Here is a 144179-nt window from a genome sequence, read left to right as displayed (position 1 = left end):
ATACCCAAATGCCGAGAGAGGAGGCTGTTTTAAGCTGGGAGCGGCTAGCTATGTCTTCTTTTCTCTTGCAGTCTGGCGGATGACATCCAACTTTCAACACCACAAACTTCAGTGTGAGGCCGCTGGATACGTTAGGCCTTCTGTGGCCAATCTTTGAACGATTAAAGGCGTTTCTGCTCTCTCAGGCTGTGTGAATGGGCAGGGGGCTTGGTTTCTGACACCCACGCATATAGCATCAACTTAAGATTTCTGGTTCGCCTTTCTGACCTATGCGCAATGGTCACAACAAAGACGCGCACCGGGAAGAACTTTTTCTCATATGCGAATTAATCTGTATTCATTGTTTAGGAGTGGGGTCAGGTGGTTTTCTTTGTGTAAATGTTATGTTTGTAATACTTAATGATATATTGTGTAATTGACCGGGTCTAAAGCTTAAACTTGATTAAGAATATCGTCCAAGTGGATTTACTGGTAAGGCTAACTAAACGAAACAAAAAACCCGAAGATTATGTATTACTGCGAAACGCCCTGTAACCCTCCTTGCTCTAATAGTACTCATTCAGATGGTCTTATATCAAAAGTGAAACTTTCAGCTTTTTGACCACAAAGTTAATTTTTAAGGACCATCTGTGCATAGGGTGGATAATGTTTAACTTTTTTTGAATGAAAACACTGACTGAGGAAGAGACAGGGTCTTTGGGTCAACCAAGGCCCATGCCCCCAGGGTCCCCAAAACTGCCAACTTCACAAATCTGACAAATGAGCAGAGAAAATAAAATTACACCCTGTTAGAAGAGAAACTGTTGCAGTTGGATATGATTTTAACTTTAAGAGTAAAAGATAAGTAAAATCAGTCGATCTTTTTGTGGTCTCGCCGTTTAAATACGCGCTTAAGTAAAGCTACATAACTCCACACACCATTGCAGCATTGGTGAAATCACAGACTGTTATAATTATGACAGCAATAAACTATTCAGACTGTAGAAAAAATATATATATATATATATATATATATATATAAATAAAAGCTTTATGACCTAGTTGACAGTTGCACTGTACTTTAAATTGCTCTCTCTAACTGGTCCTCTCTCTGTACTGTCAGTGATTTATGATAAAATCAATTAAATTATATCCACTTAGACTTTTGTGGTTTTATTCAGACCTGTACGCTAGTTCACGGAAACCGCTGGTCACAATTCCTGTTTTGGGCAAACGACCACCACCAAGACAACAAAACCAAAAGTACTACTTAGAGAAGAGATTTTTCAAAATGTGTCAAAGCGCGCAGATTGACTCAGAGGGCTGTTTTCTGAGCTTGTAGTACCTTTTGGCGCATATGTCTGCAAGTGACAATGTAGTTTTTACTTGTTTGATGTCAAACATTTGTGTCAGAACCTTTAAGTGATTTATAGTTTTGTGATTTATAGTTAGGTTTGTTGACATTTAATTATATTATTTCTTTGTCCCTATAATATAATAGCCATTTTCCCCGTCTTCTTTCATAAAAAGAACAAATAATATAATATATAATAGACGAAAGAGTTACATTTTACGCGAGATATTTTTTTAAATGGTACATTTTTGTAGTCTCCTAAATCAATTAATTATAATCACATTAATATATATATATATATATATATATTACTTGTATTAAAATTTATGAAAGTCACTACATGGTTTGGCGATGGTAAATTGTGCACAAGTTATTCGAGCTAAGCTATTTTATTTGCTTATATATTTATTTATTTATTTATTTACTAATTTTCTTTACTTAAAAAGTCCACATTTAAACGACCAAGGAGCTGGGAACACAGAGGAGACATTATGTTTCAATATAGCCGTCTACCTTGAGGCCACATTTGAATTATTAGCCGCTCCTCTATTACCTTTGACAGCTTGCGCCTACTGTAGGTTTTAGGGACACCAGTCGTTTTACAAGCAGTAAAATTGAAAAATAATAACAAGATAAAATGGCCATAAGGCCATTTTGGGATACCTGTGGCGCGTTCAGTGGAGAGCAAAGCAAAGGTCGAAATTAGAAGCTGTTAGTAGAATAAGCAGTCCTCTGTTTAGGTCATAAATCTGTCGTCTTTTTACACTTTCAGGCCTCTGCGCGAATCTCCACACTTTCCCAATCAGTGAGCATTTGAGAAATTAGGCTAACTGGCGAGGAAACTTATGAGGTATAACGTCGATTTTTAAAAAAAAAAAATGTTTTAAAAAATACAGAACTACAGGCTAATAAAAGAAAAGCAGTGAGGTATGTGGGGAATGAGCCAACTTGTAGCCCTCATCGGTTACCAATTTGAAGGCAAGTGTCTCCGGTTGTTTGAAAACAAAGAAAAAAGTTTTCGAAGTCGGGCACACCCAGGGATGACTCTAGGTCACACAACGGATAATTAATGACTTGTCGGCAGAAGAGCTCGGGACACAAGGAAGAGTCCAGGCATGCGGCATCATTCGAAGCTTGCAAATCTTACCTGACATCCAGCATTCCTCCCGATCTCTCCGCCGAAGATGGGTCTTTGATTTTGGAATATTTACGCAAAACGACGGAACCGATTGACTGCCATGCACGGATTGTTTTATAGGTCTATATTGCTCGAGGTAACGTTTTATAGATTCCTTATCGATTTAAACGTTTGCATAAAACAAAATGAGGCTACTTTGTGGTTCAAAGCGTTCACAGGCGCGCTGGCAACTGCTAATGCGCGCGCACTCCACTTAGGCGTCCACAACCCCAATACTCCGGGAGCTCGTTTTTCCTTCAGCCGAACCCCAGGCTCTGAGTCTTGGCGTGTGACTGCTCTGGAGCACCACTCACCAGCAGGCGAAAGATTCCACCTCTAGCCTCAAGCTGTCTGCTCGCCTCTCGCTGCTTGCGCGGAGCAGGGTGGATTGACACGGTGAACTAGTGAACCAGTGGACTGACAGGACACACAGGGTGGAGAAGCCAACGGGGTTCGTTTGTCCAATAGGGGACTGCACGGCTACGGGGCCAACACATGGGCCATATGGTTACTGCAACCTGCAGGCTTCGGCAAGGGCGAACACGGTCAACCTCATTCCGATAATTGTTCCCTTCCCTGTCGACATCCAACACGTTTCTTGTCTCCTTTTTCATTTTAAGGGAATGATGCCAAATTCCAATAAATAGCAAAAGCGCGATGCTTGCGCTTTCTCTTGAGTTTACAAAAATAAACTCGCGCAGTCTTCAGTCGGTTTTGTATTGCTAGCTTTGCCCTAATGCATGTTGCCTGCATTCACTAGCCTTACACTGCAAACCTCCAAGTCACTGCACTTGGCGTTCGTTCTTCGAGGCTTTTGTGTGCTAGGTTGTACACTACCCACGCAGAGATAGCAGAAAACAACAGGCGCGTGCGCTCACACACACCAAGCAGACATAGACGGAAGTTCAATTATAACTCTTTAAAAGTGTGATGATAGTATCCATGCTATTCTTAGCCTCTGCATAAAAAGGCAGACGCTGGCTCGAACATTTCCGGCTGAATTCTCTTATCGCGCTCCCCCATGCTCCTCAAATGGATGAAAATCCAGCATGTAGCCTCTGGATAGCGTTTCTCTGCTCATTTTTCATGTGCTTTCAATCGTTGCTCTGTGCAGACCGTTATGAATTAGAGAGAGGTTTGATATTGATTTATTTCCAAATGGGTAATTATTCGTGCATTAGGAGACAGGGGAAACACCTGGAAAACTCACCTAAGCTAACATAAAATAAATTGTAGCTACATACAACTGCTACTGCTGGCCTAATAAAATGACGAATCCAATGAGAGACAAAGGGGCTACAAGATTCCGTATGGGACCTAAAATATGATTGCATTAAGCCACCATGCTTAGTGATAGATGTTTTGCTATGATTGTTTAGTGATAGAGAAAACAAAATCGTTGAACATCCAACTATGATCGTTTAGTGGTACAAATAGACGACATTTATTTGATGTATGTTTATTTACTGCATATATCTAACATTCCACAGAAAACGGTGTGCATTATCTAAGTTAGCCATTCCGAAATCTATTGATTATTATTATTATTATTATTATTATTTTGAGTTGTCTTGCGTTTGCGTTTATGTCCGTTCTGTCAAGTGTGGGAATGTTTGCTTTAAATTAGTCAAAATGATAGAAGGTTTGAAGATTAAATTGCCAAACGGCAGCTTAGTTTATACATCGCTCCATCTTGTTAGTGTACATTTGGATGCAATAAGAGGACAATATGGCCGACATCCAATCCAAAGCCTAAGGAGACTTGCTAGTGATGAACTCGGAATACTGTCTGATAAAAAAAAAAAAAAAAAAGGCCAACAAGTCATATATACAGGCCTATCCATTACATAGAATTATCTAAACGCAAAATGAATTGATGTACAATTATCTGAGTTTGCTTTCTTTATGGGCATTTAAATAGTTTTACTCCACGATTTTAATGCTGATACTTACATTACTCGTAAGACTGGCATACTAAGATTTAAAAAGTAACAATTATAAATGTAATATTTTAATTTTTTAATGAATATAAGGTTTATATTAACTTTTGTGATAAACCTAATTGTATAACTACACATTAACAACTTTTTTTATTTTTCTGCATAGATATAGGGACTCTTAATGTCTATCCAAACTGACTGGCATTTTGAATCATTTATTCAACCTCGGCTGTCACTAAACACGTGAAATCAGATATGAGATCCGCCTGGCGAGTCCCTGCACGAAAAAATGTCCCATCTTTTCGCCCCCTGCGCATCCTCCAAAATGAGCTCGGATATTGTTTTTGACACAGCGCCCGGCAACAAGGAGCGCTGCTGGAATTATACATTTTGAACGTGCTCGCCATGCCGGTGTGCCCATTAATATTTGATAGGAGCCAAGAAGTTATTCTAATTTTGCTACACAAAGGTTTGTATTACCCAGGTGGAGAGGAGGTGAATAAAACAATGGCAATGCTATAAAGCAAAAGGTTGTTGTTGTTGTTGTTTCTATTATTATTACTATTATTATTATTATGATGATGATTATTATTATTATTAATATTCCTGCTGCTCATTTATTGCTGTTAACAGTAAGAATAACAGTTCTAGTTGTATTTTGACCTTAAACCCATAGATTACAATAAATGCATGTCTTTATGTTTGTGTGAATAAAATAATAAAGATCGATTAACCTCTTTGTTTGTGGTCGTCGTCTTCAGCGGCGCATGTGCATTGCACAATTATTGCCATCTCTACGAAATAACATTAACACGTCATAAACAAGATTTACTACAGGTAAAGCCGCTCACTTGACAAGCCTCCTCCTCGTTCAAGATAAGGGGGGGAATCCAGTTCAAATAGCGTGCCAGCCAATGAGGCACATTTCTGTGCTATTCTTTCAGTTTTCACAGTATTGAAAACACTTGTAAGAAAAAAAAGGGTTGTAACAACGAAAAGGCTATCAAAGCCTTCTGTACTCAGGCAAATCAGAAAAGCCTACTCTTAAATCAGGCAATATTAAGTCTGTCCCACAAAAAAAAAAAAAAAAAAAAGGAATTTCAGGGGGGGAAAAAAAGATCTTCTTTGTGTCTGAAAGGCTAGTCCGTGACCCTCTTTTAGCTTAAAGGCAATTCAAGCTCTGTCAGTGTTCTAGTTAAGAATAAACTAAAGCAGTAGCTACCCCTTTCTGCTCAGTAAGTGCTCCAATTAGGTTTTTACACCATGAAGAAAAACAGCTGCAGTCCAGGTATGAGACCCCTGGCTATGAGTTTCCTGGCGGGCGCGGACACTTTTATGAGATTTACAAGGCGACGAGGCGTTCCCGTTTTGCCAAATTTAAACAAATCTTCCCTTAATTGGTAATTGCATATTCAGTAACTCAAGACCTGCAGCTACTTAGCCTTCATATTAGTCGCTGATCCATTGTCGTAAATTGTTCGCGATAATCAACTTGGGGGGTTTAAAGATGAAGGGAGAGGGCAAAAGCGAAGGGTTCGCGGGCCGTTTTCGAAACAGAAAGTCGGCGAGCCTAAACGGTAATCCGGGGAATCTCTTCCTCGTTCCCGCATATCGTCGCTCGCCCATCATTTTCAAAGAGAAATGATTTATCGCGCAGACGGCCATAAACAACACAACTCCCTCACAAATACACAATGGCAGCCCCGCTGCCGCTGACACACATATCACTATAAATCAAGCGAAGTAGCTGGCTGAAAAGACGGTACAGAGTGAGAGAGAGAGAGGCACATGCAAAGGAAGGGAGAAAGATGGTTTATATGGGACGGTGAAGAAAAGAAGAGTAACACGCTGCTTTTCAAAATATATATATAGGCTGTATGATATGAATGGAGCACGGTGTAATGCTATGACATGTCGCATCACTCCTGTTGGCAGCTGAATTCAAACGATGGAATGGGTTTGTGAGACATACATGCATGATGACAAGGGATGGCGAGGATGAGTATTTCTGGACGATATTTACCACAACACCACAAAACAGCAAATAAATGCAAGGAGTCGGGTAAGCCTGGAACGGTGGCGGCGGTCGAAGTGGCGTTCCCCGTTTCCTCGTATACTCACAAGCTTCACACGGTGAGACGCTCCCCCGTCCAAATTTGTTTTATTGCAGCCTCTGTGAGGGTCTCTGCCTGTGCTTTTTTTCGCTCCGCTATAGGGCTTGTTTTTAAAAGGACAGTTGAATTTCACGTCAGACACTAGGAGACCATGTCTGCGATATTCCTGACGAATACATATCTATTCTGCAACCACTGCATTAATTATTTAATGAATCACGTGACCAGGAGGGGGATGGGGGCACCACGGCTTGCACGCTCTCGGGATTACTATGACCCAACACTCCACAGCTACACTACATGCTGTTCTGTCCTTTTTATTCGTAAAATGAAATTCTTCATACTATTCAGGACAAAGGTAAAGAAAAAAGTTTGTTACGGCACGAGCGTAGGCTATATGTGGTAAATGGTAACCTATATGGTATGCATAGATAATTATGGGTTCATTTGCGTGCAAGTTTTCTGTCTTTTATACGCCTAAGTATTTTTATTACAGACACTTTTTTATTAAAATGTTTTTTTAACTTACATTAGTTGCGTATTTAGTCATGTTCCTATGAAATAGCCAACAGTTGTAATCAGCGTTTCATATTTCATTTAGTTTTTTTGTACTTTGCGATCATTTCAAGCCAAAATATTGTCCTTAATGTTGTATTGATGTCTTGTTTGATTTCTTTGTGACACTACTTTGAATATACATTAAATAATGATAAATAAAAAAGAGACTCTCTCTCTCTGTGTGAAGAAATTCTTACGATAACAAGCACTCTGATGAATGGCTGTTGGCATTACAACTGATATCACATACCCAATTTTCATCACTGATTCTTTGCCAGCTTATTTAACACTACAACCACGCGTTTATGACATTTTATCGAAATTAAGTCAGTTTAACGGTTTGAACATTTCCAATGCAGAGAGCACCTTTGTAACAAGTTGGTAGATTTGTAGATGTTTGATTTAGCCCAGATTTATCCACATTTGAGTTATCAAGCTGTTTTTTTAATTATTATTTTTAAATTATTATTATTATTATTATTAATATTTTCTGGAGTTGTGGAGGCTGTGCAAAGACAGGTAACATGCGACATATAAAGGGGAGAAAATCTCTTTTGGAGACCCTGCCGCGAGCCCTAAGCAACAATGGTAGGATGCCCTTCTGCGCAGCACTGAGGAAAAACGGAAACAATAGACCTGGGGCTGAGTCAAAAGAAACGGAGCAGTACAGAGACTTTGAAGGTCAAACAATAGGCTGACTTGCTGTTGTGCTTCGAAGAAGTCTAGCAAAGAATCTGCACCGTCTTTTCTATAGCTAATTTCAGTCAAAACAGCTCGAAGGAAGGAATAAGACGCGCGATTAAAGTGTAACCAGCTTCGCAGCAGTTTTTATCAAATGCAATTAGACTATTTGCAAAAGAATGTAAATGCAATAAAGATAAGCTTTATGTGCAATTGAACCTCTGCAATTTTCTTCGCAATAGTGCAATTCAGTCCATGCATTTTCTCATTTGCAAGATAGCTGTAGCGGTGTAAATACATATGATGTATTTGTATTTGAACTATATGTGAATTATATCAATGTTAACATTAGGCAACACAGTCTCTCAAGATTAAAGCGTGTATGTATGTGACTCTCCGTTGACTGCTTTGTAAGAATAAAATGTAATTGTGTGATTCCCAAATGGATAACGATTTCACATGTGCTTTTAAAATATGTGACTTTAAGAATTAATCACGATGTATTTTTCAGGTTTATTAAAAATGTTATTATAAGGTCTGTATTTCGGTTTTTGTAATAATTAAAAAATGAAAAACTGGAAATGCATGCAGGCTAGTAATGCTCAGAACAGAAATAAAAAGTACCCAATAATAAAATCAAAATACAATGCGATTGTTTTGTTCATGCATGTCTTTAAATTATTTTAGGACAATGGGAATAGAGTTAAAATCCGTATTTCAAATAGTGACCAAATCACCTGCAAAGTTAAAACGAAATAACAAACATCTAGAAACTGAATCTTTAAAATAAACGTCATATAAAAATGGGATAGGAATTATATTAAAATTCGAGACCTGTCTATTAATTCTGTATCGCCAGCTTTTTACAATGCAAGTAATAAATTAATTTGATATTTTTTTAATATCTGTAATTTACTAAACGTGCATCAGCAAGATCAACAGTACTGATAATAAAACAACATTATTGTTATTATTATTATTATTATTATTAGAAAAGAGAGAGCTCAGATTATAAAGAAAAAATCAGTCAGATTTTACAGGCGCTTAAGTAAACAGAACGTTTGGCTAAAGGCTAGGTTTATACAGAGCGGCGGAGATTGATTTACGGCACTGAGCATACCCTCTTTTATTGGGGACTGTAAATCTGTCAAAAGCGGCAGAACGCGTAGTGCCTTTAAAAAATATATATATTCTTTGATAGGGAGACTCGCAGGACAGCTGCTTGTTGAGGTATACCTCCGTTTTCCATGTGTCAGGTTCGTTTGTTATAAAACTGCAATCAGAGAAAGGACTTAGATTAACCCAAATATTGTTTCAAATGTAGCGTCTTAAATTATTATTATTATTATTATTATTAGCAATAACAATTATTTTAATTCAAAATAATGTATTAGAAATTTTCAAGAGCTATCAGCGAACCTAATCATTGTGAATATAATATGCAGTAGGAATAACTGCAGCCTGCGCGAACTGTTAGTTGCACATTAAATGAGAAGTCACGTTTTCAGAAGCCAAGAGTAACAAATAAAGCACCTGAATATTCCTCTTTAGTGAGCTCACTCATTACTCTTCGCTATCTCAGGAAATAATGGAATCTGTATCGCAGCAACCATTCAGTTAGTTAAATATTAATATCGAATGAAGAGGAGCCCGGTTGGAGAGATACGGAGCGTTAAAGAAATAAATGCACGCCTAATCTGCTTTTTTTTTTTTTTTCTTTTTTTTAAAACAAGAGATTAAACATATTTACTAAATAGTTGTAGTAGACCATGTGTAGATGGAGATCGCGGTAATAGTACAGTAATATTGATGAAATAGTAAATTAGTTATGCAGCAGAAAGGGAGGGGTTGCGTTTTGCTGGCAATGTTAACAATGGTGATTTGCCTTACTTAATATGTGTCTCTTTAAAACACACACACACAAACACACACACACACACACACGCACGCACACACACACAGGCTCTCAGCCCAGCCCCACAATGCTGGCGTGCGCGGGCCATATATCTCTGTGACTATGCGGTGCTGACCTCCGCTCCGTGGCTTTTCACAATAATAATTCAGCAATGCGCGAGGGCTATTTGTTTCGCAATTAGCGGCGTGAGCTAAAACAGGCACCACACCATCACATCAGCGTTACAAGGCCAAGCGGCGAGCTTTCCAACAAACCTTGAAGGAGGGAGTGGAGACCAGAACAAGGAGAGCAAGAAGGAGGGGGCTTACATGATACAATGCGAGGCGTTGTCACACAAAATAGCCGTCATATTTCTGAAGCGGAAGGCCCTCTTGGCCTCCCTCACAGTGTTAGAGCTACTGAAATACATAGAAAGGAAATCGTAAAGTAATCTCGCGGTGTGCATTCTGCAGGTCTTGACACGCATGATGACTATTCGGGCCTTTCACAAGCTGCTCAAACCAAAAGACGGGAGAGATGTTTAAGGATGGGTCTTTGCAAGGCCACGGCTGCTGTTGTTTTAAGGGCCCCGATAGTTTACTAGACTGTCTGAGAGAAGAGATAGCACGGTGCCCTCGGGTTACAGTGCCCCGGCCGCGCTGTTATGACAAACTCGCCCTAGGGCTTTGTTGACCATGTAACACGTTGCGCTGTCCTGTCCGCGTCGGGTCAAGGGTTTCAGAAGGGTCAGTCTGAGCCTTCGCAACAGACCTAATCGGTCAGAAAAACGTGTCCTCCAGTTGAACCCATTGCTGCCATTCTGCCTGCCTGCTGCAAGAATCGATTTTTTTCTGTCATCCCTCAACTTCCCTCAATAGCAGTTTCTATATTTTTGTCTTTTTTGCCACGCTTCATGCTACACAGGTCCGCAGAGGGAGACGAAAGCCGTAAACCAGAACCACTGGCCTTTTCTCCAATACGCACAAAAGATTGATTTGCAGGGGTTAAATGGCGGTGAGCCCGTTTCAGAGCACTGGTGCTCATCTAAGCACACAACATGCAATTGAAGCAATTTGCTACAAGTCGTTTGTTTTAGGCAAATAGTTGCTCTCGAGACATTCTCTTCGGTGCTTTTCATTCCGGTCTGACCAACAGAGCATCGAATAATTTATTCTCGAAACCGGCCACTTTGCACCTGTGTGCCACCCAAGCTCTCTGATGGAATAAAAAGGCGTTTTAGGGTGGGGAAAGACATACACACGCGCACACCAACAACGTGATATGCAAAAGAAATAAAGTGTCATTAACAACAGTCATCAGGGCAGCATGTCATCGCAGCTAAGAGACTTGGGTGTCTTACATATTGCATGTGCATGTGGCACATTGCAACTCATGCATATTCACAGTGTTGATATAAGACACACATGCGCGTTCACGCGCACACGAAGGGACAAACAGACGCTCGCGTGCTCGTTTTTTTTTTTTTTGCACTCCATACTACTTCAGCACCAACACCCACAAATATACCATGTAACAGTGCTACAGATGCGATACTCCAAGACGAAAATGAAAACATGCTACCACTTTAGTTGTGATGGCACACACCTAGAAGTTATCACAAACACACGACAACCGGTTCCCAAAAGCTACCCTTACTGTCAAAGCAGCCATAAAAGCCATCCGTGGCGCAACACGACAAATGTGTCTCTGCTACCCAACTGCGAGAAGGCCATAAAGCAATAAAACTCAAAACACTAAAAGTGCTGCAAATAAAACAAAAGTACTGTACCTTGAACGCTGCCATCTCTCGTCCTGCGAAGATTCTCACTCGCGCTAACATTTTCAAGAGATTCTTCATGGGACATCCCTCGCCAAAAAAGTTTTCTTGTGGCATGACTTGGTGAATAGAAGATGGTAGAGAAGGGAGGGGGGATGTCTTCAAGTGCCCTTCAAGATTTCACTCCCCTCCTAGCAGAAGGTCCGAGCAGTTGTGCTGCCGAATGACAATAGGAGAGAAGACTTGTTTAAAGAGAAGCGGTGATTAATGATTTTTCTGTATAATTCTCACATTTTTCTTTAGGGTTCTGTCTGCACATAATGGTGGTGAACTTTTGAGGCCCTCAAAAGAAATCTGTTCACTCCTATTCAAATCAGTGTGGCTTTTTCTTTCTTTTTTTTTTTTTTTTAAGAAAATAAAATATGTGTGACAACAATAGGATTCCAAGGTCTATACAGATGCCACACGCAAATGCATCTATTTAAGTTCTCGAGGAGCCTACCTTTTGAGAGACATGTTAAAAATGCATTTAAGTTGGATGTAAGATTTGGATCTGTTTGGGTCTCAACCACAAAATTTGTGTATGTAGAGGTACTGAATATATATAAGTATATATAATCCTGTATGTATATATATATATATATATATATATATATATATATATATAGTATTATTAGTATTATTAATCTGTTAAAAACTCTTCAATATTTATGTCACTGCAATCAGTATTAGCCTAGATAATAAAAACTAAATATTATCAACTATATTATCAAAAAATAAATATGTTCACAACTGTGTAGATTTAACTATTTCAACTTTCAACTATGGTGCTCATGTGATTTTACTGCCTCACATTTTTTGCTTTTTAAAGTGTTTGACGTTATGTCCAGACAGCATTTCATAAATAAAAGGGAGAAAACAGACAAATGGCTTTAGCGGGCTGTGTGGCGAAAAGGCCTCTCTGATATCAACAAGCAAGTAATAGAAAATCTTCTTGGTGCCACGGAATGCTAGAAGACCAATTTAAGGCCATACTTTTGTGTAAAGTTCAACGCCAGCAAACGGAATGTTATTTTCTCCGGCTCTATATTTTCAATACCTGCTCTGAGAAAAGAAAATGAAAATTAATACAAGGGCTGCGCCTTCCAAAAGAAGCCATTTGTCTTCTTGATTATCTATTTGGTTGTCAGGGTTTGAGCTATGGCACCGACCCGCTCCTTTGTAATATAAAAAACACACAGCTTGCGCTGGCAAACAGTCGCGAAACTGTTGTGCAAGAATTACACTCATTAAAGCATTAAAAGCCCACGAGCCGAGAAACTATTTAACTTCTGCTTTTTTTCTAACATGGATCCATATTTTTAGGCGCATTCACGGCATCGTTGAGCAGAGGGTTTGTGCACCGTTAAATTAAGGAGAGACGAGACAGAAAGGAAGGGTTTTGTGATTTAGAATAAGATTACAAGGCGTAATGTACCAGGATTACTCGCAATGCAGCGATATAAATCACTAGAGAGATATGCAGTGATCTTCAAGACAGGCGAGTGCTACAAGACTAACGAAAATGCGCAGTGGCAAGCCAAATTCAATTAAATTGTGTTTTTAGCAAAACAGAGGACGATGGTATCCACCTATACAAGAAATATGTATTTAAAATAAGCATATCTAGCTTTAAAATCCACAAGAAGACATGACACATGAAGAAAGAATATACTTTTCCGCCATTTATTAAATTTCTAGAGCTATTTACATGTAACAAAGGTAAACAGTGAAAGGTACAAGCAGAAAGAAGACAAAATACAAACATGTAAGAGGAGAAATTTACAATTCATCAGCGAGAAAACTGATCTTTGGAATGTAAAAATAATAATAATAATAATAATATAATAATAATAAAATAAAATGAAAAAAAATTGAGAAAGAAAGAAAGATAGAAAGAAAGAAAGAAATGTGGTATGTGCACATGTCTATGTACCATAAAACAAAACGAGGGTGGTAGTGACATAATAAAGAATAAACGAAAATATAGTGTATTTACTCATGCAATATACGCACCTTTCTCTATACACCCTGGCCACATTTAACTTAAATTTCATTTCAACTTACAAATGCTGAGATTAGCTATTGCAGATATTTGCCATTAAGTCCAAAGAACTTAAACTTATCACTTCATAAAACTAAAAAGAAAAAAAAAAATGAAAAAAAATGAAAATACAATTGAGGTAATTCAAATAGTACTTAGCAGTGCTCTCATTAAAATGCTTTGCGTTGTACCGGTTTTGGTTATGCATATCTAGCCGTCCAGCTTCATTGAACTTTTATATTATATTTAATATGAATAACAACTAATTAGTAATTTGCTGTTCTTAAACTGAAATGCGCTAAACAGGCGAGTGAAACAAGTCCCTGTATTTTTAATGAGCGACAAATGGACCACACGCACAATAAACCCTCAGTCCCATTGGCGTTACATTCGAAATGCAAATAGCAAATGCAAAATAACCTAATTGCTACAAAATACAAAACTTCATATCAGTTGAAAAACACTCGGCTAGGTATTTTTAAGCCAGGGGAATAAAGGGAGTTAGAAAAGGCTTCTTGACAAAACAGAGCGACTCATTTATTAAGCACAACGCTAGACGTCGAGGTAATGGGCAGGCCTACGGTTCATCCTTTGTACCACAGAGTAAACATGACAAATGGGGCCGAGTTTGGCGTGATTAAAGATGAAACACGGATCCATCTTCACCAAATCTGAAAACTATCTGCCGCCTTCTGTGCTTATGGAAGGGGCGAGTGAGCAGGAGAGGCGTGCGGGATAAAAATGGGAACCAGACTGGGAAGGCAACCCATCTATAGTAGCATTTGAGTTCGAGTCTTCACCCATTTTTAGTGTTAAAAAGATGAACATTTTCTTTGCTCCTTTCCCCCACATCTTCCTCGTATTTTATCCCTGTAATTAGAGTGCAGGGGAGAGCTGGGAGACACAACGCGGGTAAAATCCACGTTCTACACTCCAGAAAATTAGATTTTATAATTGTACGTGTTTTGGGCAACAGTGGAGGGCTATAGACTTGGCGGAGGTCCGCTTGCTCGGTTCTGATTGCTTCCCAGTGTCGGGCCGCTACTTGAATTAGTGTTGGCAGAGCTGCTGCGTATTTTGGTGTTGGGAAGCTTATGGTCCTTCTTCCACTTCATGCGCCGGTTCTGAAACCAAATCTTAATCTGTCGTTCGGATAGACATAGTGTATGGGCAATCTCCACCCTCCGTCTGCGAGTCAGATAGCGGTTGTAATGGAACTCTTTCTCCAATTCCAAGACTTGCTGCCGCGTGTAGGCTGTGCGTGAGCGCTTGGGTTCACCCCCTGAATAGTTCGGGCTCACTGTTGGGATACAGAGAGCGACACGTTACAAAAAAGTATAACACAATCACACGCACAGCCACACACACACACACGCACGCACACACACACACACACACACACACACACTAACACGTACGTAGATATGTACACTCCAGTTCATGAACAATCAGATGCACAAACACTATAATAATAGCATAATGTAATAAATGTATTTAAACATGAAAATATGTATCTGTCTATCTCGTATTTGCAAGTATACAATGTGACTGTTTAAAGGTTTGGTTATGCAAAAATGGCAAACAAAGCAAAAAAAAGTGGCCATTGTCTATTTAAGATAAGCAATTGCACAGTGTCGGGACAGTGACACTAATTTCCAGACTTTATTGCTCAGAATAGGTCAGTAATGGCAGCACAAGATAAAACAATAGGGATATTATGTTTTTGCATAAGAATTCATTTAAAAAAATACATATTCAGCAATTCACTACGAGGGAACAGCATAATCTATATATGGCTATGGGCGACTAATGTTAAGCCGTGATTTTGCAAACACGGAGTTGCCCCCTTTTCAGCGCACACCATGGCAGCTCAATGAATACAAGCGCTAATTATCGCGGAATAATAGTTTATAAAAGAGTCCGACTGTTTGTATTGCCATTAATGTTTTATTATCGTCCTCATAACTATTAATTTTTTAGCTCCCATAAAACTTTTTTTATTATTTTTATTAACGATAGTTAAGTGACAGTGTAAAGTACACATTGATCCGTCCAGTCACTTAAAATCAAATTACTAAAACATAAAACTTAACTTATGGATTACATGAGAACTCATAAACCTCTTCTCGGGAAAAAATTAGAACGAGAAAGTTGCATAGACCCCGAAAGAGCTTAAAGAAGGAGTGTAATAAAAATTTATGGAGGGTGTAATTATATTGCCCTGCAAACAGACGATCGTAAATCTCGACCAAGGGCAACTTCATAAGGGGAGCAATAGATTTAACGCCGGACATTAGGCTTTCGAAAGTGGCTGAGCTGTCTGCGCACAGAAACACCAGTAAGAGAAGTTTAGCTGCACTTACCGATGTTTACGTGGACTTTTTTCATCCAGGGGTATACCACGGGATCTTTTCTTGAAGTGACCGTTGAAGTGTTTTGGCTAGTGGGAGTCTGACCGCAGGCAGGCGGAGGGCTCGGAGTTACCGAGTCGCAGTGATGGCTTGGTTCAGGGAGAGGGCTCGAGAGTGCGGTTGTGGGTAGAACGTGACCTCGCGGAGAGATGACCGCGGCAGGCTGCCCCGGACCCTGGCACGATGTGTAGGGTGGGTCGGCGCAGCCCGACCGCTGGTGGTAGATCGGCTCATGCTGGAACGAGGGGTCTTGCCTCTGGGCGCTGTAGTAGTCCGGAGAGTGACTGGGTAGGTAGTCGCTCTGGGAATATTCCTCGCAGGGTGGAAACTTGGGGTCCACATAGTTGGAGTTGATCAAATAGGAACTCATGGCCATTAATTTCTTTGAATTGCACACAAAATATACTAAAATTTATATGTATCCCTTTACTCGTTTTCCTGTTTCGTAGAACCCTCCTACTTTCTGTCAAGTGAACAAAGTTAAGGGTCCATGTGACATCGTCAGCCAATGGCGTGGATCTTCGCGATTCCCGGATAAGGAAATGGGATTAGTCAGTTTAGACCGCGCTCATCAACTCGCATTTTGGAATAGTCCAAAATTCCATACTTTCTCATACGTTGCTATGCGCTTGATGAGATAGTGAGTAAATCAAAACAATAACAAGCGAAAGCAGACACGGCGAAAAGGCATGCTGGATTCTAGCAGCCCCACAGAAAGTCACGCCCCCAGTCCCTCTCAGTTCATCTGCACATTGAGAACATGACTACACCTCTATAAAGAGCTGTTTCAGATTTGGCGAACAGAAATCCTGCTTAATTTTGGCCAGTGTTCATGAAAAGCGGTACCAGGGGAAAGTGATGCAAGAAGCTCGCCTTGGCCAAGCTCTTAAATGCACTCGCTAATAACGGTGAGAGAATGGTCGTGGCGTGAGCAGCGTGTCAGAGATGAATCTGGGCTTGTTTAAGATCGATAGAAAATTCATCAACTAATTCAGGTTACAAAGCCTCCTAAATCACAAAGGAGACCTTCTGCATTTAAACGGAGTCTGCAGTCATTCCACTCCAAACAGCGCGTTTATCCTGTATGCCAAATCTACACACACTGAATAGTAATGTGTGTGCTCAATTCACTATTAACACCAGCAGCAAATATTTCTCGCTGTTTACTGATAATAATGTTTAAAAATCACCGCATTCAGATAATCATCAATCAGTGCAAAACTGTAGCTACAAATTATTTATCTTTCAAAGTCTCACAAAATATGTGTGACATCATAAGCGCCCTTCAGTTCTACACCACAATTTACAGGGGAAAAAATTTAGTTGTTAAGGGGAAAATAAATCTTTCGTTCTTGCTACAATATTCCACTACCAAACAGTCATTAAAATCAAACCGAAAGTTATTGTGTCATCTTCTTTGCCCGTTGACGTTGAAATGTAGCCTATACATCAACTACATACTCCCCTAGATACGAATTTGTGACTGTGCGTCTGTTTACACAAATCCGGATCTACAGGGTATATATAGATGACAGGTATCTTCTTGACAGGTAATGAGAGAGCCTGCTCACCTTGACAGTGCCTTCCCAGTGTCAAGTGTTGCACCTGGAACAGTCTGCCTCCAAGGATATCAGCAATCTGTCTCGCCACTTAATGGATCGGTGCTTCCTTTATAAACTTTGCTAATGGTTTGTGGTAAACACTGGAGATTTTCTTGTACATTTCTCCCCTACATAGAAACTAAACACACAACCTCAGAGAGGAAAATGGAATTTTCCTACCCTCGAACTAAAACTCTTTGTCTCTTCAATATATATTGAACGGTCGAAGCACACACCTTTGTCGTCTTGGTGTGCTAATTTTCTGTCAAAACGTTTAAAATCCGAAAGGAAAAAAATAGATTGTCGTTGGAAATGATAAAACATACAATTACAGGCCAAGTCTTATACAACTATACAACATCTATTCACGCCACACATGAATTTTAAAATAATTAATTAGGATCTAACATACAAAGCGCGTATAGGCCAGCAAGTAAATGCGACCGCGACAGATCTCAACAAAGGTCAAAGCAAGCTGAAGCAGCACTGGAATAAAACATGTGGGTTTTATGGCATGTCAGCTCTGTTTGTTGCCGGTAAACACCAGTCAAACGGCGAATAAATAGCGAGGTGAGAGGGTATAAAACAATAAAATATGCACATAGGACAATACCAGTAGTTCTCTAACCCCCTGACACCGAGCAAACATTTTTATGACTCCTTAAACAAGCGTTTCTCTCACCAAACACTCGGTCACTCATTTCATGAAAAACGTTCTGAAATAAAGAACTTCTAATTCATTCTAAGGAGTTTCTCTTTGTTTTGGGGATGCACCGATATTTCAAGGCTGATTTTTAGATGTACAGAAAAGGTAAGATTTCCTTATTTAATTCTACAGTAGAAGTAGGAAAATGGGGAAAGTAGAAAAAAAACGAAAACGCATTCATTTTTCGATACTGCAGTTTACTTGCTATTTAAAATAATCGACCGTATCCGATTTATTACAGCAGCAAGCAGTATGTTACGTCAGTAAATCTACACAAAAAATGAGGGATAAACATATAATTGTTTGTAACTACATATTGCTCCGTTTCCCACATTTCATACCTTAACGAAAATAAAGTTCTGCTAGAAACAAGTTACTAGAGTTACTAGTTATCCAGTAAAAAAAAAAAAAAGTCACTAGATAAACATCGTAAAATTAATATTGTGTCCAACGAAACTGTCGTTGCGTGCCGAAATATTTCAAATGAAGAAGCACCATTTCACAATACATCGTAATATTCGCTATCATTTTCCATCAAGCACTAAAACAATGCCAAACAGCTAACAATTTAAATGAATATTTTCGATTTTTACATGATATGTGCATTTAAAATAATGATTCAGTAAATGTCAAAATATTGTAATGATATTGGAATAATATGTATATATATATATATATATATATATATATATATATATATATATTGTGTGTATATATATATATATATATATATATATATATATATATATATATATATATATATATATTGTTTGCAAATTTAAATCTGGAGGGTTTCTGGAGAGCCTTTGTTCTTCTGCGGCACAGGCAAAAAATTACTAAGGATTATAAATTGACTCCAGAGTATACACGACTGAAATGTATGAATACTTGTATCAATATAATATCGAATAGTATCGAAATATTCTCAAACGAAGGGGAAAAAAATCATTCACTGAGCAGTTTGAATGTGTATAAAAAAATAAAAAATTGTATCATATCAAAGAAATCTGTAGCACCCCTAGCGTTTGGCAGTCAAAGCTCTGGCAATTTTTCAAATGGGCCTCTGCCATTTTCAGTCCTTTTTTCAACTTGCCTGACTCTTTTCTTCTCTCTCAATTCATTTTGATTTCTGCTCGGTAATAATCTTGCCGACCTTCTCGCACTGAAGCACGTTAGCATCCATGTCCGAGTTGAAAATATGAAAACGGCTTATAATTTAATGTTTAGATGGCTCAGCTTTTACTTCGCATGTAACCTATACATCTTATTTCACATTTTATCGATGCAAATGTAACAGCAAAGGAGAAAGTTCAGCCTTGGTGTCCACTCTAACCCTTTCACCCCCTGAAGTCCCCGACCTCGCCTTCACCCCCGTGAGCCATCTCCTTCTAAAAGCCATGGGGACCTCGAGCCATCTGCCTCATTATGGGGTTAATGTGTACACCGACAGGCATTCAAAGCCGCGGCTCAGAGACTATAGCCAAGGTAAATATTCACCATATAAAACCCACACACGCAACAGTGCAACTCCGTGGGGCTTGAATTCAAAGTCATAACTCCGTTATGATAGGAGGGGGGACCCATACTCTCGCCACAGTGTGCGCGAGCACGTGGTCCGCCCAAGCAAACACCTGCAGAAGAGAGCGCGGCGATATGCAAATGAAGCTCCTTTTTCTTTACTTACTTTTTTGACTCTGAGCGTTGCACCTCTCATTTCGGTAGTCTCTCGCCCATATCTTCTCTCCTTTGCCGTACGCGGTCTTTGAAAAGGATTGTCGCCGCTCCATAGCCCTTCTTTTCGTTTCAACCGTTCCTGCGAGTCCCTCCGTCTGAACCACCCCCCCTCACTCCTTTCTCCAAAGCCACAGGTTTAGCCCGTGACCTCGCCGTGATACCTTTGTGTGCTCAACTCCCTCTCATTTCCGTGGGTCCCCTCGAGCTCCTCTTTAACATCAAGCGACGATAACAGAGAGGCGGACATTAAAATATCCAAGAAAATCTTCAACCGACTCAAGAGCTCAGAAAAAGCAGTAATACGAAAAAAAAAGTAGGCTACCGAGCCACCAACTTCGACAGCAGGAGTCATCGCGCCGTATTTTTCGTTTTGACGCTTTATCTTGCTGGCGACAACAAGGGGCTTTCCCCACACAAAGCAGCCTGCTCTGTCCTAAAACAACTAAAAATAAAATGCATGTTAGCCTCGAGCCGCTGTGGGCTCTACAATACCACTGGGCGATATAAGGCATTTTGTTGTGGACTCTCAAGTTTTCATATTAATCTCGCACTTTGGCAGTCTTTGTTAAACAGCGAGGCGTGTCACGAGTCCCAGTACATTTTAATATTTGTTAGACGCGCTGACCTCCGGTTCACCCCTTCTCTGGGTCTCTCCCACTCTAAAGTTCTATAGTAATGCATGCATAGTTTGCTCGCTCATATTGAATTGTGCCCAGGTCATTACTTTGAAGAAAAATGGCTCGAGAAAAGGGGTCATTCAAAAAGGCTTTATAACCCACAAATCAGTTCAACCATAGAGCCATTCTTTATTTCCCTAGTTGTATTCAGAACACTAAAGGAGATATTCAGCGTGTATCTAAAACTCCAAACTATAAAAACAACTGTTTATTACACACACCGCTAAATATTCATTTAGAATAGAGAACTACATCTATGCAATTTACAAGATGTTAAAAGTTCGTTAATTCGTTAACTAAAAATAACCTAATATAATTTTTTTTTTTTTTTTTTTTTGTGTGTGAAAAATTAAAACACGTTGTGTGTTAATATGCTCAAAGGGTAACGACAAATGCCTCCTTGATTAAACGATCCACATATTTAAAAATAAATTATGTAGGCTAAATAATTTATGTATATATTTCTTTAGAATTATATTTAAATATATTTCTAAAGCGCTAGATGTTGCAAAGCGAAATATGTTAAGGGGCTATAACAATATATATTTAAAAAAAAAAACATATATATATATATATATATATATATATATATATATAATGAGGGTACAATACTGCCCAGCAACGGCACTTGCTAGGATGGAATGGAAATTAATTCAGTGAACTCTAGCTGAACTCCAAATGGTACGAGTTTTCTAATATAATTATTCACCACTTACGTACGTTGTTTCTGAGAATACCAAGTCGTTCAGCCTCACAATCATCCTGTCTCACCGCCATTAGACCACCGCCATAGTTCGTGCCAAAAAATTTATATTCATGACCAAATTATCAATTGCCCAGTTTCTCGGCGCTTTTTCAACACTAACATATTCCGAACGCGCCTTTAAAATCAATATTTAATTTCCCAAATAAAAATGAAAACCAAACTAGATCTAATCCCAATGTCTCAATCTTTTCGCCTTGTAAAAAGTGAAGATTATATATATATATATATATATGTGTGTGTGTGTGTGTGTGTGTGTGTGTGTGTGTGTGTGTGTGTGTGTGTGTGTGTGTGTGTGTGTGTGTGTGAAAACTATTGTTTAAGAATATTATTTATTTAGTTTCTTTTTTCTTTTTGTTGTTGTTTATGTTATTCATGCGATTGGTGGAATATGATATGATATGATATGATACGATATGATGGTTCTACATTTGAGTTTCCTAAGAAAGGGAAATGTGCTTCTTAAACAAATTTCCTTTGTTTATTCACAACTTGTCTACATTTTAAACATCTAAACAAAATACCGCAGGTGGTCTTCCGTTTCGAACGAGGAGAATGTGATCAACAAACAAGAATGCGGAATAGAATATCAAAATAAAAGGAATGGCGTCGCAGAAATAATTTGATTCCTTTCGATATCAGAAAAATAAAATATTTTATTTGCGTGGCGTTGAACACGCTTTCAGCGCATTCATAATCACAAGCTCAGTCACGAGCACTAATCTTGTTATTTTATTACAAAATGTATAGATATATGTTTCTTATCTCTCATGTTCACGTGAATATTATGACATAAAGTAAATGCTCGTCAGAAACCCTATATGCAAGCTTTACATGTAGAGTTAAAATGGTTATTTTAGACAAGGAAATTCACATTTGGACTTAAAATATTACGAAAGTAATAAATGAGAATAAACAATTAAATAATGCATTTTTAATAATGTATTTTTTAACAAAACGTCAAACACAGCAACACTGTTGTATTTTTGGCATTAATGATTTTTTCGAGTGTCAGGTTTCTAACGTACACGAATAAATCTAATGATCTGTTATATTTGCCCTTGACTGGATTTATTAGTCTAATAAACAAGCTGTCTTCTTACAAAATACATAAATGCAATTTAATCAAATTAATATATAAATAAGCTACATTTTATAAAAGGTTCGCAGTGCAACATCAGGCCTCTTCGTTGATGCCCTAACCTCAAGAATCAATTGTCTTTTTTTCTCCTCAACACCCATTCGCGGGAACGTGCTTTGTTACAAAGTCAGTCTTCTCAGCTCTGCTCTTTCTATCATTTTTCTAATCTTTTCAAAAGAGACAGTCTGAAACCCCTCACTCCCCCTCTTTCTCCTTCTACCACTTTGCCATTGACATCCAGCGATTGGTCAAGCGCAGTGAGTCGACAGCCAACGACCGAGTCACACACTACGTAAACTTTTGACCCCTGAACTTTTTGACCCCGCCAAATCTCGCGCCACTTCTAACGAGACTACGTTCACCTTCTCTCCTCCTTTAGATTAAACGTAGACAGAGAGAGAAGGGAGAACGAGCCAATCTTGTGCCTAAACCATAGCTTTATGCGTCCTGATTTACGACAAAAGCATTGAACTAGGCTGCTCACGGTGTAAGTTTCTACTGGCAAAATGCTGAAAAGTGTTAGTCAGCACATTTCAGATCACGATAAAAAAAAAAAAAAAAAAAAAAACTCGAAATGTGTCGGATGGAATTTAGGATCGTATTCTATGTTGATAATTAAAATCACGTATTTCTAAATGTTTCAAAAGCTTTAGTCCATAGAACAGGGAGACAAGTAGAAACCAGAAGCCTCAGACATCATGATCTTGGTCTAAAGCGGGCTCTGCTGGCGACGGAGGAGAGTTGCATCTGAGAAAAATCTAAATCGAGCATAAAGTCAGGAGGAGAAAATATATGATATGCATTGTATTTATTTAAAAAAAACTGTTATAGGATAACTTACAAATAAGACACGTAAATATACCTATATTTGCTCTAGCTGATCATTTAAATAAAATGGAAAATAAAAATAAAATCTACAGTCTAATTTGATTTATTTGCCATAAATATTTTTTTACATTTGATTAAAAAAATTACCATCATAACTTTAGTTATGTTTTAAAGATTAATTCTAATTATTTCCCAATTAAATTTTCTATTTAGGCTAATTAAAATATTGAGATTACAAATAACTGTACTAATAATAATACATTTGTTGTTCGTTATGTAATTTCATGTTTAATTTATTATAGCCTAATTATGATTTATGCATATGTAAAACATTTGAACAAAATAAATAGGGTCTTTTTAGCCTTAGCCTATAACGAGACGGTTTAAGAATTGTTCATGTAAATGAATACTTTATTATACATAATATATAATTCATAATTGAACAGCCTAAATATTTGCAGAATTTGTAGTATCTAATCAGGGGGGTTGGATTATCGAATTCGGACTATTTTTAATAGGCTACGTCTAAAAACGGGTTATACGAATAATCAATCTGTGGCTTAGTGGTTAGCCCGGATATGGCGAGCGGGCGACGCGAGTTCAAATTCTGCTTGTATCATCTGCCAGTCCTGTTCACCCTTACTCTTCCTCTTCTCTGAATTTCCTTAAGTGTCAAGAAGGCCAGCAAAACATGCAGAAAACACCACAATAATTTTTTTTGGGGGGGGGAGGCTTTAAATTTAAGAATTAAAACAAATGTTAAAAAATAAAAAGAAACAATTGTATAAAACTGTATAAAAAATTGTTAGGACAGACATCGCTTAATTTTGTTTCATGGACTAGTTGTATTGTTTTGCGCTTGCGCCTTCGCAGCAGTCCCCGTCTGCTGACCCCTGGATGATCCCGTCTCTATGCATTATGGATGAGATATGCTCGCAGATTGCCCCTTATCAATATGCAAAACGCATTAGTCTTAAAATTGCTATTTAAACGTTCGAAATTGCTGCGTCTACATGGTAGAGGCTTCATGGAAATCATAGAAATTGATTTTTTGTACCAGATGCTCAATGGACAGAGAATGCTGGATACTTTATATTGAAATGTCGTGTTAAATAATTTCTCTGAACCTCGTTACATCAATAAAAAGTACAGTAATACCAAATAGTCGTTCTTGTCTTTGGGCTAACTTTCACAGACCACATTCAGACTGTAGTCTTTGATCCCCTGAGTTTGTGTCAAAACGTATCACACACACCCTGCAAATATTTCTCTGACGCACAAACACACCTAGAATTAACGCCCAGTCGCCTTAGTGACTCACAGCACATATAAACACTCAAGGGAAATTGCTATTCCTCATTTTGCATTGTTTTGTATTTGCATTGTATGCTATAAGTATGGACTCTATGATCGTGGTTGACCTCGATTGTGGTTGTGTGGACGCCTGTCTTTTTAAGTGACTTTCTAGAGGAATGCGCGCTTTTTTTTTTGTACGGAGGCCAGAGCCCTCCCCACTCATATCATTAAAAAGGAAGCTGATGAAAAATGAAACGGTAGCCCTCGACTCATGCTCGCGACCACAATTTCGCCTTCCTGTTTACGGCCTGAAACTTCCTAACTCTGTTGCTCGGACATACCCACACACGCATACACACACACACACACACAAACTCTCCTTTACTCTCTCTTGTGCGCGCTCTCTCTCCCTCCTTCTCCTTCTTTCTCACATACAGAAATGCCAAATGGAGGGCTATAAAATCTGTAACACTCATTGAAAGTAGGCTGTAAAACACCCTGAAAGCTTAACATTTATTATTTTGGAGGTGATGTTGATGTTAAATGCAGAGGAGCAGCAAAGAACCAAACAAGTATTTGATAAGAAAAATAAGCATAAGGTGTTTGATTTTCGATTAATTTACAACGTGTTTTCTAATAAAGGTTAAGGTCTGTCAAGCCGGTCCCGAAAATCAATGTCCAACATATTGTGTTACTTGTTATACATAGGCTACATCCTTTTTTAAGTAGCTTACCGTTTGTAATGAATACGCAATTTAGATTGTAGTTTAAATATCTAAATATCACTTGCATTAATATCCACTGAATAATTAAATAGATTATTAAATATTATTAAATGATATTAGGAAACTGTTTTACTTAAAATTAGTGTTGACTACAGCGTTTTGCATTATTATACTTTGAGCCTAGTCAAGTTACACGCTCTAACTGTAGCGACGGTAAAGTTTGGTGGGATTTACAGGACATAACAATTAATAGCAGAAGTAAAGTCTTAGTTTCTCTGTTACTACAGGTAAGAAAACAGGTCAAATAAAAAATATAAAGAGGTCATTCGCGCTGCCTTGTGTGTAATATAATGATATGCTCAAACTGTATACTTGAGTTGAACTCGAACTGACCTCAGGCGGCAAAAATGCTCTGACAGAACAATCAAAAATATTTATTTAGAAAGTATAATTATACTGTAGGAGTTTCTATATTATCATAACTATTTGTCTGTGATAAGTATATAGTTATATCATAGTCTAACCAAATACTTTGCTCCAGTAGCCCATTTAAAAAAGTACAACTTTGTGTTCCTTACGCGCTTCCTCCCTTGAAAACACAGGGGCGGGGAAGGAACAAAGCTTTGCTTGTAGAACCTTAGGGAGGCATATTGTCATATTGTTGTCTGCGTGTGTGTATGTGTGTGTGTGTGTGTGTGTGTGTGTGTGAAAAGAGAGAGAGATCCAGGGAGATGATTTTCACCTATTTCATAAAAATTATTCGCCATAATGTGCAACTAACAACTATAAAAAAAATTTTTAAATTGTCAAGACCTTTCGAGAAAATAAATAAATAAATAAACAGCACAACAGGGGAAAATATAAATAAAACTTGAATCTATTATTTTTACTCACACACACACAGACACACACACACACACACACACACACACACAGAGATAGGATAAATATATATATATATATATATATATATATATATATACACACACACACGTTTAATATACACGATTAAAATGGACCGAATAAAAAGTTTTTCACTATAGAGAAAAACTTGAGGAAAATTTTAAAAATTGGATAACCAAAGTTCATACGCTAATTCATGTACTGGTGCACATGAACCCTTGTGATAACGCGTTAGCATATGACACAACTAATATCTAAGGACCTCTTCTTGCACTCACAGAAACAAAATGATTGACACTTCTACTTGAGACATACCCCTCCTTTCCTTCCCACATCTTCCTAGATCAAATCACCGGCCAATGCAGCCTTAAATTGAACTTACTTTGACTCTGCACGGTCCACTATCCATATTTCCGCCTCCAAGTGAGTAGAACCGGAGAGACATTGCATCGACTAGACACTGGCACTGTAGTGGCCTACTGGTACGCTCTTCCTCTCACAACTGACCCTTTAGAATCCCCTCGAAGCAGTTAAACCGTCACTTGCATTCTAGAATGTGAAATATATAGTACATTGTCAACTCCCCAAAACCATAAAACTAACTTTATGGACCCCACGTGACTTTTGAGAGCCAGTAAGGGGTATCTGTCTGTGGCCTGGGCGATTTTTACGATCTAACTTCAAGATAAAACGCTCATCCGTTTGACATGTAAATGTCATAGCTACTTTTTGTATAGTTTGGGCAAAGGAAAAGCAAAATTACAAAAGGCAAGTGGCCGTTGGTACACTGCGGGGACCTCCACTCGGCTCTCAAAACTTAGAGGTAGAGAAGAGTTTGGCGCGCATGGTAAGTTTAAAGGTTCAGTGCTTGTTTACTAGGACTCAGAAATACAGGGGTATGCATAGTAGAGCGTTTGTAAATTATATAACCATTCTGGAAAATGTGTGTTGTTTAGAATTAGCGGGACTATAGAAAGGTCTTAACTTGTATACGCGCCAGGTTTTGTTGAATATTTCTCCTAATGTCTGTTTTCGCTTAATGGTAAGGGCATTTTAGCTTTTTGCTATTAGTGTCCAAGTTGAGTGCGAACTGTCAGTATACAGATCACGGATCTGCACTGTGGCGTAGCAAAACATTTCTCAGTAATTTAAAGGGACGTGCAGTATTTTGATTTTGAGAGAATATTATGAGTTTGTAATCGATAACTGTCAACCATTGACAAGAACTGGTTGTCTCGATTGTGTGTAAATTGAAGAACTGTCAAGAAAAGTATTAGATTTGAATATGAGGAACTTTATTTTTTACTCCAAGTTAAACTACAAACAAATACAAAAAGCTTTTTGGCAAAATGCTAACAGGCAGTTCGACATGACATTGCTTTTTAATATTTTTTTTTTTTCTTTTTCTTTTTTCGTTTTCCACACGTTTGCCGTTCGTTCTGCCTACTACAAATAGCCAACTGATCACAATAAAAATGTTCAATATGTACATCCTTTTTGGAACATAAACATGATCCAGTAATATACAATTACATATTTGGAATACAACTATACACACATATGAACGGGTACAAGAATCTAGTGAGGACTATTTACACATTTCCTTTTTTTTCTCTCGAAAATAATAGAAGAGTTTGAACACATAACAAATTGAATGTGATTATTTAGTCAATGATTAAACAGAGGACCATGAAATATACAGAGGCTTCTGCTAAATTTACTGCAGTCACCACTAAACTAGAGCTTCACTTCATACAAGGGCAGATGCGTTTCTAAGCTGTAAACTCAAAAGGTATACACGTGTATAGGTAAATAAGTTATAACATTTAAGAGCTCACATGCTAACTCTCAAGAAAGCATTAACATAGCACTTGACACATAAACAATATTCATAACAAGAACATCAGACGGTATATTGATAGCTTCTTCCCCCTTCAGTTTTATTTTCTTGCCAAAATTATAGTCACCATAGTATTAAAAGAACAACATATGAACACTAATTTTCGTTTCATTATAGCAGTACCACAGTAGAATTTTAAAATGCCTAAAACATCCATAACATGCCGAAAGGTGCCGCGATGTACAGTACTCTGTAAGTAATGTTTTGAGACCTATTTTTCATCTCGTTTTCCTCGTGATTTTCTTTTGCACACCACGTAGTAGGACTTGGGATACAGCTATGGCTGGAAAGCGCTACCTGCGGTAGCCAGACTCATGCTCTTCAGTTTATTGTCCTTTTTCCATTTCATCCGCCGGTTTTGGAACCATATCTTAATTTGACGCTCTGAGAGGCACAGAGCGTGGGCTATCTCTATCCTCCTCCTTCGGGTGAGGTATCTATTGAAATGGAACTCTTTTTCCAGCTCTAGCGTCTGATAGCGGGTATATGCTGTTCGGGCCCTTTTGCCGTCTGGTCCAGTCATATCTGAATAATGTGGACAAAACGCAAAGGGGAATAAAGATTAGCGAGAATTGACCTGCACATCATTTCAACAACAGTTTCCAACAACTTTTTTTTTGCTATAGATACACATGAGTGACACGGTTTACAACTGAATGCGTACAGGGAAATCACCAAATGGTACACTGCACAGCGCCTCATGTAGGCTCATGGCGTTTGTTTTTGTTTCGTTTTACTTCTTAAAACCTCAATATTCTGAAGCTGTAATACAGCACCAAACATTCGAAATTATTATTATATGTATTCAGTTTTTTTCCGCCGCTTGTTTATCCATCCATCCCACTGTTCTCGCCTTTTATCCCGTGTTCTTTCTCTCGGTTTTATTACCGGTTCTCCAACACTGAACTAATCACATTCCCACACACCATAAAGCTGAACTTTTCACAGAAACAACAACTTGTAAACCTTCCTGCCCTCTCTTCCACCCCGCTCCCATTCTCTCTTCTACAGTTTGCGAGGCTCCGCACTTGATAGATTTATGGCACTTTCACAGAAATCTAAAATAAAGGCTGTTACTGACGACACACGTGAATTAAAATCAGAACTGAGCACAATACGCATTCGCTAGCAAACAAAGAGACGTAAACATAATACGTGTGTACCATGGCTAATATGTAGTTTCCTCATCCAGGGGAATATTTGGGGAGCTTGGCCATCGGACGTCGCCGAGGTAGTGGAGGTTGCCGTGGTCTCTTGCTTCTGTTGTGTCCGGGGTGCAGAGTTGTTCGCTCTGTGCGACGCCTCCTCGGTCTCAGAAGAAACGCTGGCCTCGTCGATTTCTGTGAAATGTGTGTTGTTGGTTAGATTATTACCCGCAGTGGTGTTGCTTTGATCGGAAGGGGGCGAAGAGCCTTTGGGTCCAAGGCTTTCGCTGTTGGAACAAGGCAGCGGCTCCGGAGACGCGAGCGAGCAGCTTGACGGCTGCCGGAATCGCGTCTCCGGGGCTGGAGACTGGAAGACCCGGGAGTTGTCCCCAACCGCCCCAAAGTGGCCAGTGCTGGTTGAACGATTGACGCTTAGGTCCATTCCATTGTAGTTGTAGCCGTAAGAGCCTGAATGCATGGTGCCGGAGTCCCTGTACGAGGCGTTCATAGCGCTGCTGCTAGTTCCATAATTTAGTAACTGATAGTCAGGGCCATTTGGGTAGCGCCCTGAGAACGAGTTTACAAAGTAAGAGCTCATTTAGGTTGTTTTAGAGGGCTTGATTTGTAGATCTTGGTCGTTATAACGCTGTGCTTCACGATTTATGATGTATTAATGAATTATAGCAATGCACTGTACTTCGTTTTTGCTATGTATGCGGCCAAATATGGGGGTGGGGGTGCGTTTGAGAATCACGTGCTTTTGTTGACCAGTCGTAAATTCTCACTGATGACTTCAAGAGGTAATTCATGCTCTATGGTTACAAATGATGACGAGACTGGGAGTCGTTAGACTCGAGTCAACGTGTTCCTCCCTTTGCAGGGATTTGCTGCATGTAAGGGGACAGCGTCACCTACTGGGAATAAAATGTATTGCACGCTGGAAATATATTTTTCAGAGTTTAACGCTAGTTATATCTCTTTTAAATGGGAATAAAACTGATCTTCTTTGTAGTTTGTTTGTGATATTAATAACGTTTAGTGTATTTATCGAGCCTTAGCGCATACAGACATTGCACAGAAACTGTAGGCTAATGCGTAGGCTACTTGATATGCAGACATCAATATACAGTTAAGTGTCACATCATTCCGGATAAAAATAAAAAATAAAAAATAAAACAATTACATTTTAACATGTTAAGAATATATTATGATACAGTTCTTCAAATTATAACGGTTGTAATATTGTGAAACCCCACGGCTGCTTTAGTAGCCTAATTTAAAATTGTACCTTATGTCAAGTTAGAATAATGATAATAAAAAATTAAGCACTGGTGATAACCTTGACTGCATGAAATATGTATACTATATTAATTCCAGTTTAAAGAGGGGAAATTCAAACAAATTATATTTCGCTAATTTCCAACATATTAATTCGTTAGTCTTGCCGCAGATGTGTTTTTTCAAACTCAAGAAGCGATGTGACTTTTTACTAAACGCGTTCCAAAGATGAGCTCCTCACACAGCAAATTCTATGGAATGAATATAAGGAATGCAAGATAGTGATTTATGTTCCAAGATGATATATGGTTTGTTGACAAAACGCCAATTGCTGGTTCATGTATGTGCATGATGTATATCTGTACTGAACTTCCATTCACTTTTGATTACGTTAAAGACGGAAAAGCACCGCTGAAATACTTCAGATCAACATTTACACAACATTTTAGCAATATTTTTGATGCTCGGAAAAGTGCAGAATTTAACAAGTAACATAGGCTATTTACAATATTCTAGGCTGCGAAGAAGCGTGAAGTCCATCCATTGTGCTCTGTGAACACACATTCATGCACAGATGCATGCATACTCTGCTTTTCAAACATAAATATAATTTAATGTGACGTTGCGTGTCTGTAGAAAACATGCCTTATTACTTTTTTTTTTTCTATTATGTAAATTATGTCTGATATTGGGGTTACATTTTTTTAAAGAGGCAATTAGAAACCTCCACCTGAAGAATTTGGTTTATTGTCGCTTAGCCCTCCAGGCTGTATAGTCTCTCAGGGTGAGTGACCAGCGCCGACAGGTCAGCTTTCTCTTTTGGTTATCTATTAAAACCTGCTGAACCTTCTCACCTCTCACTTTGTAGGAAGTATTTTGGAACCAAGTGGGCAACGTTCGGCCTCTTAGTAGTACAAAAAGCGAAACCAAATCCCTAACTCAAACTTTTGGGGCTTTGTACCTGTCTAATGAAATCAGGAAAACACGTGATCAGTATTTGTACTAAAATATCATATGCACTCTAATAAATGTATCATATATTTACATATTATCCCGAAGGTACTGAAACTTCATACTAGTTACGCAGAAGAGTGCATGGTTATCGCGTTGCCCTGCAGGCTAAAGATGCGGTAAATGCTGTATTTCTCATTACATCACCTATGGATCAACCGTGAATTTGTTTAAACTAGTTTTCTTGACAAAAATAAAAAATAATACAGGGAAAGCATACAGGTGTTGTACCGCAAAAAGGATTCGTCATTTCATATGATCGGCCGTCATCATATAGGTGCATACAGCATGCCTGACAAGGGGAAAGATTTGTTTGTTTTATTGAATAAATTGAACAAACAAAAAAGTAAAGTAGCCTACGTGCTATATATATGTGTGTGTGTGTGTGTGTGTGTGTGTGTATATATTTCATATATATATATATATATATATATATACTGATGTGTAGTAAGTTTTTCTAGAATCTCTAACTGCTTTTCACCCAGTCTCACTAAAAATTAGCTCATAGTGTCTAAACGTTTACCTTACAAAAATGAAAGATAGAAAAATGTTTTCCGTACAATGGGAATTTATTTTTATTTTTACACAGCTTAAATATAAACACGCATATGACACAAATTTCAAATAGCTTCGTTCAACATGGACATTTCAGTTATAAGAGCAAACCTAAAGTCAGAGTAGAGCGCACAAAACCACATGTTTAAAACGTCATGTACAAAAAAGGAAAAGAAATCACAAAAGAAATTACAATTATGAGTTAACAGGAATGCTACAGTTGCTAACATGATGGAAAGTCTTCATTTGTGTTATTACAGAGTGGTGTCTGGTGCCCTCTATGCAATAGTTTTCTTTTTGGGGGGATTTTATCGTTTAAAATTTCATTCTGTCCTCTTCTCCTCCTCCTCTTCGCCACTGGTTTGTGAACAGTTGATCAATTTGTTCTCTTTTTTCCATTTCATTCGCCGGTTTTGGAACCAAATCTTTATCTGACGTTCTGTCAGGCACAGTGCGTGCGCAATCTCGATGCGGCGTCTTCGGGTCAGATACCTGTTAAAGTGGAACTCTTTCTCCAATTCTAACGTCTGGTAGCGAGTGTACGTCTGACGACCCCTTCGGCCAGCGTTACCGAAAGTCCCTGTCCATGAGATAAAAGAGAAGAGTCAAACATTAACACCGAGAGCGTGTTTATTACAATGATAAATGCGTCCGGAGAAAACAACTCGAGGGGTGACATAATGACAAGAAACACTCAAGGCAGTGTGAAATTTATGCACGTACAATACAGTCCACAATATCACACATTTATGCTATTTTGTATTTTTAGCATATTTAAACATATTTGTTATGGCGATTTTTAGTTATTTTTGTCCTCTTTTAAACCCATGTGCAGACATATAGAGAGGTCAAAAACAGTTTTATTGCGATGAATGGAAAAATAGAGAGGAAATGTGATTCTCCTTATTTTCGTGACAGATATAAACAAAAGATACCGGTCTATTTATATGCTTCATATCAAACGTTATATCTGAACATAGACTGAGTGCGTCGAGTAATAGTTTGAGCACTTGTCAAAGTTGTGTTTGTGACTGAAACATGTACAAAGATGTCCATACTGCTGATGTATTTTTTTTTTTTTTTTAAACATTAAACCACTGTTAAGGGACAGAGCTAGTATGAGCAGCGACTAAAATCAAGTTATGGAAAATGCACAGAGCTTCTATTGTACATTCTCTCTGTTTCACGAACTATTGCATAGTCTAATCATAGGCTATATTTCGTGCTTTTTATATTGCCATGTACTCGCCATTGTTCGTATCCCAAGAAGGAACAAACAGTAACAGATGTGTCAAAACAACAATAGTCATTTTGCAATAAGACATACGGTAATGCAACCGCTTTTCTGTTTATAATTAGACAAGCTTCTCCAGTGGTTTAAATGATATGAGCCTTGCGGTGAACATATTTCTAAATGTCCTCCCTCAAAAGCAAGTACAGTACATATGAGAGATTTCACAGAACTTTACAGGAGTGGCTTTGCTTTCAATATGACACTATGGTGGAGACGAGCGTATTTGCACTGTATGGGCTTCCGGCATTGTACAGTGAAGCTGTAAGTCACGTATAGCACGCTCTAGCTCCGTCTTTATTAGCGATGAGAAAAATGAAGGGTGAAAAAGACAACATGAACTCACCGTTACACGAGTTCATCCGTTGCATCCAAGGATAAACCGGCGCTGACGGCTTCTGTTCGTCGGCCTCAGGGTAGATGCTTTTCCCCGTCGACCCCGTGCAGTCTTGCTTGCGATGATCCTGACTGAGAACGAATGAGTGTTCCTCTATGCTGGCGAGGGCGCAGGCAGGGTCCTTTTCCCTGTAGAAGCTTGCTGTCGCATAATCGCAGGGACCGGCGGCGGTTGCCCTGCCGTAAGCACCGTTCGCTTGCTGGTAAAAAGAGGATGGGTACGCCTTCTCTTGGACACTGGAACCTCCATAAGCAGCACCGGGATAGTGTCGTAAAGGGTCTGTGTATCCGGAGGAATATAACGGTATCTGTCCCAAGAACGACTCCTGTCCTCCGGGCAGAGTCACTGGGAAAGTTGAGTTTACAAAATAGGAACTCATTGGGAGGGTACGGCTCTTTTGCTTGGTTTATGATTTGTTGTGTTTTATAGTCCAAGTGGTTTAGCTATTAGTAGTTTATCGGAGATTGGGTTTTAGTTGGGGGGGTGGGGGGGTGTTCTGGGTGGCTATGTGCCAGTGCGGGACAGAGGGAAACCGTACCATCTGACCAGCCACTGACCAATAGCGAGCGGACGTGCCTGCAAAATAGCACCCTTGAGGGGGGCTGTGATTGCACGCGCCGGGGGACCCCGGAGCAGAGAGCTAGATTTTTTTTTTTTTTTTTTTAATCCCTTCTCCCTTTCCGTACCTTCCAATGAGATTGCACAATACGAATCACATAGGAATTTTAAAACGCTAAATTGAATACATCGACACTTTGTGCCCCCACATACAGTCGTCTTTGGTCCTATCATACCATTGGAGAATAGAGTGTCAACATACAAGCCCTGGAGTAGCAGATTTTCCAAACACACATTATTCCGTACAACATTTCATAATATTTCATCCTTCCTTGTTTATATTTCAGATAGGTAATTTACTAGGCCTTATCGCACAAGTAGGTCACAATAGATAAAATGACATATTGATGATCGCGGCTTCATCGCTTTTTTCATCACTGTAATTTCATAGTGATTTATATATGGTAAACGACGTGTTAAAGAAAACCAAAGCCTATATATAAACAGTGCAAAGTAAATGGGCCTGAGCAAAACTATTCAACAAAATCCAATAGGTAACAGATATGTTGGTGTGTATACAAAACCGGTTTTTCAAATAGGCTATTTAGTGATCATCTAAATTATTAAATATTAATTTTGACATAATGACAGTACAAATATGTACTATATGTGTGGACATTTGAGTGTGTGTGTGTATATATATATATATATATATATATATATATATATATTGTGTGTGTGTGTGTGGGGAAATCTATGGAAAGAGTTTTGTTAAATTTATTTTTTATGAGTATAAAACAGACTCGGACTTTTTTTTGACAGCATTTTCCACAAGATGTTTCCTCCTTTGTTTAAATTAATGGTTTGAGAATGCCAGCAAATAATTCAACAGTGTTTTAGCTTTTGTCGGTGTTGCGCAGCACTGGTCGAGCGTGTGTGTTTTTCATTAACCAAAAGTACAGTTATGGTGGCCGGGTATCCTGTCGCTATACGACCAATAAACCATTTGCGGCACAACAAGTGGATATTTTTAAAGGTGGCGCACGGGGGGTTGCGTGCATTTACTTTCATTTCGGTTTCCTTTGACTAGGATGCTGCGTTTCCTTTCGCATTGCATAGTTTTCTGCTAACGGAAAGCATCTATTGTGTTTCCATTTGTAGAAATGAGCAAAGGGGAGAAGGGCCCGGTCAACGTTTGTTAATTATTAATGAGCAATAACTACCATTACACGTTCTATAAATTCTTAACCAAGACAGTATGTGATAGCACAGTATTTAAACGTAACTCAAAACAAAATACAAGTGTGATACATCTTTCTCCAAAAAGCTCATGTTTTATTATTAACTTCATTATTCTTTCTCTGTCTTTACAGGTATTTTCTTCCTCGTCGAAGTACCACAGAATCCAGCGAGACAATTGGATTGCAATGGACTAATAGATAGTCAACTTTGCTGAATACATCCGCGCAAGGCACTTATTTGGTGATAAGGAGTAAAAGTGAACAATTTTACACCCAGTTTGGATAAGGAGTTACGTGTTTTGATATTAAGTTTTTTGTCAAGTGTTCTATAACGTTCAGTAAATTTCCCCGAGTGTGGAGCATATGTGAGTACGTCAAATGTGCATTAATGAACATTATTAATAGCTACACGTGTCTAACTTTTCTAGACTATTTATATAGGCTAATGCATATGAAAAACATTTATTTTCAACATTTTATTTTCATTGACTGATTTTTTTTTTTTAATAGTGATTTAAAAAAAATAATACATGAATTTAAAACTGTAAAAAGCAGTTTCATATTAATAAAATATATAAAAAGCTCATAAGTTCACTGTTTTGAATGCTGGTGTCAGACATTTGTTATAAATACTAATCCTTGAAACTGAACAGTTAAAGTGTCATGCAGGATTTGCACCAAATGCCTTGTCTTTTTCGAATAAAATGCATTTTAACATAAATTAAGGTTATTTTAGGCTTCCTTTAAATTTACGGTAAGACTGTGGTTGCCGCTTTTATATCATATATGTTGCCTTTACACGCTTTCATTTCAGTTGAGTATACATTATTTTCGCGCTTCGTATTTATGGTACGTCAATTATGCTCACGGTTTCACTGTTTATCTTCTCCCCTAAATACCGGAAGGTCAGTGAGTAATATATTTTATCTATATATACTGTTTGTACATTTTAGGATACTATATACAGCAATCCGGTGAATCAAGTTTCATTTACAAATGCGCATGCATTTTAATGTCAAAAAGTCAGGGGAGGGGGATCCGCAAACTCTTGTCTTAAAGTGTACCCCAATGTTAATTTATGAAAGCTCTTCTCCCACACGCTAAAGTCAGAGTAAAATACAATAAGTACATGACGTTAAGACTTACAAGCGCGTCTAAATGATAAAATCCGAGAACTGCATGTTAGACAAAATACAAAATAAATGGAGGTGTCCATGTCTTTATAAATTAGTAAATCATTGAAAAGTCCGTTTTTATGTATTTCTATATCCATATCAAATTTCACTAACATCATTGAACCTAATGGATAAAAGCCTTATTGATTTTCAGAAGCTCTGTCAGCCACTCATTACACGGGATTTCTGAGTTTGTGGATGGTTATAAAGACTACGGCTCTCTGTTTTCAACAAAAATAATGATAATTATATTTGTTAGGTCGATCAAAGAATACAACTTTTTAATTTCACTTTAAGCTACTTTGAAAAGGTCGTTTATATTTATGTTAACAATGATTTAAAATCCGCCCTGCAATTATCCATGTTGTGAAATAGCATAAATCACTGAAGTCATAAATGCGGGAGCTTTGCAAATAAAAGGAGAGCGCCTGTACTTTTTACATTATGGAAACTTGTGTCTTGCGACTGGAATTGCTTACAAATTATAGTACTTAAGGTGCAAAACGGCAGAGCGGTCAAATATACACAAAAACCAAGAGACAAACCATATCACACATTCGCTCTTTACGACATTAAACAGGAGTCGTACAATCTCCAAGCAGTCCCTCCTCCCTCTCACTTTTCCCTTTTCTCTCTCTCTCTCTCTCTCTCTCTCTCTCTCTTTCCGGTTACTATGCCCACTACCAGTCCAAATAAACACTTATTGCTTGGAGTATGTACTTCCTTAAGAGAGAACGCCAAAGAAATAAAAAAGGTCAGCATGACTTTAAAAACTGGCGAAGGATGTAGGTTTTGGCTAGGGTGCACACAGGTCGGTTCGCACCCAGGCCTCGACGCACTTCATTCCCTTTACAGTGAAATAACCTAGTAGTCAGATCCTGATATTCTGGATGCATTACAAGAAGCAAGAGAGCAGAGTAGAAGGAATATAAGCCCTTCAGGCCTCTGGTTTTTGTGTGTGTGTGTGTGTATGCCACAAATCTTCCCCAAACGCAGACACTTCAAAGAGCAGCAAGAGCAGCTAGGAGAATTTACAGCCCCTACATTCTTTTACGTTTCACTGCCACCGGGCCGAGAACCCCTCCCTGTCTTTCCTGTTATCTGCGGCTGCAACGTGTGTGCTTTACTGCATACAACATTTAAGAGGTTTTATTAATATTTAAAAGCTAAAGCACACATCTGTTGGTGAGTGGTGAATGCTGGTGTGACTTGATAAAAGAGGAAGAAAAGATACTGCGCGCACACAGTCGCACAAACACTCACACAGCAATAAAACGTGCTTTAGAAGAACACTAAAACACATTCTCACACTGCCATAAAACGTCATGCGCTGGCGTGCGCGCGCACACACACAATACAGCAAACAAATGCGCACTGTTATAAATCCTCTCTCTCTCTTACGCGTTCTCTCTCTCTCAAACACACACACACACACACACACACAGACAGACACACACATACCCTGTGCAATAAACACACCCTCTACTCCAAGTCTGTGTTGGCGAAATGCAAGAATGAACACTAGATGGCGCCAGATAGCGGGGAAATGGCTCATGTGCTTTGGATTTGTGTCAGCATCTCTCAACAAGAAGAATTTGACCAGATTCATGCACCTAGGAAGATGAAATTAGAAAATACCGACCAGGTTAATGCACATATAAGTTTCCGATAAAACAAAATACTTAATATTTAATTATTCACAGTCTATTGGATAGATATTGTGTAAAACTGGCAGTCTCGTGTAAGATACAGAGATGATAGTTCTCAAACGTGATATATTCCAAATATTTTATTAATTACATACAAGTTACCTAAAGAAAATCTGTGAGGCATAAGATAGATAGATAGATAGATAGATGGATAGATGGATAGATGGATAGATAGATAGATAGATAGATAGATAGATAGATAGATAGATAGATAGATAGACATTACACATTCCCCACATTATCCTTGCTCCATACAGTGTTATAGAAAATAAGCATGTGAACAAGTGGACCAAGCAGAGCCGCGAGGACTCATTACCTTCTTCTAACAGCAGCCGGTAGAATAACCTGGAAGATTAGTTCATCTGATCTGGAAGTGAAAGACGTCTATGCAAAACACTAGGAGACCTTTGGGTATTTGGGGTATTTTGAACATAACCCTAACGATTCAAGTGAGGCCTTCAAGTATTGTTATCTTTTTTTGTTTATTTATTTTGTTTATTTTATTATTATTTTTTATTATTAGTCTGTGATTTAGGGCGGTAAGCATTACATTTTATCGCATGTATATAACTATAATATTTCGAGCATTTCACTGAATAATTGACCCAGGGACATAAGGCTAAAATCCCATTGGCAAGACAGCAGCTTCTTCAAACCTCGCCCTCTCGCCGCAGCCATGACTGCGCTCCATATCATAAATACAGTAATGCAGTGGAAAAATCCAAAATCAGCACATCTGAATCTCTGTAAATGCATACCATGCATTAGGTCTGAACACCTCAACGCTGACCAGAAGAAAAGGCAAGGAAAGGCACCAAAACGCTTATGTCTGCTCCACCCAAAATGGAAATGAATAATTGGATTTAGATAAGGTGTTTACTAATAAGTTGCGCGTGTACAGCTTAGAAGTAGAGTACGTCCGTCCAGTGCGCATGATTAGGCTTGGTCGAGCTCTTACCTCAGAGAAACGATGCGGTTGCGAGACAATGACAGACTTACCTTTGTTGATAATTCGTCACCCAGCACCAGGACAGAGAGGCGCAAACCTCTCGCCGTAGCTCGCGCTCGGTAAGTCCTGTTGCTCTTCTTGGTCCCGCCATTAGAGCGAAGCAATGAAAATGACAGCGGCACCATAGCTTCCATCCGTTTCACTCGCTTTAGTCAACGGGAGTCAGACCCCCGTATGAAAAATTAGATGAGACCCTACTGCGTGTCCAGATCTCAATAAGACTCCATCGGAGTGGTTATCCCAATCACAGGCGGCCACATTAGCATAGCAGAGCGGAGAGGAGGCTGTTCTCTCCCTGTTCATTCTGAGAACATCAGCCTGAACAATGCTCTCCGACTGTGTGCATTTTCAGTGTTGGTCAAAATATACTATAAAATTAGAGCAAGAACCTTTAAGGAGCACAGTGAAGCTACATTAAGTGCTGCGGCCAAAAGAATGCTGCAATATAACCACTTGGGAAATCATAAAAAGTTCATGTTCACGGTTACTCGTCCACATGACCATCCTCGGCCAATCCCAGGACCCAGGCACTCATAAAGTTCTATCACAAAGTTGTAAATTTTCATAAAACAACAAGGAATTTATTGCATTTCTTCATGACTGTTTTAACAGCAGTAGCTCTGCCGTCGCCATCTTTTTCCCTATACAATCGCAAGGAAAATCTCGTATTTTCGTACTTGTTTCCACACACTGATGTACTAGCTGAAAAGCGTATTAGACAAACGGGTAAGATAAAAGGTTGGAGAGCGGTTGGTGTTTTTGAAGCCGAAATATAACATCAGTGCGGTTTGATTTTTTCCCTTCATAATTTAAGACAATTTAGCACGAACTAGCCTTAATATTAAGTTAAGTCATCCAGAACAATGTAGCGAATCAAGTGAAATCAGAGATACTACAGTGATGTTATTGGTTTACGGTGCTATAAACTGGTTAGTGACTAAGTCAGTTTTTTTTTTTTTTTTTTTTGGTCTAGCACAAGAGACAATGTTTGCTCTTTATTTTTAAAATGTTCGAGATGAGGATTAGCTACGTTAAAAGCAGATCCATAATATTGCAATAAGAACAAAACAAAAGAATTAGCCAATTAAAAAATAATTAAAATTAATATTTTTGATATTGATTAATATTGGACAAATAAAACAATCTCGATTCAAACAGAAAGGCATATGAGTGAAAAATTAGTTATAATTAAAAATAAAAAATAAAAACAACGAAAGATGTAGGACCAAAAATATTGGTCATGTTATGGCAGTATAGTGCAATGCTCAACCCTGACAGTTCCATCGAGAAATGCACTGCACTAAACTATGGATGCACGAAAAATTCGCAGTGCGACAAAATGCACATTTTTAAAAAGCACAATAAAGCGAATAGCATTGAAGACTTTGGAGATTTGCTTTACACAAAATAAACACATTAAATAAAAATACGGGTCACTTATAATATTACAGTTTTGTCTAAATCAGAAAAATTATTGTCACCAAAAGCTTAACTGCTGCTACAAGATCTAAAACGAGAAAAGACCGACGGTTTTCCCATTCTGCAGATTTTTTTGTCCCTTTTATGGCGTTTCCGGCTTTTTTATTGATGCACTAAACACATTAGTTTACAACCCTATAATATAAACGCCTTCTTTTGGTCTCACACGATACAGAACCTGTCACTTCACTACAAGCACTCGGCGTGACCTAAGGGAGAAAAAACTAAGTCACAATAAACGAAAACTGTTGTATTAATTGACAAAAAAAACGACAATGTCACTAAAATATTATAGAATACAACTAACAGTGCTCTGGTGCTTTGTACTTTGTGAAATAATTTCAATTCCACTGATCACTACTAAATCTACCGAATTAAAATAACTGTACATTTTTAGTTAGTTTATAAAAATTCAAATGTTTAAAATGTTTATTATTATTGTTGATATTTTAATTGTATTCTTTTGTCCACAACAAAACAATTGTAATTCCCAAATAATGGAAAAGTATTAATTTAAGCTTTTTTCCAGTATATTACTAACATTTTAGTAATATACCCATGTAACTGTTAATTTAAAAAAGAACTTGTTTCGAAGATGTTTTAACCTGATAGCGAATAGAGATGAACAAATGTAGACAATATAAACGTAACAGTAGACTTCCAGGCGAGGTTGCTTCCGTTTTTATTACTTTTCTATTTGTTATTATTATTACTATTATTGTTGTTGTAGTTTAAAACACTAAGCAGAGGCGGATTTTCGAGTGGCTTAGGGCAACATTTTAAAAAGGTATGGGTCTTTAAAAAATATTAACATGCATGCTTGTGGTATTATCACATCCAGGGGTCTTTTCTCAGCATTATTGTGATTTTAATTCGATTCGAAACGAAAAGCAATCAAAGAACACAGAAAAGAAAATTCCCCGAGAGGCAAAAATTCAAACATCTTGTGGTCAACTGTACAGTTCGTTTATTTTAACACTTGCGCAAAATATAACAGAGAAAAATGCTTAAGCAGACAGAAATGTACACATAGATACAGAACAGGGACATATCAAAATATGAAATCATTAAAAATAGCTTGCTCCCTTCTGTGTTTGAGCCCACAGTGACTAGGCCGAACGTTACAGTCACAGATATATGAAATATATGATCCAGTATTATTAACACTAATATTAATCATAGGCTATATGTATAATTTAGGCTACATATACAGTAGGAGTAGACCTATTAAACGTATATAACTATATTAAAATGCGTTTTAAAATTACTTGTATTACTATAGTATAGTCTAACACATTAACACCTCTAACACAAGTTACATAGGTAGACGACAGTGACATTTTACCTACAGTATTGTAAGTAGCACGTCTTTTTTTTTTTCCAACTCAGTGTATCCCGAAATAAAGCGGGTTGAATCGATAGTATAGTCTATAGTATAGTCTATTTTTATATTTTGCACTAGCGTGGCTACTCATCATCTTCCTCTTCCTCGTCGCCCCCGATTTGGTCAGCAGCAGGAGAGCAGTGGCCCATTGATTTGTTCTCTTTCTTCCATTTCATCCTTCTATTTTGAAACCAGATTTTTATCTGGCGTTCGGTCAAGCACAGGGCGTGTGCAATCTCAATACGCCGCCGTCGTGAAAGGTAACGATTGAAGTGAAACTCTTTCTCCAACTCTAATGTTTGAAAGCGGGAATATGTCTGACGGCCTCTTTTCCGGTCCGCACCTGTGGAAATGTGAAAGGAGGATCAGAAAGCAACAAATATGAATATATGTATACCAACAACATTAGCAAAGAACAACATGAAGTGTTCAAATCTTTATCGGTATAATAAATAATAATTTAAATTAAAAAAAAAAAAAAAAACAGTTCAGCCAGTGTGAATCCGCATTGGTGTGAATGAAAACGAAAAACTTATAATTCAATTAAAAATCATTTAAATATGATATATACTTTACACTTCAATGAGTGAATGCAAAAAAAAAAAAAAAAGAGAGATTAGACTTATTTTAGTATTTTCAGCAATATTGCACACTGGGGAAAAGAGAGTCATCAAAACTCATGCTTCCGCTTGTGTATTATTGTCGTACCATAAACAAATCGGCCTGTGATTATACAAACACATTTTCACAAATTGGGATTTGTGACTATAAATATTTAGAAGCGACTTTTTAACTTTTTGCAGAGTGCCTGGGCGAAAAACCATTACATAGTTATTAAATCCTGAAACTTAAAAAAAAAAAAAAAAAAAATGCTGAGATCAAACTCAAACGTTTTAATTACTTCTAAATAATTTTTTGTATTTTTATTGCTTACATTTAGGTCACAAACTATAGTAAAAATAAAGCAAAATGAAACACACACGTGTGTAATTTAAGCATGCGTTTGACCACTATTTAAACATTACGTTTTAACTCAATATTAAGGTTAAAGACACACAACAGTAGCTATTCAAAGGTCAAATGTATCTTAAATATAAAAGTGGACTGTAATTCAAAAGCAAAATGAAAGTACACAAATACCCCCTCTGAAAGAAAATTCACTGGCTCGCACACTCCCGTGACTCTAATGGAGCCCTGGCGTTCAGACTTCCTTCTAAACATGACCAAAGTCAACAACAGGATCTAGTTCCCTTGCACAGCTCTGAAGTGTTCGTCTATCCATCTAGATAAAGAAGCCATCTACGTAAAGTATCCATCGTTTAGATGCACGTTTAAAGAGAAGAAATCTATCTAGACTTTCACAACCTTGCCCATGCACGGTCAGTGACTTTCTGCTGTCCCTGCGTTTCCGTTTCCAGCAGACTGTGGACAAATGGGGACTGCTTTGAGTCCGTGTGCTTTTTGAACTTTTTTTTATTGCACTCTTCAGTCGTTTGTGTCTTACTTCCGTCTTGTCGGCAACACCGTGTCACTTCTTGTTGATACTAGTCTAGCACAAACTGTGCAAATGCATAGAGAATTTGAGTGAAAAGCAGAAGCGAAGAGAGAAATCGAGAGAAAGAAATACAAGTTCAGTACTGAAATCCACAAAAATGATACAGCTGTTTCGTTCTTTAAGAGGTATAAATTAAGTGCATAAATGATGTGTCCTCGCAGAACGAATGCTTTTACACGAGTTAAAACAAGGAAGAGCATTGTACTCGGTCCTGTGCAGGGTCTCTGACGTACACAGGCTCCTGAATGATAGACATGGAAATAGAATTTCATCTGGTCAGTGTGTGAATGTGTCTGTCTGTGAATAGTGAAAGAGAAATAAAGCAAGGGACAGAGACCATCTATGTGAAATATCAAAGCACGAAATCAACTGAAAAGGCAGCTGGCCCTATAGTAATAAAGGCACAAAACCCAGTGGTTGGAGGTACAAGGCCCAGTATATGTTTCTGATATGTATAGGAGCAAAAGAAATACTTTTATGTGTTTATCCTATATACTTGAGAATGCATATACTCCGACTTCCTTCTATGCATCGGTCTACACCAGTTCTGGCGTATCATAAGACCAAATATGTGGCCTTTACAGCGGACATGGCAGGACATCAGTGGACTAATCTGATCTTTCTTAAAACAATAAAATAAATAAATAAATAAAATGCTTAAAATACAGTTCCGCTATTTGAAAGAAGCTTAATTGTGTTTGCAAACGAAATTCGGTCGATTGGCTGCGGATATTATTAAAGTTAAAATGATTTAAAATGTCGTATCTCTCTGTACAACGACGGTAAGATAGGCTAACTATGGCCCATGCATTATTTTTAAATAGCATTTCACACAAAACTACGACGCAGAACGAAAATGTATACACCAAAGGCGCGCAAGGACTATCTGCCAGTAAATGTCATCAACTTTGCTAATGAGGTATCTGTTCCAAAACTATTTATGTTGTTGTATTTTTACATTGTGAGCTAACAAGAGAAGAAGCGCCCCAGGTTGACAGTTGACTGATAGGAACGTCGGTGCTCGTGGGGAGTGTCTTGAGGGGCCGCAGAAAATCATTAAAAGAGAACTTGTCGACCTCCTTTTCAAATATGTCAGCCGGGACGTATGGTGACTATGTGAGAAAAGTGCTATTCCTACGAAAAGTTGACGATTTGTTAAAAACCACTGTTGAGAGAATAATTAGTCGCGGAACTGGCTCGTATGTCTTGAGTCGTATGTTTGGTGAAATTTCCAACACATGCGTGCGTGCACGCACGCAGGCACTTACATGTACAGCATACACATATATAAAACACACACACGCGCGTCCACGCACAGACACGGTTAAATTTCTGACAATAAAACAAAGGTCCACGCAGCTGTAACATACCCTAGAAATACAAGGCCCCGCCCTCTATATCGAAAACATGAGAATTTTTAACACCAGTGATTGCCAACATCCTAACTTAAAGACGGATTCACGAGTACACACAGCAACATATGCAATCATGACACACAATCTCAGCAGAATCTTGAGTATTTGCTAAAGCTACATAATTCATCCAAACCTCTCATATGTCGTCCCCTCCCTTTTCCACAAACACGAACTACTACGTACTAGGGTGTCTTGAATTATGGCGACTAATTAGTCATAATAAAGATCTGAGGAAAAGAACACTTTTTGAAATGATTCGGTCGCTCCCCTCAACCTGCCTCCCTCCCCCTCAGTCATACAGAAGCACACCCCTGTCCTTAAGAAACATTCAGTTTTCACAGACCTGTGCTCCTCATCCACGGATAGATTCGGAGGTTGTTTTCGTTGTTTTGATGGTAGCCCCTCTGCTCCTCTTTACCACTGCTTTGCGCTTTACAGAGATCGCCAGCGCTCACCATGGGAAGACTCGGATGGTCAAACAGAGAGCTGTGCATGTTCAACGAAACAGCTCCCAGCTCATACGCAGAGGGGTACATGCCTTGAGTCTGGCTGGAAAGGCTAGCACCGTTAGTGTACATGCTCGACAGGGAGACAGAAGATGTAGAGGAGACCGGTGCACCGGTGGAAGCCGAGCCGTAGCCGCTGGCCCGCTGCGAGCTGCAAGAAAAGGCGCAAGAAGTTTGCTCGGGAAACACGCCTGTAGAGAAGGCTGAACTCGCCACTTGGTATTTGGAAAACAACGCGTTCGCATAATACAATGAACTCATAATTTGAGAAGTGATTTATATGCCAAGAAGTTTTACTGTCGGTTTTACGAGGTCCAATGATATATTACAGAATTACAGTCTAGATTTACACCAAAAATCACCCCTTTTTCCTCTGGGGCCACGTGATGGGCAGCACGTGATGAAATATCCTCCAATGGGTGTGCGTCTTCCCAGAGCCCCGTCTGATGTTGAGAAGGGCTTCGCAGCTGACCATCCACATAAATTTGTTAAATTATTCACTTACAGCCAACGGTACCTACAGTCAACACAAACGCACAGGAGAACACACAAATCGATAGGCTATTGAGAAGGGTTGTGTAATCACCTAAATCCGTGCCAAGCAATAAATAATTGTGGGTTGTACAAACTTATAAATGAGTTCAGGTTGTACAGATTTAGGAACGTGCCTCCTGTTTGGGAGGCCACCACACAAATAACAAGAAACCTATTTATTTCTGTATTGATTTTCAACACTATTTCCTCTTGTCACCGGTCCTGCGCATACCCCAATCACATCACTGCATTTTTGCAATGTCTGTACAGTTTGCCTGTGTAAAGAGCATGATGACTCGGGCCCTTACTGGTTTCTGCTTCAAAGCATCCCTATAGCTTGAACAGTCACCGCCAACTAGCCATTTCCATGGTGACGGACTGGTTCAGTGCACCCCAAACAGTTTCCCTGTACATAGCAAACATGTTCGCGCGAGAGCTCTGAATCTTGTCGTGGAACTTGCTCTCTCTGAATGTTTGAGAAGCCCTCATACTCTTACGACAGTAATTCACCTGACTCGATGTGCTCCCATAACTCAAAATACCCACATTTAACAAAGACCAACAAGATGAAATTTCGTTTTAAGAGATTTTTGTAGATGTAGATTCACGATAATACATAGTCTGTTTCTGTTTAGTGGGGTATTATATCGTGTTGTGTTACAGTGTTGGTCTGACAAAGTAGTTATGGGGGTTTTCAGTTGTGGTTTCACATGCCGCCTCTCTTTTAATTCACGTATCTAACTATAAATCAAACGTCAGGCCACACTGCATGACTTTTCTGTGAGATTTACAAATTTGTAAACATTAATTTTATTGTACTATTCAATGTTTGCGCTTAAATGGATTCTTTGAAATTAAGGCCTATGTTTTAACATCAACAACATCTTGTCTGGTAACCTAAAAGTTTTGGATTTGAAGCGGACCTTGGAACCGCACATTAACTAGAAATGATGTCGAGGATACATGATGCCAGGGATTGTCGCTTGTAAACTTTATTGTGTCCACTTTCTGCCGGATTCCTCCAGTTTTAGACACTAGAATACAGTCAAGAATGACAACAAAACATATAGTCCATATCTACTTCAGTAAAGGTGAATGACAACAATTGGATTCATAGTAAACATGGGTCACATGACATAATTTTCAAAATTATTTTTTATTATGTTTATTCATTTTTATAATCCACTGTGCGCATGCTTACCCCATGAAAGGAAGACAACAAAAAATACCATCGATTTAAGAAGAACCAAAGACGTGTAAAAAGAGATTCTACGGCATAAATAGGCAGTTTCATGTTGTTGGAAGTCATTAATTTCTACTTCATCATCATAACATATAAGTGAGAACAGTTAAAAGTGCACCATTTAACTTAAAAACTATACAGCTGCCAAGGTAATTGTTAATGACAATATCCTAACAATAGAAACTTAAGTTTCACGATAATTATTTCACAAAGAAAGGAGACTAGCTTTAACACTATCATACTCTCTGAACAACAGTTAAAAAGTAGAAATGCCTCTTGTCCTTCGTCTTCCTGAAGTTCTGTGGTCAAAACATTAAGTGTATAGTCATTCGTATAGTCCCAGTCATTTTTTCTGTTCCTTCCTCGAGTGAAAGATGTAACCACTCGACTTGATTAAAATGTCTCTGTGAGACAAACTTCCCATGCAAACACCATTATTCTCTTCGTCATTGTCCTGTTTTATTTTCCCTATTTATTCTTTGCCGTTTTGATTGACTGACACACGTACACACACAAACACACACTCTCTCTCTCTCACACACACACACACACACACACACACTCGCATCCGCTTTACATTTGTTTTGCCTTGTCGCAGTCTTCGCCGGCTGGCTGTGTCCCGGATGCCTGTTCTTTCTCCCGTTTCTCTTTTTCGATCTGCTCTTGTTCAGACTTGCTGCTTGGAAACTTGTCCTTGTTGTTTTCTTTTTTCCACTTCATGCGACGGTTTTGAAACCAGATTTTGACTTGTCGTTCTGTCAGTCCCAAAGCGTGTGATACCTCAATCCGTCGCTTGCGTGTTAGGTAGGGATTGAAGAGAAACTCTTTCTCGAGTTCCAGCGTCTGATAGCGGCTGTAGGTCTGGCGGCCTCGCCTCCGTCCGGCAGCTACTGGCAATAAAGAAGTTTACAGATGTTAGACAGAGCTTACAATACGCGCCAAATCGAAATTTTACAATCGAGTTCAAACATATTCTTGAACCAACATTCCACAAAGGCAACTTCCACACGAAACGAACATCTACAGTACATAATCGCGATACATTATTAGTTTATGGAAAGGCTTTTAGTGTACCATGGAGACTCCCCACAGCCTAACACAGTAATTAATGTAAAAGCTCCGCCATTACAAATATAAGTACCACAACACTAATACACAGTAATGAGCAACACTAACCCCGCAGTAGAGTCGTCAAAAAGCAGTCTATACTATTTCACATGTTCAAAGGATTAGGCACAGCCATAAATGACATAATCATTGTGAAACGACCACTGTGTAGTGAAATAAACTCAGGTCTCACTGTAAGTCGTTAAAAGCTGCAGTAAAACTTTGACCTGGGTGAGAAGTGAGAGATCAGCTGTGGGGCAAAGTCTCACACATGGGAACAGCAAGAAGAGAAGGGGCTTTTCTCTCGCCCTCTTCCTCCACTCTCCTGTCTTTCTATGGCAGGGTCATTAAACTGTAAAGTGATTCACAAGTTTTGAACACCATAAAACAATAAAAACGGCTATTGTCCCCCCTCCTCTCTTGCACACAGGAAATGCAATTCTAAACCTAAATTGCACTGAGATTTTTTTCGTGTGGCAAACCCAGGTTTATGTCACTTCCACGAACACACACAACGCGAGTTGGCCGGCTTTTCTGTATACCAAGGCTCACCTTGAGGTCGCATCCACGGGAACAGCTGTGTGGGCGACGGACTCTGCTCTGTGTTGTCCGTCTCGTCGCCGATGCCCCCCGCGGCGAGCTTGCAGTCGCTATACTGAACCAAGTCGGCGTCTTGAGCACTGAAAAGCGTTTGCCTCTGGAGAGCATCATAACCGTAGAAGTTACCCGGCTCGCCGTGACAAGTTACTGCACAGGGACTCTGCTGGTAAGGAGCTGCGGAGAGCGTGGATGCGCCGTGGTGGTAAAACTCCTGAATCTGAGGGGCATGCTGGAAAGTGGCCCCGGTGCCTGGACCGTACACGACGGTGGGTCTCGTCCCTAGGTCCTGAGCAAATCCGCACTCGTAATAGTTTGGCCGCAGAGTGTCTCCACTTTTGTATTTAGTGAAGAGAGAGTTGACGAAATATGAGCTCATCTTTTGATGTTGTTGTTGGTGCTGATTTTGTTCAAGAGTTTGCGTTTGAATGTCTTTATATCAGCGCAGTAGCTTCAGAGAGTTGTCAGTTTCACAGTTACTGAGGTAACAAACAATGCAGCAGCCAAGCCTTGATTTCCAAAAACTGAACGGTTTGCGTTTGTATACCTTTGTTAAAACAACTTAGCTAAAGCTTCCATAGGCATGTTCCCACTGTAGAGTTCCAGCATCACAATTCCGGTGAAGGGTGCCAGTTCCCAACCAGTTTTTCTATGATTTACTCGGCTGCAAATGAGAAGTTTCATATTTTGCTGTGTGTTTTCACGATCATTTGCATCTTCTATCGAATCCTCGTTCCATTGGCTTCTCGCATCCCTACACGGACACCGCTCTGCGCGATTCTGATATGAAGGGAGTGAGAGAATGAAAAAGAGAGAAAAAGAGAAAGCGAGGGAGAGAGAGCTGAGAGGGAGAGAGCGCGAGGGAGCAGGAGAGGGAAGGGGGGCCAAGGGAGAGAGAGGAGGGGAGAATATGCACATTAATATGTTCAAGCGGGTAAGTTAATGAGAAATCTGCCGCTTTGCATCAGATCAAGTGCATAGCCTCTGTCCCTCCCCCCACTCAACTTCTCCACTCCAAACCCGTTTGAAAGATTGATTTTTTGCATGTTCATCACAGACAACCTAAAGTGATGCATATTTAGCCGTTAATTTCCAAATCTCTAACGAGGTCGAGTCTCCTTTTTTTAAATGTCAGGGTCGAGACGGCCAATTTTAAAAGGTACACGATTTAACTGGCATCAGTTTAAATGCATCCTATAACCCTTATAAGAACGCTTAAACTTACAAAATCATCCTCTGCAGCGACCAAGGCGCGCGCATCGAAAATAAGCGAGGTGGTCATATTTAATATTCTGATAATTGTGTTTATATAAATATATTTACAGAGATATGAGGATGTTGGAATGGACCTGCACGTCAGGTGTAATGGCAAATGTGGTTGTAAATGGTTTAACAAACTATAAAATGCAATAAACGCCCCTACTGTTTGTTGTTGACGTAGAGCATCAAAAAGCTGTTAGGTTTTTATGAGGTTCTACGACCGGTGCTGTAAATGCTTCACTCCGGATTTTATCCATGCAGAAATAGTAAGTCCTTTAATTGTCATTTTCGTTTTGTTTTCCATACAGTCTGCCACTGTGTTTAGCATGAGTAAATCTGATTAACATTACCTAGAAAATCCGAGGGGTGAAAAGTACCGTGCCTGAAATTTTCTAATGGTAAAAAAGCAAAAATCAGTAAACAAATTAATTAAAATGAATGAGTAAACAAACAATATAGGGTATTTTACGTGCTTGTAGCCGTTTAAAACTGTTTCTGGATTAGTTTTGATTTGGGAGAAAAATGTATTCAATTCTAATTACAAAATGATTATAGAATTATATAACTTTTCATATTTTCTACAAATGTAAGATTTTGTCATTTGCTATGTGTAACAACCAATATTTGTATTTGTCATTTGTAAGCATACACTGAATAAAAATGCTCACCTAAAGCACAAAAAGGTTCTCTATTTTTTAAATCTACATGACACATATGCTGTTGGTGCTTGTCATTTTACAACTTCATTTGCGTCTGTAAATTACTGCTGTGTCTCTCCCAAAATCATCACCTCAATGTGACGAATCCTTTTGAAGCTTTATGTTGACTAGCTATATGAATAGTCATACGGAATATTTTACACTTCAACACGTGAGTTATGTTCAATGTTAATGTTTCTATATTACGAGTTAGTCTTAAGCGGTAGTCACACACATCTTGTTCTACACTTAAACGTTTATCTCTTAACAAGGACAAGGAGTTCACCAAGCGTGAATCTCTCCTTTTGACCAGTAAAGCTTATGATTCGGCTTTAGTCAAACCTAGAATTTCGCATGCTAAATATAATTCACAAGCATGACCGACATTCTATTGTAAATGTTTTCTGTAATTTTGCATTTATAAATATGTCGGTATATAGTGAATCTAATAATGAAATGAATGGTGTCAGAGAATGTCATGTTATATGTTTTTGTTTGTTTGTTTGTTTGTTTGTGTGTTTATTTGTTGTGTACAATTTCTAGATTCACTGCAATAGCGGTAGTCAAGTGATGTGTGTTTTTTTGCTGTCAATAAAACATTTGCTAACTCAAGTTGTGTGTGGTGACTTTATATCTTATGCTACTTAATCATATAATCCTATTACCATTTAAAACAATCACTGAATCATCACATCTCAAAATGTTTGGGTTTCATGTAAAATGGAGCAGATAATAAAGTACACTGATTTAATTTATTTTACAATTGCTCTAATAGTTTCTAATAAGCCGAGCTGAAAACTTTTAATAATCTATTTTATTAAGGTTAAATGTTAAAAAAGAAACATCAACAGAAATGTATTATTGATTATGATATCTTAAGTTTTTGTATGCTAACATTTAAAGGTAAAAAAAAAAGGTAAAAAGGGTCTACTTGTTTCTCAGGATCTTTATCACTTAGATTGAAGAATCCTCTGAAGTTAATGTTCTTCGTCTCTTTCAAAAGCTCCGCTGTAACAGAGGGAAATTGTGTGAACCTTACTTTAGTCAAGTGTAATACCGCACATGTCTGCAAATGTTTGGCCCCAGTGTTTCCGGTTTGGGGGTGGAGGGTGGCAAGCCAGTCACTTTTTGATGGAACAACATTGCCATCAAGCGGCAATTGTGCGTTACTCCATGAGCAAATGCAGCTGTAATGAGACGGAAGTTCAAAAGCTAATGGTTCTATAAACAACGGACATAAAAACAGAATGAGCGAATTAACAGCTCTGTAAGTGCAAATTCAATGATGTTAAGTACTTATTTTCATTCTCTATAACAAGAAATCCGTTTAAAACCGACCCTTGTAGGATCTAGTCTTGTGTGTTTTCATCATATCTAGAAAAGTAATTTACATAGGGTTGGAACCCTAACACTAATGTTAAACCATAAAAATAAAAAATAAAAAAACAATGAAAGAAAGTTTTACTTCTGTCTTACTAGTATTTTGTTAATATTTAACTCTATTAAGCTTAAAATTTACAATAAGGCTCAATAGAATTCCGTCCGTGATATGCAATTTTTATTTGGGTTACACTCTTTTTATTTTAATGCACAACTACTGCCATTACCGCTATTAATAGTACCATCACCAAACCTACTGCTGCTGGTACTAGGCTACTAATAATAACAACAACAGGCTAATAATAATACGCTGATGCTAGCGGCCTCGTATTATATTTAGCTAATTACTTGCACACTGTTTGAAAATAAAAAATTCAGTGCACGAAATAACATTTCCGTGCATAAATACTTACTTATTCTTTTTCATTTGGGCTACGATCTTGTGTACTATTGTATCACCAGCATCACTAAATTGCTAGTAGTAGTCATCATCACCATTATCATGTTGCCTTTCCTTTTGATAGTTGTCGATACGGACAATCTTTAAGCTTCTGACCACAATTTTTTGAAAGAAATAAAAATATTTAGACTATTATTTATTCGAAAGCTTTATGATATTATTATTCACATAACTGATAATGCAGGTTATATTACACTACCACCAAACCACACACCACGACATGACCATAATTCTTAACAATTTTTTGCTATTTCATATACAATAAAGCAGATTTAATAAACTGAATGTTAAATTAAAATAATAAACTATAATGAACATACTTCAGGCTACATTTTAGGGAATCTATAGTTGGCGAGATTTCATGTAATGTGTGGTTTTGTTTTTGAGAGAATGAAATATTTCTCTTCATCAACCGGCCTTTGTATCACCAAGACACAATCGGATGTGTACCCACAAAATGGCGAAGTCGAGCCCGGTCCCAAAGGTTGTAAACAAATTAACGTTGGTCATCCCAGACGTCTCGCCAGAAATCCTTTTTCTGGCAGTTTATGGCCCGCTATAAGGGCTGTAGTGCGTTCGGAAATGGAACAAAGGGTGGGCGTCGATTGAATTGGACTCAGGGCTCTCATGTGGAAGTCCAGATCTCACCCATCCCGACCCCCTACTCTGTAAGGAATCTGGACGGCTAAAGAACAAACGCTGTACACAATAAACGACAAATGCGAGAAAGGGGAAGAAAAAAACAGGCTCCCCCAACGGAGACACAGTGTTTACGCAAATTATTTTGCCTTACAGTTATTAGAATCCTGAAACGTTTTTCACATTTTCTTCCATTTGTTTCTCGCGTAGTGTTTGCTTTACAGCCATTTAGTTCTTAACCTTCAGAAATTTATACCCTATAAAGTTTTATTACAGTCATATTATTTTATTGCGGCACACCACATTGAATTTCTTTCTCTTTTTTTATGACAGTCGACTTCCCATTTCCTCCGAACATCGAGCGTACATCCTTTCTTCAGTTTGTTTCCTTTCAAAACACCAAAATAAAGGGCGTTAATGGTGTGGCAGGACTCAAAATATCTTCTCAGCCCTAGAATCACCAGGACAGACTTATGCTGAATTAATATGTGACGAAGGCTGAATTCGTGCACACATCTGTGAGCCAGGACAACTGGCAATGTCTTCAAAAATATTTAATTGTTACAATCTGTTGAATGCAGATTTTTTTTAAGCTGTCTCCTTTCCTCTTCTAATTTGCAATTGCATCGATTTCATAATTGTTAGGATTTTGGCCGTCTAAATTTGTTGCCAAATCATTGTATTTGTAGTAGTCTTATTCTATTTTTTCCTATAAAACTACATATGACCACATTTGCCATCGCATTGGACACTACACATTTTCTCTGCTAACAGTGGGCCTCTGGTCTTACATTATTGAGTGTCTAGAACTTCAGAGTCTGAAACATTTAGACCTACCTTATCCCTTTTAGTTTGCATAATTTATCATGCATCGCCTCTGCAGGCAAAATATCCTTCTTTACTCTTGATGCATAACTTGCATCTGGAGGATGCGGTATAGCCAAATATAACACCACAAATATCATAGGGGAATCAAATAATACGTTAAGAAGAGATCCAAAGCAAAGATGAGTCATGGTTATTCTCAGTAATCCTTCTTTCCACATATGAGCTGCACGTTTCTTCATTCCGATTCAAGATGAATGCTCGAGCGCACGATAGCATATTTACAACATATGACTCTCGTTATAAAATGCAGTAAACATTAAAGTGGAGTACTACAGCATGTCCTTCGCTACAGCACAAAAAGGATGAGATCAACTTTGGGCTGGTTTACAATGGAAAACATAAATGGCAATTATTGACAAACACGCCAAATAAGATAAAGAGTTGACATGTGCAATAATAATAATAATAATAATAATAACAACAACATTGGTAATGATAAAAAGCAGCAAAGACTTCAATTTGACAAAAATGTATGTCAGTGTGTCGAGCTAGTATCGATAACACATTCACAAAGATACAGGTCGTGCACAGCCACGCATATTTATTTTAATTACATGATGAACGTTTAGATTTCGAGAGAGTTTCTGTTGCAGTGATACATCAGACTGTGCACTCCTTCAGAAGAAAGAAAAAAAATGTTACATTTTAGATTATATTGTATTTGAGTATCTTTCACCAACCTGCATATTAGCTCTGTCCATAGGAATAACAAAACGTGTGTGGTCTATGTGTAAACTTTTAATGAGTCCAGCATCAACAGTGCAAAAGCACAGATTAACAACACAAAACAATGACACAAAAGGAGACAGAACAGTTGTGTACAAAAACAATTTAGATCTTACGTTACGGGTTAAAGTCCGGTGATGTAATTGTTTTTCTTTTAATAAATGTTCAGAAGCCATGAAACAAGCGTGTTAGAAACTAGCACAAAAGAGAGAGAGAGAGAGAGAGAGTGTGTGTGTGTGTGTGTGTGTGTGAGTGTGTGTGTGTGTGTGTGTGTGTGTGTGTGTGTGTGTGTGTGTGTGTGTACTCTTGTATCAAACAATTTAAGGAGTAGCTAATTGACATTTGAAGAAAGCCGCGCTCAATTTCTGTTAAGTCAAATCACAAAAACATAAAACAAATCTCTAATCCAACAAAGCCATATGACGATACGAGCAAATACAGAAATAAACATCACTGACAATGGACAACGGACATGATTCTGGACATATATACATGGAACATGTAAACAAAATAGGAAAAATAAAAGGTTACGTGTATCAGCTCATTCAAGTATGAATTATTTTTTGAAATTCTTTTTACAACATATAAAACATTCCATTTAAAAGAAGAAAAAAAATATTAACGTATTTACAATAAATTAAAACAACAATCCTTAGACCGTACATAAAACAGCTTCGAATTAATACTAGCTTTTTCATTAACACGTACATAAGAAAACTACACAATACGAGGCATGCGCAAATTTATGTAAACAACTGCGACCGAATCTGTATTAAAGGTTGTTATACATTTAAGCACGAATTAATTCTATGGTTACTGACGCTACAAATACATACACTCGGAACCTGCACTCTAATTTTCAAAAGGATTATTTTGGGATATTTGAACGCGCGCAAAAAAAAGAAAAGAAAAAAATTAGTAAGTAAAATAACTCATTTCATTCGTGTATAATTACTTCAGTTTGATTCTTGATTTTGACCCCAAATGATACAAACACTATTTCAACGAAACTATGGTAGAAGCTATAGCCTAAAGAAAAGATCTGAAAGCAAATTTAGAAATTATTATTACTATTATTATTAATACATTCGAATAAACCAAGACATTTTATAAGTGTGCGTCTACCACAAATCTCTGCGCACAAGTAAATGTCAAAAGGAGCTAATTTATAATATCGTAAACTTCAAAAGGTTTTTGAAAACCGTTAGCACCGCTTAACCGCTTCACAAATGGTATAGAGACTACGAACTAAAGGCTGTTTTATTCCGCTCTTATAATAATAATAATAATAATAATTTTGTAAAAGAGAGCTCACGTCTTCAGCAAACACGTGAACATGCTTTACAGATAAGCAAAACTTCCCTTGTATAGCTACTGAATGAGGCTTATGTTTTGTTAAATACATTTTATATCAGCACAAGTCAATGACAAAAGGAATGATGAAAAATGCAGAATTATAGAGAACAACTTTATAAAAAGCACAATATTTCAGCTGTTCATAGCCTGTTGAAACAGTTCATTATCACCTGTTTATTTCCTGACGAAGTGTTTCTTTCGCACAAGTCATAAAATGCAATAAAAGAAGGGAGAGATGGCACGACGTTTTCCCCCTCCTCTGCATCATCTCACCTCTTCCTTATACTGTATATGCTTAACACTGTCCAGTCATGCGGAAATGGTGTGTGAGTGCGTGTGTGCGTTTTCTTTTTGATGCAGTAAAACCTTCTTGCATCAGCTTCCAGATTTAAAAGACTCTTTGTAAAAGTCTTGAACGCCTGGCACCAGTCTGCGTTATTATTCTTTGGGCTGGTCCTTATTCATTTTCTTCATTTTCATCCTTCTGTTTTGGAACCATATTTTTACTTGTCGCTCTGTCAAGTTCAGCAGGCGAGCTACCTCGTGTCTCCGGTCTCGGGTGAGGTACATATTGAACAGAAATTCCTTCTCTAGCTCCAAGGTCTGATATTTCGTGTATGGACATCGCTTCTTCCGGGATGATCGAGCGTGTAACCAGTTTGCAGATGGGTCGTCTGCAAATGACAGTCAAAAACAAAAAGAGCAGATCATAATATTAGAACGGATTCCAATATGAAACAGGAAACACATTTCACAATGCACTCAAAGTTACAGCCTTCACGAAGACTGAATATTATTAAAATAAAGTGCTTTAGGGCGCCATCACTTACAAATGCATGAAAACCAACACCATGATTGATGAAAATAAAAGAAAGGAAAGCAAAGCAATTTCATCCTATTAACATGATACGCAAAAATAAAATAAAAAACAATGTCTCGACGCTTAAACTGTAAAACCACCAGTAGGCAACAACTTTGTAGAAGAGGCCATCTAAATTCACCTGTGATAATGCATGTCATTCATCTCCCTGCAACGGAGAATGTGAAAGCAATGAGGGGGGGAGAAAATAATAAGAAAAGGACTGAGGGAAAAGAAAGGTTTAATTTTGAACTCTACAGGGATTTTAACCGTACTGGAATGCACTGTAAAATGTGGTCACATGTGACATTAGATGATCTCCTTTTTAGGCAGAAATGTGGGATGAATTACGGAGGAAGAGCATCTCTAACGAGGCGTCTTCTCCCTCAGTGGTTTGGTCGGGAATGCAGATGGGAGGCTGAAAAATTTCCGTTGTGCTGACTTTTGTTAACATGCACATGGAAAAGCTGAATGTTACAGCGACTCGAGATTCACTGTGATGACGAAATTGATGTCACCTGTGCACGTCTTCCGTACCTGTGTGGGTTCAGTGACGTCAAGGGAAAATTTCTACCATGCTGGTGCTTCACACTCTCTTAAAATGCATGCTAGTCGAATGAAAAACATTCAGCGTTTGGCACATAACTCCACTTTTCAGGGGCTCGGACAGTTTGAAAGTGTATGCTAGCATGTTAGAAAAAGCCACGCATTTGTAGATTTGTATTTGTTTCCCATCCTATGAGTGGAAACTCCATCGCTTTTGCCTCAAGACATACACATCAGCCTTCTACGAGATCCCAAATCTTATGACGCAATTGTATTTTCATAATGATGGAATGAGATACACGCATCTAAAATGATTAATGCGCGTGTCATGTCAGCAAGAGGCCTCGCGGACACGTCTGTATAACTTGCAACTTGCGAGACAGGACCGAGACTTGATCCCTAACAATGAAACACTAAGAGGGTCATGCTATATGATGAGGAAAGTGACGTGCGTTTCCATTAATAAAAATGAATCAAAATCCACAGATTAGCCACACAAAGTTTAGAATTTAATTTATTGCATGTAGGCAATTTGATCAAAACGTTTTCAAAGACAATGCGCCTCTTGCATTTGCCCATGTTTGCATTGAATCGTATTTTACTCTGAGAATTTTTTTTAACGCAACATATCCCAAATAGCTCACGTACGATTAATGGGGATGTTGGCTCCTCTGATAACTTAATAGACTTGAAAGCTATAACTTTTTCTTTCTCATGGGCAGCCATGAGCACAAAGCGGGACGTGTAACTCCCAACATCATTGCCTTTGCCTTCAGTTTATTCTGGAATGCCGCCCGGGGTAGCACATTGGGGATTTCTATTGCGCACAATTCCATTAGTTCACAGTGCTGCAGACTATTTCACGGATTAAAATCAATGGCCTTTTCAAATTCACTGCGACAAAATCGAAAACGATCTTTGAACAAATCCCTAAGAATTAAGATGCATTTCTGAACTTGTTGGAATACTTTGGCAATAAAAAATCTTACATGGTTATGAGCTGGAATTATTCTATGGATAATTCTCTGCACCGGCTCAAACCCACTCTTGAGGGAGCTCAAGAACAGGCAAACAGGTCAGAGAAAAACATACAATCCCCCCAGCAGCCAGATTTACCACTGAAAACATTTATGCAGTACTCCATTTATTTTGTGGTACTCAAACTATGCCTTGACCTCAGGGATTATATACAGTCAATAATATTTACAAATAAATAGAATTAGATCAAATAAATAAATTCAAGTTTCAGATGAAACGCAAATAAACCTTATAATATTTTTGCTAACCAAGAGCTACTAAACATAAGACCAACATTTGCACTACGGTATAAGTAAGAGACGCTTTGGAGAGTCATTGCACACACAAAAAAAAAGCTGTTTACAGCCGACCCAAAACTGGCTGGTGCACTAAAGTGCACTGACGCGCAAATAAGGGACTCTAACAGAGACAGAAAGAGAACGAATATACTAAAAGTTACTCAAGAATGAAAAAAACTCAAACAATATGATAGGAAAATTAAATCTTGTTTAATAAATGTGTGAAACCTCTACGTGACTCCAACCGAGCAAAGCAAAACAGTGCTCAGCGATGCTATAGAGGCTATGTATAGCATGGCTAAATCATACATATCTGGGTAAAAATACAGATTCGATTAAAAAAAAAAAACCTACATGCTAGCGGAAGACTTGAGAATGTTATGATCATACTTGGCTGCGTGAGGTGTCTGTTGCTCTCCGTTGCTTTGTTCTAGTTTTATGACAGCATTAAACGCTTTACAGAGTGTTCACTTCCTAGGTTTATAACTTACTTTGATCCGGTCCCTCTTTGTCCTCGCTGCCTTCGCATATGTCCTTATTGTCTTCAAACCCGGCGCTGTGACTAGAATTCATCTCTCTTGCTGTAGAGGACTCCAAGATATACTCATGCTGCCCAACTAGTTTCGGTGGTTCCCCGAGATGTCCCAGGAGCGGCTCCATCTTGACCTGTCCTTGCCCAGGCAATGGCTCTGCTCTCGGAGCACAGTCAAGCCATGTGCGGAGGTATCGAGTATCCGTTGAAGGCACTGGCTGCGTCGGTATGTACGGATGGTAGACCGCGGGTAAGCCATTGGACGCGTGGGAACTGAATGGACTCCATGACGAACTGAACACTGGAGGCTTGGGCTGGAAGCTACAAGAGGGGAACTCGGGATGCTCGCCGGGTCCCGGTTGTCTAGCGCTGGAGTACTGTACATTGGAGAAGCGGGACGCGTTCGGATCTTCTCCCTCATGACTTATGATAGAATCGACATAGTAGTTGCTTAGAGTTCCAGAAATGGACATTCTCGGACATTATATAACGTACTGTTCATTAAAGGGAAAACATGTACAATAGAAATGTGCTTTACTCCCCTCTTTACGGTACTCCTCTCTACTCGCTCGCCAACGAAGTAGAGCCGGGCTGCTGTGGTGTGCGCTCCGAGCGAAGTGATTGGTCAGACTTTTTTCGCGAGCCTGATAAAGCGTCAATGGGGTGTAAATCAATCCGCCAAGAGGCTGTACGGAGCTCTCCTCCTCTTGCTCTCTCTATATTTCCCATCTAAATAAATTGTCTTGTTTATGCAATATGCAAAATGGGAGCGTGTCCATATATCTCCTGATATCTACAAGCAGTCGGGAAAATGTCAACTTAAATTATGAAACGTTTTGACATTATATATTTAAAAAAAAATGCATATGCTGGGCAATGGCCCACAATAATAAGCGAGAGAACATTTTTGTCTATGAATTGATGTGACTTTATATCGTGATCTACAGCATAAGTGCTGAATGGGAGCTTGATCATATTTGCTTGATAAAATGTATGACAATAACTAGGCCTATTTAATATAGGCAATTTATCGAGATATTTAACAGGACTTTGAAAGATACCACAAAAACCATATTAAGGCAGTGACGTCTGCTTATAAAGTTTACTCAACCGATTTTTTCACTAAAATATTTTATCCCCCCACGTGTTTAAACTTCTAAGCCTCCGAGGAGGCAAACCTCTTCCTTCTTGGAGTAATAGGAGTACGTTGAGATAATGAACAGCTTTATTGGGAAATTAACAGTCATTTTTTGTTAACGAGGGTATTAAACACCACCGTGCGACAATCCCCTTGTATTTATGGAAGAAACTACTTGAACTTTTTTGGTCGTTTAATACTATAATAAAATACTACATCAGGCAGCTTTGATTTTTATAGGCCTGATATACTGCCTGTGGCGAGGACCGTGAACGACTCCGCTGTAGTATTCCATCCAGTCGCTCATTTCACACACACAAATAAACAGGATTTTCTTTTCTTTTTTTATTTTATCACTTTATTCAGATACATACCAGTCCATTCTACTCTCTCTGCAAAATTTTGCAACAGAAATTCTGAATTACGCCTGCAAGAAGGCAAATGTTTCAGGAAGGATTTCACTGTCTGTGGTGAATATCTTGGACCATCAATGCAATGTAATACAATATAACAGTGATTTCAGCACTTGCTGTGTGTCTTGGCCGTACACCCAATAAATAGTTGCCCCTAAAATACAAGAATGAATAGAACATATGATGCTGTTGTGCCTCAGCAAAAGAACAATAGCAAATTATGTTTCTAAATTTACAAAGTCATTACATGCACTGTAGAGCTCACTGAAAAAAAGACATTAAAGTAGCTATTACCATCTTATTTCATGAGAGTTTAGCCCATACTTAGCTTCGTGCCAGGTTTATAACAACACCCGTAACCACGGGTAAACAGGGCATGTTGCATAATAAGATACATTTGTGCAGTAAGTTGCGCTATAGAATCTCTAAAACCACTAAAATGTTAATTAACTCGTTACCGGTGCATTAATTCACATTCAAGAATCTCTGCTTTTTGCTGGAATTACTAGAGAGAAGGAAACATAATCAAAAAAAAAAAAAAAAATGTGTATCGAATGCTACACATTAACCTTATATTGTAATCTATTTGGATCGTATTTCCTTATGTAAAATTAGGCCTCTATACTATGAATAAGAGCATACCGTGGAACATGCCACATACCATCAAGCTAGTTTAAAATATACGATGTGATATTCTAAATAAAAATAAATAAATAAATAAAAAACAGGCATCTGGTGAACATACAAGTTTCAAGTATTTCTTTTAGTGAAATTCGTGTTTAGAGAAGTACTGTTTGCCGTATGTGACCACAGAAAATACCATTTTATTTAACATATTCCTGTTTATAAAGAAACAACACCTCTTTTGAACAAAGAAATTTCATTCAAACAAATGTTAATCATCGAGATGCATCTTAGCACACGTGTTTGCAAATAAACATCTATTAACAAGAATAACGTAATTTGTAGGACATTTTTGAAATCGTTATAGTGTTAGGTTCCTGTGGTTGTTAAGCATGACTCTGTGTCTTCCTTGTCCACATTCTGGATATGTTTGATATTTTAGCATGAAGTTTTTTCAAGTAGGCCTAATCAAGGCATCAGCAACAGAGAGATTAATGTATGCTTTAAAGTTTAAGTTTAAAATGTCTTAATATAAACACCGTTTTATAACTATTTATAAGTAGCCTAAACATCTCTTATTTTATTCAGTGTAGAAGAGTGGACTTTAAACTGCACGTCTCACCTTCAATATGTAGAGTTTCTTGTAACGAGTGGGCTAGTGCTGTAATATGAATTTACCTGTTGCAAGAATCCGTAAAATAACTTTATTCTTAAGGATAAAACTTTCTTAAACTAGCCTACGATTTCGCCATATTTTTTGCTGGTGTAGCCTACAGATGATTTCAGCAATGATAGCATATTGACCAATAATGTTGCACGCTAGTCACCACAAGCAGGCACTCTGCAAGCGTTACCACACAGTGCAAATCATCAATTTGCAATTTTACAAAGTTTTCTACATCAAAATGTTTTTCTACTGCTCTAATGTGTTTGTTCTAAAGAAATATCACAGTTAATCAGAATTTTTAATATGATAAAGAAAAAAAATTGTGATATAATTGTGGATTTCTAAACGCAACAGCTAAAATAACAGAATTTATAAGCTATGTTATAAACGTATTTTATTATTATTATTATTATAAACCTATTGCCAATTTTTTAATATTTCATTGTTTAGGCTAAAAATATACAAACCGTTTATTAGGTCAATTTATTACTGTTTTAGCTAAATTATTCACCCATGTGTATTTAAAATGTAAATTAAAAAAAAACTTAGATCTTTAACGATCTGTTGAAAACTACACTGGCAGGCTAGTCACACACAAAGCTTCACAAAAAGCTTAAAGTGAAAATACACACCAGAGAGACAACAGTTGCTCAGTTGACTACATTGGGGATACACACAATACACCTAGTACAACAGTAAATATATAACCAACTTTCTATACGGATGAGATCAAAAGAAACGCGTTTTTCATAGATCATGACTTAATATATAATATAATATATATATATGTATTATACAGCATGAAAAAGGGTTTATTCTACTCTAACTGCAAAACTTTACAGGTGATCACAATTGATTAACGTCAAATTACCTAGAGCATTTGAATATTTATATTAAAAAAAAAGTTTAGTATATAATTGAGGCATTGTGTTGGAATTTTTGGAAAACTAATTTGTTCTTTAAAATCGCGCAGGACATGCATCTGCTAACTCACCGGCGCGAAGCAAAAAAACAGGCCATTTTGAAAACAAAGGGGGAAGTTATCGAAGAAACGTGTTGTGGATGAACAAACTTACAAACTAGTGCTTGTAGCCAAGTTTTCATAATTTAAAAAAAGAAAAATGAATTTTGTTTATGCCAGTTACTGAGTGTGTAAGTAATATGTAAAAGAAAGAAACAACACGATGTGATGGCTGCGATATTAACATAAGCTTAACCCGTAATAGCTCATTTACAAGGATTATTAAATCAGTATTTTCAATGAAGTCGACACTATATCTTCATTCCACGTTGAATGGACAATGGTGTATTTAACTGGAGCAATTCAGGCAGTTTCAGGTTCCTGTGAAATTAAACGTCCAGCCCAACAACTTGAAACTACCTAAATCACAGACCAGCTTGGTCTTCTCCGTGTTCAAAGGCAAGACCTGAAGGGCTGCCAGCAGTCTAGCGTCCAAAAGTACTGAACCAGATGAGCACTCATATTTCAGTGCTATGTCCTTTAACAGAGCACTGCTTAACTGAGGAACCGTATTAGAGGGCACTGGAGCTAAAATCTCAAGAAATCAACTGGAACATTTCTGACCCACTGCGGGGAAAGGAGATAGCGAGAATTGTTTAAAGACGTTGCTTGAAATAAAGTAATTTAAGTTCACAAGCATATCCGGTTCTCTCCAGACTGTCGGCAATAAAAGGGTCTATTGCCCCCTGTTATAAAAAGGGGCCCTGCCTGGCCAATGACGTTGGGGATTGTCCCATCTCAACATGGCGGTTCACCAAAGCAAAGACTCGCTTAGACAAAAGAGGAGGAACTGTAACAAGTCAAGTAACATCAGCATATGTTCAGAATTATTTCTTACGCGCCGAAAACTCTCGGACAGAATGGAAAAAAGTAAACAACTGATAGGCCTACATTTCATCTTCACTTAAATGAAACCTATAAAAATATAGCACATCTCACAACACAATGCAAATTTAATAATAACAATCGTTCACAGTGCAAATTAACATACAAAGGGTTCAAACATCCATATCTAACGTTCACATGCTTTACCATTATATCCGGTTAATTCTTCTTAGTGCACATAAGATACTCAAGAAAGCGCTCACAATTATTTTTCGGCCATTCAAATACAGGTCTAGTAATGCAAACCTGAGATATTTGAGATGAAGCTGAAAGCAGAACGTAAAATGAATCCAGATGTTTAAATATAACTTCACATTAACTTCTAAAATTCAAATAGCTCCATTTGAATTTACAAGAAATTAATTCCAGAGATAAAATAATTTGCATTTTTGATGCACTTACGTTATGTTTTATAGAATATATATATCTAGTTAAAAATTATGTAGGTTAGCCTAATAAAATGATAAAAAAAAAAAAAAGTAACAATATATTTTATTTTATTTTGGACTTAGTGTTAAGACAACGACTCGATCAATTAATCAAATGGAATTTCAAAAGGTTTTGTTCAAATTAAATTCAAATGTCTTTTTTTTTTTTTTCTAATAACATTTACACCGAAAATCAAGTAGCCAAAATCTGTTTATACATCTATAAAAAAAAAGTTAAAAAAAAAGTTCACAATTAACTCAAAACCGCAATTAAATTTGGAATTGTTACAATTGCCAAATGCCTTCTCCTTTAATTGTAAGACTAAAGAAAGTTTCATGCCAGGTTCTTCGTCTCTCCAAGCTATAGGCTGTCACGAATTGAATTCTTGAATTGTATGAAACAAATATTTAAAAATAAGAAGGCCTAATGCTTGTATTACAACTTTAAATTTGTCCATTATAGGTCTACTTATTTTTCGAAACGCCTTGTCACAATACTAAATTAGAACACTGCAGATAAGGTCATTTTCAAAGTGACCACCGTACTTTGAATAAACGTTTTATGGTCACGAAGTGCAATCTTTTATTTAAAAATGCACTGTTTTTCAAAACAGAAACTTTTAAAAATCACATTTTAAGTTATACATTCAACCATGCTTCAGCAGAAGAAAAAATCTGTGCCTTTTCACTCCAGCTTATATAAAGACAAGACAAGAGACAACATTTAAAACAAAACAACAGTACCTGTGCTTGATGTAACTGCTCCTCTGATAATGGATTCCCTTTCAGGATTTTTTTTTTTTTTTTTTTTACTCGGGAGTGTCCGCACATAGTTAGCTACCTAACACATAAATAGCCTGCCCCAAAACACAACCGCTGTAACACTCATAACCTGTAACAAAAAACAAAACAAAAAAATCCTCATATAGGCTAATGGGAAAGCATTGTTCAAATATCGAAAATTACAAAATATTAGGTCGCTGAAAAGTTGACCAGAACAATAAACATTGTCCATGGGCCTTGTATGAATATGACAAGCTTACATCGAATAGCCAAAAACGTCTCTTCTTATTTCGTTACACTTTTATGTTCATCTTCATGCGAGGTATTACATTTATCTCCCTTACATTTGCCTTATAGAACACATATTGTGAAACACCGTAAGATTTGACTGATCGTTTCCTCCCGTTAATCCATCAGAAGCAGCAGTTGCATCAATCCACTTGCACCGGATGATAGCTGCAATGATTTGTGCGCTGAGTTCGGTATTTTTAACCGTCTTACATAGCAAACTAAACAGTGAAACTTGTGCCAGGGTGCCTTGTCTGGTGCTCTCGAGTCATTTTTTTCAGTTTCATCCTGCGATTCTGAAACCAAATCTTAACCTGGCGGTCGGTGAGATTTATGCTCCGGCTAAGCTCCAGGCGGCGCTCGCGAGTCAGGTACATGTTGAATAGGAATTCTTTTTCCAGCTCTAAGATTTGGTGTTTGCTGTAAGGACATCGCTTCTTCCTCCCTGCTTTCGCCGACAGCCAGCCATTTGCAGCGTTTTCTAAAGTCACGTCTTCGGATAAAAAGAGAAAGAGAGACAAGGCTATTATACAGTCACCCTTCACAGTGAGCAAATAGCCTCTGAGCTTGACGCTCGCGGCCATTACCTGGCTGTGTCCGACATTTTATGACAGGAAATAATGTCAGCACAGACTACGCACTGTGTCTGTGTTGGTCGGCGAGAGGGGGAGAAAGGAGAAAAAAACAAATGAGGAGAAAGGGAGAGAACGATGCATGCTATGCATTGCATACACATTTTGTAGTTCACTCAAATATTATCTTAACTAGAGCAAATTAAACCAATTATATTTTGCAAATAACTGGTTCATAAAACGGACGAAGCCAAGAAAAGAACAAGGAAAAGAGTAAGGAAAAAGTATTGGCCCTCACATTCCAGAGGCTGAAAAGGCATTTACTTGTCACCTTTAAATTTATAATGCAACTTTCAATCGTTCTTAATTTTTTGTTGTTGTTGTTGTTTTGTTTTAGGTTTAGTATAATAAAAAATGTCTTAAAAATAGCCTACTGCACATTTCGGGCTAAACAAATAAATATATATAAGTGAATATTCAAGATAGAGACTATTTAGGGAAAATGACAAAACAATTACACACACACACACACACACACAGACACACCTTTTAGAAATGTTAGGCTTCTGCCACGTTTATTAGAGTCCTTAAAACGCGTGTATTGGTCTAAAAAATACTAGGATAACAAAAATATATTTACATGGCTGTTCTGAATCTGCTAACGCTGGTTTATCTTTACATTATAGGCCTAGCCTCAGTAGCTATAGCCTACACACACTTCTCAGTAATTATACCAAACCGCCAGTTCTGAATCCAGAAGTGAGTTTCTTCGTTTCACATCAATAAAGTGTCCTAAAGCAATGCCACACCTGGCCCACACTAAGGTTTCCAGTTGACAATGGATCCTTCCGCTGTTTTGATGTTCTGAGAAACGACGTGCAATTTAGTCTGTCTGGGGTAATTCGGTGCAATAAATTCATTTTCAAGCCCTGGTTCTCTTTGTGTGTCAGTGGCTACACCCTTCAATTGCTTTCGGAAAGGGAAAAATAAAATCTTGTCTTGGTAGGCTATTTGATGGGCTTGCTTTACCCACTGCTGTTTCTTTTAACCTTGTTTACCCACCTTGCGTTCCCTTTCTGTGAGTTTTATCGCTCCCGGTAAAGTCTGTCTGGAGATTATTTGGCTCTGTGTCGTCTCTACTTCTTTGACTGATGCTCAGTGTGGTGATGATGCTCCCGTTGGTTCTGCTTTCACTCCACTGGCTCGGGTATTTAGTGCTTTCCGTCGTTAAATAATGCGTATCGGGCTTATTGTCAGTTTCTGAACGGGAAGCCGCGGAGAAGGACAGACTGTGCAACTGTTGGGAGTCTGAGTGGGAAGAGTGCGACGGACTCTCTGGATCCGTGTGGGTATTGAGAGATAAGAGTTTGTGTCCGGAGTAAAAAGACGGTTCTGGACGATGGTTGTCAGTGCCGTTCAGAGAGCCCATATCTGTCATGAATCTGCTGAAGGCGGAGATGTCGAGAGGCTGTCTGGCTTGCCCTGTTGGGTCCAGAGAAAAATAGAAGGGGTCCTCCCTGATGGGGCACGCGCTGACATGAGAAACCTGGACAGGACTCAAGTGCGCTCCATCCCAGTTCACAGCTCCATGGAGAAACTGGTGACGCGGCAGAGCCATGGCTTACTCAGCCGGGGAATTTCTGAATCTGTTTTACTGTCTGGAGAGCGATCGAATACGCTGGGGTGGTCCCGCTATTTTGGACTTGGCAGACCAGGTTGGGACGCGATTGTGATCACCTCCGTACGCCCCACGCAAAGGATCCTTTATATCTGGGCTATCGAAAAATTTCCCTTCAGACAGTGTGACAATCACCGTAGAGAATTTGTCGGAGAATGGCATCGCTGGAGCATATTTTGGGCCAAGGCAACAGTATCCTTACTATTGGCTTTTCAAGCAGTATGGCGCATGTACGTTTCCTTCTGCTGCGACCTCAATAGAGACTGGGGTTCACGGGCAAGCTCCTCCCCTTGCAGAACTGCTTAATTCAAGTGCTTCATCAAGCTTCCATCCCAAATCACTGTGATTTCGCCTTTTTTATCAATACTAGCAATACCAGATTATAGTGAAATGTCTGAATAAAAGACCACGAATACAATCTTATTAATATTATTGAATATTTGAAGATTTAAAAAATGATAAATATGAATTATAGTCAAGGTGAACTGAATAAGTTTAGCACTGTCTTTGCAATGGTCAACCATACATGTTTCAAAAATACTGGACTGCGCACTGGGCTTTGCGTGATGCATTTGATATTGTTAATAAATATTTAACCAAAAATATGAACTAATTCAATTTACTGATATTAAAAGTAAAAAAAAAAAACCAATAGATACAAAAAAAAAAAAAAAACACCGATGACAAGAGTATAATATAAGCAACACGAATACTTAAATTGACGCAGTGTTTTATACAAATTAATTTATAAGCTGCCGCTATTTTATAATAATAATAATAATAATAACATATAGGTCTTATTTTTATTATAATAGATGCTATCAATAATGAATTAATTTAGTTTTTTACATAACTGCAGCTATAGTATGCTTTTTAACTGTGGTTTATTATTATCAATGTTATGTTATTGTATATTTGTATAGGCTACTCATGACAAAGTAATAGGCCTATATATTTTATCTATAAGAGGAACAAAACGGATTCTTTGCGTAAGTAAACTAGCAACCTTTTTTGGGTAAAAAATATTTTTTGGGGTCAAATATTTCAAAGGTACCAATAAAAAGGTTTTAGTATGTATCTATGTTTTGTTTCAATAAAACAAGATAGGAGAGCACAACATATTTTAACGGAGTAGCATTCATAGCATCTGTAAATATAGATCTTCAATAAAATGTTTTAGAATGATGGGTTTGTCCTAACAATCAGTGGATTCTGTAGATAAACTATGTTAAATTAATTATTTATATATATGACGAGATGTGAATTAAAAGATTAAAAGACGTTTAAAGACTTTCTTAACCTATCTTATTGTAGATGGTAAAAACAATGTTGATACACAACAAACAATTATTTTGACGCATCGTGAATAAAATTAACATCAAGCCACAAATCCACAAATGTTACATTTGTTAAAAACTTTACATAAGTCGAAGCTTGCACCATTGCGAATTTATCTGCCTGGACTACTCACGTTGAGCATTTAATAGCAGATTTTATCAAAACAGGCACGTGAACCTCAGGGCCAAACCACGTGCTTCCTCAACTGCAGGACTGGATTTTTGTGACCCAATTAGTTATTTGTTTATGACATAATCCACTGGATATTAGACGACAAAATAAACATTTCATTATAGTTTCGGGATGGGCGAAACACTTTTTTCTGATTGTAGTGCGCGCTCAGCTTTTAAAATAAAAATAAATAACTTAATATTCTCTGAAGCAAACATACTAGGTGTAAATGAGGTCTTTTAGCTTACATAGGCCTACTACAATATTCTGCTATCTTCATTTGCCAAGATTGTAAAGCAGTGCTTTATTTTGTAATTGTTCCAGTGAAAAAAAAATTGCAATTCAAGGAAATAAAGTTTATAACAAATCTTTAAAAAAAAAAAAAAAAAGTTTAAAATCGACGATTAATATGATAAAATAGACACTTGTCTCCAATGTCTAACACTGACATATCGTCAAATGTTTTGCATTGCCAAATGTATTTAGTTAAAAAGGTACATATCTGTTTAATTCACAGAATGCTCACAATTGATAACCTGGATAAACCATATGGTGATAAATAAACAACTTACAAATCAGCGCGTGTATAAATGTAATATAAATGTAATATACACTTACATTGTTCTCCAGCCGAACCTCTTTCACAATTGGAATAAAAACTGGAAAAATTGAATAAGTTTTCATAAATCCAAATAGCTTCGGCGCGAAGAGGCCTTTGGCCTTCGACGTCCCATGAATGATTGCTTGTGCTAAAGATTTGGCGTTGACATCACCTGTCTCGAACAATTGTTTACTTATTGTCTGGCGTGCTGCACTAAAATTATTTAACATTTTCTGACTGACATGCCTAACGCATTTTAAGAACATCCCAGATACCGTGTGCCTTTCTTCCTCGACTCCTTTTCTCTTACAAATAGCCAGAAAGAAAAGGAACCCTGATCGAATTTTCCTATATTCTACACATTCCAGTTTTATAATCACAAACAGAATCGCTGGCCCCTTCCAAATGGTGAGAGGATCTTCGGTCGAACTCGTATAACTGTAGCCATGACAACCAAGCCACTCCATTTGCTGTAAAGTTTTACTGCCAAGCCGTCTCTAAATAGCATGTGTCTGGTGTGGAGAGGAGAGGGGAGTGAGCTAATTCTGTTTTTTCTCTTAAAGTTCAAGATTGTGGTTGAATAATTAACAGCTTCTTTCCATAGGCTGGTCTAGTCTGCAGAAATTGTTTAAGGTGTATAAGGAATTAGAAAGATCAACAGTACCATACAAAATTATTTTATTTTATATTATTATTTAAGTTTTTTTTTTTTTTTCTTTCAACAAATGCACATGGTGTGTGTGCTGAGTAGACTAGAGGTCCAGATGTTGAACTTCTAAGGCATGCATCAGTTTTTTGTGGCATTGTTGTCTTTTTATATAACCTGCACCTTAATGCATATTAGTGCAAGATTAATGGTTTGGCAAATAAAACCGGAGAAAATTAGATTTAGTTAGAAAATCTTATAAATATTGATTTGATTACATCATCTGTATGTCGCTTTGGATAAAAGCGTCTGTTGTGAATAAATAACAACCGGATCTCATGAAAATGCGTATTATAGTACGCCAAATAAAAACAAAAACTCGTGATACTGATACGCAAAAATGGACTTTGGCATATGCACACGAAAACTGCGTATTATGCACGGCAAACACTTGCGTATCATATGCACGCCAAAGTCAATTTTTGCGTATCAGTACCACGAGTATTTGTTTTTATTTGGCGTACTATTTATACGCATTTTCATGAGACCGGGCCCATACATAAATCTCGCTGCTGCTTCCGTCAGTCATTACTTATAAGACAAACGGTTACCTTTTGGGTCTTAAAAACGTGCGCCACAGAGGAATTGGCTATGCTCAGAAGGATCTGTTCATGTGAATCACAAAATACATAATTTCAGTAACATCTGTGCAGAAAACGCGCACCATTAATGCTTTGCATGTAATTCTCAAAAGATGCGTGTGAATATCTTGGCGGTGAGACAAACCTACAACTGTGCAAAGATCCATGCCAGTTCTGCAAGCAATTACAAGTTCAAATGCATTAAGCTACATATCTGATCAGAGCAGCATGTTTTCAGCGATGAACGTCAGATGTACGTCCTGTTGTCCTCAGTGAAGTATTTAAAACCTATTTTTGTAAAACAACTGAGCTTAATAAGAGGATTGCCTGTAACATTGGGTAAACTATAATAAAATGTCTGGGGGATTTTAAAAATTTTGGAATTAGTGCACAGAACTAAATATGTCAAAAGACTATTCAAAAAGCCTAGCCTTTTTCTAAATGCTCAGACGTTCACCTTAACATTATGCAACTTATTACAAAACAAAACAAAGAGAGAGAGAGAACGTGTATGTGTTGTTGTTAATTATATTGTTTGCAATCGAAGTGGACTAATTTTTAAACTAAGCAATGAAACAAATGCAATAGTGAATCGTGTAATACAATTATAATGTTACTCAAGAGATGTCTGTGGATTTCAAATGTGTAATTCATAAGCTGCTGAATAAGGCGTTCCCTAAATGTGTTTCTCATACATCACACCCTTTTTATCTGCTAATCTTTTTGACCTTTGGAGTCAGGAAGAACAGTTACCTTGCACTATTGGTTTACGATACCTTATTTCATTTCATCCTACGATTGTATACACCTCCAGAGCGTACAGCTATAGGTTTCTTTTGCCAGTAGGAGGCAGCGTAATCACAAAGAAAAGGCAGAAAGATTTTTATTTTATTTTATTATTATTTTTGAATAAAATGTGCATAAACAATAAAAGTATTAACAGAAAGAAAAATGTTAAAGATGGTGATTGTGTGTCATGGTGCATTATGCGTTCAAAGAAATGAGAAACCCAGTCATAAACATCAAACAAGATAATGAATAATCAATAACCAAACACAAATTAAAACCAGATTAATTTGTAAACTATATTATGTGGACATGCGACGCTGAACTAAAACGACTAGAATTTTCCAATAAAGTCAATCTGAATGTCTGAACACATCTTGTTCTGTTCCATTCTATATTTTAGGTATACTGTTGCGTAGAATAAAACAATAACATATGAAGAGTTCATTTGCAAAAACAGATAACTCCGTTTTTAACAATTTTCAAAAATCATGTTTTTTCTTTGTGCATTCAAATTAATCTCAATCAAACTGCAGTCGGGTTATTTTGATTAGGTTAAAAATAATTAATAAATACTAGCTAACTAACACAATAATACACAATAAAAATAAAAAAAACGGAGTTGTGTGTTTTTGCAAATAAACTCTTCATATTAATACCACTCTGAGTTGCTGCCAAACTACTGAATGGTGCTAAATAAGTTGTGGGAAACCAGCATAAAGCCAGTCAATACCCTCTATTGACACAAGTGGGGAAAATGCACTGAGAGCCTCCCTCTCTGCTGGATACGAACATTTATGATTTAGGATGCTGCAGACCATATCCATATGCCAAAGAGAAACTAAACTCTGCTCCATATTAGCGCCACCTGTGACCAGTGTAGACGTTCCCTAGACCCCATCACTCATGTGTTAAGCTCTTGACCAGATACTGTAACTGCTCTTTTTAACTCATTTAAATGTTATTCTTTAGAATGTTTCAAAGATTTTTTCTGTGTTTTTATAGTGTGCAATCCGGTTTAATTTGACTTTCACTGACAGTCTGCCTATGATATCAGTAAGTTTTGCATTCTTGTCAATGATGAATATGACAAGTAATGTCAGTTTTGCAATTATTGTGCTGCACCAAAATTTGAACGTAAAGGACTGGTTGTGGATGATCAGATTAAATATTAAATCTTCCAGTAAACTACAAAACAATGTGCAAAAAAAAAAAAAATGTTTACCCTATGGAAATATTTTTGCAGTTATTTGAAGAATTATTATGCTAAGGTAATTATTAGGCACGGCACTGATATCATATGTGCAGTGTTTATATTTGTTATAATTATTTCTTCTAGCTAGAAATAAAGCCATACATGTTTCTTAAAGTAAATATTTAAGACACTGACACATGCAGCAGTTTACAACAACCACTGGAGTGGAAACATTCAAAAATGCTTATCAACTAGTTTGAAGCTTTCAAAAGACAAAAAAAAAAAAAAACTAAATGACTACCTTGATAATAAATGACAACCCGAAAAATTAGTGATGTCGTTACATATAATGACCACATGGTGGAGCCATTGCACTAAAGTCTAGTTAAACAAAGACAGTGAAAATAAGAGAAAGCAGTATTTCCTGTCAGCATGTTTCTCAAAATGCATTATGTTGTCATACGTTTACTTTACTACACACGGAACCTCAATGAACTTTTCCTGACACGTGAACTCATATGTGTGTGGTTTAATGAATTTACAGAAGGATCGATGATAAAAAAAAAAAATAAATAAATTTAAAAAAGAATATCAGAGAGGTGGGGAGTTGTGCAAAATGAACTCTTCAGTCCACTGGCTTCATCATAGACGAATTGATCATGTAAACGAAGTTAAAATTATTTTAAAAATGCATTTTAATAAAGCTTCGAATTTTATATTTCATTTATATGCGAACAGACAATCTCTATCAATGGACATGGGTGATTTTTTTATTGTTGTGTATTTCAGTGACGCTTTACAGCCGCCAATAGACAATTAAGTCAAAGAACACACGCCCAATGTCCTGGATGACTATCAGAGCGAGAACAATTCAATAAAGAGGCTTCCCGTAAACCCCGCAGCGGGTGCCGTCATCGAGAGACTGGGCGCCTTTTCCAGAATCGTAAAATTCCAAGTCGTGTTCAAATCAGAGGCTCCACAATGAAATCCGGTGCGACCTTGCTGGACTGTGAAGGGCAAACCTCCAAGAATTCACCACTTGACTACTTTAGTAGTGCGTTTCTCGCTCCCTCTCTCCGACAGATACAACTTACAGTGTTAGACAAAAGTTACTTTCAAAAATTAAATGAACTGAAATTGCATTCCACAACACAAAGAAAAGCAGAGTGTTCATTAAATCGGAAAGAGTTGTAAGCAGTAACACTCTGTCGCCAGTAGATGTCAGCAATGTTCATGCAAACTCACCAACAATGTACATTCCTCATTTTTACTGCTCCGCAATTATAATGAGTAACGCAGCCGGTAACTGACATCATACGTTATTACTTACGACTTTCAATCGAAACAACACTTATAGGCCCTGTATATAACGTGTTACAAAGTAGAACTTGAAATTAAAATTCTGTCATTATTTACTCACCGTCATGTCGTTCCAAGCCTGTCTGCAGAATGCAAAACAAAATATTTGGGAAAAATTCCAGTGATAACCAAACAGCTTTGGTATTATTATTTTCATTGTATGGAGAAAAAAACAGATATTTTTCAAAATAACTTTTTGTGAGTGTGTTTCAAGAGAGAACGCATAGAGAGCTGGAGCAAAGAAAAGGTAAGTAAATGATAATTACATTTTTAATTTGGAGGTATCCCTTTAAGAGGTTTGTTATGGGAGCTGCCAGGTCCAAAGGAGCTGAACTTATGCCAAAATGTCCACATATCCCGAGACACACACTTTGCAATCAGTGTTTCTTGTTATACATTTTTTTTTTTTTTTTAAATGGCTTCATATCTTGAGGAACAAAATGAAATGATTGTTCTTTTTATGATGTAACATTTTGAACTGGCATGTTTATCAGACACAATATTAATAAAATAAAATAAAATGGTAGTATTATGTCTACCATTGGTAGTAGCCATGAGGAGCTTAATGTGAACACTATAAAATCTCACTGAATCCAAACGCAGACAAGAGTTCTAAGATTTTATATTAATTTTATAGCAGTAACATGAAAAATCAAAAATCAAAAACATTCAGTTTTTATTATTATTATTATTATATTTACTCTCACTAGTAGTGATTTTATTTATAAGCTGATCAAAAAAACTTCCAACAAATGACCGATCAATAAGAAACAATATGAAACTAAAACAAATGTGTGGAGATGTCAGTATTGGCTATGACCACAAGTTCTCAACATGAAAATATTGCAAACATGCTGTAATATATAAAAACTGCACATTCTCTTGTCAAGGTGATTAAAGTTATTTTAAAGTTGAAGTTAAATATTTATAAATTAAAAATGACGGATTTTTCATGAAATGGCTTCATAAATATTGATGTTTAGTTTTTAGTTGTTTAGATTTGTAAATGTTTAGATTTATAAATGAATGAAAGCAGCTCAAAATAAACGCATGTTTTCATTTCATCCTGAAGCACAAATACACACAGTACACAGAGGTCACGTGTTATCCTAAAACACACTGGTAGCCTACTGAAAGGACAAAAACGGACCGAGGATCGCATCCTTGGAGTGCCAACGGGCTTATGCAGCTGCCCATTACAAATCCCCGCACAACCATCCAGATGTTCTAAAGTCTGAACTTAGAGCTAAGATATGAAGATATGTGTCTAGAATTAAGTGATAAATTTATTGGACCTCAAGTCAGCAAGTCTCGCAAAAATGACTAAATTCACAACACTTTTGCACTTAGGCTACAACAACTAAAAAATGCGTTTTAAATCACACAAATGAACCAAAGCGTCTATGGATATTTCGGGTGTATCATATATCCCTAAAACAATTGTGCGCAACGATATAAGGCTCGACATAAAAGTGTAAATGATTTCAGTGTCACAGAAAATAATGGAATAAATTAGAGCTCACAGTATCAGAGAACTCTGTTTCTTCCAAAACTGCGATTTATAAGGTCAGCATAATTGTAGTGCCCTGTAAAATTTCACACATGAGTTGCATGTTGCATGCCAATACATTTGGTTATTTTACTGCCATACAGTTATGTTAATGTCTGTTTAGGCAGGTTGGCATTTCTCTCCACCAAGAAAAGAGCTATGACCAAGCTCCTCGTGTGTTCAGTATAAGATTATTCGCTAATTTAATTCTCTCAAAGCCTTAAAATGAAAAACGATCCTGAACAATCGTTTTGGCAATTTCATTCACGAAAGATACCTCTATATTTTGTGACTGTGACTATACAGTTGAAGAAGAAAAAAAGTGTGGTTGATTATTACACAGTTTGTTCTGGAGCTAAATAAATAAACAATTGTTTGCGACATTATAAGGGCATTATAAGGGCACTGCCAGGATTGTACTTCTCACGCACAAATCTTCTCCCAGTATAGCAAAGCCATGCTCAGAATTCTCTAGATAAGTAAAAACTAAAATTCATTTTTTATTTAATATATGGCATTTGATTTGATTTTAGCGAGAGAGCATTTATCGGAATTTTAATGCTTTAAACCTTAATTGGCATAAGTCATATCCAGCTGTACTGATATTGAATGAATGGAAAAGGAGGCTCGTAAATGGCTCTGTTGTTGACATCACTTCAAGACTGAGAAAATTAAGTCACGTATTAGATGGAAATGTTGGCAACACTAAAGAGTGCTCAATATAGCGACAACAAATGCAACAGATTTCTTTTGGTTTTGCCAGATGGATCAGTTTTGCCTCATAATCTTTTAGATCCATTGCATTAAATATTCCGAGAGTTTGTTTTGCTATTTTAACTATAAGCTTTCCACGGCGTGTCGAAAAAGGTTTGCTGATGGTGAGGTAGGCTATTTGAATTTGCTCGGGCAGTAGTTAACACTTGATGGACATTTACCCATGTATGTTAATACTGGTTTCGTCAACCTTACCCTATAGTCATTTGAAAACATGGTGTAGGCCTACCACTACACTCTCAGAAATAAAGGTACAAAAGCTGTCACTGGGGTGGTACCTTTTCAAAAGGTACACTTTTAGGTTCAAATATGTACACTTCAAGTACTAATATGTACCTTTAAGGTACCAAAACGGACCTTTTAGGTACAAACATGTACCTTTTGAAAAGGTACCGCCCCAGTGACAGCTTTTGTACCTTTATTTCTGAGAGTGTAGCTAACAATCATTCAACCCGAGCAAATGACGACCTGAATCTACTGAATTACAAATAAAATAATAAATTCTAAAGTAACAGGTCGAATTACAAAAAATAAATAAATCGGAAATATAAATGTTACTAATGTTAAAAAATAGCAAATTAGACTTACACATTGCTTACAGAAATCTGTACACTTCACTGTAAACTTTAATATTATTTGTAATCAAACCTTAATAAAAAACATTTTTTAATCTTTTAGGTTTTGTAATACACAAACATGTTAATTTAACATCAAATACGTAAATAAAATTCATACAGCTTATCCTCACTTAACCTGGAAATCCAACTTGAGTGCATTCAGATGTAATAATATTACCTCAGCGCAATACTTTATGTCAATGTTAAAAGAGTGATTTATTCCGCGTGAACATAAATATACATTTCAGTGAATTGCTACATATCGCTATATCTAAATTTTCATTCTTATTTCAGTTCAATTTTCATTCGATAAAAAATCGTTTGATATTCCTATATAGCCTATCTTATATAAATATAGCCTGTCTTTTAACTATCTTCCTTTTACTATTTCCTATTTTCAACTCTTCCAGACATGATACAAACTGTAAACCATTTCCCAACTACTCTCGTATTAAAACATTAACACTATAGGAATGTGGTTGTGTTTATATAGTAAATCATGTACCACGGAAGAATAAAAGTGAGCATCTATTCTGACATGAAACTTGCAAAGATATAGCCTATCACAATAACTATCCATACACTGAAAATAAAATGGTAATGTGCTTCAAAAAATGTGCTTCATATGATAACATCTTAAATTATTTGATTTTATTCAAAAAATAAAAATAACAAATATTTAGCGTTACTGAATCAACGTAAATAAATTAGGTTACACCAGCAAAACTAAATTTAGGGTATAAGATCAGGTGAGAATAGCTCTTAAACGCAACAATTGCAGGTTACCATTTTTACATTGGATTGTACTGCTATTCCTACAAAGGAAGTATTGAAACAACCCATTCAAATCTGTTATGTTCAGTTATAGTGGAAATATCAATTTCATAAAAGCTTCGAATAGGAATTACGGGAAAACTAGAACAGAGCAAAGAAAGTTTCCTTTCAATATTTATGACCACTCTGAAGGCCAGATTGTTAGGAAAACCTGCCAATAAGCTGCATTAATTAAGTAATTGAGAGAGGCATTGAACTTGACCTTTAAAGCAAAGATGCAAGCCAGCTTTGGCTAAGTGCTGACCAACTGTACCATGACAACATTGCCTATATATCAATCATTGCACATAATGTCAACTTTGACCGTGATCATTTCTCCGTCGTTGGGGGCCTTTCGTGTGAAGTCGTTTCCTCTCCCCTTTTTCCGGAGGCCTCGCGTTACTCTACAGGTCTATAGACAACCTCTGGCCAGACAAGGTCCAGACTACTTATTGTTTACAAGATGTCTCAAGTTCAACTGTGAAGTCCGCCGCTTAACAAAAGCCTGTCCGAAATGCAGACGTGGGGGAAGAGTTGTTTTAAGGCTAGAGGCAACAGACAATGTGGGGGAGGGGATCTGGACGTGAACTTGAGGGAGATGAGTCTGACATTCCTCACTCAAATAGCTGGCCTGGCATCAACTGCAAAATTGTATCGCTGTATTGTCGTTTTTTTTAATTTATTTTTTATTATTATTAATTTAAACACAAACATGTACATATGCGTATATGGTGCATGCATGGAATATAAGGCATACTGCATCCTCATTCAGACAAAAACGAAACAACTTCAATATTAATTTGCTCATTTTACATTTTATTTTCACTTACACAGTGGCCTGTACATACTTTTTATTGCAGTTTATTGCAGTGGCTACTTTGGAAATTTAGACACGTCTCCAGTTGTTTGGTTTCTTCATCGGCCTCACAGAAAACAAACCCCGTCTTACTCAGAACGACAGCAAAGAAAGAATTTTAGTTCTCAACAAATGTGGCAGTTTTATTGTTAGTCCTGAAATTGGGAAAGCTCTACGCTTTTGTGCGTTTTCAAAAGAGAAAATAGAGTCGCCATTAAATCACAATGTAAACTTAAAAGCAGACGCACCGTTTGTTTGAAAGCTTTTGTCAAGTTCAATGTTAACTAGAAGTGGAAGGAAGGACTTGGACATTTTATGACCCCCTGGGCTGTCTAAGGAAGGTAGGAGTTAAATGTATAGATTCGTGTGAAAAAATAATTTTAGAATTCTTATAACGTTTTACTATCTTTGGCTAAAACAATTAGAAAAGATCGCGAAATGAATAAAGACCTGCTGACGTCCGACAGAAGTGACAAAGTTTTATTGAATCAGAACTCATATAGCCTAATTGTTAAACTTTTGTGCGCTTTTATGCTATGCTCCGACTACAAATCAAATTTAACAAAAGATCGACACACAATAAGACCAGGAGCCACGGCCTGAGAAGCTAAGAAGGTTATTCATACCAAATCACTTCACCTGGAAGCTATGCTAAAGCTTAATGTTTAAAATATATTTGCAAAATGCAGACTACTGAGCATATACTCGTGTTTGACCAAATATACAAATTGGGCATTTCAGTTTTACGCCGTGATCACGAGAACTAACCACCGCAGAAGGTTGCCATCCATTTTTTCCAGAAAATACAATTTAACCAGTAGGCCAATCAGCATCAATTCGTTGTTACTTAAATTGATGCAAGTAAATAAAACCTTTCTATGCTGACCATTTACAGCTGCGGATGTAGACTGAATAAAGAAATAAGGAATAACACAACTTTAAAGTGGACTGGAGCTTGCCGAAGGTGACAACGTGAAGCCGCTGAGTAACGACGGACCTTTTACACCCTTACTAATCTAGACCGACATTAAGTGCAGGTAGCAAAGGCAATAGACTGCGGCTCTGTTCACTGTCTGACAATTAAACTGCTCGGACTTGGGCAGAAACGTAAATTAGGCCTGCTGGAGACTATAAACAAGATCATCGTACATAAATCTAGGAATGGTGAGGAAAGAAGTAACTTTACATTTCTGAGCACAAGAGTTAATATAAAGCGGTATATAAGAAGGCACCCAGAGTATAATTTCAGTGTACACTTATGCATCCAGGCTTATTATAAAATCACTATCGTTTCATTTGGCGTGAATTGACAGACAATTTGCGTTCAAACGTGAAGAGCCCCAGCAAACTGTGGAAGGTGATGATGGTATTCTTGAATATTCATAGTTTCGGGAAAGACAAAAGCTATTTCTTATCTTTAAGCATGTGACTTTCAAGGTCAAGGTTAAGGGCTGATTTAGTAGGCTACATCTTCTGTAGTCGAGCGCCCCCTCCTTTTCTGCCAACATCAAAACACCGCCGCTCCTGCTCTAACCGTGAGGAGGAAATCCCATATCGTTATGTTTAAAAACCAGTGTGCATCCTTTATGAATGCATACGAAAACTTTAAGGATACATACAGCGACTGGTAACTTTTTGTTATAAAATATCATAATAAATATTTAAAATGTTAACAAAAATTCTAAGGCGCTTTGAGTTACTTGCTCAAACGCCGCACATTGTAAAACAATAAAGTACTTAACTTTCCGAAGGCTCCAATAATGGAAGCGATATTTCTGCTGAATCATACGACCAAATCTGATGTAAAATGTCAAGATATAAATACGATATTTTTTACATTGCCTCAAATGAATGCGTAGCGTTCGAAATAAAACAAAAGTAGCCTCCAAACAGCTGCATATATAGGAATCAATAACGAAGTGCTGTAAATAGTTTTAAAACAATTTCAAAATAATGGCAGAAACTATTTGTTGATTTCTTTTACATTGTTATCGATGACAGCATTAATTTTGCAACAGAGGACTATAAAGAGGCATTACGCAACGCTCAATAAGAATAATACATAAAAACACCGACTTACTTTGCTAGAAAACACAATGGAATTAACACATTTATTAAGGTTTGTGATATATGTTATTGTGTTTTACAAGCGATATAAACATAGTATATAAGTACTGACAGGTATTGGGTAATAAGCTATAAGACTAATACAACAACAACAACAACAACAACAACAATAACAACAACAGCACTGACATACCTAACATTAAATGCAAGCTAAAGAGGACAAAAAGACTTCAAACGAACACAGTTACATATAGGCAGGCACGTGCGTAATTTACAAGCTATATTGTCCTTTCATGGTTTTTTTCCATTTCATTTAGATTATTCATTTTTGAGTCCATCCATTTATTTGTTTGGTGTAAATGCGCTGGGAAAAGAAAACATTCAGTCCCAGTCCAAGAAAAGTCCCCGCGACGACTTTTTGTTTCTCTGAATTTCAAGTCACCGAGAAAAACAAAGATTCAGCTCTGCACTATGGCGCGCTGGTCTTAACTTTGGCAATGAATTTTTTTTCCTTAACCCTCCTGTTTTGAAACCAAATAGTGATTTGACGCTCGGACAAGTTGGTTACCGCTGAAATCTTTCTCCTCTTGTCCTTTGTGATGAATTTGTTGGCTGCATATTCTTTCTCCAGTTCCTTGAGTTGTACTTTTGTGTACGGTATCCGCTTCTTTCTACCTCGACGGAATGAGCCCCCGTCATGTTGGTGGGCCACAACATCTGGAACGAATAACAAAAAGGTTTATTATTAATGGGCTCATTCATTTTCTAACTAAACTACATTTCAACAAATTTTACATTTGCAGATTTTCGGAGTATTTCCATTTAATTACCAAATCATTTTAGAAGCTAAATTGTTACTTTTTGTTTAACGTGTTGTATTTGTGTTCTTTAGACAATGAAGGCACACTGGTGCTCTTGTTTCTGATATTTCAAACCTGTGTCTACAAATAAAATCTGTCTTCTGTCTGATCAGAAGAGTAATATCCTTTTGCTTAGATATTTGAGAGAGCTTATGCTATACCGTAAGAACGCGTAAGAATTTTTATTTATTTCGAACATTCCCATTTCAGTCGTAAAATGGTTTAAAATGTACCTGCTAATGCAGACTTCCAGAGATGGCCCGCCTGGCTCTGGTCCTTGGAGCAATACATCTGACTGCCCCATCCGTTAGCCAGAGCCCAGGGCTGGTAGCTATCCATAGGCAGGAGACTGTCGTGTCGCGGCTCTCCGGTTCCAAGCGTCTGTACCACTGACACGTCCAAATAACTGGCCATGGACTGGTAGGGACTGGGGTAGCTGTGGTAAAAGGCGAACTCTTTAGCCCTGCTGGGATATTCTTCAGATGTGACCGGGGTATCCATGTATTTCTCTGCAGTGTAGCTGAGTGCACTCGGCTGCGTGCAGGACTTGAGGGAACCCCGCCCCATTCTGCAAGGATAATAGCTGTTTCCAAAATAGCCGTACGGATGGGACCGGTGGACGAGGCCTGAGGAACCGTTGGGCAAGGTGTGCACTGCTTGCCTGTCTCTGCAGAACTTGAAGTCGATACGTCCACAGTGGGATAGCTGGAGCCGTGGACGAGGCTAGACGGGTGGCCACTCAAAGCCGAGTGGGCCATCAGATTCCTGCACTGGTTGGCCGCAAAATTGCCGCTTCCAACCAGACCCTCCATGTTCTTCAGCTCATCCAAGTTGTTTTCATACACAAACATAACCGTGTCCGCCCAGCGAGGATTCAGGACCAGGGAGGTGGTCATAGCACGCTCACCATTCGGACGGAAAATTATGTTGCAAAGACTCAAGTCCGAAGCAGGACACTCAGTTACATTGGTACAGCTGCATTGACGCAATGGACTTCAGTCTGCATTGCAGTGCCTTCATTGGATAAGAGCTGTACCACGTGACGCATAAAATAAACCTTGACTGAAGAATGTCAAAGATTTTTTTTTTTTTTGTTCAAGCCTGGGTTCAATTTTTAAAAGTAGTCTTCAAATACTGCCTTATTTGCATTGCATTTATGCATTAATACCCTAATACGCTTCCTTTTCTTTAACTCACTGAGCAATCAATCGCATTGTTTTTTTTGTTTGTTTTGGGTTTTTTTTTTTTTTTTTTGAAAAAGAACTTCTGCACACATGTTGCTTTTTGTTATTTTAATGTTAATTCGTTGTAAGAAGATATATTTTAATCCTAATCATTTCGTTCAACAAATATGTTGTTATAACATAATATATGTTGATAACCTATTAAAAGGGTTTAAATTTATTTCTTATACTTGTTCATGTGTCATCTTACGCACTGAATATATCATCTGAACTGAAGAGATACGCGTACTTACATGAAAATAATATAATTTATATAGATATATTCCTGGCTGCTCCCTTGCTGATCATCAAATGCTATAGCCTAACGATTTCTCCCAACATCTCATTGCAAAAAGCAATAGAAATGTTTAAATGGGTCATACTTTTTATTTAGGATTTAATTACACATTGGCCAAGCATGAGCTGGAATGCCTTTAAATCATTACAGACATTTTAAAGGCCCATAATCAGCAGTGCCAAATGTATAAATTATTTATCATTACCATAAAAAATGAAAAATCATAACTTGTTTCATACATACGCTTGAACAACGCATCGTACCGTTTTATGAAATGTCATACTTGAAATAATCCACTGAAATAAAGGGGCAAAAGAAATTCAAAATATTAAGTTGTTACTCAAACGTCTCTGTCGCCACTCTGGTGCGTTTCAGCATTTTTAGTTTTAAAACAAAAATATAGACTTAGAATTGCAGCTTTACAAAATATATAAATTATTATTACAGATTTTGCAAGGTTTTGTTGGAAGGTTTCTAAAAAAATTTTTTTTTTTTTAAATTATTAAAAAAAAAAAAAAAACTTGTGCGCATATTTTTGTCACATTTTATCAGTGACTAGACATTTTCCCCTAAAAACATATTTTTAAAAACACAAATGACTAAGACCAGTAACCCTTTTTCTTCAACCAAAACTCAGCATTTTACCTCTGGAAACCGTGATCCTATGAACAAAATAAACCATCAAGAATCAAATTAGTATAAATCCAGATGCGTGTGAATGAGATTTCGTCTGTAAGCAAAAAGCAAAGCTCTCGGGTCTACAAGAAAGCTGTGCCTAAACGAGCAAATATAAAAACACATCCACGTGGAAGATTTAAAAAATGTGTGTATATATATATATATATATATATATATATATATATATATATACACACACACACACATACACACACGCAAGCACGCACTCTGATATTTTGAAATATTGTTTCAGAGGCTAAAAACTTGCATGACATGTCATTGTGTATGGAAATAAATATTGAAAATTGTGTACAGGGAACAACAACAGCCTTCCCCTTTAATGCGCCTTCCCACACACACCTCCCCAGACTGTCGTCTTTACATAGAGGTCAGGAAAGGCCCTCAAGGTCAAGGCCAAGTTTAAAGGGATGAGTATAGCCCTCCCTGAAGGGCCTGTTTAGGAGGCAATGATAGACGCTGTCCCTCCTTAGGCAAACTATCCAAGTTCAAGGTCTCTGAATCTAGCTGGAATAATAAAGCGGCCTGCAGGTAAACAAAATTGCTTAAATTTCAAAGAAAGTACTCAAGCAGTCATACTCAGAATGCAATTTACGTTACTTGAAACTGAACTGATCTGTCCTTAAAAAAAGACGAAAATAATTCACCACCCTTTTTTCATGTTGTTTAAACGCTGTGCATCATCAGCGCATTTCCATTACCACTGCACAGCTGTTACTCTGGGTTCAAGACACGAGCCACTCTGTTTGTAGTCAGAGCTGAGCAACCTCACAACACGTTGTGCTTGTGCGAGGCAGCTACTGTACCCAGGAAATGCCATAATGGTTTAATTGTAAAACGCCCTGCCCACGTGCAAGGGGTCTTACAAGAAACTGTGTGTACAGTCCGCGTCCAGCATGAATTAACTTACATCTTCAGAAGACAGACACATATGTATACATTATGGACAGGGTAAGTTTGATAATCAGCATATTAATACAACATTAAAAACAGTTCCAGCGTAATGCAAGCTAAAAAGTTCAAATGATAGCTGAAGAATATGAAGAGTACTGAGTGCGCAACGCGAACTTGAAATGAATAGTTTTGCGCTGTAAGCTTTAGATGAAGTGACTAAAAGTTTCACGTGAACCGATGTAGTTAATTATATCAAAAAGCAATATTTCTTTTAAACGTAAAACAAAAAGGTAGCTACCCTACAGATGATGTGAGCGGCGTTTCTTTGCCAAACAGTTTACTTTTCCACCGGTGTTAACGTCTGCATACTTAATGGGATGCACACTTAGATCACGGAGAACCAAAAGTTATGCATGATTTGTCATCTGAAATGAAATTACAAGAAACGTTCAAGTTCATTTCTTTTTCTAAATCGCCTTTTTGATGCATATCAAACACTACAGTGAATGGTTTAAAATGAATAACTTTAGTATCATATAAATTTAAGTTCAGTTATGCAGGAGATATAATGAATACTATTTTATGCCCGTTTAGTGAGCTGGTAACGCTTATAACAATAAAAATTTGAAAAATACAGCGACACGATTCGTGGCATCCTTGCAATACTGCTTATTAGTATTTCATAGTTTTAACGTTTTTCTGCATAGATTTATTTTCACATTTTTAACGTTTTTCTGTATAGACCAAGTGCAAGTACGTTTCCATAAAGCGACAATAGCTATAGGCGACAACATGATCTCTTCATGAAAATTATAGAGTGCATTGAGCAATTTACTGTATAGCCTGTGAGTCAGGCGGCCGTAGCTACAGTAAAAGTGCTTAGAAAAACAATAGACATTGTTGTTATTGTCATTTATATATTACTCTGAGCACTGAGCACACATTTAGTCACCATGTACTCACACTCATGTCGTTGCAAACCTCTGCAACTTTCTGTTGGAACACAAAATAAGATATTCTGGACAATGGACAAATGACTTACACTGTATATGGACAAAAACAATACACTTGAGACCTTTTTTCAAAATATATTCTTGTGTGATCCACGTAATAAAGAAATGCGACACAATTTTTCGTTTTTGTGTGAACTAACCTAACTGTCTAAAACGTTTAAGGAAACACACGACAAAGAACTCTGTTGATTAAATAGCAAAGTGTTTATTCCTGGAAAGGGTCATTTTGAACTGTAGTATAACTATTATTGTATTATAGAATTTTTAATATTTAAAACTGAAAGATGCAATGTCTCTCATAGGATTTTAACATAAATTAAATTGGTTGGGGGTACCAAAACAGTTTAACAAAACGTTAGTATAGCACGCAGACTGCCTACATAAATGGACTGCATGTTTTCCATCGTGTTTTACAGCAGGCTTTATCTAAGCGTACAAACAATGCGCCAATTATGGAGCGCCCTATAGCTCGACCACTCGATAGCGCATGCGAATCAAAAGGAACTTTACCATTGACAGTTGAAAAAGAGTTTATCAGAGACTGTATTCGATATTAAATTGTGACGTATTATTATTCACATGAAATATGATACACCCTGCAATATATTGTAAATAAATAAATAAATAAATAAAGTGAGTGAGCGGCTCCCACTCATATTCCTCACGCATCTTCCTCAATGTCAGGTTAAAATCTGCTTTATTAACCTAGTCTGTAGCATGGCAGTCACATATTACATATTTATAATTATGACAGTTACAACAATGCTTGGACCACTCAAACCAGATCCTAAGAAAGGTTTTTCTTTACACTTGTAAGATATGGAGCAATTCGCTGCAGTGAGGATGCGGATGGTGTGCATAGATATATTCTACTGTTCCGCGCAACTCTAAATTATTAAGCCACTTTCAATAATAATAAAAATAATATAAATTCACATCGCATTGTCACAGTTTCCGAAATATCAATGTAAATACACTACGTTAAAGAGCCTGAATGTAAATAAATGTTACATCCACCTACAAATCAAATTCAATGATGACAACAAAACTGGAAATTCTGTAGTGAAAAGAAAGAGTCACATCGCCAATTAATACTGGCATTTTTGTGTCCAAGCAACACCATTGATGCATGGCTACTAGACCCACAGTTTAAAACTGAGGTCCCACCAAGAATTCCATCCAGTTAAATCATACATTCCTACTATGAGCGCCGCATCCCTCAATCTGTTCAGAGGCGCCTTTACTTGGACCTTTGTTCTGCTTGAGAATGCGCAAGGAATTGGAAAAATCGATAGCGAAGTTTTAAAACCCAAACACATTATAGTTTTAAACACTGAGTTACAAAAACAAATGTCAAGGTGTTCATCTTTCACAGTTAAAAATGACAAGATACTGTATGCATCTCTATCCTAAACGCCAACTGGTTTGAGGTAGGCTATATAGATATTCAGAATTTAAGTTAACATATTCACCTATATAGTCAGAATCCAGAAGGGATGAAATCAAAATAATAAAAATCTTAAGGTTAAATGCATAGACTAAAAGTTTGTTTCAGCATTATTATCTAGGAGACATGGCAAATATCAAGGAAATATAGAAAGAACAGTGGTGATAATGTGAGGACAATGTATGCTTCATCCTAATCAGAATAGAATAGTCATCAGAATCAGAATAGTCCCTGAGATTTTGATAATAAACCTGTATATGTGAATTAGAACACCGGGCTGCCTGTAAAAACATGTCCTTATGCAACTGATCTAAGTACAGTGAAAATGGTGAAAAATTCACCTTACGAATAAATAAAAAAAGATGAACTTTCTGTATTTATAAAGTCGCACTGAAAGTTTCAGTATAGTAGATGGTAGACAGAAAAACAGAGAGAAAGAAAGAATAGCTAGAAAGATGGGAGAAGTTACCTCTGCTGTTATGACCAGAAAGTATTTGCATTCAGTAATAATTCATGGAAGCCAATTTCTGCAGGGTTGGTGGGATATGGGCCTCAAATTACTGTGGCAAGGTAGAAAAACACTGAATCTGTGGAAACGAGAGGATAGGAAAATATTAAACAATTTTTGTTCAAATTATCTGAATGTTAAGCCTTAAATGCAATTATGCAAGGTGAACTCACAATCCCTCTGGAAAGCACCACAACCTTGGACTTCTGTGCAGATTTCTTTGTTTCCAAAAAAAAATTTAAATATATAAATAATATATATGTAAATATCTAAATATATGACTACTGCTTTTAGTTTGCTTCCAAAATGCCTAAATTCATTAGACAACATAAAATCACATTCATCCAAACAGCTTCCTAGACAATAAAACTCTCACAGCTTTCTGATAATGGCTGATCTTAATGACAATCTTTTGGTAAGAGTGTGGGAACATTCCAATTTTATGCACATTTCCCAAAATATTCTTCACATGCAAGCAATACATGCTTGATAAGAGTGCTATATGTTCATTATGTATTTACATGATACCTTAAAACAGCATATTACTTGTGACTTCATTAGGATGAATACAAGAAAGTAGGAATATAAGCTTTGTCATCTTTATCATTATTCTTTCATTGCGAAAGAATGCTACAATGCAAAAAAAAAAAACATTAATAGCTTGCAATTACTGCACCACACTTGTAAATATACAGTGTCTGTGAAGAACTTGAAGTGCTTTTGAAAAACAACTTTTAATTCTAGTCAATGTACAAAAAATGTACCAGGATACAGATAAAACAGACTGTCACTGGGACAATACCCTTAAAAGATGAATATTTCGCATCTTAGATCAGTAAAATGTACACTTAAAGGGACAGTTCACCCCAAAATGAAAATTCTGTCATCATTCACCCACCCTCATGTTGTTCCAACCTATATGAGTTTCTTTCTTCTGTTGAGCACAAAATAAGGTATTTTGAAGAATGCTGGTAACCAAACAGTTGACGGTAGTACAGTGGCCCAGTAGTGCACAATACAACACAATTAAAAAAGCAAAACATAAGCTCACAACACAACAAAATTAAAAAGCAAACATAAGCTCACAACACAACGAAATTCGGTGACAACACAACGGAAATGCTCCCGACCACTAGGGGGCAGTTGGTCTGCAGAAACGGGCAATTGTAGCATGTCATGGGTATTCGCGGGCGCCGCCGGGCGTCCAGTGTTGCCGGTTGCGGTTTTTTTGGGCTACTTTTATAATGTACCGTGGCTGCCTAAAGTGAAGACTGATCCTTATGTGTATAATACTTGGAATACATGCCTGAATATACCAGGCAACATAAGAACAGAGAGAAGGATGTCACAAACTATTACATGACATGAGTTTTACCCACAGCATAAGATGTTGGCTTTTACACCGCAGAAATACACAGGACAATAGCCAGTCAAAGCATGCATGTCTCTTATAAGGCTGCATGTTCCGCGTGTCTCTGTTTATATGAATAGCACAGTTTTTTCTACTACACAAACTCAAACACACCTGAGGTTCACGGTGATTTCAACGTCACACTTTATCAACTGTATTATCTCCAGAACCAAAACATTCAGTAAAAACATGTTTTCATTTAAAAATCGATTAGATCAATCTTGTGGCATCTCGAGGAAGTATCGGTGTTTCACTGACAACACTGCTCCCTAGTGGTCGGGAGCATTTCCGTTGTGTTGTGGCTTGCGTTGTGTTGTGAGCTTATGTTTCCTTTTTAATTTCGTTATGTTGTGAGCTTATGTTTTCTTTTTTTAATTGTGTTGTGTTGTGAGCTTATGTTTGCTTTTTAATTTCGTTATGAGCTTATGTTACCTTTTTAATTTCGTTGTGTTGTGAGCTTATTTGCTTTTTTCATTTCATTTTGTTGTGAGCTTATGTTTGCTTTTTTAATGTCAATGGCTACCGTCAACTGAGAGGTTACCAACATTCTTCAACATATCTTCTTTTGTGCTCAACAGAAAAAAACTTGCTCACACTTTAGTTAACTATGACTTTTGCCTCAAAGTCCTAATTTGCTGTTAGTAGTTAGTAAGGTAGTTGTTAAATTCAGGTGGATTAAGGGATCTAAAATATTAGTATAAATCATTATTATGCTTTATAAGTACTAATAAACAGCCAATATGCTATAATGCTAATAAGCAACTAGCTAATAGTGAGAAAAGTGTTACCAAGAACTTCTGAGTAAATGATGATAGTTTTCATTTTTGGGTGAACTATCCCTTTAAGGCACTGCTATGAATCTTTTAGGGGTTAAATAAAGTACAAATATGTCCTTTTGAGGGTATTTTCTGATATTTTAAGTTGATTCATGTAATCATATTTTTTCTATCTATTTCTAATCCTGAAATGTTTTTATTTCAAACAATTAATTGAAGTGCAGGGCATATTTAGGGTTGATATGTGCAGTTAGGGATGTGCATTATGTGCATAAATTTTGCACAGGATAATCCGTTTTGCAAAAATAATGATTAAATTATACAAAGCTAACTGAATGCTGATAACCTTGTAAATGTCTTATTACTGATTTTGTAGCATTTAAGGGACGACAGGAACATATTGTTGAGAACACTAAACTGTAACACAGGCTACTTTTGAGCTGGAAGCATAATGAGCATTGCCGATACGAAACTTAGCCTAATCATGCAACAGCCAATCAAAAAGCTCAAAAAGACCTTTTGGATCATTGTGGAATTATTTAAACATAAATATGTAATCAAAAATTGCATTCAAATATGTACATAACACGTATTATGATTATTATTATTGACAATTTTATCCTGCTCTTTCTGTACAGTTTAAATTTCAGTTAAAATCAGACACACCTGAACCAGCGCATCACGACCTTTACTTGAACAGCCAGGTGTGCTGGAGCGGAAAAACTATAATGTGCAGATCACCAGAATTGAGTGTTCTTGCGGTACTACGTTAAAGGTCCACGTGAACCCGAAGCCTTGTGGATCACTGTATATCTGCTTTTTGCATGCAGCAATGATAGTCACCTCTCTAGCGGTTAAAGAGGCAGGTGATGCTATGAGTCCCGATTTAGGAATATGAACGCGCCACTTTGTACTAAACATCCATACCATGTGAAATTTTGGAACAATAAACCATTTTCAAGAACCGTCACAATCAAAGTAGGCCATAAATCATGCATTTTGGACGAAGAATTCAGCTTCAGAGCAAATTTCTGTACAGATTTATAAAATGTGTCCTTGAGTCCAGCGCTAACAGTTTGTTCAGGTGTACTACAGTACAGATATTATAATAAAGTGTGGCTGCATTGCTGCACAAAGCGAATAGCCTTGATTTAAACCTCTAAAAGAAGAAGATGAAGAGGAAGAGGAGGGAAAGCAAAAGGACTGCAGAGCAAAGGTAGCGCAAAGGCACCCATGTAACATATCCTGAAATATCTTTAGTTTTTCTTATGCATATAAGAAGAAGAAGAAGAACACATTTTAATTAAATTACTTTTTGCCCTTCATTGTACAGCCAAGTAGAACAAGACAAGACATTTACTTTCAATATTTCGAATAACGGATCGTTTATAATATTTAAAAGAAACTTATTAAAGTAGACATCTAAACATTAGATGGACTTTCATAATTAAATATATTTTCTACAGTGAAGGTCAGGAAAAAAAATAGCACTAATAGAAAACTATACAGTCGAAATTTACTGTATAAACTAAAAATAAAGTATTTTCAAAACAATACCAAAAGCACAAAAAAGCGTAGGTCTGTTTTTTTTTTTTTTTTTTTTGTATGTAGCTACGAACAAAAGTACAAATTAATAGGGCAACAAATAAACAGAATCTGAAATAATGCAGTGTCTGCTGAGATTATGTAGATGACAGCAGTTCTATGCGAAGCACCCAAATAGACACGCCCACAAACAGTGCATTTCTTGGTCATTGTTTACTGATCAGTAACAGAGACTTCTTTTTCAACAATTATCAGATAATAGGAAGTTAAGTCAGCCAAACATAGTATTCTATTTTTTTTTAAAGTGGAACGCACACACAGGTTTGTCCGTTCATGGAAAGGCTATTTCTGTCACCTCCACGCGATATCTGCGCCAGTCTCCAGCCAGGTACAGGCTACAGCCCTGGTGGAGCCTTTCCCTTAACTGACAAGTGATCAAAGCACTGGTGTATAACAATACAACAGTCAGTTTGATAGGCCAAGCTGAAGCGCCACTGATGAAGCATATGTTTGAGAGACTGTCTGAATACTGGATATGCCACAGTCTGCGTCACTGGGGAGCCCGGTCTCATGAAAATGCGTATAAATAGTACGCCAAATAAAAATTGAAACTCGTGTTATTGATATGCAAAAATCGACTTTGGCTTGCATATGATACGCACGTGTTTGGCGTACATATGATACGCATCTACCCCACAACCCTAATCCTACCCATTGCGTGTCAGATGCACGCCAAAGTCATTTTTTTTCCTTTATAAACAGTACGCCAAATCGAAACCTAAACTCGTGCTATTGACACATTTTCATGAGATCGGGTTGGAGCTAAATACATATAAAATAGGAATGATAAAAGCTTCAGTAATGTTAATCGCAAACCTTACTCTACACATAATCCAAAACTACTGTTCTAAAACAGGAACGGGAACACATAGGCTACTGAATTGCAAAATACAGTAGGCCTACCTATATGTTTATAAATATAGGCTACTTTGATTTGAAATATGAAATATGAAACCTAAATCAATAAATCTAAAAAGAAAAAAGAAAAAGGGTCTGAGTGACATATAACCTTAATTTAAGCCTAGGTGTCCAATCAAACCACAATGGTAAATACAAAAGCCCTTAATGATCCACGTCGCGTGCAGTCACATGACATTTTTATCCTGTCTGTACCTGCACTGAAGCACGTATCATTGACGTTTCTGATTAGCAGAGGGCATTAGCAACGCCATGATAATATATCAATAGTAAGTACACTGAAAATATTCAGCAGGCTCGCTTACGTTCACTCGCACTTGTTCGTGTTGTTAAGATAAACTTATGTAGGCTACTGATAGATAGGCTATAAGAAAGTTTCAATAGTTCAGCACCTTTGGGTCTGACAGCTCCTGTAACGATGCAAATAGATTGTTCACCCAAAAATGAAAATTGATCAATTATTAATCCTCTCGTGTCGTTGTAAATCCTGTATGAATTTCTTTCCTCTACATATGATCCTAAATAACACTGGACTCCATTGACATTGAACAATAGCCTACACTTTTTTCCACACAAAAGGAGGAAATACATTTAAGTATCGAATTACATGAGCCTGAGTAAATGTATGTAATAACATGAGCATGAGTAAATGTATGGAATTACATGAGCATGAGTAAATGTATGGAATTACATGAGCATGAGTAAATGAATGGAATTACATGAGCATGAGTAAATGTTTTTTTTTTTTGTGTGTGTGTGTGGGGGTACTGTAACATATGCTGCGGAAAAGGCTTTGTAACTACTTAATAAAATATCGTCCGGCATTTATTACAGTAACCAATGCCAGCAAATTCTGTCTGGCAACGTTTTTTGTTTGTTATAAAATTAGTTGATGCTCGAATATTCTGACAATTTTCCAATTATTATTATTTTTATATATATAAATCTTTATCTTACGTATATTTATACGGCTCCTGAAACGCTTTCATCTCTCTATGATAAACTGTAGACCTCTGCAATTTAGGAACATTAGGATTCTAATGATTGACTTCCAAAAATACAAACATCAAACGCCAAGGAACAATCAGGGTTGGCCTATCTCGACGGGGAAGCCACTGTGACAGTATGCAAAGGGAGGTCGATCTTAATTCTCCATAACAAAAAAGTACAAAGGCCGGTCGGAGACCAAAGACAATTTAACACCTCCCTCTGTCCGCGCGCCCCGGCGGCGCCTCAGCGGATAGAGCGCGTCTCTCATTAGTAACAAGATGGGACGACCTGAAAGATGCAGAGGTGAGGGAGGAGGGGGGTGGACAGCGACTACAAAAACAACTCATCTTTCCCTTCATAAACGAACTTGGCTCGGAAGACAAGCAGTGACGAGGAGAGATAATTCCTTTTTGGGGAGGGCCTGGTCTGGGACTGTTTTGAGGACTATGAGAAGCTTGTGAAAATCCATTTGGGGAATATTTGGATTGCGGACGTGGATATCAACGATAAAATGCGTAAGTAGCCTGCAACATTCATATTTTAACAGTAGGCATGGAGGAGGAATTAACACGTTTTTGTTTTTTTTTAGAAAATGCGCCTGGTACTTGATATGTTGTCACATTTAAGTCAAGTATATAGGCCTACTGTGCAAAATCGACATCTGTGTAGCGAGTTCATTAAGGAAATTGGGAGTTTATTGAAAGCCCGGTCTTTCTGATTGTAAATGTGCTACACGCAAAGTAAACGAATGCCTAATGTGAAGTAAACTTTTCAGTAGCAGAGGGCAGGGAGTCGCCAGAGTCTACTGTTGCTCATGCTGACAGTGATCAAGGAGAGGAAGAGTGCCCTCGTATTTCACTGCTGAATGGGATAGACCAAAGTCGGCGGCACCGGACTGCTTTCACGAGGGAGCAGCTGACCCGTCTTGAGCAAGAATACTGTAAAGAAAGTTACGTGTCTCGACCCAGACGATGCGAACTGGCGGCAGCGCTAAACTTGCCCGAGACCACAATAAAGGTAATTCACGATGCAGACCTTTTCATGCCACTCTCAACCTCTGGCCCAACAAAAGCTTCTCAGGACCAACAGGCAGCATTTAAAGTGCATTTAAAAAGCGCTCATTAAAAAAAGAAGAAGTTGAGACTAACTTCTGATATTTATCAATATATATATTTTTACATTTTAATTTCATTTACACTCTTTAAAATCAATGGTTCCACAAAGAACCTTTTCAATCCATAAAAAGGTCATTTACGGTGGAAAAAGGTTCTTTAGATTATTAAAATGTTCTTCACACTAAGAAAAAAATGGTTCTTTTAAGAACTGTTCACTGAAAGGTTCTTTGGGGAACCGAAACTAGTTCTTCAATGGCATCGCTGTGAAAATGCCTTTTGGAACCTTTATTTTTAAGAATGTAAGAGAGGATTGTTTGTGTATCTTGTGAGGCTATGGGTTACAGTCAACCCAAGAAACCATAAAATCAGACACCTGATCTCCATCCCTGCTGAAACTGAAAATTTTATTGTACATCTACCATTACCTAATCCCACCAACATACTGTGTCCTTTACTAAGACCATTTATCCCTCTGTTTCATTATAGGTCTGGTTCCAGAACAGGAGGATGAAGGACAAGAGGCAGCGTCACAGTCTGAACTGGCCTAATCCACTGGACCCAAACCTGTGTGCCTTCATGGTGAGTCAAGCGGCTGCTGGACTCCCCTACCCACTGCTACCCCGCTTGCCCCTTCATCTATACTCTCATCTGGGCATGGGTAGCCTCTCAGGTTATACAAACCCCTACAGTGCCACCGCAAGGCCAGTGGACACTTTGCACCTCCCTCCCTCGACCTACCCCTGGCTCAGTGGACTTCCACAACCTGCTCTCTATTCCCCCGTCCAGACAATGCACCATCCCGCAGGATGCCACTGTCCTCACTGCCTGCACTGGAGACCAGACCACCTGCTTAAACCTAGAGGGGGAGCTAGGACAGCCACACAGCCCAAAACCTTTGGCAGTGCTTCAGGATAAAAGAATAGCGGCGTCTTTGGCATGTTAAAAAGATAGTTTACCCAAAAAAGAAAATTTTACATTTACACACCCTCATGTCGTTCTAAACCTGTATGACTTTCTTTCTTCTGTGGGACACAAAAGAATATATTTTGAAGATTTTTTTTGTCCATGCTATGAAAGTTTAAGGCTGTCGTATTTATGCATATGTACAGTTATTCAGAATCTATATCATCACTCATGAAGAGCTGTTTTGTTGTTTATCTTCCCATAATATAGAAAACAGTTTTGCTTACTTTCATAAAATATGTGATCTTTTGAAGTTTGTTTATAAACATTTTTCATCTATTGACATTTTTGCACCTGAACACTGTGGTAGATGAACTTGTGTACATATATGCTTTCCAAAAATATATATGACAAATTTGACTATTAAAAATATTTATGGAAACATTTTACTTGATGTATTTCTGCCTTTTCTTTGCCAGATAAATAATAATAATAATAATAAGTTTGTAGAAGGACAGAAAACAATTAATGCTCTACTCATTAACATTCTCAAGCTTTTACAGCCAACACGACTCTAGTAATTCACACCAACACTTTTGTCATTGTTTAACACCAACCTGTTGACTAAACAGCACTGTAATCTTAAAGACTACTTATCAACTTACAGACACAAAGCTCCTGTCATTATACTCCATCCTAGACGCAACCTGCTGAATTATGATCTTGAAAATCTAAAATCAAACAGCCTGTAACCAGACAAAACATCAACAGGTGGACAGCAGTGTCTGAGCCTCACAGACCTTGCTCTAATAAATAATGTCTGCAAGTGTGCATGTGAAAAGCCTGAATTAATGCATAAAATATGACAGTGGCAGCAAAACAGACTTAAGCCACACTTAAAAATATATGAATACATGCATACAAAAACAGTTCTTTGGCTCAGAAAGCATGCATTAAACTGATTGAAATGGCAGTAAAGACATTTATAATGCTACAAAAGATTTCTATTTTTATTTTAAGAAATGTTTCTTGAGCAGCAAATTAGCATGTTAGAATGATTATATAATATTAGAGTAATGGCTGCTGGCAATTCAACCATTCCATCACAGGAATAAATTCCATTTTAAAATATATTGAAACAGAAAACAGTTAATTTTAAATTGCAATAATATTTCATAATATTTCAGTCGGTTTTGACTGAATAAATGCAGCATTAATGAGTATAAATCAAGCTCAAACTTTTAAATGGTAGTGGTTAAATTTACTGTAAGGCTAATGAGTTCTAGCTACCGTTGTCTATAAAATGATGACTTTTAAGAATATCCTACTTAAAACCACATACACACAGCCAAAAGCGGATAGACAGCCCTGTTTCCAACACACCACACTAGAAATTAGCAATTAAGCTGTTGATAAGGTGAACAGCATTATAGCAATGGTTATGTGAATGAAGGCACCTGCTGAATATCCAGGTGTGTTGGCTTATTTTACCTGCACCTGCTACAGGTGAATTCTAGTTGAAAGGGTGCTGAATCTGTGTCTCAGTGTAAATTAACCTCGTCTGGCTTGTGTCACAATAACCCTTACAAGAAAATGAGCTGAATGCTGTACATACAATCTGATTTGTGGCTACTAATACAATTTCTGTGCTGTAAAAACTACAAGGAAAAGTGTGCTGACTCATATGGATCAAATAGTTTTTGGTATTTGTAAGGAATGTCGTAGCATTACTAAGGTATTTGGTATTTGTAAAATAATAAAAATTAGCCTACACAGTAAAATGTATCCTTAATATGGGTGCATGTATACTGCTATCACATCTCCTCATGTTTAGAGGTGTAAACTCCAACACTTTGGATGCTCAGATCATTAGAGACTAACAGTCTGCAGTACCCTTGTCTGAGTCTGACAATAACTCAATGGGTGACGTCTGCAGTAAAGCCCCGGCAATAGGTGGGAAATGACAGTAAAAAAACGACTGCTTAAAACGACTCTGAATTGCCAGTGATGTGGTAAATTGGGACAGACTGTAAAGAGATTCTCCTCTATGGTGACTGTGGGAACACCGATTGAGCACACAGTAGCGGATCTTTTGTCTGGAGAGCACTGCCGTGTGATTTTTACAACTTCCTGCTCTTAATACTGCCTCGGCCCTGAGGGAGTCAGAGGTGGACATGTTGACATGACTGCAAGTTCTCCATAAACTTTACTCTTCCATCTTCAGTAAAAAATATAAATATAAATAAAAATATTTATGTGTATTTAATGAATTCAGCCACAAATGAACACTTCTTAAAAATCATTTGATTATGATTTTTAGGAAGCTGCTTCAAAATTCAGATCAGTCTGTTCCCAGGCAAGCATTTGCAGCAGTTTTACAGGATTTTATAGTTTGCAGTCAGTACGGGTTTTTTTTTTTTTTTAAGAAATTCTTTAAAGGATGTCTTAAATTGATGTGTGAATTCTATTCCAAATAAATGGTGTTCTAATCATTAATAGAATCCTAGAAAAAAGTATCACAGTTTGCACAAAAATACTAAGCAGCACAACTATTTTCAACACTGATAATAATAAAAATATTTCTTGAGCAGCAAATCAGAATATTAGAATGACTTCTGAAGGACACTCAGAACTGGAGCAACGAATGCTAAAATTTCAGGCTTGCCAATGCAATAATAAATAAAATGTTAAAACGTATTTAAAAGTAAGTTATTATAATAACATTTAAAAAATATTACTGCTTGTACTGTATTCTTGATCAAATAAATGCAGCCTTGGTGAATATAAAAGACCTCTTTCAAAAACCTTTCAGAAAAATCTTACCAACCCTAAATTTTTGAACAGTAGTGTATTTAGTCACTGATTCACCTACGCCTGAAAACGAGATAAGTTTTTCCAAGCATCTTACAGTGGTGGACTTCCCACACAGTTACCGGCCACCCACCCTGAGTTTGCAGTGTTCATAGTGTTAAACTGTACAGGTTTGTCACACAAAAAATATGCAACTAAACATATTGCTGGATTATTAAAAAAGCACCAATCATGCTCATCTGAGAGATGAACATGCGAGACCTAAAACTAAATGTGCTAAGCTTTAAATATCCACATATATTCACAGTCCAGTTAACGTCAAGAGGCCAAAAGCAACAAGAAAGGAGTGACTTTGAAGAAAACTTTACATCCTTCTCTAGACCTCGTGGGTCACACACTTCATCACTAAACAGAGAAACATGATGAGGAAAAGCTACAGAACGTTTAAAAGGAAATTAAGTTAATTATGAAGTAAATTAAGGAAAATGAACTCTCAGAGAGGCATTAGCACTTCATGGAAACCAGTTCCCTTCTACGTGGAAACAGATGTATTGCTAACAACTGTAATAGCCAAAATCTTTTCTAAGAGAAACATTTCCATGGGTCTCATACAATCATGCATATGCACTGAGCTTCACATTTTGCTACAGCTGAAAGTAAGATGAGCAGTTTAGCGGTAGGTAGGTGGGTACAGAAAGCTTTGTTTGGTTCACGAGGCAGCCACACTGTGTGCCAACAACCACAGCTGCATCGTCTTATGGCTGAATGATTGCCTGAAGCTGCCTGAAGCAATTACCTAATGAATATGCAAGTGTCTTTCCCGCTAAAGAACTTCTCTGAACAGAGACAAACCTGTAAATTTACACTACCAGTCAAAAGTACGTTTTTGAACAGTAAGATGTTTAATGTTTTTAAAGAAGTCTCTTCTGCTCACTAAGGCTGCATTTATTTGATCCAAAGTACAGCAAAAACAGTCAAATTTAAATATTTTTACTATTTAAAATAACTGTTTTCTATTTCAAAATGTAATTTATTCCTGTGATTTCAAAGCTCATTTTTAGCATCATTACTCCAGACACATGATCCTTCAGAAACCATTCTAATATTCTGATTTGCTGCTCAAAAAAACTTTTTAACATTTATTATTATTATTATTATTATGTTGAAAAGAGCTGAGTCATTTTTTCAGGTTTCTTTGATGAATAGAAAGTTCAGAAGAATTTATCTTTGTCTCTTTCTATTCATCAAAGAATCCTGAAAAAATGTACTCATTTAAATAATGATAATGATAATAATAATAATAATAATAATAATAATAATAATAATAAATGTTTCTTGAACAGCAAAACAGCATATTAGAATGATTTCTGAAGGATCATGTGACACTGAAGACTGGAGTAATGATGCTGAAAATTCAGCTTTGCATCACAGGAATAAATTACATTTTAAAATATATTCAAATAGAAAACAGTTATTTTAAATAGTAAAAATATTTCTGCTTTTGCTGTATTTTAGGTCATATAAATGCAGGTTTGGTGAGTAGAAGAGAATTCTTTAAAAACATTAAAAACCTTTTGTCTGGTAGTTTATGAAAATCTCTTACCTTCACAGATTTGTAGTTCAATATTTATTAATTACTATTTATTTGATGCTTTTATCCAAAGTATCTTACAGTTGCAAGAACAAAGTAAACTTGAAGGAATAGTCATTATTGATGTCCAGAATCGCTACATCCTATATTTTAATTTTTCCATGGTTTACAACAATTGTCTGACCATAAAATGTCATATTAATTTACATGAACCACAAATTATCCAATCAACTTCCTAAGATGAACCCAAAACAAATACCAGCAATCACAGTTTGTATGCATCACCACTGAATCATCTTCAGTGTCCTTGGCTCTATAGCCTCTCTATTGCTCTCATTTCTGCAATCCCGTACAGTTGATAGCATAATTAGTCACGTGCATGCAGACATCCTTCTAAGACAGAAAAAGCAAAGGAGAGCAATCCAGAGAGTTATGAGTTCGTATGATGTTTCTATATTGTTGCTAGGACAGAGCTTTATTGCAGCAGTAAAATCTACAGGCTTGGCCTGTGTCAACTGAAGCTATTTAAATACTGTAAAACTCAGATATAGAGACAGAGTGATGAAATCTGTCTGTCAAAGTTGTCTGCCTTTTTTAACTGTCTGTTCAGAGTGAGTAAAAAGTTAAATAGTGATGATGATTCAGTCAGAGAACATTTCTGTCTTCTCAGAGAAGCCCCTTCACATGCTTTTGAAGACTTAGGACTTGAAGGGCAAAACAAAAGTCCATAATATGCAAAATTGACTGAAATGCATTGTATTTTATGTAAGACATGCACAAACATAAAATCACAACACTGCAAGCATGTGTAAATAATAGTCATCCAAGCATATTTAAAAATGAGGATGTCAAAACTGAATTCAAAAGTGCAAAAATACATCTGAGATGCAAAAAGACCAGCATGAGCAAATAAATAAATAAATAGAAAGAACAGAAAATAATTAAATTCTCAAAACTAGTTTAGTCCAAAAATAATGATTCCTGTTTGTTAGGATTATCAGAAAAATCATCCACCAAATCATAAGTTATTGAAGCCGTATTCCTTCCCATGTCAGACAATCACCATAAACATCCCACAGCATCACAGAAGACTCCACCCACCCTTGGACAAACTCTTTTCCTTCCTACCAGCACAAAACCGCAGTTACCGCAGTGCACACGTCAACACCAAAAGACTGCAATGGTTTTTATTCTTTCAGACTATCAGGCTCCTCAAAGCTCGGACATCTACTCTGAGGAGAAAGACTGAACTGTTGCACTGATAATAACAACCCCACTGTGTCACTTTTCAATAGGTCACAAATAGCTATTTAATAAATACATTTTATCACTGCAACTACACAATGCACCAATCACTTTCTCTGAAGTCTGCAATGCTGTCTGAAGACTTGCACAGCGACAAAATTGCACGCTATTGCCATAATCCATAATGTGAAACCCAGTGATAGAACTCAATATCCAATATTACTCAAAAAAAAAATAAAAAAAAAATACTACATTATTATAGTTCACACAAGAGCTTGAACTCAATATTCCTGTGCTTTGGGTAGAGACTGTACTTGTTTGTGAGACATAACCTGTCCATTAGCAATGGGGTTTTGCATTTCATCTCAATCTGAAGATATCACCTTCAGGAATTTCTTATCTAGACTTATTAGAAAAACACAAAGGTCACAGCAGGCAGATTGCGTCAAAACTCAAATTACTCACATACTGTATCTGGTTTGAAGTGGATGTTGCTGGAATGCACAATGCAAGCCCTGTAAGATTTTTATAAAGATACATTGCTTTTAATCATTAACCCCTAAAAACTCATAATGTGGTGAACTTTGGCAATGCTACAAATAGTTTTATATGGTAAAACATCTGCGCTGTCAGACAGAAAAAAAACAAATAAACATGTGGAGAAAGAGCAATAAACTTGCATAGTAAGCGTACCAGGTCTTAGAACAGATATTCTTTAGGGAAATATTCCATCATTTAAATGTTTTTGACCAACAAAAAAATCTCAGTCATTACAGGGAAACGGATAATCTTCTGCAGAGGTGGGCACAACATCAACACAGCATCTGACACCAGTTTAATTAGATTTTTCTGCTAGAGGGAGGAACAGAACAGGTTGTAACAATCTCAAGCAAGGAGAAGATTTGATTTGTTCAGCTTTCAGGGCAATAGTAAAACCATGGAACATAGATGTAAACAATCAAATTAAAATGAAATCTGTGTCACCAAGTCCCCTGTAGCTTGTTTAAATCAGTGAGCTAATCATTTTCACAGCTGTATTGCATAGCTTTAGGGATATTTACCAGCACAGTAGTGGATTCCTAACAGGTTGACTAACCTGATAGCTGTATTTGTTAATATGGTACTCCAGGGAGAGGACAGCTTGGTCCTCAATTGTTCTCATTGGTCCAGTTATTTCCATCTAGTGCCTCCTTCAGGCCATACTGTATTTTTGCACAGCACTGTTGAAAGAAAACAGAATGGTCACATTCATGAATGCAAATTAGGACAATCTCATTGTTTTTCTGAGCAGGGCATGATAGTTGCATGAGATGAATGGTCTCTGCTAGATCAGACTTTATGTATGAAATCATCAAAAGCATTATCATATATAATTTGGTGCAGTTGCTGATATTTATATGCGCAAAAACTAAGATGAAATTCTAAATGCTTATGTAAATTAACAAAATATTTATAATAGTATTGTAGACTATACTTACATAAAGTGCATGTAAATATAAGGTGTCACATATCTCTGAATAATATGTCTGAATAATATGTCTAGTAAAATGGTATTTAAATGCTTAGTTTTATCATCTGTAATATTCATTTTTGGCAAAATATACAAAGCAATACAATGATTATTGAAAGAGGTATAAATAAACATTCCTGTGTATCATATTTGATTTTTCATTCATGATTTTTTTCTAAAACATGATGTATAGATAATCAAGAAAACCTAAATTGCATTAATCCAATGTCCACCTTCAAATATTACTAACAATATAAAAGTTATTCTTACATATAATCAGTAAAGATTTCACAGCAAAAAGAAACATGTACCACAACATGGTGTTTAGAATGATAATAAAAGGCCTTTTACTTGCTAAAAATAGTATAATCTATCAAACAAGTAGCAGATCGTGTACAGCAAGTTTTTCAGCAAAGTTTTGATCATATAGATCATTTAGAGGCCAAAAATCTACATTTAGTCATTTAGCAGACGCTTTTATCCAAAGCGACTTACAAATGATGACAATAGAAGCAATCAAAACCAATAAAAGAGCAATAATATGCTATGACAAGCCTTGGTTAGCCTAACGAAGTACACATATATATATATATATATATATATATATATATATATATATATATATATGTACAACCCAAATTCGGAAATATTGGGACGTTTTTACATTTGAATAAAATGAAAACTAAAAGACTTTCAAGTCACATGAGCCAATATTTTATTCACAATGGAACATATATAACACAAATGTTTATACAAAATGAGTTTATTTCAGATTTGATGCCTGCTACAGGTCTTAAAATAGTTGGGACAGGGGTATGTTTACCATGGTGTAGTATCTCCTCTTCATTTCAAAACAGTTTGAAGAAGTCTGGGCATCGAGGTTATGAGTTTCTGGAGTTTGGTGTTGGAATTTGGTCCCATTCTTGCATGATATAGGTTTCCAGCTGCTGAAGAGTTCGTGGTCATCTTTGACCTATTTTTTGTTTAATGATGCTCCAAATGTTCTCTATAGGTGAAAGATCTGAACTGCAGGCAGGCCAGTTCAGCACCCGGACTCTTCCACTATGAAGCCATGCTGTTGTAATAGCTGCAGTATTTGGTTTTGCATTGTCCTGCTGAAATAGACGTCGTCTGAAGGGGTGCATATGTTGCTCTAAAACCTTTATATACCTTTCAGCATTCATAGTGCCTTCCAAAACATGCAAGCTGCCCATACCGTATGCACTTATGCACCCCCATACCATCAGAGATGCTGGCTTTTGAACTGAACGCTGATGACATGCTGGAAGGCCCACAGGACACGACGGCGCTTCTGGACCATGTTCACATATGGCTTCCTTGTTGCATGATAGAGCTTTAGCTGGCATCTGCAGATGGCACGACGGACTGTTTTTACCAACAGTGGTTTCTGGAAGTATTCCTGGGCCCATTTAGTAATGTCAATAGCCACGTTTACATGTACACTTTTTTGTCATTCCGATTAAAATAATTCCGATTTAAAGATTCGGTGGACTGTTTACATGAGACGTTATCTAATCTGATATGGTGTTTACATGTGCCGGTGCTTTCAATTTTAGCCTACATGACAACAAATACAAATCACCAGAGGAAAAAACGCCCGTATTTGCATTAATATTTTTAATAGCTGCTTGTACTTGCTTAGAATAAACGGCTAATATTTGAATTCTTTGCGTTCATTCGAGCGCTAGTCATGTGGCCAGAACACGAAATCATACCGTCTTTTATCGTACCACACACAGAACCAATATAGCTTGATCTCCGCCAGTTGATCAACACATATCATCATATCGCCCTAATTTCTTAATGTTAAACCATTAAGGGATAAAATAACAGTAGGCTAAGAACCTCTGTAATGCAGCTCTGAAATGAATTGTACTCTGATATTACAAAGTTTTACAGTACTTAAATGGAACAAATAAACGATTTCTTACCAAGAGTTGCTGAACAATGACTCAAAGGAGCATTGCTTTTTGAACACGGAGAGTGATCGCAACGAGCTATATGACATAACATTTTCAGGCGTGTTTTCGTACATTATTGCGTGAGCACTTATAAATTCAAGCAGATTGGAAATTATGACTCTGTAATAAATACAAATGACAAAGGCAAGTTTTGGTCAAGTTGTTTATTTTCATTGAGCTATACTTTCACTATCATCATTGTGTTGTTTCTAAGCTGAAAAGCAAAAAATTGCGCTTCATTCAGGTCCGTTTTTCACTACGGCCATGAGAGCAGATAGTTCATAACACAGCAAGTTTTCTCCATTCTAATGTGTTTTTAACTGTATAATTGAAATTTTAACTTTATACCTCCACTATTACCCAGTCTCTACTGTAGTGTTTGGTGTCCCCAAATCACAGAATGTACCGTTGCCGACATCACGTTCACGTTCTGATGACCCAACCTCTTGACGTGATGATGTAGACGCGAAGTAATCGGTTTAGCGCGTTTACATGGCAGGATTTTAATTTTGTTCGGTTTACAGAAAGGTTTATCCCAACCCTCTCAAACCGATTACAATTTCATTCGGTTTGGACATTTTTATTCCGACTGAGGTGTTTATATGGAGCATTTTCATTTGGATTGGACTTTTAAACCGATTAGAATGATCCATGTAAACGCACCTACTGACAGAATCATGCCGATGAGTGATGCACTGTTGTCTGAGGGCCCGAAGATGATGCATAACATTTGATGATGTTATGCACTGTAGATGATGAGATTTGCAAAGCCTTTGCAATTTGACGTTGAGGAACGTTGTTTTTAAAGTATTCCACAATCTTTTTGCGCACTCTTTCACAGATTGGAGAGCCTCTGCCCATCTTTACTTCTGAGAGTACTTACTTTACTTCGGTCTCTCTAAGACATCCCTTTTATAGCTAATCATGTTACAGACCTGATGTCAATTAACTTAATTAGTTGCTAGATGTTCTCCCAGCTGAATCTTTTCAAAATGTCTTGCTTTTTCAGCCCTTTGTTGCCCCTGTGCCAACTTTTTTGAGACCTGTAGCAGGCGTCAAATTTGAAATGGGCTCATTTCGTGGATAAAAGTGTAAAATTTCTCTGTTTAAACATTTGTTATGTTATCTATGCTCTATTGTGAATAAAATATTGGCTCATGTGATTTGAAAGTCTTTTGGTTTTCATTTTATTAAAATTTAAAAAACGTCCCAACATTTCCGGAATTCAGGTTGTATATATATATATCACTGGATTGTCTTTGAGATGTTTCTATACTCTGATTGGAGTTAACCTGTGGCAAATTCAGTTGACTGGACATGATTTGGAAAGGCACACACACAAGTCTATATAAAGTTTAATAGCTGAAATGGATGTCAGAGCAAAAACTAAGCAATGAGGTCAAAGGAATGGCCTGCAGAGCTGAGAGACAACATTGTGTTGAGACAGATCTGGGGAAGACTGCAAAAAATTTTGCTGCGTTGAATGGCTTAATGGCTGAAGTTTGAAACAATCAGGACTTTTTCTAGATCTAGCCTCCTGGCCAAACTGAGCAATCAAAGGAGAAGGGTCTTGGTTAGAGAGGTGATCAAGACACTGATGGTCACTCTGGTTGAGCTCCATGATCTTATATGGAGATGGGAGAAACTTACAGACGGACAAACATCACTGCAACATTCCATCAATCTGGGCTTGATGGCAAAGTGACCAAACTCAAGCTTCTCCTCGGGAAAGATACATGAAACCCTGATTGGAATTTACAAAAATACACCCAAATAACGCTCAGACTATGAAAAAAAAAAAAAGATTCTCTGATCTGATGAACCTCAATTCCTTATTCATGTCTGAGGGGAACCAAGCACCGCTTATCACCTGCATAATACCATCCCAGCGGTGAAGCATGGTGGCGGCAGCATCATGCAGTGGGGGGGGGTGTTTTTCAGCGGCAGGGACTAGGGAAGTGACCAGAGAAGACGGAAAGCTGAAGGCAGCTAAATACAGAGATATCCTTAATGAAAAACATGTTTTCATTAAGGATATCTCTGTATTTAGCTGCCTTCAGCTTTCCGTCTTCTCAGACTGGGCTGAAAGTTCACCTTCCAACATGACAATCACCCTACGCACACAGCCAAGACAATGCAGGAGTGGCTTAGGGACGACTCTATGAACGTCCTCAAGTGGCCCAGTCAGAGCTGGGACTTGGAACCAATCAGACAGCTTTGGAGAAACCTATAAATGGCTGTCCACCGATGGTCCCCAGCCAACCTGACAGAGCTTGAGATGATCTACAGAGAAGAAAGGCAAAAAACAAAAAAACAAATGCAGAAGTGCAAAGCTTGTTGCATCATACCCCAAAAGACCTGAGGCTGTAATTGTTGCCAAAGCCTAAGTTTTGAGTTAAGGGTATATATGAACACTTGTGCAATGTCATTTATTCAGTGTTTCCTCTTTAATAAATTTGCAAAGTTGTAATGAATCCAGTTTTTGCTTTGTCATTATGGTGAGTGGGGTGTAGATTTATGTGGGGTATGAAGACTTTCTATAGGCACTGTGTGTGTGTGTGTGTGTGTGTGTGTGTATACACACGTGGTCAGAATTGTTGGCACCCTTGGTAAATATGATCAAAGAAGGCTGTGGAAATAAATCTGCATTGTTAATCCTTTTGATCTATTATTTAAAAAATTCACATCCTAACATTCACATCCTAAATTCAAATCTAACCTTTCATTGGAGAATAAGAATTTAAAATGGGGGGAAATATCATTATGAAATAAATGTTTTTCTCTAATACACATTGGACACAATTAACGGTACCCTTATTCAATACTTTTTGAAACCTCCATTTACCAATAATGCCTGATGAGGTTAGAGAACACCTGACAAGAGATCAGAGACCATTCCTTCATCCAGAATCACTCCAGACCCTTTAGATTCCCAGCTCCATGTTGGTGCTTCTTCTCTTCAGTTCACCACTCATTTTCTACAGGGTTCAGGTCAGAGGACTGGAATGGCCAGCAGAAGCTTGGTTTTATGCTCAGTGACCCATTTTTGTGTTGTTTTTAAGGTTTGTCCGGTTGGAAGATCCAAACATGGCCCATTATAAGATTTCTAACAGAGTCAGTCACTTATTGATTTTTTTTATCTGTTGGTATTTGATAGAATCCATGATGGCATGTGTCTAAACAAGATGTCCAGGGCCTCCAGCAGAAATATAGGCCCACAACATCAAAAATACAGCAGAATATTTCATTGTACACATGGGGTACTTTTTATCCCTGTGTTCACCAAACCCATCTTGAGTGTTTGCTGCTAAAAACCTCATGTTTTAGTTTCATCTGACCATAGAAACCAGTCCCAGTTGAAGTTCCAGTCGTGTCTGATAACTGAATATGCTGGAGATTGTTTTTTGGTGAAAGCATTTTCTTTTCTTGATTTTTTTTCTTGAAGCCCTCCCAAACAACGTGGTGATGTAGGTGCTGTTTGATAATTTGACCCCGAAACTCAACCTTTTTCTGCAATTCTCCAGCTGTGGTTCTTGGAGAGTCTTTAGCCACTCAAACTCTCCTTCTCACCGTGCATTAGGACGATATAGACACACGTCCTCTTCCAGGCAGATTCATAACATTTTATGTTGATTGGAAATTCTTAATTATTGCCCTGATGGTGGAAATGGGAATTTTCACTGCTCTAGATCTTTTCTTAAAGCCACTTCACTAATTTGTGAAGCTCAATTATCTTTTGCTGCACATCAGAAATATATTCTTTGGTTTTTCTCATTATGATGGGTGATTAATTTGGAATTTGGCCTTTGTTTTCCCTCCTATTTATATTTCTGTGAAGCAGGAAGCCATGGCTGGACAGTGTGTTCATAATCACACTGGTGTGCTAAAAATTGTGAATATGAATGGGAATATATTTCAGATATATTTTACTCAAAAGAATTTCTAGGGGTACCAGTAATTGTGAGAATATATATAAAATATATACAAAAGAATAGAGAAGGCTGTTAGAGGGTCAAGTCAACAAATAGATAACAGAATTAGAATAGAGAGCATTATAAATTATTATTATAATTATTATTATTATTGTATTATTTTTATGAATGATTGTTATTATTATAAATCTGTGTATCAAATATTATACAGTAGGCTTTATAGGGTTAATGTACAGTAGGAGGTATGTTATTAGCAATAAGTCCCAAATGTTTGTTTATATGTGTCTAGTTTCGTGCTGAGTTGATTAATGGTTTGGAAACAGATTAAATTCATGTCTTTGCTAACGTCGCTTGCATCCTTTTACAATAAATCTGTGGGTTAATGAGTTGTGGTTGTGTCCTGTGGTTGACAGGATATGTCTGACTTCTGACAACCTGTTAAGTGTAGCCACAACCTTATCTGTGTCTGATAAAAATGTCTATGGTCGCATATAAATTGTAAGACATGAATGTCAGTGGGTATTTTCACAGTCTGGAATGCTGTAGGTCAACTGATGTGGTTGTATACTACAGATGTTGATGTGTGTTAAAAAGCAATGGTTTCTGTGTTATCAGTGTGTGCTATGAACTGGTGAGCTGGAAGCACACTGAGTCTAGAGCAGCCTGCTTATACACTGAGCCTGCCAATGAGACATGCCACAAGTTTATGGGCCTTCACAGAACATGAGGATCTCCCAGGGTCCTAGAGTCTGAAGTTATGCACATTCTGCTGTTTGTTGCTGCATGGGTGAAAGTAATTCTTGATGTGCTTATGATGTAAATGGCAAAAACTTCTTTCCCATCTCATTTTAAAATACATAAGAAATAAAAAAAAAAACATCCTATGAATATAAGACTTTTGGATAAACCATTTCAGGTTTGTCTTCAACTTCAGGAGTGTTTTCGGCCAAACCACACGTCCGTTAAGACCAGCTTCTTCTAAGAGATTTATTGACTCTTGTTCTGGATACATTGTTTCAGTGACCTTTACTGAGCAAACTCTTGAGTTGTCATGATCTAATAGGAACATCATGCAGCAATTCTTGTTTGGTTGACTATAGTGATAATTGTTTTTACATTTGTTCCTAGTTCTACTGACATGGAGTCCTTCAAATGAATGCTTAAATCTTAAGTGTTATGGTCCATGCCACAGCAACAAGATGTGAAGAATTAGACCATAATCAAATATTGACGTCACATCTGCAGCAAGAACATCTACAGGAACAACATTTTATATTTACATTTACATTTATGCATTTAGCAGACGCTTTTATCCAAAGCGACTTACATTGCATTCAAGTTACAGTTTTTTACATTTTATCAGCTCTTGCTTTCCTTGGGAACCGAACCCATGATCTTGGCGTTGCTAGCGCCATGCTCTACTATTTGAGCTACAGGAAAGCTTCAGGAAACAACATATTTTAACAATAAAAATTCATCAGTAAAACATTGGTGTGCTAGTAATCACAAGAAAATAAATATAAAAGCATCCCCTTGGTCATTCAGGTCAAACTCACATTTTGGTATATAACTACACTGTAAAAAAAAAATTTAAAATTTAAAAAAAAAAACAGTTGGGAAAACTTAAAAGTTTAAGGCAACCAGCTTCCGCAGATTTTTGAGTTTTCTCAAAAACTCAAGTATTCAGTTTATACAACAAAAAGTTGAGAAAACTCAAAAATCTCCCACAAAAACAAGTTTTTTAAACTTTTAAGTTTTCTCAACTTTTTTTTTTTTTTTTGCAGTGTATACAGAGTCATGATAGGCTAACCATTTTTATGTATAAGTGACATAAAATATCTTCAACAAGCAAATGTTACATTATTTTGCCATGTTTTTTATGTTGTCATTATAAAATAATTCATATACTGTATATATAGTGTACACATTTTTCTTTTTTTTTTTGTTGGTTTGGTAGTGAAAGAGCAACAAATGCCGCTTTGAAATGCATATTTATTATTCATTCACAATGCTTGGGGCAAGAGATTATTCATAATATTATTTCTCTCTCTCTCTCTCTCTCTCTCTCTTCATATACATATACGTCTTTCAGAAATGTTGTAATTAATCTCAGAGTTAATTTAGATCAAGACCTTGGACTCAAATTTTTTACTGAAGAATTTTCGGAAATCTCTGGAGAAAATGAATGGGATAAATAAACTACTTCCAGGAACCAGGTAGTTGGGCGGTGACAATTAATTTGTTCCACTATAGAACATTTCTGCTTCTTGGTTATAATAACATGAATTCGCAGTTAAACACATTTTTAATAATGAAGTTGAAATTACTCTAACTTATGACTTCTACAGAGGCATAGCCTGTATTATCAAATTCTTCTGTCTTAAAAGGTTTATGTGTTTGGTAAAATTAAGTTCTCTATATGGAGATTTTAAATGGATTCTTATACTTGTTAGCTTATAGTTTGAGAGGTATGTCCGTTAGATTTACATTTCTGAAGCAGATTTGAAAATTCCATATAAACTACACTTTTTTTGATTGATTCATTATGAGAACTCATGTACATTTTTTAATTTAAGTATAATTTGCATGAGTGTTATGCATACAATATTGCCAAAGCATGATGACAGAAAAAGGTTGTAAAGAAAATATTAACAATGGTTCTCAGAGCTGTTAATGAAAATAATAACATAATTTATAATGAAAATACAATACTAGACCCGAATGAAGTAGACTTTAAGAAGGTAGACGTTACCTTCCTATACCTAAGTGACACTGGTATTTGAATGTGAAGTTGTACACTTTTTCAAGGTATTTGTCTTTCGTTTATTATAGAGAATGAAAAGGTGTCTTTGTATCACCCCAGTTTCCCCGTGACTCAAGCACAGTTCCCCTCTGGAAGCCTATTTTGCCTGTGTCTGCCTTTTTCTATGGCTAGATTGTGGTCAAAGTACATGTATTTCGCTAAGGATTGTTTTATCTTGTTTGTATCTCTTACAGTGAAGATATGGTCCTATTTTTCCAGATCTCATTTATAGATTAGGAATAAGTAAAAAAAAAAAAAAAAAAAAGAACATTTTATATTTAGTTTTTTTAAATGGTCCAAATATATATATATATATATATATATATATATATATATTTTTTTTTTTTTTTTTTTTTTGTGATTTGGTTTATTTAGCAGTGCTGGTCTGAAGAAACTGCTGGAGTTTGAGTATTTATCCCTGCAGACATATTTTGATGTTCTTCTTCAAGCTTTTGGCAATAGGTATTATAATACTATTTAATTTTAGTACTATACAAAAATTTAAGCTTAACTGTGACATGAATGTCTTTAAAATCAGGCCAGATCAAAGCTTAATGAAGTGCTGAATTATTTTTCAGAGATATACCTCACTGCCCGAAACTCTTAATTATGGTAATAGCTGAATTCTCTGGTTTATAATGGTGGTTAAAAATACAGCAAACCCAGAAGCCCTGTCCAGTATGCACACTGTCTCTCATGCCACCTACTGGTCAACAGCACACAGGGAATCAGATGCTACCTTGCAAGCATGTTTGTATAACTGAGATCATTATCAGACTATATAATCATTCCCGCAAACTATAGTATAATTACAAAATTTAAGTATAATTACAAAAAGACCATTAAGACTTTGCTTGGTGATCCAGGGTGTGCTGAAAATCTGACCTACCCCTCATGTCCTTCCCACATTATACACACATTATTTTATTAATAATTTAGTTTGTGGCAAGGTTATGGGTTAGTCCTGCCTCGCAAGCAATCATCCACTGTGGCAGAACATCCTAATGGGTACACTCTCAGAAATAACGATACAAAAGCTGTCACTGGGGCGGTACCTTTTCAAAAGGTACATGTTTGTACCTGAAGGGTCAGGTACATATTAGTACTTAAAGTGTACATATTTGAACCTAATAGGTACAAAAGTGTACCTTTTGAAAAGGTACCACCCCAGTGACAGCTTTTGTACCTTTATTTCTGAGAGTGTATTAAATGCCTGATAAGATGCCCCACAATGATCTAAATTTGAAGATAAAGACTTTTAGAAGAGCGGCATCCCTGTTCTTACTTATGCTGCTGTCTTTCTGATAATAAACCTCTTTACAAAATAAATAAATAAATAAATCCTTATTTATTGACAGAATATTCATTTATTTATTTGTTACTTTGTTTTTGGGTAAAAGAGCTAGTGCTAGAGAAGAAGCTACGAAATTATGTTTCAGTTTTTATTAATTAATTTATTTGTTTGTTTGTATGTATGTGTTTATTTATTTTTTTGTCCCGTATAATGGAAGTCAATTATGACTCAAACTGTTTGCTTCACAATATTCTTCAAAATATCTTCTTTTGTGTTCTGCAGAAGAAGTCATACAGGTTTGGAAAGACATGAGATACATGATAGTACATGATAACACAATCTTCTTTTTCGGAGTGAAAAATCCCTTTAAATGTTTTCATCTCCATGAAAAGATCTGCATTTCACTTCTGCTTTTGCTTGTGCTTTTGTGCGATTTTCCTCATTTGAACGTTGAATAAAAGAGACTGAAAGACTAAAAAAAAGAACACAAAGACAATAAATGTGCATATACTGTTTTTCTACTTTGTTGTATAAAAAATGAAAAAATTCAGAAGACCAACTAAGTAAATAAATAAATAAATAAATAACCCGGCTATGCTTTCCGAAAGCTGTCAAAATAAAAGAGCCAGGATTGAATTGAATTGTGATTGGCCTGCCCGTAAAAATCATACACCCTGATAGTAATTAAGCAAGAGGGCGATCTGACTTTTTGCGGTTGGGGAAGAGTCTTAAAAAAGGCTCAGCTCTTGTAAACAGCATCAGAGGGAGCTCATTCAGACCGACCTGCATCATTCACATGCCACTTATTACTCGTTCCCCAACCGTTAAGCCTTCTCTCCGCATTGTAAAAAAAGGTGTGCACCAGCGTGCAGTAAAGAAATCTGCAATAAACCGCCTTCACTGGAACTACACAAGAGCCCGATCTTTAACTCCACTGACTCAGAGTCCTTCAGCAGCCTCTTGAATGTCATGGGGAATGTGAGATATTTTAACAGGGCTTGAGCTGGTGCACTGGGTGCAAAGAGATGATCTTAACCCTTAGGAGACAAACATGCATCTGAGATTACATTGCACAGATTAGCCTGGAGCTTCTGTTTAACAACTGTTCATGCTGTAATTGAAGGCTGTACGGTATGACGACATTCTGAAAGGAAGATTATCTCCGTAGAACTGGCTTCTAATCCAAATAATTGAGCTACTGGCCAAACCTCGTGCATCAAAATTTGGAAAAACAGTGCTATTGTAATGCTGAGTGATATGTTTAAAGGCCCTCCCGTGAGTTAAAGCGTCTCTGTGCAAATTTCCACGCACCACCCAGGCGCAACTCACCCGTATTTGGGTGCGAGCGCCCCTTAACCAGGCGCAGACATCAAACGAGGGCTCATAAACAGGCCAGGTTTGTAGAGGCTGCAACCCAAGACATGGCTTTCATCGTTGGTACTATTCGGGGGGAACCCTGGGGGGTCTGGAAGGAGAGGGATGCTGGACACGGGAGTGGTTTTTATAGACAGGTACTGTAACCGGAGAGCACTGCTCCGGCCTGCTTCAGCGTCACCCGCTTCCTTTACAGACAGGCAGCTGGCCATAACCAGTGCCTGCCTCTGGGCATCACGTCCCACCACCCTCTGCTCACTGCCTCCCTCGTTCACTTACTCACTGTCCCTTGACTCGAGAAAAGCAGGGATAGATAGTGATTTAGGCCCACAGACTGATATACAGTGTGTGTGTTGATGTATTTTTCATAGAATAGGCATGTATTATAGTGAGTTATCACAGAAAAGACAAATATTTGAGTTCTTGAAATGTGTAGGTTTATGCACACAAGCTTAGTCATCAGAACAAACCACAACCACTTTCAAGCTCCTTAATTTCACATCTTTTCCCTTAAAAAAAAAGAAAAAGAAAGAAAAGTGTGCATTTAAAAAATGCATTAAAAACAGTAATATTGTGAAATTTTATTACCATTTAACGCAACTCTTTTCTATTTCAATATATATAATTTATTCCTGTGATGCAACGCTGAATCTTCAGCATCATTACTCCAGTCTTCAGTGCCACATGATCCTTCAGAAATCATTCTAATATGCTGATTTCTCTTTATTATCGCAGTTGAAAACGGTTGTGCTGTTTTTGTGTACACCATAATACTTTTTTTCAGGATTTATTTGAAATTGAAATCTTGCAACATTATGGATGTCTGTATTGTAGTTTTTGATCAGTTCAATCCATCCTTGCTAAATATAAATATTACATTTATTTAGAAAAAAATTTGAATACCAGCGTTCGTTATTTTTCTTTTCTTTTCTAGCCTTTCTGAGGACATGGAATGCATATTTGTGCATGTCTTTTTTAGTGTTTTAGCTATTATGTTTATACTGTCCCTATACAAGTAAACTCATAATAATAATAAATGTAATAAAACACACAAAATTTCACACTTGTAAGATCCTTATTATAAAAACCAGTCACACATAATTTCATATTGTTATAAACTAGTTCTAAGAAGAGGGTTTGTTGTTGGTTTATTTAGGAGGCAATGCTGCCCCCTGGATCAAGAGGTGAATGGAAAACACAAAGCCTTAAAAAACATAAAACATCTACACTATAAAAATGGATCTGTTTGATGTTTGTTGATCTTCAGGACCTATATGGCAAATGGAACTTTCTTATCTCCAAAAGAACAGGATGAATAGGCAGATCGTATTTTGCATTCAGCTTAGTGAGCAAACATTAGATGCATTTATTAACAAAAGCTGGTGCCAGTGTAGTTTATTCTTTAACTTGCCTCATCACATTGTCTGCTAGAGATGGCAATAAAGATTCACTCATGTTTACTGTAGAGAGTAAAAGTAAATGTTATCAGCAGTTTAAAACCTTTATTCGTCTGCTCTAATGATTTTTTTTTTTGTTTGTTTGTTTTTTTGCTTTCCAGATTAAAAAAAAAAGTTTCTGTAAATTAAATTAATGTAATATATTTTTATTAACAAAACAGAACAAAAACGATTTTTACACAAAGCTTAATCTTGTTCAAATCATGTTAATGAATCAGGTTTACTAGTTCTACATCATTAGTTCTATTTTAAATGAATTCTATTTGTATGTAATATTTCGTTGCCATTATACTGTCTGTCTGTGTGTGTGTGTGTGTGTGTGTATTACATACACTGCAAAGCATGCCTATTAATTTATCACTGCAAAGCATGCCTATTTATTTATTATGAATATTTTAAACTATTTCATATCTTTTTTTATCTGTATTATAAAATGCAATAGTAATGCAAGTTAGGGCAATGTATGAATAAATTATAGAAATAATGGTAACAGTGTATTGGCCAACATTTGAGACTACCACAGGGGGCAGTATTGAGTAACTAACTAAAAAAATTTCAAAAAAGCTCTGTTATGATGGTTCATCTGCTCAGCACTGGCCTTAGTGTGCAAATGAGACTGCAAATGAAGAAAACTGTAAAGGAAGGAAGATGAGATCATGAGCAGTATTTGAGTGGACCATACACTGATAGCAATACTTGATGAAATACCAGTATCTCCATCCAGTGACGATAGTTTCCATACTAACAACAGACCAATGAATGTTGAATAGCAGCCAGCTTGAAACCAGGAGCAAGGTGGCCATTTTCTCATCCTCTTCTTCTTCTTCTTCTTCTTCTGAGTGAGACCTATAAATCAATACACGACCGCACCTTCCCTCCTCCTTCCCAGTGCTTTCAATTAATCCAAATGATTTCTACAGGAAATCAGAAGGGCCAATCAATTCACCTGCACATTTCAATACTCTGCCCAATCCGTCCGTGGCTCGTGCACGCCTCCATTGCTCTTGTAAAAACATTATTAATTGCTGCTCCAGCGAGCCATCCATCTTCCACGACCTCGGCAAGAGGGCCAAGCAGGCAGCACGCAGCCCAGGAGTGTAATAATACTTTGAATGACTGCTCGGGCTCTTCACATCCCTCTCAGCCCATTAAAAAAACAGCAGCAGCTCCTCGGGAAAGCACTTGCTCACTGCACTGACAGGGATGAAGCTGATGTCTGTGAGAAAAGGTTTGTGGGGGATGGTCGTGGAGAGAAACAAGGCATTTGTTCTATTGATTATGTGGTTTTTGTGTATTATTATTGTGCTGTTATAGAGTGGCTAAATATTTTCTGAACGCAGCAGTTGGGAGGTCTGAAGCTGCTGGATGCCCAACAAACCTGTCACACGAGTCCTGCATTAGATATTCGTTCATGCTATAGTGAGTGTATCTAATGTTCAGATGTCCGTGTGTGTGTGTGTGTGTGTGTGTGTGAATGTGTAACATCAAAAGGAAGGGATGAGTCTTATTTACAAGAAGCTGTAACCCAGTGCTTTCCTCCCCCATCTGTCTCTTTTTCTCTCTCTCCCTCTCTGGCCAGAAATGAGCAGCTGGTCTGTGGGCTCAAAACGTTTTCTTTCTCTAAAGCCAAAAACCACACACACACACACACACACACACACACACACACACACGCACACACGCACACACACTCAGAGCTAGTCAATGTCTGTACTGTTATCTATAAGAGAGACACAACATCAGAACAACTGTCATTATAAATGTGATCTAGCAAAACAAATCTGTGTGTAAGCTTCTCTTGCTGCAAGTTCAACAAATAAGATGTAATGCATCCCACATCTGTGTGGAAATACAACACTTTCATTCTTTTTCTAAGGATATAAAGCCCTCTTCATTCACAATCTGGAAAATTTAAGTGCTTTTTGTTATCACAAACTGCAGACACCTGAGATGCCGACTCTTTATCAGTGTGCCATTCTGACCTGAGAACGCCTTTTAAACTCCAATTAAAATGTTTGCACAGATTTTTAAAATGTGAATTAGAATTAAGGTAGCAAGCAAGATGCAGAATTGCTATTTAAATTTGACTGTGTAAGGTAGTAGAAATGAATAAATTCATGTAATTGTAATTTTTAACTAAAGGCAGAATTATAGATGACAGAAGATAGAACAATAAAACAGACAGATTAATTTTGTGGATTGGGGTCACAGAACAACTACATTTTCCATAATGCATTGCATCTGTAGAATTTAGTAAATTCCAATTTCAACTTCCTGTGGATATTTCAAATCACACTCATGAACTAAAAGGTGACCAACTCTGAATTTCACACAAACTGAAATGATTCAAGTGAAAATGATTCAAGTGAAATGTGCTCTCATTTTCTACATAAATTTTTAGGTAAATTATGGTTTTTATATATATGTGTGTGTGTGTGTGTGTGTGTGTGTGTGTGTGTGTGTGTGTGACCCTGGACCACAAAACCAGTCTTAAGTGTAAATTTTTCGAAACTGAGATTTATACATCATCTGAAAGCTCCCATTGATGTATGGTTTGTTAGGATACAATATTTGTCTGAGCTACAATCTGGAATCTGAGGGTGCAAAAACATCAAAATATTGAGAAAATCACCTTTAAAGTTGTCTAAATGAATTCTTAGCAATGCATGTTACTAATCATAAATGACGTTTTGATATATTTACAGTAGTAAAGTTACAAAATATCTTAATGGAATATGATCTTTACTTAATATCCTAATTATTTTTGGCATAAAAGAAAAATCTATAATTTTGACCCATACAGTGTATTTTTGGCTATTTTGGCTTATTTTGGATGCGATTAATCACGATTAATCGTTTGACAGCACAATTAAGACAAGGAACAAAAATGACTGATTTTTAAATAAAACCTTAGCGGTCACAATTCCTTTGTCATGTGACATGCACATGTCATAGTACAAGACTCACGTGACTAGCTGAGACTTGTGCTAAAATTAGCCCGAGCATCTCTCCGTCACTATTATACTCTGTCATAATGATCTGCCTCCCATATACTATCTTCAGTATCGACAGTTTGTCCCATGAAGATGATTCATGGACATGATCTGATGTGTTAAGAGCTGGCTCAATGCAGCAGATGTAGTGATCAACCCTACATGCTCACCGTGCGTGTTAAAGGATGGTTCGCACATAGTGGCACGCAGAGAACATTGTGAGGGCTGTGCCGATCAATTAGCACACTGCCTCGTTTGTCAAGGTTGAGGCCGGGAAATAAGCCTAGCTGGCCTGTTAAGAGCCTATTGATTTTACATTGCCAACAGTCAGAGGATACTGAGAGGATAATGTAAGAGGAAGAACGTAGAGTGTCGTGTGAAGTAGCATTTGCAGCAGATTTGTGACCAATTTATGTGACAAACGATTGAGTGTAAAAGTACTAACTAGTGCTGGTCATAGATTAGCACAAAATTGAAACGTGTGAAAAGTCCAATAACTGTTACAGTCAATTATAATTCACAAAAATAATGATTTCAATATAGGAGGTGTCTACAACTTCAGGCAGGCAAAAAAAAAAACCTGTTTTTCCAGGGTGTGACATACTGTGTACATTAACCACACCTACTTTACCCGTAATACCTCCCACTCCATTGTGCCAACAACATCTTGTTTCTACACTCTCAGAAATAAAGGTCCAAAAGCTGTCACTGGGGCGGTACCTGTTCAAAAGGTATACTTTTGTAGGTTCAAATATGTACACTTTAAGTACTAATATGTACCTTTAAGGTACCAAGGAAGTTGTGGCCTAATGGTTAGAGAGTCGGACTCGTAATCCAAAGGTTGTGAGTTTGAGTCTCGGGCCAGCAGGAATTGTAGGTGGGGGGAGTGAATGTCCAGCGCTCTCTCCACCCTCAATACCATGACTGAGGTGCCCTTGAGCAAGGCACCGAACCCCCAACTGCTCCCCGGGCGCCGCAGCATAAATGGCTGTCCACTGCTCTGGGTGTGTGTTCACTGCTGTGTGTGTGCACGTTGAATGGGTTAAATGCAGAGCACAAATTCCGAGTATGGGTCACCATACTTGGCCGTATGTCACTTCACTTTCACTTTTTCACTTTCAAAATGCTACCAAAGTGGACCCTTTAGGTACAAAAAGGTATACAGCCCCAGTGACAGCTTTTGGACCTTTATTTCTGAGAGTGTATGACGACCACAATTTATCTGTGCTTTGTGTTTACCAAGTGTGATATCATGAAGAAATGTGTCCTTTGACCATAGAGTGCAAATTTCTCACTCCCCAAGTGTTGAACTGTAACTACTGATGCACCCTCATGTAATGAAGTTCTTAACTGAGATGTGATGCACATGCACATGCTCATAGTCACAGAGTGGGTCTTCATCCCAAGCATTTTTGCCTTTAGTATATTTATTTTATTTTAAGGATTTTTGTAAATTTAAAAACCTAAATTTTAAAAAGCCTTAAGACTTGTTTTCATAGTTTAAATCTTGAATGTAAGTGTAAAACCTGTTTTGGCCATTTTTTTCCACTTGACTTTAAAAATGTCTGACAGGTAAAACAACATATAGTTATTTTAAAGATAAATTCTAACAATAATTAATTAACAAAAATGTATGCAGTTTCACTTCTCATGTAATTATATAGCCTACATTTTAAGAAAGTTTCTCTAAAAGCAAAACTAACATATGGTGTAATAGGAAATAATAATAAAATATTCTATTTTGTATCACTTAAAATTAAATCTATATACTTAAAGTTATATACATAGTATAGGCCAATAGGATCAATTATGTAGAAATTATTGCTTCCACTATACGCTCCTAAAAATAAATGTTCTTTATTGGCATGTATAGTTCAATAAAGAACTTTTAACATCCATGGAAACTTTCTGTTGCACAAAAGGTTGTTTACACTAAGAAAAACATAGTTCCTTTTAGAATTGTTCATAGAAAGATTCTTTGGGAAACCAAAAAGGTTCTTCTGTGGCATCAGTGCAAAAAAACTGATATAAACTTTTATATTAGCCATTCTGCATTTGAATGATCCCTGATTATGTTTTATATTCAAATAAGTCAAAAAACATTTATCATAGATGTGATTCAGTCTTGATATCCATCTTGTTCAAGATGATGCATAGGAAAATGTTCATAATTATGATTTTTTTTTTAAAAGAAGTATGCCATAAAATAGGAATACTCTTTGCATGGTAAGTATTTCATGTGTGCATGCTGCTCCAGTTCCTTTTCAACAAAAGTGTTCAGCAAGAGCCTCTTAAACTCCACAGCTCCATATGAATTACTGTCAGGGTGGGCTGAAGGGAATCTGACACCCCAAGCTGGCACACCTTTTGGTTCACCGGAATGTCCTGTTAGTGTCAGCTGTCAGTCATTTATAAACAGATCCACAAAAATGTAGTCATATGCAAACTCATTGACATGCTGTGTACACATGATTCGATTTTTGCATTATTGCTATCATTAATCTTGTAAAATGAGCACCAAAACCTTGAGAGTTGATAAAAAACAGGGATTTAGTACCTTCCGGAAGGACAAAATTGTTATAGAGAGGGTCTGTGATCTCAGTAACTCCCCCTTCTGAGAGAAATTCTGCAATGTCTATTTTTAGTGTCCCATCAAAATCTAGCTTTTTATGCCCACATTGTTCTAGCAATCTACATCTGTGCAAAACAGCCAGAAATATCACTTGGAAATGTTTAGGCCTCCATAGTGCTGTCCTTTTTTGAGCCTATAGCAAATTTACTCTAAAATAATAGGGTATTACAGTGGCGCCCCTTACTGGCAGAAATAAGGAAATGAAAAAATAAATTAAATAAAGCATTTAAAATATTTTCAAACTTCCAGTCATATAGTGATCTGCAAGAGGATGCACAAGTATGTCAAAGTTTTTGTTGTTGTTGTTTTTCAAATTGTATTATTAGAGACGAAAAGTAAAATGATTAAGTTTTTATTTTTAAAAATGCTTGCTCAGTGTAATATTTTGTATTTAATGTTTCATTCTGATTTTTAAAACTGGTCAGAGATTAGAGATTCTTCATGATTATTTTATTCAGATAATACTTCAATAATTTATTTTTGTGCAATGACAATTATTTTAGCTAATTCTTTTATTTAGGAAAAAGCAATGTAATATATAAACTTGAATAATATATAATATAATATAATATAATATAATATAATATAATATAATATAATATAATATAATATAATATAATATAATATAATATAATATAATATAATATAATATAATATATTATTCAAGTTTATATATTACATTGCTTTTCCTAAATAAAAGAATTAGCTAAAAATAATTGTCATTGCACAAAATAAATTATTGAAGTATTATCTGGAATAAAATAATCATGAAGAATCTCTAATCTCTGACCAGTTTTTAAAAATCAGAATGAAATCCCCCACGCAAATATGTCATTTATACATGAAAAAAGTATCAGTAAGGACAATAAATTTAGTTTAGGTTATTAAAGTTGGAAAACCCCTGCGATATATAATCAGTACATGATAATACTTTGTTGGTTTAGCATGTGTAGGCATTCACATGTTTCTAAAATAAACCAACACGGGTTCATGGTCCTGCTCACACACTAGCACTTTTTTCCCCCCCATTTCTGAAACGTGTATAGGTAAACTCATTGCTATGTTTGTTGATAAAGCACTTGACATATGTGAAGTGTGTAATTACAATTACTACGGATGTCACTCTGAATGTGCCCAGTGGCAGATCTTGAACATAACTCCACGCCTGTGCTTCAGTTGCAGCTCTTTGTGGAAAACCTTGCCAGCTTTAGCTTGTAAAGAGCCGTAATTTATTGCCCCTGTCATCTGTAAAACTTATCAAATCTACCTCCTGCTGAGAGGGAGCGTCTAAACTCTTAGAAAGGGTCTGTTTCTGGAATATTCAGAAAATACTTCCACGAAGAACCGCAGCATTTTTCTCAACAAATATATTTATTGCTTCAAATTCAATTTCCAGTTTATTTCAACAGGAAAAATGAATTACTCATTTACAACATTAAAGGGGTTTCAATTCTGTGCGCATGTAAAATTAAGGCTTTTATGAAACAACCCTTTCTGTTTAAAACCTCAGGCGAAATCCTTCTAGAATGTTTCATTTTATCTCATGCTGTACACCTCTGATGAATTGCAGACTGGATCTAATTTCTTCAAAGTATGCTAAAAATCTGTGGAAGCTTTGGATGAATTATTGTGCAGTGAAACACATTTACTTGAAGGATGTGTTCTGCTTCATTTTCTGTTTAATCAGTGACACTAGAGCTACATTGTGAGATTGTATTATCCAGGGCTATTCCGGTTATTAACACTTTAAGAACAAACAGGCGTATAATGAAAATCTGGAAAAAACTGGTATAAACTGCCAACTGAAATGAATGACAGCAGTAAAACAAAAATGTGCTTTTTATATGCACAAAATATGCATGAACAGCCTATCTATGCATTAATGATTTAGATATTAAATAGGCTAATAAAACACATTCATTCTCATCAGTCAGTCAGTCATTCATCAACATAAATCAGTTCAGATGCTTCTGAAGGCAGGTTTACAAAAATTCACAATTCAGTCTGTGGAGCTTCGTACTGTGGTTTCATACATAGATACAGGCACCAGATGAAAAGGGTAGGAGAATATTTTTTGTTTTCTTTTCCAACTTTAGGGGGTTTAGGGGTATAGAGAGGAGAGATTTCGATTTGATTTATCATGCCCATAATCCATAAAAGGTCTTGTTCAGACAGGCAGTTAAAATGATATAGACACACAGGTGAGTATAAAGGAAACTTATATAGAGAAAGGTGAAGTTCACACCAGAGAAAGGTATGCAAGTCTCAACCACTAAAAGAAGCTGTCAGATATACTGCACATCACATGAATGGAATAAGACACAAACACATGGCACATTTAGAGGGCATAGCCAGCTTATATTTGAATCTTTCTCAGCGAACTGTAATAGAATACATTCATGTAACAGAATATATCTATATAAATTACACATAGCCTATTATATTTAATTTATAATCGGAGCCTCTCCAAGTTATTAAGTAGACTGTGACTGAGTATTGCTAAAATGCAAATATTTATTTTATTTTTAAAATGTTTCACAGTTGTCAGAAGTTAATGTTGTTTATATAATACATCCATCTCCAGCTAACAAGGAACGTTCTCAAAACTTTGTTCGGGCAAGGTTCCCTCAAAGTTATGACCTTTGAAGAAAGTTGATTCAGTGTTATCTGATCTTTAATCATGTTCTCAAAACATTAGCAAAAGAAAAACTTTATGTAGACATCGTTTTGGAAACTTTTTTTTTTTTCTGAAATGTTTTAGTTGGATGTTCGTTAACATTTTTTAATGTAACTAGGCTACTTGTTTCAGAGAACATTCAAAAATAACATTTCCATAATGTTTGCAATAATATAAAACGGAATGTTTTCTTAATGTCTGCATAACCAAGAAAAACCGTTCATAAAACATATGTGACCCTGGACCACAAAACCAGTCTTAAGTCGTTGTAGCAATAGCCAAAAATACATTGTATGGGTCAAAAAATTTTCTTTTATGCCAGAAATCATTAGGATATTAAGTAAAGATCATGTTCCATGAAGATATTTTGTAAATTTCTTACCGTAAATGTATCAAAACTTAATTTTTGATTAGTAGTATGCATTGCTAAGGACTTCATTTGAACAACTTTAAATGCGATTTTCTCAATATTTAGACCCTCAGATTCCTGATTTTCAAATAGTTGTATCTCAGCCAAATATTGTCTGATCCTAACAAACCAAACATCAATGGAAAGCTTATTTATTCAGCTTTCAGATGATGCATAAATTGACACTTAAGACTGGTTTTGTCGTCCAGGGTCACATTTTTTTTTAAACTTCAGAGAACATTCAGAAATAACGTTTTCATAACTTGATGTGAACGTTAGCAAAACGTTATTAGAACATATTTTAAGCAGCTGATGGCAATATTACAAAAGAAAATGCATTGTTCCTACCTGTATGAATATATAACCGTTCTCCTGCAGGCCAGTGCATGCTCTGCTGAAAATGATGAAAACACAGAGCATATATTAGCCACTCTAATTAACTAAAAAGTCATATTAAATTATTATATGACATTATTTTGTTGTAAAATATGCATTTTCCATATAAACTTGTTTGTGTATCTTGTTTATGTGTAATCTTAATTCTTTCATAATCTGAGGATTGTGCATTTTGGGGATGTTTATATATATATATATATATATATATATATATATATATATATATATATATATATATATATATATATATATATATATATATATATATATATATATACTGACTAGATTACATTAGATCAGGCATAGAAATATGAGTTCACATACTGTTTGAATTATCACCTACCTCTTTTAGATTTAAACAGGTACCACCTAGGCATTGATTGTAACTCACTCCACTGTGTTACAAACTGAATTAACATGGATATTGCCTGCTGGCATTTCAAAGATATTTGAGGCAAAAATTTGAAGTATTACTTAGTCAATACAACACACATCCGCAAACATTTTTAACGTTATTAAATAAACAAGCAAAACCTCCAAGTTATGCCTGCTCGCCCCTGCTACCTACCCTCAATGTCCCTCAGATAAGAGCGCACAGCTCCCTCTACAGATACCCAGCAGCTATTGCAATTCAGTTCTTCTTCTTCTACTACTTGGTTGTTAACATAGACATAGCCTGCGTCCCAATGTGCATACAATCCATCCTAAATTCTATGTGATATTAGTCATTTAGGGCAGATAGGGTGGATAGTATGCACATTGGGACGCAGGGATAATAAAATACTATTTATTATGTCTATGGTTTTTAACGGCGGATGGCAACCAAAGTGAATAGGTGCATTACCGCCACCTCCTGCTCCGGAGTGTAGAACAGCGTTTTATATTCTATTTATCAGTCCCGACTCTATTCAGTTGCAGTCGGTCACCCCGTCCTCTAGGGCTAGAAGGGATACATATGGCGCTACTGGGCATGCGCACATCCATACAGCGTAATTTAAAGAGACCTTTAGGATCTCCAGATGTTTTTGTATAACAAATAAAATTAGAGAGGCATCATTTAAGATTGTTCATCGTGTTTATCCTGTAAAACAGGTAATTGCAAAATTTTGAAAAGACATTGACTTCTGTAAAGAGGAAAATGAGAGTATTGTCCAATTATTTTATGATTGTATTTATACAAAATCATTTTGATGTGATTTTTTTTTTATTTAATTTTTTTTTTAAACAAAGTACGAATATTGAATTGCAGCTCAAAGAAAATGATGTTTTATTTTTTATGAGTATATTGCTGACTTCAAAAATTGGTATAGCCTACTGTGAATTTCCTCATTGTATATGGAACATTTTTATTCACAAATGTAAATGGGCAGTGAAAAAAACTCATTTTAAACTCATTTTAAAATAGAAATTGGTTACTGCTTGACTGTACACGTTGAAAGAAATAAGAAATAACAAAGCTTTAAAATAAAACCGTAAATTATTTTAAAGCCTTAAATCTACTCTTTGAATAATTTGTAATAATTTGTACTTGTTTACGGACACGTGATGTTCTTATAGCTTATTTTATTTATTTTTATTGTTTTCGTTTATTAATGTATTTGTTTTGATGTAATTTATATGTTATTACCATAGACTGTAAAAGGTTATTACCCTTGTATGTTCTTTCTAAGGCGGGATTTCCACCCAGAGCAGCCAATAGAAACAGGGGACACGGGATGCGATTCATAACTTTCCCGGCGTTCTTCCTTAAATCATTTAAACCAATCAAAGAGAGGCCGCCTTCTTGACAACGCACACGATTGGGTATGTTGTGTGTATTGACATACCTTGTAGCCAATCAGCGGAGGCGAACGTGACCCTCTGCCCAATCACAAACGAGGACGTAGTTCCGAAGCTTATAAATGACAAGGTGACAGTTCTCACGGCGTACTCGTTGCCTCTAGTTGCAAGCTTGTCCCTGTAACCCCGGGCCTTGTGTGCTGTATCCAATTGGTGAGTCAGGTTTTCTCTGCATTCATCTAAAGATGCATAACGGGCACCTTTGCTTTTTTTTAAAGCTGTGAAAGTGTGCGGAAGTTGTTGATCCGGCTCAGATAACTACAGCGCCATTCAGAGAAGCGCGTTGCTAAAGCTCCGCTAGCCGCTTGTCAAAGTCATTTCATGTGAATGAATGAATGAATTAATCAGTTTGCGATTACATCTTAGGATCCTGACACGCCGAGCAACCGGTAAATAACACGCGTGCTCCTTGGCTTCGAGATTTATATTGCTTTTTAAATGCACGGAGGTTTTATTCACACATTGCTCGTGACACTTGCAAAATGTCTGACTCGCGCTGGGCCCTCAAGATCCTGTAACCTAGCGCTGCGCATAAACCATGCAATTGCATGCATTTTTATACTACAATGAAGTGCAGCTGTAAATTATGTCTGTTTCATGTTGTAAGACAGTTTATAAGCGTTTAAGCTTCAATAAAGTGCCAGTCAACGCTATTGATGACCTTCACTCTCTAGCCTGTCCGCCTGAGCAGTTTCCAGGCAAATCCAACACCTGAAGTTTGATTAGTAATCTCAGGAAATATTATTAATGTCCTTTTGTACTTAATGTATTTTGAAACGAGTAATATGGGCCTTATTATTAGATGTTCAAAAGGTTATCCGTACAATGACCTGAAAGAAGTCAAAATAGACAACCTAGGTAACCATGAATAGCCAATATGTAATTAAGAGAATTTGAATGAGAGGGAAAATTGAGTAATCTATATATTGAGCACAGAATTTATTTGCTGCTGGTGTCACAATGTGGACTGTTTAACAGGCGCTGTCTAATAACCTCAGATTTGATGGCTAAAAACTATCCCTCCAATACATCTTATTGTGGGTGAAAACTTGTATTACTGTAGTCAAACATCCAGCCTATGACCTCTATGCTGCCATGTTTGACCACTGACCTACAGGGGATGTGCTCTTGGGCTGAAGCCGTCTTGCATCCTTTGGTTGGATGTTCACATATCCAAGCAGATCTAAACCGATGGTCTGTATGCATATAAAGGGTCTTTTGGTTTGGGTGCTGATTAAATTATGGTACTCCTATTTAATCTCATTTGCTTTCTCTGAATGGCTTAGTCTTAAATTGGAGGTCTGTTCCGTTGCCGAGTTGTAACTTTAAATCTAGATGGCACAAACCTCTCCGGTCTTCGTCACTTTCCATAAATAAATATCTGTGTATAGAACACTAAATGAACACTAAATTTCATGCCATGTTGTGTATGACACTAGTGCTTTTCTTTCACCTGTCTAACATCTTTCTTCTTCACAGGCTTCAAACATGTACGCATGTGCTAAGTTTGTCACCTCACCTGCTGTGGTATGTATTCAGTCTCAAATACCGTCACACTCCATTGACCGTCTCAGAAAATGACCTTAATGCCATGTCTTTTTAGAAGCATGTTATGAGTATTTAGCAACTTCCATGAAAGTGATTGTCTACATTAATATAAGTTCTAACCACGTTTATAATCATGCATTTAAAGGCTTGTGTTAAGTTTACGTTTATGAATTTAGAAGATGCTTTCATTCAAAGTGACTTGCACTTTTCACAAAGCCAACAATATTCATAGTAAACGATGCCAGGTTTATTCAGAAGCTAGATTAGGAAAGGAGCTATAGTAAAGAGATGCCCACACTATTTTTTTCTTTTCTGCAAGTGCATTGGTTTAAGGTTGTTAAAGTTGATAACATTTAATACCAATTGGATCCTTGCACTCACTCACAAAAAAATATTTGAATCAGAAACATGCTTTCTGTTCAGGTTTGATAATTGAAAATCAATGCATATCATTGACATTCATTTAATTCTCATTCTCATTTTTTCCCCTCAGGTCCGTGGAGGATCCAGGGTTTTGGCCCGGCCTGTTTCAGTGGTGTTCAACAGACCTGAAGCAAGAACTGAACAGGTAAAAAAAATAAAGTGCCTTCCATGTGACTTGCAGCTTCTCTTGCACATACTTAAATCTCTTGCCCTCTTCTCAGGCTGCTCTGTTGCCAGTCAGTGAAGCGAGCCTTCTTAATGTAACCCGGGGGTTCCAGACCAGCGCTGTATCCAGAGATATCGACACAGCGGCCAAGTTCATTGGTGCTGGTGCTGCCACGGTGGGTGTGGCCGGGTCAGGAGCTGGAATCGGGACGGTGTTCGGCAGCCTCATTATTGGCTATGCCAGGTATTTAACCTCTTAAACTTGGTTTATTTGTTATACATGTAGTTTGTGCCTAAATTGCTCTTTCTCCGTTTACAGGAATCCCTCCCTGAAACAGCAGCTCTTTTCCTACGCCATTTTGGGCTTTGCTTTGTCTGAGGCCATGGGTCTGTTCTGTCTGATGGTGGCATTCCTCATCCTGTTCGCCATGTAACTTGTCTTCTCTTCTACATGGTTCGACTCCCTTGATCTGGAGATTGGAACTCTGACACGCAGCTTAGGCCGTGGCACCGCCATTCCAACAAAACTACAAGAAACTCTCCCTTTTTATGTTCCCCTGTACCGTTTTTCTCTATCTGAAAGTTTGTGTAAGAACTCATTTCACAAGTCTGAATAAATGGTTGAAATCTGTCTGCTGTTGCTCTTGTTTTTCCGCTTTGAGGATGCAAGGTTGTTGAGGAAAGGTACAGTAGCCTGGTGTTTTTAAAACTAATATTGGGATTTGGGGAATGTTTATCCAAAAAAAAAAAATGTACTTTAATATAACTTGAAAATGACAACTTTCTTTTTTTTGGGTAAAGTATCCCCTTAATGCCTCCCAGATTAGTTTAATAAAATATCTAGCAATGCAAAAATACATTACAATCATCGAGTAAAGGTTGCAACTGTTTTTGGAATTTAAAGAAAGTTCATACAAGATGACGCTTCCTGCCAAAGGTTACACTTTTTTTATTTTCCCTTTCCCTCTCATCCCAGTTCCACCAAACCGCTTAAACCAGTCTTGGATTGTTGGTTTAAATGGATTTTCAGCTTAAAGTATCACTCTGAGTGTGTAATAAGTAAGCTAATTTTAAGTAATGTCCATAGTCATTACTATGCTATAATTTATTGTACTATAAAAATTTAGTTACTCATTGTCAGTTTCTCAAAGCTTCTTTGTAAGGAGATCCCATATTTTATTTCTAGAGGAACAAATATAGAAATGTCGGAAACCATTGGTTACCTGTCAAATATTTTGTGGGCACTCGGTATTGAAGTTATCTTGTCACATGAGGAGCTTGCCAAACTATCATGAGCAAACTCTTTTTGTTAGTGCTAGGAACCAAGAATGGACTTCATTAAAAAAAAAAAAAAAATTGAAAATACCCAAGCTTGAAGATTTCATCAATTCAGTTGCATAAACGGTATCGGTCCTTTTAAGTAAATCAAAAGCATGCATCCCAACAAATGTAAAGTTAGCCTAACTCCCTAAGGAATGACTCCTATGAACTGATTCATTTTAGTCAATCATGTATAGAGTATATATTTATACAGAGGTCGAATTGTAAAAAAAAAAATTCGTCATTTTTTTTAATGAAAAATTAGCCTTATATGAACTATAAGCTTTTTCCCTTCTGGGGCTTGAAATGGAGGAATTTTGGTCACTACTGATAATTAAACAATATTTTGCTGAATGTGTTTTTGTGGTGGCACCTTGACTGGTTTAGGCCTGTCATGTATAAATAATGATGACAATAAAACCGCCAGTATGTGGCAGCAAGTCCTTGTTTTAATAAAGTATTTATTGAATCATTCAAATCAAACGATTCATTCAAACCGGCTGATTCAATTAGAAACGAACCAAGTGGACTGAATGGACCGTTGAATCACTGGCTCACTCGATTCGTTCAAAAACTGATTCATTCAAGGAACGAAACACCGTGTTGCGATGCAGTGTAACTGTTGTACAAAATTAATAGCATCATTTGTGGTCGCGCACATGTGCTGATATTTACGTACAAGTACATATCAAGTACATGGCTTGTGCAATGAATATAAAAACTCATACATGAGTATTTTTTCTTTCATTGCTTGAATTATAAGGGCTTAACTGCATTATAATAGGCTTCATCGTGCAGTGAATGCTTTTGGACTCTCAAGACGTGTTTTTCTTTGGTTTTTGCAAAGTCGATGACTGGATAATATCAGCTCTCCTATCGTCTCTCAGTCCCTCAGTCACACCCCTGCTGGAAAAAAAAACAATAGAACTCTGCCCAAAACACAATAGAAATGTAATGGTTGTAATGGTTATAATGGGAATTGTATTGGTTTTAATGGAAACTATAATGGTGTCTACTGGTATGTGATGGATTCTATTGGTGGGATGTTAAATCCTATTGGAAAAATGCCCAAAACACACTACAAAAAGGAATTTTGTAATGGTTTTACTGGAAAAAGCTAATGGTCTATAATGGTATTTTAATGGAAACCATTGGAATTTCTGTGATGGTTTCTATTGGGCTTCTATTGTTTTTTTAGCAGGGACATACAGTACAATAACATGTCAGGGCAATGTCTTTAAATTCGAATCAAGGAAAAATCATACCTTCAGTTGTCTTCTTTTTAAAGAACTTCAAAAGTTGCGCTTTGCTCGTCTTTGCGCGTGCTGCGTAACCGAGACTTGTCATAGCACTTGCATTTTATTGCTCTTCTGTTGGTTTCCATTGCTTCTATTGCCCTTATTTGGATAAAAGCGTCTGCTAAAAGACTAAACATAAATCAAATCCCAGTAGCCCCTCACTGCAGAACAAAAGATCCAGGGGGCGGGGTTGGATCCACATCCAGGGGGTGGAGATTGGTAGGTTTAGGGGTGGAGATGGGTAGGTTTAGGGGTGGGGATGGGTAGGTTTAGGGATCAGGGGGTGGAGACAGGTAGGTTTAGGTAAATGTAAAGTGGGAGGAGTTGGATCTAGATCCAACCACACCCCCTGGATCTTGTGTTCTGCAGTGAGGACCATCTCATCAAATCGAACGCGACTAATGTAGACCGATTCTCTAACAAATGACTCTTATGAACTGATTCGTTTTAAATGAATCGGTGAATAAATACAGCGACCAATATGGTCCGATTCTTTTTAATGAATCAACACTTACGAATTAATACGCCCCACTGAACCTCAGGTTACCGTTTGACTCCAAATGAACCAATAATGGTTAACTTACTGTATAGGACTGTTTTCATATGGCAATTTGACGTGTGGTTTAAAAACGCATTATTTAGAGATTCGTTAACCAGATAAATGCCGAAAGAACCGTTTGAATCCTGAATCTCCTGCAGGAGTGCGCCGCTAGATGGCACTATTTCCTTCTAAACGAGGAGGAAGTGAGGAGAACTGAAACAACGCTGAAAAACAGGCCAGGCCAACCGAGGAGAAACTGCGTTTAGACTTGGTTACTCACTGATGCGAATGATAAACGCGTCTCTAAGCTCAGCTAACGTTACTTCGGATAATTGGTTAGAATCGGCGCTGCTTCCGCCATTAGGTTGTTATAGTTGAGGTCGAAAGACGGGAAAGCGGAGAATATGTAGAAGTCATTTGTCTCTTCCTGCCTTCTTCCTCCACTTGCCTCCGAGCGAGGAGAAACAGAAACTGCTTCGGAAACGGATTGATCTGACAGCGGCTCCCTCGGTCAGTTCATCGACGATGGCGGATAGCGTTGGGGAGGAGGCCAACGGCTCTGTGGGGACGGCGCAGGGCTACGGGGCGCAGTTCTCCGCGAGTTTGGGTAATTCCGTACCGGGCCACTCATCAGCCTCGCTGCCTCCGGCAGACACCGGCCTGGTCGAGCCCTCAGTCCCCGTAATGGCCGTTCCTCCGTCCCTGCCGACCGGTATCGTGTCAGGGGTCCCGGCCGGAGCGGGCCTCCTGTCCCAAATTCACGCCACCTCCTGGGATCCCACGCTGAGCACCGACTGGGACAACGAGAAGGCGTCTCAGCAGTGCATTCTGCGGATAAAGAGGTAATGTTGGGCTGTCTTATAGTGCTGTATTTGTTTTGGGAAATGTGAGACAACTTTTTAAGTTAACCAGCGTGATATTTGCATTGTTTACTTTCCGGTGCAAACATATGGCGAAGGAAGTAGGCTGCGTGTGTACGACGGCTGAATAAACACAAACTTACGATTTAACGCAAACTAACAGATTTAATATTTCACTGCTCGAACTGCTCAGTTTTGATTCTCGGCACATTATATATGTGACCCTGGACCACAAAACCAGTCATAAGGGTTTTTTTTTTCTTTTTTTGTAGTTTTCATCATCTGAAAGCTGAATAAATAATTCACCGTTGACATAAACAAACCATTAATAAAAAAATAAAACCATTGGTGTATGGTTTGTTAGGACAGGATAATATTTGGCCGAGATACAACTATTTGAAAATCTGGAACGAGGTGAGGTGCAACAAAATCTAAATATTGATGAAGTTTTGATATATTTATGGTAGGAAATTTACAAGATATCTTCATGGAATATGATCTTTACTTAATTTCCTTATGATTTTTGGCATAAAAGAAAAATCGATCATTTTGACCCATACAATGTATTGTATTGCTACAAATAAACCTGTCCTAATTATGATGGTTTTGTGGTTTGATTTATCATTTGCGATGTCCGTTTGAGCATTATGATTTATAGTTTGAACATTTTATTTATCATTTAATTATGACAGGTTTATACTGAGTTGATCATGAAAATTAAATATCAAATACATTTAAGCATTTGATTTCTCATTTGAGAAGCCATTTTGATAGTTTGATTTATCATTTGATAGTTTGAGCATTTGATTTATCATTTGAGTAGTTGTTTTGAGAGTTTGATTTATTATTTGATCTTTTCAGGCATTTGAATTTTCATTTGAATTTTGTTAGGAAAAAACTTCCATAGTCCAGGGTCACACGCACATATATGTATATATGTGTGTGTGTATAAGTATTATTTTATATGTATGTATGTGTATATATATATATATATATATATATATTAGTATTATACATATAGTTTCTGAACTATTATTATTACATTAATACAAATAGTTTTTCGTTCTGATTTATTTTCATCTTGGGTATATATTTCTTCAGAATTGATGCCTGTTGCATAACATTTTATATTTATTTGAATATGTGTTCATATGTTTATTATATACATTTTAGTTATTTATTATTATTATTATTATTATTATTTATTTCATATATTTATTTGTTGCATATTTAGTTGATTTTGATTGCTTCCATTGTCCTCCTTTGTAAGTCCCTTTGTATAAGTGTCTGCTAAATGACTAAATGTAATGTACATGTAATGAATATTTATATACATATATATATTTGTTATTATTTTGTTGAACACACAATGTAATTTTGTAGTTTGGTTGGTACCTTTCTTTAGAAAACTACCAAATAATGGCATTTATCAGTAGAACAGGGAACTTAAGTAGAACAGACTTTTGCATATCTGTAAAGTATTGCTCAAACCAATAACCAGTCGTTCTCTACTATCCTGGCATGCTGAAACATTTTCCAGCCAAATGTTGCAAGCAGATTAATCTATCATAGGCGACTGTATTTACAAGGCACAATGTTGCCACTCTGGGGAATTATCACTTGGCAGTGACTTTGGCCTGGGCATAAAGTGATAGATGTCCCTGGAGGACTAATAATGGAGATGTGTGGACACGAGATGAAAGCACTCGGTGACAATGAGGCAGTTATGCTTCCTTGTGTTTTGACAAAAATGGTGCATTATCCGACTAATGTTTCTTCCTATTAGTGAAGTCTCTGTGTTCGTAATCATTCTCTTCTCATACCCCGCTCTTCTTTCCTTCATTTAGAGACATTATGTCCATTTATAAAGAACCTCCTCCAGGTATGTTTGTGGTTCCTGATCCTCATGACATGACTAAGGTAAGAATCAGCACACTTCTCCCTCACAATTATGGTGATATTTCTGTTCTCTGTTCCCTTGATCCTTCCTTTTGTTGTTATATTCTTACTAAACAATGAAGGCATTAATTGCATGTGTACAGTTAAAATATTAGATTTCATGGACAATACTTTTACAGCATTTATCATTCTAGATTAATGTTACTTAAAACATGCGCACTACTAAAGTTCAGGGTCAGTATGACTTTTATTTATTTATTTATTTTTTAAGAAATTAATACTTTTATTCAGCCTGGATGTGTTAAATTGATCAAAAGTGACAGTGAAGACTTGCATTGTTACAAAAAATCATATATAGTTTCATTGAAAAACACTGTTAAAATACATAATGTAATACAAAATAAATAATTTAGACATTTGCATTACATATGGTTACAAATGCCTGTAAAGCAAGCCAAAGGCCTGGTAATACACTTACAGATCAATCAAGTCCTTTAATGTTAGTTAATAAAGACAGTCGTTCAGTGTTTGATCATGTTTTTGTTGCTGTTACGTGACGGTATCTGACTAGGGGTGATGACGTCATCGTTTCAGAAAATATGTGGATTGGCTGTACACACGAAAACGCAAAGGTGTCGTTTTCAGATTTATCCACTCTGGACCCAGTTTCAAAAATAGTGTTTTCACTCTCCCAAAACGCCGGATCCGTGTGGACGAAACACCTGTACGATATATAATTTATGCATATACAGCTAAATGAGTTTGACGCCCCTGTTATAAACGGTAGTGTAATAAGAGGGGGTTTTTAATGCATTTATTTTATTAATGTTTTTAACATTTTATGTACATGCATGAATTAACAATGTATAATGGTATAAAAATTAACATTAACCTAAATCAGGGGTCTCCAACCTTATTTAATTCAGGAGCTACTTTTTAGCCCCTGACCTAAATGAACAAATGCTGAAAGTATTGGAAAACGCTGTAGTAAGTCATGGAAGTTGCTGTAGTGAATGGATGTCTCTGGTTATTCTCCCTGTAGTGGTTTGGAATAAAGCGTCTCCCTTCTCGTGTCTCCACAGATTCATGCCCTCATCACTGGCCCCTTCGACACACCATATGAGGGTGGCTTCTTCCTCTTCCTGTTCCGCTGTCCTCCTGACTACCCCATCCACCCTCCACGTGTCAAACTAATCACTACCGGGCACAACACTGTTCGTTTCAACCCCAACTTCTACCGCAACGGCAAAGTTTGCCTCAGCATCCTTGGGTAAGAATGATGGGGTTCTGTGAATGAATGATAATAATACGTGACCCTGGAGCACAAAACCAGTCTTAAGTCACTGGGGTATATTTGTAGCAATAGCCAAAAATACACTGTATGGGTCAAAATGATTGATTTTTTCTTTTATGCCAAAAATCATTAGGACATTAAGTAAAGATCATGTTCCATGAAGAGATTTTGAAAATTTCCTATCATAAATAGTAATATGGATTGCTAAGAACTTCATTTGGACAACTTTAAAGGCGATTTTCTCAATATTTAGATTTTTTTGCACTCTCAGATTCCAGATGTTCAAATAGTTGTATCTTGGCCAAATATTGTCCATACATCAATGGAAAGCTTATTTATTCAGTTTTCAGATTATGTATAAATGTCAATTTCGAAAAATCAACCCTTATGACTGGTTTTGTGGTCCAGGGTCTCACGTAGTTAACACATTTCCCATTAAAGCTAGCTTTATCGTCCTTGTTGTGATCCTGATTTTGATTGCTGTTTCTTTCCACAGCACTTGGACTGGTCCAGCGTGGAGTCCCGCCCAGAGCATCTCCTCTGTTCTCATCTCCATACAGTCCCTAATGACAGAGAACCCTTACCACAATGAGCCAGGCTTTGAGCAGGTACTACAGCTCCCACAATTAATTCTTAGTATCTAAAGCCTTGATGTGGTCCCCCTGTACTCTGTGATTTGCTATCATTTATTCTGCACTGTCATCTGTTTTCTAGGAAAGACATCCAGGTGACAGCAAAAACTATAACGAGTGTATCCGCCACGAGACCATGCGAGTTGCAGTGTGTGATATGCTAGAGGGCAAAGTGCCGTGTCCCGAGGCCTTGTGGTGAGTGATTATCCCTCAAACATTTTGCATAATCAGGGTAATTTTTAAAGCACTTGTAGTCCATACCAAACCTCTCTAAGTATTACTATTAGTGATGCACCAAAATTTAGCAACCAATCATTTTCGTCCGAAACTGCAGTTTTCATTTTCTGTGTCTATTCTGTGCTCACGACGCAGATAAATAATAAAAACTGTAAATGTACAGTTTAAATGTGCAACTTTTTATTTGAGTGTCTATTATTAAATAAATTTGATCCGTTTACTGATTTGTAAATAACATTTGTTTTCGGCTAAATGAAAACTTTAATTTTGGGTGTCAGTGTTTCTGTAGAAAAGTTAATTGCTTATTACTCTTTACTTACTTTATTTATTTGTTTTTCCATACTAGGAGCGTGATGGAGAAATCCTTCCTGGAGTACTATGATTTCTATGAGGGGGTCTGCAAAGAACGTCTGCATCTCCAAGGACAGAACATGCAGGTAATGACTGTTTGCAAATGTGCTTTGCTACATTTCACATTGCGCTTTATTATTTGTCATTTTGATTGTTATCATAACATTAGAAGTGCAACCTTATGCAAACATTACAAACATTCCTGTTCGCTGCGGTGAGTCATTCACATCAGCATTTGCAGGAGACCAGCGGGAACAAAGAATCTGATGTACTACCACACCTCTGAGTGAAGAGCTGAGCTGAATCACTCCGCACAGCTTCTATTCGCCAGCAGCCATTTCTGTGGGATTTCCAGAGTTCTTATTATCCTTGAGTCACGCTATGAATCAGTTTTCAGGCATTTTGTAGTCGTGTCACACATAGTTGAGTGGAGCTGTTGTTCAGATGGTGATTTTAATTTTATTGTCTTTGTGTGATTTGTTCGTTCTTTTTCTATAGTGTTATGATATTGTATTGTAACCACTGATCTGTATAAAAGATCTATTATAGATCAGTGATTGTAACATGTTTACATTTGATTGAGAGGGTTTAACGAATCCTCCTATGCTTTTTAAAAGAAGTTTCTTATGCTCATCCTGACTGCACAAAAATACAGTATAAAAACAGTAATATCATTACAATTTAAAACAACTGTCCTATTTATATATATATATATATATATATATATATTAAAATGTAATTTATTCCTGTGACGCAAAGCTTTCAGCATCATTATGATTTAATGCTCAAAAAGCATTTCCTATTATTATCAATGTCGAAAAACAGTTTTGCTCTCAATTTTTGTGAAAACGGATACGTTTTATTCAGGATTCTTTGAATAAAAAAGTTCAAAAGAAAATGGAAATCTGTTATAACATTGTAAATGTAATCAGTTTATTTCCAGCATTCTTGCTGAATTAAAGTATTCATTTCTTTCAAAGGAAATAAAATACTGACCCCAAACTTTTGAATGGGGGTGTATATATGAAGAATTCAGATGCAAAAGCCTCTTAAGTGCTGTCTGAAATTTTTTTTCTTCTAAAATGAGCATTTTTCTCAGGCTCCTTTGTTCCACTTTAATTGCATAGAAAAGGACCTCTACATTGCCATTAGAGTAAAATTACTGAACCTGAACAGGAGCCCAATTAAAAATGCTCTCATTTCAGATGGCACTTAGAGGCTTTTGAATCTGATCTCTTCATATTATTATATAACAAATTATTAATTTTAGGTTTTTTGTAGTTTTTTTTTTTTTTTTTTTTTTTTATCTGTTTTAGTACTTGGCACCTTAGTTTGGTTAAATATCCTAAATGCCCTGTTCCTTCCTTTTTGTTCTCCATCAAATTTATATATTTTGTTATTTCTTGCAGGATCCTTTTGGGGAGAAGAGAGGTCGTTTTGACTACCAGGGTCTGTTGACCCGTCTCAGAGCCATCCAGAGGCGATTGCGGGAAAAGTGCCCGCCAGAGGACAACGATGGTGATTCTGACTCAGACACCAGCTCATCCGGCACCGATCCGGACAGTCAGGGCAGCTCACAGCCTTAGAGTGCCCTCTATTGGGGTGCGAAGCGAGCAAGGTTAGACCGTTCCCCTTTACCTGCAGCTGCGGACTCCTCTCAAGCGAGCACAGATGTAAGGAGTGCTGAAAGTCCTGGCGATTCTACTGACAGAGGACAGTGTTTCTGTCTCATCCGATTAGTTAATATTTTCCCTCTTGCTCCTTGTGTGCTGGCCAATGACTGCCTTTTTGTTTTTCTGTTTGTTTTTTTGTTTTCTTCCCCCTAATGGAGAAGAGGTTCGGTCCGGAGGGGGAATGAGGTGTATAGATGTATGTGTACGTGTGTACATTTGTAAGTGACAAAGATGTATACGCCAGCTTCTCAGCAGGTCATCACCGCCTCAGTCCATGTTTCTCTGTCCCTTCCTGCATCCAGCTAACAGAAAAAAAGAAGTCATACTAAATCAAATAATTAATGATGATGATAAAATCACTCCTAAAACAAACCGGTTTACTTGCAAACACACATTTCACACTTAGTTTTTGTTCCTCTTTCTAAAACATTTTATTTCACTCACGAAATCGAATTGAGATACAAATTCATAATGAACTGAGTACCACGCTTTAAGACGGATGCAACTTAAAAAAAAAAAAAAAAGTGTATATATAATTGTTCATAGAGAAGTTTTATTTTAATGTTAAACGTTCTTAAAATGCTATTGAACTAGTGAAAGCAGCCTGCCGAGCACTTATGGGAACGGTTGCCTTTTGAGTGTCGTCGACTTATTGGAAATACAGTTTCGTTTGGTGAACTTCAGTCTGTCTCTAATTGTGAAGCTGTCGAGTGTCAAATGAGACATCTGTTCTGTTATTTTTCTGGGAATAACCTCGAATTTTCAACAAGCTTGAAATTTACTTTTGCTCACTTTTCTTGGTTATTTTACTCGTAAAGCTTAGACCGCAATTCCACCCCAGCCTCCGCTCAAAGTGTCCCTCGATACTCGATACAAATGTCCTTCTCTTTACCGGGGATACTGTGGCCACTGGTGTCCTCATATGCAACAGGATGAAGCTGCCTAGTACAGATTGGGGGAAGAAGAATGGGATAATATTCAACCGTTACTCGACACCGTGGTTCATGACTACCTATGCTCCTAAATATTTTGCAAAAATCTATTGCAATCCATCCCTTTAAATAGCAGGCATATAGTTTTCCACAGCATGCTAAACACAACCAAACTGGCAGCCTTTAGTATTTTGTATACATGTACAATTATAATGCATTTTATTCACGAACAAGCAGATTACATATAGTCTTCTATTAAGTGAACCACAAAACAACTTTTAATGAAGTTTCGCATTCTCCGATGGGCCCAAGTGCAGTTGTGAGGTTTTGCATGTGCTAGCATTTTGATGCAGTTAATTTCTCTTAAGCGCGAGAGAATATATTCTGGTCTAGGACATCATATTTTGATAAGACAACACTGTTAGGTTGCTTGATTGTTTGTTTTGAATGAACAATTTGACTCTTGAGTCTATGTTTCTCTTCTAGAACGCCCTGCAACAGGAAACAGTTCCCTGACTATGAGTTTGACTTTGTGATGTACTAATGCTTTTCCCTTGTTAGCAAAATGAGAATGAATTATGTAAATAATTAATGTATCGATCAGTTGCAGCTGTAATAAGAAAATATATATAAATCTGATTCTGATTACTTGTGCCTCTCTTTGATTTCATTTGTTTCCTCAACTTACTATTTTAACCATTCAAAATTGCAAGGGCAGTGGGAGTGTTGTTACATTGTTATTGTGCATATCTTTCACAATGTGAAGTTGATTTTATGTATTTATTTCTCTCTCTCTCTCAATTCAATTCAATTTCAATTCAAATTAGCTTTATTGGCATGACTGTGTAACATCACAATGTTGCCAAAGCAATACATATATTATACAGATAAATAAAATCATGGGGAAACACACATACATGTCCATATTATACATGTAGGTACAAAAATAATAATAAATAAATAAAAAATAATAATAAAAAAAAAATGATTAAATGAATACAGAGAGCAGTTATAAATGGAAAGGAGGGATCAGCCTTTGTCCCTCATTTGATGGCAGGAGGACACATACTGTGCTGCCAGGTGGATCCATTTTTCCTTTTCTCCCAGAATATAACAGAGTTTGTCTAAGTTACTTTTATGGTTAAATTCAGGTGAAACTAGAGCTATTTGTTTGAAATAGGCATCTCTGATGTGTTTATATTTGCTGCACTCCGTGAGGAAGTGAGAACACAGTCGCAGCTCTCTGGCTCTCCAGCTCTGCTTGTGTCGGCCGTCTCCACACACAGACTGTGCTCACTCAGACGATACTTCGTCAGCAGCTTTCTCTGACCATAGTCTTTAATACTGCTCAGGTATGGCACTAATTTATAATCGGATTTTATACTGTGGAAGTAAGTTAATTTCTTTACTTGAGTTACTTTTTGCTGCCAATCATGAATGTATTCTTCCTGGGTTATTTTTCTGTTTCTTTAATTTTTGAATTCTTTAACTGAATTGTTGAATTGAGTTGATGTTTTTCCACTAAATGGTGAAAGGGGTCACTCTCTGGGTGTTTCTGCCGATAAGTGAAAGCACTGTGGTGGAAGCTATCTGTCGGCGCGTCTGAAAGATGGATCCAGAACTTCGCTGCTCTCTTCTGGATCTCAGAGAGCAGAGGGAATCTGCCCAGTTCTGCCCTGCAGCCGAGATTCGGGGCGTTTCTGTGAATTCCCAAGATGTTTTTGCAGAATTCAAGGTGGAAAATTTCAACAGGGTTTTTGTCCCATGATTCATAGTTTAATTTAAATTTGGGGCCCCAGATTTCACAGCCATAGAGAAGAATGGGTTTCATGATGCTATCGAAGATTTTCAGCCACAGTTTAATGGGTGGGTTGAATTTGAACAGGGGTCTTCTTATACTGTAAAAAGCCCTGCTTTCCTTATCCGTCAGATCTTTTATTGCAGTATTGAGCTGTCCAGAGGCTGAGATCGTCAGACCCAAATAATTATAACAGGTGACGTTTTGACTTCTCCATGTTTATTGGTAAGGCCCAATCGTTACTGTACTTTTCCAGAATGGAGAGACTTTGGTGCAGCCCCTCTTCATGAGGCAACAAGAGCAGAAGATCGTCTGCATACAGGAGGCTTTTAATTTCTCTGCCCTCGAGGGTCAGACCAGGACCAGAGGACGAATCAAGTGCTGATGCCAGTTCATTAATATAGATATTAAATAGAGTCGGGCTGAGGCTGAGGCTGCAGCCTTGACGGACTCCTTTCGTCTGACTGAAGTAATCCGTTCGTTTCTCATTGATTTTGACACAGCATTTGTTCCCGTTGTATATGTCCTTTATAATGTCATATGTCCTTCCTCCTATTCCACTCTGGATAAGTTTTAGGAAAAGTCCATCGTGCCGTACCGAATCGAAGGCTTTTTGGAAATCAATGAAGCAACCAAATATTTTTCCTTGTGTTGTCTGCTGAACGTATTTTTGTATGAGTGTGTGGAGTGTGTAAATGTGATCTGATGTTCTTTGTTTAGGCATAAATCCAATTTGACAGTTGTTTATAATTTTGCGTTCTTGAATGAACTGAACTAATCTGTCATTAATAATCGAGCAGAATAGTTTTCCGAGGTTACTGCTGACTGTGATGCCTCTATAATTATTATAAAAATAGTTATTTGATCCCCTGCTAATTTTGGATTTATTATTTTAATGGTAGGTTTATTTTAACTGATAGAGACAGAATATCAAACAAAAAATCCAGAAAAAAGCAGCATACAAATGTTAAAAAAAAAATTACATTTTATTAAGTCAAATAAGTATTTGATCCCCTACCAACCAGCAGGAATTTTGTCTCCCACAGATTGGTTATGTGCACATGTGGAACACAGATTAGTCCTGTCACTCTAAGAAGATACTCCTAATTTCAGCTCACTGTGTGTATAAAAGACTCCTGTCCATAGAGTCTGTATCTTCCATTCCAACCTCTCCACTACCACGGGCAAGACCAAAGAGCTGTCAAAGGACATCAGGGACAAGATTGTAGACCTGCACAAGGCTGGAATGGGCTACAAGACCATCAGCAAGAAGCTTGGTGAGAAGTGAAGAAATACAAAATAACCATCAATCGGCCTTGGTCTGGAGCTCCGTGCAAGATCTTGCCTCATGTGGTAAGGATGATCATGACAGAAGGGAGAGATCAGCCCCAAACTACACGGGAGGAGCTTGTTAATGATCTCAAGGCAGCTGGGACCACAATCACCAAGCAAAACATTGGTAACACACTATGCCGCAATGGACTGAAATCCTGCAGCAAAGTCCCTCTGCTCAAGAAGTCACATGCACAGGCCCGTCTGAAGTTTGCCAATGAACATCTAAATGATTCAGAGAAGGCTTGGGAGAATGTGCTGTGGTTAGATGAG

At 37.1% G+C, this 144179-nt stretch overlaps 11 protein-coding genes and 1 long non-coding RNA gene across 15 annotated transcripts; 3 read left to right on the top strand and 9 right to left on the bottom strand.

The window, feature by feature from the left end:
• Positions 1-11681: 11681 nt before the first annotated feature.
• On the bottom strand, positions 11682-17403 carry hoxb4a (homeobox B4a). Its single transcript, XM_058768683.1, has 2 exons — positions 15921-17403; positions 11682-14857 (listed from the first exon to the last, which is right to left on the bottom strand). Exons 1-2 carry the CDS (start codon positions 16342-16344, stop codon positions 14541-14543), a joined length of 741 nt encoding a protein of 246 aa, XP_058624666.1. The 5' UTR covers positions 16345-17403; the 3' UTR covers positions 11682-14540.
• A 10212-nt stretch (positions 17404-27615) lies between these two features.
• On the bottom strand, positions 27616-32012 carry hoxb5a (homeobox B5a). The gene is made up of 2 exons (XM_058768679.1): positions 29406-32012; positions 27616-28767 (listed from the first exon to the last, which is right to left on the bottom strand). The coding sequence occupies exons 1-2, from the start codon at positions 29983-29985 to the stop codon at positions 28520-28522; spliced, it is 828 nt and encodes a 275-aa protein (XP_058624662.1). The 5' UTR covers positions 29986-32012; the 3' UTR covers positions 27616-28519.
• Positions 32013-32244: 232 nt separating this feature from the next.
• On the bottom strand, positions 32245-35852 carry hoxb6a (homeobox B6a). Its single transcript, XM_058768689.1, has 2 exons — positions 33869-35852; positions 32245-32811 (listed from the first exon to the last, which is right to left on the bottom strand). The coding sequence occupies exons 1-2, from the start codon at positions 34296-34298 to the stop codon at positions 32555-32557; spliced, it is 687 nt and encodes a 228-aa protein (XP_058624672.1). The 5' UTR covers positions 34299-35852; the 3' UTR covers positions 32245-32554.
• A 6182-nt stretch (positions 35853-42034) lies between these two features.
• hoxb7a (homeobox B7a) lies at positions 42035-46467 on the bottom strand. Of its 2 annotated transcripts, XM_058768687.1 has the most exons (3): positions 46313-46467; positions 45788-46101; positions 42035-42817 (listed from the first exon to the last, which is right to left on the bottom strand). In XM_058768687.1, exons 1-3 carry the CDS (start codon positions 46429-46431, stop codon positions 42558-42560), a joined length of 693 nt encoding a protein of 230 aa, XP_058624670.1. In that variant the 5' UTR covers positions 46432-46467; the 3' UTR covers positions 42035-42557. The 2 variants fall into 2 exon arrangements, with proteins under 2 accessions (XP_058624670.1, XP_058624671.1); XM_058768688.1 differs by lacking the exon at positions 46313-46467 and having other exon boundaries at positions 45788-46294.
• Positions 46468-47621: 1154 nt separating this feature from the next.
• hoxb8a (homeobox B8a) lies at positions 47622-52446 on the bottom strand. Of its 3 annotated transcripts, none has more exons than XM_058768684.1 (3): positions 52321-52446; positions 49387-50272; positions 47622-48617 (listed from the first exon to the last, which is right to left on the bottom strand). In XM_058768684.1, exons 2-3 carry the CDS (start codon positions 49808-49810, stop codon positions 48301-48303), a joined length of 741 nt encoding a protein of 246 aa, XP_058624667.1. In that variant the 5' UTR covers positions 49811-50272; positions 52321-52446; the 3' UTR covers positions 47622-48300. The 3 variants fall into 3 exon arrangements, with proteins under 3 accessions (XP_058624667.1, XP_058624668.1, XP_058624669.1); XM_058768685.1 differs by having other exon boundaries at positions 49387-50211; positions 52321-52337; XM_058768686.1 differs by lacking the exon at positions 52321-52446 and having other exon boundaries at positions 47622-48614; positions 49387-52272.
• A 3030-nt stretch (positions 52447-55476) lies between these two features.
• On the bottom strand, positions 55477-64239 carry hoxb9a (homeobox B9a). The gene is made up of 2 exons (XM_058768681.1): positions 60051-64239; positions 55477-57512 (listed from the first exon to the last, which is right to left on the bottom strand). The coding sequence occupies exons 1-2, from the start codon at positions 60562-60564 to the stop codon at positions 57277-57279; spliced, it is 750 nt and encodes a 249-aa protein (XP_058624664.1). The 5' UTR covers positions 60565-64239; the 3' UTR covers positions 55477-57276.
• Positions 64240-64889: 650 nt separating this feature from the next.
• Positions 64890-69196, bottom strand: hoxb10a (homeobox B10a). Its single transcript, XM_058768680.1, has 2 exons — positions 67973-69196; positions 64890-66831 (listed from the first exon to the last, which is right to left on the bottom strand). Exons 1-2 carry the CDS (start codon positions 68526-68528, stop codon positions 66560-66562), a joined length of 828 nt encoding a protein of 275 aa, XP_058624663.1. The 5' UTR covers positions 68529-69196; the 3' UTR covers positions 64890-66559.
• Positions 69197-82259: 13063 nt separating this feature from the next.
• Positions 82260-83838, bottom strand: hoxb13a (homeobox B13a). Its single transcript, XM_058770595.1, is given in 3 exon segments — positions 82260-82718; positions 83095-83469; positions 83472-83838. Coding segments are annotated over 3 exon segments (909 nt in total). The 5' UTR covers positions 83758-83838; the 3' UTR covers positions 82260-82470.
• An 11080-nt stretch (positions 83839-94918) lies between these two features.
• On the top strand, positions 94919-96670 carry eve1 (even-skipped-like1). Its single transcript, XM_058768269.1, has 3 exons — positions 94919-94943; positions 95419-95657; positions 96242-96670. The coding sequence occupies exons 1-3, from the start codon at positions 94919-94921 to the stop codon at positions 96668-96670; spliced, it is 693 nt and encodes a 230-aa protein (XP_058624252.1).
• A 6764-nt stretch (positions 96671-103434) lies between these two features.
• On the bottom strand, positions 103435-126196 carry LOC131538004 (uncharacterized). Its single transcript, XR_009270450.1, has 3 exons — positions 126108-126196; positions 125717-125762; positions 103435-103525 (listed from the first exon to the last, which is right to left on the bottom strand). It is a non-coding gene; the product is annotated as an uncharacterized LOC131538004 (long non-coding RNA).
• A 1451-nt stretch (positions 126197-127647) lies between these two features.
• On the top strand, positions 127648-130370 carry atp5mc1 (ATP synthase membrane subunit c locus 1). The gene is made up of 5 exons (XM_058770015.1): positions 127648-127756; positions 129083-129130; positions 129645-129719; positions 129796-129983; positions 130059-130370. The coding sequence occupies exons 2-5, from the start codon at positions 129092-129094 to the stop codon at positions 130171-130173; spliced, it is 417 nt and encodes a 138-aa protein (XP_058625998.1). The 5' UTR covers positions 127648-127756; positions 129083-129091; the 3' UTR covers positions 130174-130370.
• Positions 130371-133124: 2754 nt separating this feature from the next.
• ube2z (ubiquitin-conjugating enzyme E2Z) lies at positions 133125-141424 on the top strand. Its single transcript, XM_058771434.1, has 7 exons — positions 133125-133740; positions 135606-135678; positions 136740-136927; positions 137448-137559; positions 137666-137778; positions 138167-138257; positions 139581-141424. The coding sequence occupies exons 1-7, from the start codon at positions 133424-133426 to the stop codon at positions 139755-139757; spliced, it is 1071 nt and encodes a 356-aa protein (XP_058627417.1). The 5' UTR covers positions 133125-133423; the 3' UTR covers positions 139758-141424.
• The last annotated feature ends 2755 nt before the right edge of the window (positions 141425-144179 follow it).

Source organism: Onychostoma macrolepis, chromosome 03, assembly GCF_012432095.1.
Source record: "Onychostoma macrolepis isolate SWU-2019 chromosome 03, ASM1243209v1, whole genome shotgun sequence".
Classification (NCBI taxonomy): Eukaryota; Metazoa; Chordata; class Actinopteri; order Cypriniformes; family Cyprinidae; genus Onychostoma; species Onychostoma macrolepis.
This window is presented reverse-complemented; position numbering and strand designations above follow the sequence as displayed.

Coding starts and splice junctions, on each gene's coding strand:
- eve1 (XM_058768269.1), top strand. CDS start 94,919: ATGGGACGACCTGAAAGATGCAGAG. Junction 94,944..95,418: donor ACGACCTGAAAGATGCAGAG/GTGAGGGAGGAG, acceptor ACTTTTCAGTAG/CAGAGGGCAGGGAGTCGCCA. Junction 95,658..96,241: donor TGCCCGAGACCACAATAAAG/GTAATTCACGAT, acceptor GTTTCATTATAG/GTCTGGTTCCAGAACAGGAG.
- ube2z (XM_058771434.1), top strand. CDS start 133,424: ATGGCGGATAGCGTTGGGGAGGAGGCCAACGGCTCTGTGGGGACGGCG. Junction 133,741..135,605: donor TGCATTCTGCGGATAAAGAG/GTAATGTTGGGC, acceptor TCCTTCATTTAG/AGACATTATGTCCATTTATA. Junction 137,560..137,665: donor ATGAGCCAGGCTTTGAGCAG/GTACTACAGCTC, acceptor TCTGTTTTCTAG/GAAAGACATCCAGGTGACAG.
- atp5mc1 (XM_058770015.1), top strand. CDS start 129,092: ATGTACGCATGTGCTAAGTTTGTCACCTCACCTGCTGTG. Junction 129,131..129,644: donor TTGTCACCTCACCTGCTGTG/GTATGTATTCAG, acceptor TTTTCCCCTCAG/GTCCGTGGAGGATCCAGGGT. Junction 129,720..129,795: donor CTGAAGCAAGAACTGAACAG/GTAAAAAAAATA, acceptor CCCTCTTCTCAG/GCTGCTCTGTTGCCAGTCAG.
- hoxb4a (XM_058768683.1), bottom strand. CDS start 16,344: ATGGCCATGAGTTCCTATTTGATCAACTCCAACTATGTGGACCCCAAG. Junction 14,858..15,920: donor AAAAGTCCACGTAAACATCG/GTAAGTGCAGCT, acceptor GTATCCCAACAG/TGAGCCCGAACTATTCAGGG.
- hoxb7a (XM_058768687.1), bottom strand. CDS start 46,431: ATGTGGATGGTCAGCTGCGAAGCCCTTCTCAACATCAGACGGGGCTCT. Junction 46,102..46,312: donor TGGCCCCAGAGGAAAAAGGG/GTGATTTTTGGT, acceptor CTTTTCTTGCAG/CTCGCAGCGGGCCAGCGGCT. Junction 42,818..45,787: donor TCCGTGGATGAGGAGCACAG/GTCTGTGAAAAC, acceptor ACATTTCCACAG/GTGCGGACCGGAAAAGAGGC.
- hoxb10a (XM_058768680.1), bottom strand. CDS start 68,528: ATGGCTCTGCCGCGTCACCAGTTTCTCCATGGAGCTGTGAACTGGGAT. Junction 66,832..67,972: donor TCACAGAAAGGGAACGCAAG/GTGGGTAAACAA, acceptor TTTTATCCGAAG/ACGTGACTTTAGAAAACGCT.
- hoxb6a (XM_058768689.1), bottom strand. CDS start 34,298: ATGAGTTCCTATTTTGTAAACTCAACTTTCCCAGTGACTCTGCCCGGA. Junction 32,812..33,868: donor ACGGATGAACTCGTGTAACG/GTGAGTTCATGT, acceptor TCTCATGGACAG/GGACTTTCGGTAACGCTGGC.
- hoxb8a (XM_058768684.1), bottom strand. CDS start 49,810: ATGAGCTCATATTTCGTCAACTCTCTCTTCACTAAATACAAAAGTGGA. Junction 48,618..49,386: donor CCCGTGGATGCGACCTCAAG/GTGAGCCTTGGT, acceptor CTTTATTGCCAG/TAGCTGCCGGACGGAGGCGA.
- hoxb5a (XM_058768679.1), bottom strand. CDS start 29,985: ATGAGCTCTTACTTTGTAAACTCGTTCTCAGGGCGCTACCCAAATGGC. Junction 28,768..29,405: donor GAAACTACATATTAGCCATG/GTACACACGTAT, acceptor CACATTATTCAG/ATATGACTGGACCAGACGGC.
- hoxb9a (XM_058768681.1), bottom strand. CDS start 60,564: ATGTCCATTTCTGGAACTCTAAGCAACTACTATGTCGATTCTATCATA. Junction 57,513..60,050: donor CAAAGAGGGACCGGATCAAA/GTAAGTTATAAA, acceptor TGTCATTTGCAG/ACGACCCATCTGCAAACTGG.